The sequence below is a fragment of the Drosophila kikkawai genome, chromosome 3R, assembly GCF_030179895.1.
Source record: "Drosophila kikkawai strain 14028-0561.14 chromosome 3R, DkikHiC1v2, whole genome shotgun sequence".
Taxonomy (NCBI): domain Eukaryota; kingdom Metazoa; phylum Arthropoda; class Insecta; order Diptera; family Drosophilidae; genus Drosophila; species Drosophila kikkawai.
This window is the reverse complement of record NC_091731.1, coordinates 20939043-21049394: the sequence shown is the minus strand read 5'-3', so window position 1 is coordinate 21049394 and position 110352 is coordinate 20939043. Positions and strand designations below refer to the sequence as shown.

At 43.2% G+C, this 110352-nt stretch overlaps 11 protein-coding genes across 15 annotated transcripts; 5 read left to right on the top strand and 6 right to left on the bottom strand.

Moving 5' to 3' along the window:
• The first annotated feature begins 1090 nt into the window (after positions 1-1090).
• Positions 1091-2921, top strand: gskt (gasket). The gene is made up of 2 exons (XM_017182828.3): positions 1091-1146; positions 1218-2921. Exon 2 carries the CDS (start codon positions 1293-1295, stop codon positions 2808-2810), a length of 1518 nt encoding a protein of 505 aa, XP_017038317.1. The 5' UTR covers positions 1091-1146; positions 1218-1292; the 3' UTR covers positions 2811-2921.
• A 12647-nt stretch (positions 2922-15568) lies between these two features.
• Positions 15569-22947, top strand: LOC108086036 (Y+L amino acid transporter 2). Of its 3 annotated transcripts, none has more exons than XM_017182853.3 (9): positions 15569-15693; positions 18800-19120; positions 19715-19961; positions 21051-21124; positions 21198-21343; positions 21420-21634; positions 21693-21922; positions 21983-22235; positions 22682-22947. In XM_017182853.3, exons 2-9 carry the CDS (start codon positions 18830-18832, stop codon positions 22750-22752), a joined length of 1527 nt encoding a protein of 508 aa, XP_017038342.1. In that variant the 5' UTR covers positions 15569-15693; positions 18800-18829; the 3' UTR covers positions 22753-22947. The 3 variants fall into 3 exon arrangements, with proteins under 3 accessions (XP_017038342.1, XP_070142648.1, XP_017038344.1); XM_070286547.1 differs by lacking the exon at positions 15569-15693 and adding an exon at positions 22364-22425 and having other exon boundaries at positions 18750-19120; XM_017182855.3 differs by lacking the exon at positions 15569-15693 and having other exon boundaries at positions 18750-19120.
• A 916-nt stretch (positions 22948-23863) lies between these two features.
• On the bottom strand, positions 23864-25664 carry LOC108086037 (uncharacterized). The gene has a single exon (XM_017182857.3). It carries the CDS (start codon positions 25550-25552, stop codon positions 24092-24094), a length of 1461 nt encoding a protein of 486 aa, XP_017038346.1. The 5' UTR covers positions 25553-25664; the 3' UTR covers positions 23864-24091.
• Positions 25665-25744: 80 nt separating this feature from the next.
• Positions 25745-27210, bottom strand: LOC108086039 (uncharacterized). The gene is made up of 2 exons (XM_017182859.3): positions 26124-27210; positions 25745-26069 (listed from the first exon to the last, which is right to left on the bottom strand). Exons 1-2 carry the CDS (start codon positions 27057-27059, stop codon positions 25803-25805), a joined length of 1203 nt encoding a protein of 400 aa, XP_017038348.1. The 5' UTR covers positions 27060-27210; the 3' UTR covers positions 25745-25802.
• A 77-nt stretch (positions 27211-27287) lies between these two features.
• Positions 27288-28957, bottom strand: Ugt35D1 (UDP-glycosyltransferase family 35 member D1). The gene is made up of 2 exons (XM_017182858.3): positions 28696-28957; positions 27288-28643 (listed from the first exon to the last, which is right to left on the bottom strand). The coding sequence occupies exons 1-2, from the start codon at positions 28931-28933 to the stop codon at positions 27313-27315; spliced, it is 1569 nt and encodes a 522-aa protein (XP_017038347.1). The 5' UTR covers positions 28934-28957; the 3' UTR covers positions 27288-27312.
• Positions 28958-29474: 517 nt separating this feature from the next.
• Gcn2 (eukaryotic translation initiation factor 2 alpha kinase Gcn2) lies at positions 29475-35586 on the top strand. Of its 2 annotated transcripts, XM_017182850.3 has the most exons (10): positions 29475-29876; positions 29941-30110; positions 30169-30674; positions 30735-31362; positions 31416-31991; positions 32054-32233; positions 32291-32792; positions 32852-33901; positions 33960-34936; positions 34993-35586. In XM_017182850.3, the coding sequence occupies exons 1-10, from the start codon at positions 29820-29822 to the stop codon at positions 35117-35119; spliced, it is 4773 nt and encodes a 1590-aa protein (XP_017038339.2). In that variant the 5' UTR covers positions 29475-29819; the 3' UTR covers positions 35120-35586. The 2 variants fall into 2 exon arrangements, with proteins under 2 accessions (XP_017038339.2, XP_041631048.1); XM_041775114.2 differs by having other exon boundaries at positions 30169-31362.
• A 394-nt stretch (positions 35587-35980) lies between these two features.
• On the bottom strand, positions 35981-38899 carry PNPase (polyribonucleotide nucleotidyltransferase 1). Its single transcript, XM_017182851.3, has 5 exons — positions 38684-38899; positions 38438-38631; positions 37958-38377; positions 36684-37904; positions 35981-36625 (listed from the first exon to the last, which is right to left on the bottom strand). The coding sequence occupies exons 2-5, from the start codon at positions 38581-38583 to the stop codon at positions 36097-36099; spliced, it is 2316 nt and encodes a 771-aa protein (XP_017038340.1). The 5' UTR covers positions 38584-38631; positions 38684-38899; the 3' UTR covers positions 35981-36096.
• A 449-nt stretch (positions 38900-39348) lies between these two features.
• Gprk2 (G protein-coupled receptor kinase 2) lies at positions 39349-94573 on the top strand. Its single transcript, XM_017182839.3, has 13 exons — positions 39349-40094; positions 45256-45302; positions 65974-66456; positions 89304-89399; positions 89757-89877; positions 89942-90583; positions 90758-90863; positions 90945-91134; positions 91622-91870; positions 91942-92099; positions 92329-92538; positions 92623-92886; positions 92946-94573. The coding sequence occupies exons 3-13, from the start codon at positions 66405-66407 to the stop codon at positions 93036-93038; spliced, it is 2181 nt and encodes a 726-aa protein (XP_017038328.1). The 5' UTR covers positions 39349-40094; positions 45256-45302; positions 65974-66404; the 3' UTR covers positions 93039-94573.
• Positions 94567-95996, bottom strand: Loxl1 (Lysyl oxidase-like 1). The gene is made up of 2 exons (XM_017182840.3): positions 95122-95996; positions 94567-95065 (listed from the first exon to the last, which is right to left on the bottom strand). Exons 1-2 carry the CDS (start codon positions 95981-95983, stop codon positions 94827-94829), a joined length of 1101 nt encoding a protein of 366 aa, XP_017038329.1. The 5' UTR covers positions 95984-95996; the 3' UTR covers positions 94567-94826.
• Positions 95997-96074: 78 nt separating this feature from the next.
• Positions 96075-100166, bottom strand: LOC108086030 (methylthioribose-1-phosphate isomerase). Of its 2 annotated transcripts, none has more exons than XM_017182842.3 (6): positions 99919-100166; positions 98464-98618; positions 97444-97679; positions 97148-97374; positions 96896-97059; positions 96075-96615 (listed from the first exon to the last, which is right to left on the bottom strand). In XM_017182842.3, exons 2-6 carry the CDS (start codon positions 98593-98595, stop codon positions 96286-96288), a joined length of 1089 nt encoding a protein of 362 aa, XP_017038331.1. In that variant the 5' UTR covers positions 98596-98618; positions 99919-100166; the 3' UTR covers positions 96075-96285. The 2 variants fall into 2 exon arrangements, with proteins under 2 accessions (XP_017038331.1, XP_017038332.1); XM_017182843.3 differs by lacking the exon at positions 99919-100166 and adding an exon at positions 98687-98809.
• Positions 100167-101171: 1005 nt separating this feature from the next.
• LOC108086024 (isochorismatase domain-containing protein 1) lies at positions 101172-102100 on the top strand. The gene is made up of 3 exons (XM_017182836.3): positions 101172-101405; positions 101462-101671; positions 101753-102100. Exons 1-3 carry the CDS (start codon positions 101271-101273, stop codon positions 102029-102031), a joined length of 624 nt encoding a protein of 207 aa, XP_017038325.1. The 5' UTR covers positions 101172-101270; the 3' UTR covers positions 102032-102100.
• Positions 102101-110352: the final 8252 nt, after the last annotated feature.

Sequence of the window (110352 nt, the reverse complement as noted above, 5' to 3'; positions counted from 1 at the left end):
CTGTAAGTATCTGATTGCTATAGCTATAATTTGCAGACTTTATCCCAGGACAAACAAGAAGGGGTTACTGAGGGTACTTTAAGTAATTTTTGCAAAGCTCAACAAAGTGTTTTATTTATTTTGTTTAACAATTAGAATGTGTTTACAAATATGCTTTGGATAATTATTATTATTTGGGATCCCATTTCCTTATGTTCGCATAGGATACCATAGTAATTTCAAACTATCTGGACTGCTCCGTTACGTATACGTCTCTTTTTGTCTTCTGTTTATGAAATATAATACATACATGAATTCTTGATGATGTAAACTAAATTAATCCCTTATCCATACGAGAGTATTTGTTTTAATGAAGATGCAAGCCCGGAAAATTAGTGTTCTTAGCTGTTTATTAATAAACAAACTAGAAAGAGAGCTAATTTCGGTTAGCCGAGATTTGTATAACCTTCCAATAAAGTCAGGGGGGCGAAATCTATCATAACTATGTTAAAAATGCATTAAAATTTAATTCGAAAAGGTGTTCTAAGCATCTGCATACAAAATTTAATTTTTTTATTTAATTAAATTATTTGGCCTTTTTGTACATTTGAGACCTACCTCTACTGAGTCCGTTAATACATATTTACAAGTCCATTTCCGTTTTCAGTAAAGTTGATTTTTTGGCTGGCTTTAGTTGACTTAAATTCTTTAAATTGCCGCTTGACGTAATTCAAACAGAGTAACGCCACACAAATTCATTTATTAAAACCAAATTTAAGTTTCCTACATTAAAAAATCCACTTAATATGAAATGAATAAATAAACACTGAAGTAGTTAGTGATCGTTCTCCCGTCGTAGAGTTGCAATAGATAACATAACGCACATATCGGCTACACTATCGATAGCTTAAGCTTTGCAAGCTGCAACCTTCCGATAACATGCAAAAGTAAACAATTCTCGTAAGCAAAAAAAGTTAAGGAAAATTAAAGTAGAAAGTAAAAAAGAGTTTTCTTTAATTAAATTAAGCCTCGGCTTATTGCATGACATTTATTATATTTGTTTATGTTTATTATATTTGTTTAATGTCAAGGGCCATAAAAGCCAACAGGAAAACTCGCTTTCAATAAACCCAGCACAAAGACGCCGCTCTAATCTCAGCCACCCTGGTGAGAGACTTCAAACTCGAAATTTTATATAAAAAAATTACATACTTACACTTGAATTCGTCGGCGCACAGTTTTATGTACAAAAAGCACCGAGAAACAGCCAGTTAACACACTCAACCAAGGATCCAAGAAGGCGTGGGGCGAAGATGGCTTCCCAGGGCAAGAGCAATAATAATGGCCTGGCCAACAAGGTCACCACGGTGATAGCCACCAATGCGTACGGGCCGGACGTGATGACCGAGATCAGCTACACGGACGCCAAGGTCGTTGGCAACGGCAGCTTCGGCGTGGTCTTCCAGGCCAAGATGGTGCCCTCCAACGAGCAGGTGGCCATTAAGAAGGTTCTGCAGGACCGGCGCTTCAAGAACCGCGAACTGCAGATCATGCGGAAGCTGCGCCACGACAACATCGTCACCCTTAGGTACTTCTTCTTCTCCAGCGGCGAGAAGCGGGACGAGGTCTACCTGAACCTGGTGATGGAGTTCATGCCGGAGACGCTCTACAAGGTGGAGCGCCAGTACGCCCGGGTCAAGCAGACGCTGCCGGTGAACTATGTCCGGCTGTACATGTACCAACTGCTGCGGAGCATGGCCTATCTGCACAGCATTGGCTACTGCCACCGGGACATCAAGCCACAAAACATGCTCCTGGACACGGAGTCGGGTGTACTCAAGCTATGCGACTTTGGCAGCGCCAAGCAGCTTGTCCATGGGGAGCCCAATGTATCCTATATCTGCTCCAGATACTACCGCGCCCCGGAGCTCATCTTCGGGGCCACAGAGTACAACACCAAGATCGACGTGTGGAGTGCCGGCTGCGTCATGTCCGAGCTGCTGCTCGGACAGCTTCTTTTCCCGGGCGACTCGGGCGTTGATCAGATCGTGGAGATCGTCAAGGTGATGGGTACGCCGACCTCGGAGCAGCTACACGATATGAATCCGCAATACAAGCAGTTCAAGCTGCCGCAGCTGAAGCCACATCCCTGGGCCAAGGTCTTCAGGATCCGCACGCCGGCAGAGGCCATTGACCTTGTATCCAAGATGCTCATCTACTCGCCCAATGCCCGGGTCTCACCGCTGATGGGCTGTGCGCATCCCTTCTTCGACGACCTTCGTCACGATCCGACCCAGCAGCTGCCGAATGGCCGGCCACTTCCGCCGCTGTTCAATTTCACGGAATACGAGCGAACGATCGAGCCGGACGTCATGCCGCTGCTCCAGCCACATAATATGTCGGCCTCGGCCTCAGGCAGGGAGCAGAACTCACAGCATAATCGGAATCGCAACGCGGCCGGTGAGGAGAATTCTCTGCCCAAGCAGCCGGCTTCATCTCGTCCAAAGACCCCGGAAACGGCGGGCAAAAGAAACCCTGCACAGTTGGAGGCAGCGCCATCGCTCCTCCATCGCCAAGACCTTGGCAACGGCGACCATGTGGCGGTGGGCTCTGTGCCATTGGAAACCTTTAACCTGGCGGAGCCTCACTCGCCGGAGAGCGAGGAGGCGGAAGCCAGTGCTGAAGACAACCTGGACGAAGATGGTGCGGATGAGCAGGACACTGACGATGACGAGGACGATGATGGGCAGTTCAATAGCGCCGACAGCAACACCATTAGTGATGACATGGACGATGGCTCGGAGGACGACGACCTAGAGGATGACGAGTAGCGCACCAGCATTTAGCTTTTCAACAGATTCCTTTATAACCCAGTAATATTCATTAAATCAACAAAATTCCAATTGAAGCAATAAAATAATAAAAATGGTACGTCATTTAAAGATTCTCATAAAAATGAACATTTTATTGTCTTAACAAAGGCGAAATCTTTATTTTAATGAAATGAAATATGTCGAAAATATAAACATAAAAGTCTAGTATTAAAATTTTAATTGTTGAAGTTGGCCTAAAAAAAGCATAAAGTATTTAAGCTTAACTTTGAAGAGCACATTTTAATTTATATATTTTAAACGACGAAGTAGGTAAACAAATCTTATAGGTCCTGTTTGTATTTATTTTAAACTAATTAATCTTAAATTTAGAAAATATTATCCCTTTTTTTTACAGCAATAATCAATAATTATATATTTTCTTTGCGATAAGTTTACCTGATAATTACTTTTTAAAAACCTTAAATATTAATATACTTATAATCATACTAAATCTTTACTAAGGCCCACAGTATACCTAAACTATTCCCAAGAAAGATTTGTGTAAAACATTTCTGTAAATGAGCCTGTTTCTGATAAGTTCCCCAGATAAAGACCATCAAGAAGTTGAAGGCTGTAATTCATGACATTTAAAACCGCCTATGGAACTCGCAAATGGACATTCGAATGAGGGCCCAAAAAATATACTTAATTATTTAAATGCCAACACACACATAGAAACATAGACTAGGGGTGGCGCCTTGCCGCGGTCGTCCTTGTTGAGTTCGTCCCGAATATAAATTTCCGCGCTTTATGGCTGTTCAAATACCGGAATGTGGAGACCCCGAAAAACAGGAGTCCGGCACGCACACATGTCCTGGCCTTAGGCGAGTCACATTTCCTGCCTTCGTCCTTAGTCCTTTCTATCCCTCTGTGTGTGTGTGTTTGTTAATGTGGTAAAATGAATTTTCAGTTTCATTAGTTAAATTGAATAATGGAAAACTTTGTTCGCCGCATTTGACTCACTGCTGTTGTTGTTGCCTTGTCTGGCCTGGTAGCGAAAGTTACACTTCCGTTGGCAACAAACACACACACACAGAGAGAGACACCCACAGCCAGGACACTAACTCACCCCGCACAGGCAGCAGGAGAGCCAGGCAATAAAGCAAATTTATGCAAACGATAAATTTCGTGCGAGGCAAAATGTTTGTTTTGTTTTGTTTTCGCCAGTTGGTGTGACGTCAAGAGGGAAATGCCGGCTGAAATATCCTGGCAGCGAGTGTAGTTAGTGCCTCTAAGTAGCAGTTACCAATTACTCTCCGTGATGATAGAGGCAGAGAGCTGTTGGTAAAGTTTTCAACTAAACTCACAGCAAAAGTAGAATTTAATCCCTGTTTACTTGTATTTAATAACTGAAGAGTTAAAATTAAATAAAAGGTTACCTCTATAAAGGCAAAAATTTTACAAATGAACAAAAATTGAATGTGGTTGGTTTGGTAAAATTTATTTCAATAGAGAAAAATAATTAAGGACTTCAAAATTAAATTAAAATTGGTTATAAAATACAGAAAACTAGGCAGTGAATAGAATTCAATATAAAATATATTCCAATTCCAAAATAAATTCACAGAAATAAAGAAAATTTTAAATTTAAATACAGTAAACAATACACAGGTGAATAATACGTTGTTATTCAATGATGTAAAAAAGTTTCCCCAATATCAAAATAAACTCATAGAAGAAACTATTAGTATTTACAAAAGTATAAAAACTATACGCAAGTTTCAACTTTCATTTACTTTTAGTTTCCGTTATCCCTCGTTGCTCTCAGGATATGCAAAGTTTAAACTGTACTTTCATTAAGCGAGAAGTCAAGCGAACACACACGCCTCCTGAATGCTGACTACTGAATGCGAGGATACTGAAAATCTTTCGCAACAGCGATTACTCGGCAACACTAACAACTAACCGCAGGACCGCACGGCTGCGGGAATACAACGGAATTGAAGGGCAGGACGAGCAGGACGTGCTGGCAGACACTCCGGCACGGCTGAGTAATAAACACGCCGATGACTATTTACAAAGTGTTAGCTGACGACGGTGTTTGTGCGGGTGTTGCTCGGGTGTCTGCTGCTAAACCTTTGACTCAAGTGAGATTACGATATGCTACATAATAGAAACCCAGGCAGCCATGAAGGTGGATAAGCGGAGGCGGTGCTCCGGAGGAGGTGTCTGCAGCAGAAGGATCTCGACTCCAATACTCGCCGGCAATGAAACATTTTTCGGGAACAGCAGCCAAGGGGCACATGGCGGTAACTTGCAGGCATTTTACGGCCGTTTGGGCAGCAGTCCAGGCGGTGGAGAAGCGGAGTCCCGTGGAGCAGGACCAACAGTAACTGGGGCCAGGACACGGCGCTGTTCTGCCTGTCTGTTCTGTGCTCAATGGCTACTAACAAGCAGCCAGGCCCAAGGTGAATGCGGTTAAAGTGTTTTCGGTTAAAGCATTCGTGGGCCAAAAGCATTTGCATAAACAGTAAAACCTTCGCACCAACGCCAAACAGGCAGGCAAGCAAGCAAACAAACAGACAGACAGACAAACAAACAAACAAACAGACAGACAGACGAAAATACAAACTTACAGGCAAACGGATATATCCAGGAGATATCCTGGGGATAAAAGGGCAGCAGAGACTGGGACTTCCTGTTGCTATTGCAACTGCCTGTCGAGAGTGCCTGCAGAATTATTTTATTTCCGTTTCCGGACACGCACACTTGTAGCTAGCCGAGTCGAAAATGCGCCTGCGGTTGCTACCTTTCTGCGCCCAGATAAATTTTCACTAAATGCACTTTTAATGGTCTCCACACGGCGCACTCGGCGAAACTAACCCGGATCCGGAGACCCGAAATGAAACCGGAACAAACCAAATGAGCTGCCAGAGATGAGGCATCTTTTTTGGGAATAATTATATTTTAGATTTTTAGATTTACCTAAGGTAAATTTATGTTTCTTAATTAGATGTACGTATGTTTTATAAATAAGTATCTTTATTATTTTATATAATTATGTTAAGATCAAATAAGTGAAAGCTTCTTATCTTAGAACCCTTTAAATGTATTTATTTTTTCATCCAGAAATGTTATTAAATATTTTTAAAAGAACGATATAATTACCCGAATCCTTTTAATACATTTAGCTTATACTACAATTGTAAATAAAATAAAATTAAAATTTTCTAGAAAAATTAAACATCAGTTTCCGACTCTTTCTATGTAATATTCCAGGATCGTTTGATCGAGATCTTTTTTTCTTAAATTTTATCCCATGAGTAAACACAGCGTGCTCATCTCTGGACTGCATTGGAAATTGTATATGTTTCTATTTTTCGACAGGCAGGACAACCCAGGCAGCTGGATGGGAGACCCAATGGGCTGGGCTGGGTGAGACTGCGGCTGCGGTTTGTCCAAATAAAGCAGTTGAGTTAGTTATGCGCAGCTTGCGGTTTCGCTTTGACTATTTTTGCGTGCAGAAATGCAAAATGGCAGCGGGGTAACGAGCCCGGCAGAGCCTGTGTAAGCGGTAGACAGACTAATTAGGAAATTGTGCGCTTTAATGCAGTTTCCCCCGAATAAACGCATAAATTTGTTATTGAATTTACACGCAAAAGCCGGAGCCAGGGACCAGGACCTCCTATAAAAATGTCAACTATGTATGGTGACAAAACTGTAAAAGTTGCTTACAAAAGCTTGACACAGCAGCGTCCTTCCTGACGGAGTCCTGGCCACATGTTGGCCATTTATGTACTTGAACTTTTGCTAGTCAAAGTTCTCCTGGCTAAAACAGAATCGAAGTTTTAATTGGATTTGCGATTCAATTAACAGATTTGTCAGCATGTTAACAGTTTTATGATGGCGCAACAGCGACAGGACCTGCCGAGTCCTTGGCTGCTGCAGTAGCAAATGCAGTTGCACCTCTGCTGCGCTTTGAGCGAAATTTATTGAAATTGATTTGCCATTTTAATGGAATTACTGTGGCAAGACGAGAGCATTCCCAGCTCGGCGTTTAATTGAAATCTTTTAATTAGTTTGATTTTCCAATCAAGTGGCATCGAAGACAAACAGGAGGATTGGCCATAGCCCAGCTCAATCCGTAGCCCAATCCCCTGCGGTTGATGGCCGCCTTCTCCTCGGACCCGACCCGCATTGTCTGCCATTTAAGGAAAGCCAATTAGTTGCAATGCCTTGAAGTATGCTTTTGGGGGCTGTGGGATACTCGGGCTCTCCGCTTCCCGTTCGATATCCATTATGTTGTTCACGTCGATTGTCTGTCGATTACAAAATCCCTCGTTCCACTTCCCCCCTCTTTCAGCAAAGTGCGCTATGCAAAAGCCTTCCCCATTCTCGGAGTCGAGTCGTTGCGCAACATAATCATTATCCTTGGCTTAGCTCGAGTGGCAGTGTAGCTATATGTACGGGGAAGAAGGGAGGGAACTGTAGGAACTGCGTGGTGGCTGAGAGTGGGTCTGTGCCAGGCTCTGCCAAAGGATTTCGCCTATTGATTCCACAAAGTGAAAGCCAAATCCACATGATATCAATTTGCTTTCAACGTTGCGCCGCTGGCGTAAATAACCGAGACAGCCGAGGGCAGGCTGGCAGGCGGGGAGCAGCGTACAAGCGTGGATTTTCCGGGGATTTCGGTGTGGAGTGGGAGGGCTCTGGTATGGGAGTTTTCCCAAAATAACAGCGACTTCTAGCGTATCACAGAGAGAGAGAGAGAGAAAGCCCCGGGTTCAATGGCACCCGATGAAAGGCGGGGATGCTAATGGTGCGGCAGATATTCCAGCTACAGCCACATCCAAATCAATTAACTAATTAATTTGATAGTGGAAACTATGTGTTCTCTGTATAGTTAAGGTCTAAATCATCACCTAACAAAGGGATATTATAAAATTAGGAAATGGTAGGGTATATAAATAGTAATATCTCAGCAGAAACTACTTTATTTATGTTCTAGGTGTTTATTTTTAGCCTAAAGATACTGAAATTAAAGATTATGAATTTAATTCTACTGCCTTCATGGACTCCTCCCAGTATCCTCAAACTCTCAAACACTTTCTTTTCCCCTATTATCTACTCTTCCCTCCCTCGACACCCACTTATAACCAACCATAACTTACATTAGCTCATCACAGGCATAACCAATTAGGGGTTCCCCTTCTCCTCACTCTCAGCTGGCGCTTAATTTCTTGCCACAATCCGCAAGTTCGCAAGCCAAACTCTGTGGCAAACACAAAAAAAAAAGAAGAGGAAAACGCAACAAACTCGGCAACAAATCCATTATGAGCTTATGCCGCGAGCGTAATGCAAAGTTTTCGCACGAATCGCGAGCTTCACTTTTTCCACTCTCGCCTCTGACAACGTCGAGCAATTATTTTAAATGCGCCGTCAACGCCGCCGCCAAACTAACCAGACAAACAGCGGGGATTCCGGCGGAGAGGCTCCGGACTTGGGAGCTGGAAATCCGCCGAGTCAGAGCCACTGCCAGCGCCAGCGCCGGGACCAAGACCGTACGTGCATAATTAATTCAGCGCATAAATTCAAGACGCCGCCCAAGGAGCCGGGTAAGTCTATGAAATTATAAACTTTATCCTTTCGCGGCTCGAGTGTCAAATGGCGACTGGCTTTTTGATGTCGCCAGACAGTCAGAGAGACAATTCCCGCGCACGACTTTAAATAAATTAAAAACGTGAATGATTGTGCCAAATGGAAAATGCTCCCCGAACAAAGAGTAGCGGAGAAACTGTGCCACCGCTAAGGGGAATCCCCCCGTGTGGAGGGAAAAACTAATCCAGATGTGGTAAAAACTATGCGCAATGTTGCCGATACAGATCAAACAACTTTCAGATAATTAAAACTGAAAGAGAAGAATAAATTGTTCGGTGAAGCGAAAGATATCACGGAGGAGCCAGGAGCAGGAGGAGCCTGGCAGATGGATATGCAAATCCCGCAAAGGACTCAGAAATGGATATGCAAATTGCTGCAGAAAAAGCAAAAAGGAAGGTAAACAACATAAGTAAGGACCGAAATGAAGAGCAAGTTAAGGTGAATGGTGAAAAAAGCCCTGATCAAATATGGAAAAAGGATGAAGGATAGCAAAAACAATGAAGAGTCCAATGGAAAAACTCTGTATCGGCGTACCTAACGATATTTACCCTATCTTTAAAACCCGACAAAGCCTAAATAATAATAGTCCAAGCGGAATTCCGAGTTCTAACAACTTTTTTACTCTCTTCTATTTTCATAAAAAAAAAACACACTCACAACTGCTGTCGCCTCTCCTAGTTCAGAGACCCATTTCCCATTTCCCCGGAGTTTTGCCGCTCTCAATATTGTGTGCTTCAAGTGCTTTTGCTCTTTGCATTTTCGCATTGTCAGCAGACGGCGTCTGCTCCACATCCTTTGATGCCAGCCAGCTCGGTTTTGGTCCTGGCTCCTTAGACTCTTTGGTAATTGAAAACGCAAGTTAATTTCTCACTTGCCTGTTTCTTTGTTTGTTGGATGGCTGGCTGAGCTCTCTAGCCGGGAGCCGGGCACTGTCGCACTTATTGTATTAAGAAGATTTTTCGGCAAGTTTTCGTAATTAGTAAAGTTTTGATTGTGCGCCAGCCAATGTTCATTTGCGAGATTTCCTCGTCAATTGTTCTTCCTCCTCAAATTGATTTCAGTCCATGAACATCAGCATAAGCCGACAGCTGGCAGCACTTTGCATAAATACTCTCCAAGTCCTGGCGACTCCTTCTGACTCTCGGTGGAAGGAAGGCTATCAAAAGCAGCTTTGCACTTCATTCACTCTGGAGTCGGAGTCGTCGTGTCTCATGTGCAGTTGGGGGTCAGAAAGTGCATAAATTTGCAGGTGAAAAACCATCTTGACCAGCTTCTAGAGATGATGGTTTGACTGTTTTTCAATGAGTAATGTATTTTCAAGTTGTACCTTTTTGAATAATATAAAATTGGACAACATTTCTGGCAAGTATTCTAATAATTTCTTTAAGAATTACATTACCAAATAAATCAGACTGCAATAAAATAAAAAAATAAATAAATAAATAGTCTCTACATTTACTTTCAATATTTGTTCTACTTTCTTAGTTCTAGCTTATCTTCACCACCTTTTTATCCATCACTGACTTGCGACAGCTCACACTGGACAGCATCGTCAAGGAAAATGGGTTTTTGCTTCGATTGGCAGTATTCCGAAACAGACCACTTCCTTCAGACAAATCCAGGACTCGTGTCCGTCCAATGTAAGTAGCTTAGAACTTGTTTTACCCACCGAGGCGGCAAAAAGTGCGCACTTCATTGATCAGCATACAGGGAAAATATTCAAAAATTCGTAGTTCGGTCGGGCACAAAGCGATAACCAAATGCAGATGAAGTTTTTGTTTTTTTTTTGTCGCCCGCCCAGGTCTCTTTCCTGTAATGGAGCATTTGAATTTGCATTTGCATGCGGAATGTGCCGGGTGAAACTTTGCCGCCAACGCAAAGATGACAAAAAAGCGGCGGCAGCGTCCAGATAGTGGCATATATCTTCGGTTACACCACCACTCTCCACTGATGCAGGTGCCAGCGACAATTGTCGCAGTCACGTCAGGATCAAAAGCGGAACAAAAAATGCAGACACTGAATGGCAAAGGGAGTGCGAGGATGATGCCAGGACATAGATGCGAAAACAAACTGTCATGTGGGAAAATATGCGTTGCTGTCCTGCCCCGTGTCCTGTTTGGAGTAGTCCGTTCATATCCTGCCGGCTCGGTATCCGGCGAGAGGCGAGGCACACACAAATGAAGCCTTGATGCCATCAAATCGTGTTTGGTGATGGCCGGTGATAGCATTCCCTGGGCAGGTGGGGTAGGTGTTTGTCGGCTTGTGTCCATTGATTGATTTTGCCCTCCTGCAAAACAAACTAATAAGCGAACGCAAAGACCGGCCATCACAGGGACAGCGAGCCGTGACAGGGCTTTTATGGCAGTGCAACAGTGCGTATGCGTGTTGCACATTACACATACGCCGGGAGTGGCGCGGCGACAAGTGCATTTATAACTGCAGCAATCGCTTTTAAGCGCCCAACAATGCAGCTTCCACGCATGAACAGTTCGCAGCTGGATCAAAGTTACCGGCGCACACCGCACACACGCACATGGCATTGGTTCACACACCCCGTCGATACGTATTCGCTATTGTCAACCAAACAACCAACCAAAGAACACACACCTCGCTGGGTGGGGGGAAGGTAGGCAGGTAGTTGGGAAGGAACATCTATGGATGAAAGGCCCCTCCAGCTGGCATGTGCCGAATTGTAGCGGATTTATTCGATATGTTACTTACAAATTGTTACAGTCGTATAAGCGTGAAAAATCTTTATTTCCTATTTATACTTTTGAAGTTTAGTTTACACAAAATAAATATTTGTTAGTACTTAACTAGTAATTTTAACAATTACTTTTAATACATATATAAATTCCAAAATCTAAAAAGCTTTATTTTCTGTATTCCATCATTTTTAGCCAACAAAGTTAGCATTTTAAATTAATTTTAAAGAAAATTGGCTTATAATATTTTAAGATTTCAATTAAATTTCATTAAATTTAGTATACAATTTTTTTATATTTTCTTTGCTAAATTGTATCTTTTACAATGAACGTTTTTGACATACCAAAGCGACACCTGGCGAGATACTTGCCCAACATTTGACAAATTCGAGCTTAGTACTTTTTCCAAGTTGACAAAAGGTTGCGCTACCCTGAAAAAATAGTTTTACTTAATTTTTTATTCTTTTTTAACGCAAATCTTTTAATTTTTTATTTTTCATTTTATTCTCCAGTTTATAAAGATTTAATAAATATATAATTTTATATTCCCATTCGGAGATATATACATTTATATATACATTCTACAGTTTACTGTAACTATTCTATTAATTCTACTTGGTTTCTTAGCATTTGAAGAGAATTTTCAAAAAGAATATTACATGTCTGTAAAAAACGACTGTTAAAAGTATCTGTAAAAAGTATCTGTAAAATGTAAAATAAAATCTATGTAAAGTGTAAAGTTTGTGTTGCACAAGGAAAAAAAAATTAATTAACCTATGGCTTAAAAAAAATATCGTAAACTTCGATAGCTTTATTTGATATGTCCAAAACAAGATTGAATTATTTTTTTTTAGTTCTGCTAATTTGTATTTTATAATTAAGATTTCGATTTTAAACCAACAAATAGAAATTATATCGTAATATTTAATAAATTAAAATTTAAATGTTCTCTATTAGTTAAAAACCAAGCATCCTCAAAACGACTTTTTGAATATCCCACGCCTCACTCCCTATAATAAACACTCAAAAGCTCGTCCAGGACATGCGCACAAGGATTCGTCTGACCTTGGGTACAACAATAAAACCCGAGTGCCGGAGAGCAGCCAACGCAAAGCTGATTGTGCCAAGCCGAAAATTTATGCGCGTCCAACAAAGGCATTTGAATCGCCGTCGCGGCGAAGCAAAAAAATACTCAGAAAAAAAAGCACAGAAAAGCAGGAGGAATCCGAGACGCATAAGTGCCTGGCCAGGCCCATGACCAACCTCCAAAGACCCTTGATGAATGCCTGAGCGTACACGACCAGGGGTTGCGAGTGGCCAAGTGTGTAATTTGCTGTTCGGAAAGGTTCTCAGGCAACGTGGTTCCTCTTATCAAAGAGCTTGAGGAGGGAATGCCAAGCTCTGCTCTGCGGATTGCTCTCTCCTCTGCTGAGTCGGATGCTGGTGATGCTGTAACCACGAGCACGCCGTCAGTAGAACGCGAACTGTGCCCACGACAACGGAACGGGTCTTGAGGCTTGCACACATTTCATTCCTTTTCCTAATAAAAAACGTAAAACTATATATAAAATTTAAACTAGAAGTTCAATTAAATAAAATAAAGAATATATATTTTATTAAACCTCTATAGTTTATAAAAATGTGTAAAAGAATTTAAAAACCGCTAGGCTTAAACTCACGGAAGTTCTTAAGCCAAAACAGAAAATCAATTTCATTTTGTGTGTAAGTATCTCAACGAAACCGTGACATTTTGTCCTGTGTGAGGTTATTTTTGGTTTTGAGCGTCACAAATGGCAATCAGTGACGTCACAATGGAAAGGAAGCTATGCCCAATGCCACCCACTCACTCACTCATCAGCTTCCGAAAAGCTTCGCCAGACACTTTGGCGCCCCTTTTTGTGCTTAATCAGCCAAACCATTCGATTTTAATATTAATATTAATATATATACCATAATATAAGCCAGAGTCTGATGCAATGTCAGCCAGCGATTTGGTCAGTTGTCATTCTAGATAGAAAAAAAAACGTCACGAAACGTGAGATTTCCATTTCCCCACTTGAAATGCCAGCTAAGTACCTGGGCTTAGAGTCGATCTCTAAATTAATGTGCGTTGTCCGGGGGCAGGTGGAAACATAATACCCGCGCGGCCCACCTATTCCCAGCAAGGTGTGTTTTGCCCCTCAACTTATTGGTCCCTGGCACGCCGGCAGTATCGATACCAAAACACTCTTTCTGTTTCATTTTTTGGGTCAGTTCAAGGCCCCGAGAAGGTGAGACAATACCTTGGCCTTGACAGAGAGCCTGAAATTTATTGTTAAATCACAAAGAGTGCGATTTAATGGAAGCGCTTAGGCTGAAAACCCGCCATTTGTCAACACAAACAGATGTCAGAGATTAAGCATTAGGTATACAAATTAAAGTAAGAATTTGCAGTCTGTATTTGTATATATTTTGTGGGGTAAATTGAAAATAATTAGTGCGATTAGCATTTTACTCTCTAAAAACTTTGGGGAAAGTTGCAAGTGCCGAGAAAATTAAGTAATTAAATATTCAGTCAAGCTGATATCTAACAGAATAAAGATATATTTATTGTTAGAATATATTTTTTAATCTAATATAATTTTCTTACCTGAATAAAATCATATAATAATCAAGCTATATAAGGTTACTAAATCAATTGACTAACGTCTGAGCTCCCTCTTAAAGTGCCACACTTCACGAGGCCGCAAACGTCGAGCTCCAATTATCCAGACAAGATATGGGTACTGTTTTTTCAGTACCTTCTAACCGGGCCTGGCCTGGTCCGTGTGACGTCGCTGTACGCACCGCCAATTGTCGTTAATTCAAGCTTATATACACAAATTACTAATAAAGGGGAGATTAAGCAACTCGATGATGGGCCACTTAGCAGTTTGGGAACCAAACCGGCCTGCGGAACAGATCAAAATATGTATCGACAGCGGGATCAGAGACTGGGATGAGAAACGAATCGGATTCGTGTCTCAGCCTTTGTTTCTGTGGTCAATAAACTCGAATGGCCCGAAGCCAAATTTAGGGTAAAGTAACGCTCAAAAGCGGCAAACAAACTTTGCTCGGATAATAATACAAGTTATTTAAATAGATTTCACAAAGAAATTGCAGGGAATTCTCAGAGAATCGCCGGCGCGACGCCATTGTACTTCAGTTGGCGGTGACAGATTTGAATTAAGTCATTTGTGTGTGGATGCAGCTCGTACGCGGCGCGGATATATTCAATTATAGATCGGGGCAAGTGGGCAGGAATGAGGATTTGAATATGCGCGCGAAAATCAGATCATCTCGCATCTAATTTGCATGTCTAAGCGTTGCCAGCAGCCTATGTGTGAACGCAGAAAGACAGACACAATTGGTCTTGCAAAAGATACTTTTGTATCTCAAAAGCCCCTTCCCAGTTCCAGGGAAAGGTACACCCTTAGTTCTAACTAGTCGGTGATTGTTACCACACTTGTGCAAACACATAGAAAACCTTCAACTAAATTAGAGTTGCTCTTGAGCTTGTTCACGTGTGCCTCTCTGTATCTGTATCTGTTAGATAAAAGCCAGCATGTACCCTTTTCCGCCGCCTTTCGAGGCAAACACGAGATAAAAGAACCACTTTTTCGGCAACCACCGAATCGCAGTCGAGACCCGAAAAAACAAAAGGTAAGCGTACATCGACCACGATCACGGGAACAAACAAACAACGCGGCGTCAGAAACTTGTTTCGGGTAAATTACAAATTCAAAAACGTTCAGAATGCCGGTTAGAAACAAGCGAGCCTCTCGGCCCAACATCGAACAGGTTCGAAGTAGCGCAGACTCGAGCTTTTTTAGGGTCTAACAAAAAAAATCTCAAACCATTAAGGTTTATAGAAGTAAGATTTTGGTAGTACTATAGTTTTTATTTCATCTTAAATGATTTACTAGGAATTAAGGCAGAATCCTTACTAATTAACACACATATTAAATTTATGGTTATCAGAAAATCATCAAAAACGCTCACTACTTGTGCTATTTGGACAGTCACACTGTCCTTACTCTTAGTTACAGAAAACGTACTTTTCTGAGAGCAAGTACCGGAACTTAAAAAGATTTACCATACAGTTTTAGAGCCCTAGAATAAAGAATATTTTAAATGACATCTCTGATAAACTAAAAACAATAATAATATAATAATAAAAAATCTTTTAAAACTATAAATCTTCTAAAAAGTCATAAATAGAGTTCACATATAGTACATACATACCTTAACAGTAGGTGATAGCCAACAGCCGACCAGTCCCGAACCCGACCAATCTCCGGCAGAGATTTCCGCCGCGAAGATGCCTCGGAGCGGAGCAGCCGCCGCCGGTGGTTGTCAGTCTGCTATACCCGCTGACAGCGAGCGGTTCTCGATTCCGTGCACCCGTTCTCGTTCTCGTTCTCCGCCGGAACTTTTACTGGCTAACACAAGGCAGTTGGCAGTCAGAACCCTCTCTTGGCTTTCACACGGCGCGAAAAGTGCTCGAACCTCTTGAGCAGGTAGCAAAGCCTAATCTCCTCTTAAGTACTCGGCGTTGGGCAAATAGCATAACATTTAAGCAGATAAAATATATTTTTGCTCTTCCGTGAGCAACACTTGTGTTTGTGATCAAAATATATACAAAAATCCAGCAAAATTAAGAAAAAGGTGTAAATAAAATGGGAAATCGACCAATCGGGAAGGCAAACGATTAATTAAAACGCATGAGGCGATTTTGGCAACTCGTAAAAACGCTATCAAGAACTGCCCACAACAATTTATGTGTGCATATATACCGAAAATGTTAAATTCTCGTTTAAAAGTTATATTTAAATTATAACTCGGACCTGTTGATGCCTGGCATGCGACTCGAGCCGGTTTTTTCTTATTTTGATTAGGATTTGAATACATTTAATTCAAAATGAATAAGCTTTGATAAGAATTTTTAGTTTCGTAAAAATGCAATCAGTAAATGGAAAATAATCTTGTTTTGGGAAATTAAAGTTCAACCAACTGAACTTTTGAAAGAATAACAATTCGAATGTATTTATTGTTTATAAAATCATACCTCCTGAGACTTAATTAACACCTTTGATTATCTCAGGCTAATGAAGAGATCAAACCGACTTTCTTATTTATGTAAATTCACCATTGTTTCTTCTTTCTCTTTAATTGCGAAGTAAATCACTGTAATTTTCAATATGTGCTCATAATTGTTACTTAGATGGCCCAGCAAATTATCAGTATCATGTTTTGAGCACAAAAAACCAACTAATTTTTCCATAATTAGCTTCAATTAGTTGATAGCCAGAGCTATGTTTATATTTAGCACTTGCCTCGAAATTGATAGCACATCTTTTAGTTCGGCAACAGTAATTTATAAAAGCATTTCTGCTTACTATAACAAAATTAATGGATTTTTTCGGTTCTTTTGTTGAAGTATATATTTTACCCTGTTGTGTTTACGCTTCAGGTGCGCACACGAACATCATTTTGGATAGTGAATCAATAGATTATGGAGTATCTTCATATAGGCTAGATTTGGGTCAAGTAAACGGGTGAATGTTTTGCCATTATGAGGTAAAAGTCCATTATATATCAGCTAATTGCTCGGAATTGAACTAATGACTTGCCCCGGCGTTTGCCTTTCACACTTTGGCTTAAAAAGAAATCCAAAAAGACCCCTCGAACCAGTGACTAAGCCATGATGCAAGCCCAGTTGCATTGTAAATTCCACAGATGCAATTTAGTGGTAGTATTTCCCGCTCGGATTTCTCAGGAATTCCGCACTAAATAATTGGAATACCCCGATTTTTCATTACAATCCATAATTTATTCGCATTGCGTCAGGCGAGAGATCTGGAGTAATTTGAACTTTTTCGACCGTTCGGCTTGGCTGGTCAACTGTTAAGCCAAGAACATCGTCGGTTTAGACCAATTAGTTGTCGAGGCAGTGTTATAGATCTGGTGTTCATTAGTTTGTTCACCTGTTTGTTTTGCTTGTGCCATTCTACCAGTTATTCCATAACACACACACACAGAATTTCATTCTGTGTTATTCTCGCCTCTGATGTTATGCTAATTTATGCGGAGCGTGGGTCCAGCTTTCGCTTTGAGGAAGTGGCCGCCACCCCCTTTTCCCTTTCTACCATCTGGTCGGTTTTGTTGGTCATACTAAAGTAAACAAGTGGCGTGACCTAATCCCATAAGTGGGCGGGTTCCGGCGGGAATCACTTCCTTGGCTTTGTGCCGGGTTCATAGGCCCACACACGTGCCGTTGCGTCAAAGGTTTATCAATCAATCTTCAGGCTCCGTCAAACTTTTGCTGAAATAATAAAATGTCTAGGGGTTTAACGAACCACGATTGGAAATTTTAATCTCGAAGGCATTGCTTCCTCGTCGGCAATCAAAGAAGAATATCAATTCACGCTTGAATATTGAAAAAATCTCAGACAGGGAAGCCTTAAATATTTATTATATAAAATTAAAGCTCAACCTTTTCAAGTAAAAATTTATATAAAAAGGCCTTTAAATTGAATGCTAAAACTCCCAGAATAGCTTGAAAAATATTACATTTTCTTTTTTTTTTTTGGTTTCTCTCTCTGCACTTAATACTTTAAAAGCTTGTGTCGAAAACAAAGGTATATAAAAGTCAAAGTAAAAGTAGAGCAGATTTCGTTACTTCTCCTCAGCCAATGACCTTTAATTACCTTTCACTCCCAAGAAAAACAAAAAAAAAAAAACAAAAAAACAGAAATGAGAATTACAAAAAGGAGAATCAGTGTGAAGAAACACAACCTTCTCGCGAATTCTCCAAGCTGAGATTATGAAATGGCATGTGAACATATACGTGGAACATTAAATTGAGTTATCTGATAAATCCCAAACAAACATTGCTCAAGAAATTAACAGAATCGCAACTTGGCACTTAATCTTGAATTTAATATTTCAGAGTTTATCTCGATTTAGCTTTTCTTTTCCCCTTTAAGAGCTCGCAATTAGCACGCCATTTCTCAAAGTCAATGACAGAAAAAGCCCATCCGTCACCGGCTGAATAATTAGTATCATTATAAAAAGCAAGTTCATTAGGGAAAATGTATATGAGAATTGAGGAAAAATATTTTTTCATTTACAATAGTGTACTGGATAAAAAAAGAATTTACTAAAATGTTAAAGCAACTAAATACTGGCTATTTATGGGTCTATAAAACCATATTGTATACAATCATTAATCGATGGGAGAGAGAAACAGTGTAAAAAATTGTATACATACATAAAAAGATATAAACAGAGTATAGTAGTAGCCTTTTTGTTAAAAGAATATATAATTATCAAGAAGTCAAAGCTTTAATGCATGCATTTATTGTTTAATTTAATATATTTACAGGCTTATAAGGTTATATAAATACCTATAAATTACAAATTGTTATGGATTTATTAATAGCTTGGAATTTTGAATTATCATATTCGTAAGTAGGAGGCTTAAAGCTGTTTAAATAAAAACAGTAAACTGAATTAATGACCCAGTTAAGCTTTACTAAATATTATGCCTAGGCTTTTCATTATAAGTTATAACTTTATTTACCCCTACCGATCAATTCCTTAACTCGCTTCCATTTCTTTCAGGTTACTTTTTAAAATCCAAGTGCTGACAGCATGGAAACCGAGTCGCTAAATCGCAAGAATTCCTCGCGGAAGAGCTCGATAGTAAATGGCAATGGCGATGCATCCACAAAGTTGACCAACGGAGATGGTGGAGACGGCGGCGATGGCGGCGGAGGAGAGGTTACCCTAAAGGCCAAGATGAGCCTGCTCAATGGCTGCACCGTCATCGTGGGCTCCATCATAGGATCGGGTATCTTCGTCTCGCCCACCGGTGTGCTGATGTACACGGGCAGTGTTAACCTGGCCCTCATCGTTTGGGTCATTTCCGGTCTCTTCTCAATGGTGAGTGCCGTCCCGCTTCGTTAATTCGATTAGTGGGGCAACGTGAGCAGCTCATAAATATTGATGGCCTGGTTTGCAAATGGGACTAGGTCTCAGACACCTGTTGCCAGAGCTGTTCCAGGTGTAAATAACTTGCTGGGGCGAACAGCTGGCAGCCAGGGAAAGTGCGAAGTTCAAGTGGGTGATACATGGCAGGACTCTCCCGCTCAATTACGAATGCTGGCAGGGTGCCACTGCGTCGCTTAATGAAATTATTGAAATTCCTGCACCCAATTCAGTTACCCAGCCACCCACAAGAACATGACAAGCCCTTGTCAAAGGCACGCACTGCGGCTTGACTTCGCCCACGATTCAATAAAATTGCGTATACGCAGCATTGCCAGTGACAGATGACAATGATTGGGCTCTCGCACTGCCAAAACACTTTAAAGAAAAAGGCACAGCCTGATGTTGACAACAGATGAAATTTTTCTTTAAAATATGAAAATTATTTTATATAAATTTAAAAAAGAAACCCTACTATTTAGCTTTAAATTACTTTTATTATATTTTAAAAACCCGAACTTCAGTAATTTTGTTGTATTAATTTCCTAGGTTGGCGCCTATTGTTATGCGGAGTTGGGTACAATGATCACCAAGTCCGGTGCTGACTACGCTTACATCATGGAGACCTTCGGACCTTTTATGGCCTTTATCCGTCTCTGGATTGAGTGCATGATAGTGCGTCCCTGTTCCCAGGCCATTGTGGCGCTAACCTTCAGTACCTACGTCTTGAAGCCCTTCTTCCCGGAATGCTCGCCGCCGGAGGACTCCGCCCGTCTCCTGGCCGTCTGCTGTATCCGTGAGTATTACATCAGTTTTGTTGGGCGGAAGAACCTCCGTTGGGCCAAGGGGGGGCCTGCAGCCGCTATCAATGCACTCCGCGTACTTGACCTATAGATTAGACACACAATTTAAATGCATCCCCTGAGTATAGAGCAAATAAACACGCTGAAAGAGTTTGCCACATGAGGCTTATCAGTCAGTGTGCCAGAATAATGGTTCGCAGGGGAGGCGGGGCGACAGTGGTTTGTTTTTGTTTTAGCTTGGAAACAAATCCATACAGATTGGACTGCATATGGGAAATAAATGTATATATAGATTTTTTTATAGTCGATAAGAGAGTTTGAAAATAAATTGGAGGTCTCCGATATATGTTAATCACACAAATTCTTTTTGATAGATCGAAACAATACAAAGACTTCAGCTTTTAAGATGATTAAAATAAAATTGGATAATTCTATATAGATATTTAAACGATTATGGATAATATTATACATACATACCTTACTTATATCAATTACAAAGCTAAATATACAGCAGCCATTTTCTTAGTATATAAAAACATTAAGATAAACTTCTTCAATAAATAATTAAGTCTGGGATTCTCCCAAAAAAGCGATTAAAAACCATTTCACGATTGCGATGTGTATTGAATTTATAAAAAAAAAATCATTTGTTAAGCTTTTATTTCGCTTGAAATGGCGATAATAAAAAGCCCTCAGTTTAATGAACTTTAAGCCGAATTAAAAAAGTATGGTGAATAATCGTGGAAAGTCATTTCCCGATTATCGCTAGATTTTCCACATTGCCCAAACCCACTTGTTGATAGTGCCAGATGGCGATTCCACCCATTACTTATTTAATAGTGATTTAATTGTGCGGAATCAAGTGCGTTTGCCTGGGACAATAGTCGAAGCAATGCAATAAATAACGAGTTGTCACATTGTCACATGTAAAACCTCGCGTTATTACATCACCCACATGGGTCGTTCGCATCTGTGGACTTATATCTTTGGCGTGACTTTAAAGTCGTGATGGGCTCCGGCTCCAATGTGGGTTAAGCGGTCTTCTTAGCCCATAATATATGTATTTTCATTTTATTTTGCAGTCGTGCTAACCCTGATCAACTGTTGGGACGTTAAATGGGCCACCGCTGTGCAGGATATCTTCACATATGCCAAAGTAAGTCGTTCTAGATTGGATTTCCCCCCGGGTCTGGGCTCATCAGTATCTCTCTCTCTCTCTTCCCGGTTAGCTGCTGGCCCTGTTTATCATCATTGCCACTGGCATGTACCAACTATATCTGGGCAATGTCCAGTACTTTACATTCGAGAACACAGACACCAAAGTCACATCCCTGGCCCTGTCCTTTTACTCGGGACTCTTCGCCTACAACGGCTGGTAAGCGGCTTAGACGGGGTCCCTTGGAGGGACAAGGACACTAACTAATTGGATTTATTTGTTCTGCCGTTGACAGGAATTACTTGAACTTTATCATTGAGGAGCTGAAGGATCCCGTCAAGAACCTGCCCCGTGCCATTGCCATCAGTTGCACGCTGGTCACCGTTGTCTATGTCATGGCGAATGTCTCCTTCTACACCATTCTGTCGCCGGATGAGGTTCTGGGCTCCTCGGCTGTAGCGGTGACCTATGCGGAGAGGGCCTTTGGCATGCTGGCCTGGACCATTCCAGGTGGGTTTACAAAAGGGTATAACTGAAGAAACGTTTTTAACTTTGTTCTCTGTTTTAGTTTTCGTGGCCTTGTCTACTTTTGGGGCTGTTAATGGCATCTTGCTCACCTCTTCGCGTCTCTTCTATGCCGGTGCTAATGAGGGTCAGATGCCGGAGATCCTCACCATGATCCAGATCCAACGATTCACACCCACGCCGGCTGTCCTGGCCATGGCTCTGCTCTCTATGTTGTATCTGACAGTGTCTGATATATTTGCCCTGATCAACTATGTGGGCTTTGCCACCTGGGTGAGTTAGCAAGGGAAGATTATTAATTATAAATAATAAATCTATAATGTATCCCTCCAGTTGAGTATTGGCGTTGCTGTCCTGTGCCTGCCCTGGTTGCGCTGGGCCCAGCCCAATCTTCCGCGTCCCATCCGGGTGCCAATGGTCTTCCCCATTGTCTACCTGATTGCCACCATGTTTGTGACCGTGGTGCCGATGTACGCCAGCCCTGTGGAGACGGGTTATGGCATCCTAATGATCCTCTCCAGCATTCCCGTCTATTTGGTGTTCATTGCCTGGAAGAATAAGCCCATCTGGTTCCAGAAGTGCATGGGTAAGTTGTGATGATGAGTACTGGGGGACCTGAACTCCACCAGAAGCCAGGAGCTGCTTGTTTCCTCTGATTTTTTTCACTGATTCACGCTGTGCTCCTACCCAAAAAACGTGTTTTCAATATTCTAGGCGGACTGACACAAGCCCTACAGAAACTGATGATGGTTGTGCGTCCCAAAGCGGCGTCAAAGGTTTTTAGTTTGCTATTTATCCTAGTTTTACTTTGGTTTAACACTCAACTCGCCCACATCCACACAGATTGCCTGCCTCAGCACTAACAACAACTTCTAGATTGGTTAATTCCTAACTTACTAACTAACGACCAAAAGTTTTGCACCCTCAAAAGTTTTCTTTGCACTTCTAACTAGCTAAATTGTAGATACTACTTATGATTATTCTTTCATATAATTGTTATAAATAATATTTTATATTTCCTTTACTTTCCAGTAAGCCTCACACATCTCCTACAAAAACTGCTCATGGTACTCGGCAAGCAGAAGAAACCAGCTCAGGTGTAAAAAGTAACGAATGTTCTTCGGCCGGCGAATATTTAGAGATTTCAGAGTTAGCCAGCAAGCAGAGGAAAGCATTTATAAGCCACACATTTAACTCTGCATCATGCATTATATAGACAAAGTAAAGCGCTTTTGTGTAACCAATGAAAACACACATACGAAACAAGAAAATATATACTATATATATTTTTATATACACATGTATATGTCCTAAGTTGAAACAAGGCCCAGTGTCCAGTAGGTTTACACACAGATTGAAGCCCAATTAGCTGACAGCTCCTGGACCCGGACTCAATGCAAAGACTGTGAAACGAAAGGGAAATTACAAGGAAACAAGATGTCCGGAGCTGAGGGTTAATTTGGTTGTTTTTTTAAGAGAGAGCAGAACGAGTCTTTTACGATTTTGGAGTATTCTCAAAAACCCACATGAATAAAATTAACTTTAATTTGTTTATCGAACTTCAAACAGATTTTGAAAGCATTTCAAACTATTTGCAATTTAGAAACCAGGCTCTACGCGCAGCTTCAAACTAGTGGAAAAACGCTTCAACATACTCAAAGGAACGTTCTACAGAGCTTCTAATAATAATACTTAAACATTATAAATATTTTAAAACACAGCCGATTTTTCATTGATTTTATTAAGACTAGCTTTAGTGGCACTGCAATTTTATATCATCATCTTCGGTTTAAGTTAAAAACTATGCTTAGTTCGCTCAGTGAGGTTTCATTTGTGCATCAGAGAGAGAGATTACTTCCTGTGACAACTGCCACTCGTACAAATACCCAACTAAACCCCAAAACCATCGCCTAATGCACATATCCAACAGGAGAGACGATTTCAACAGGAACATTGCCAACATACATATTAATACTTAATGAGAAATAACTCTATATGGAAATTGTTGTCTAATTACGAATACGAATCGAATTGATCTAGTATTGATTTTAACATTCATTAGTTGTTGTTGCTTTGAGTGTTTGACAACCAAGTGTTATTCATATAAAAACAAAGAATATTATTGCCTAATTAGCATTCAACTATTTAACTGTTACACACACAGACGTAATATGGAGCCGCAGCTGGGGAATCTGTTTAAACAACTATGAAACATATTGTTGACAATAATATTGTATTTATAAATGTATATTATATTATATATGTATACCCATACGAAACCTCTGTCTTTCTGAAAAAAAAACAAGTAAAGTAAATTGACAATTGAACGGGATTCCTCTTATGTTTTCCTCCAGGAAAATGGAGTTTTTCTAGGCGTCACAGGTGGGAGAGAGTAACATCTAGAAAAACTTCTTATCCCTGGAAATGGTTTAGTCCTACTGGTTAACTACTTATATATTGAACCAAGTGGACTCTCAGGTTCGCAATCTCCCTCTGCTTGAGGGTCTTCTCTGCCTCGGACAACTCGTACTTCTTGGTGCTGATATATACCTTCAAAGTGGATGCGTAGGCTGATTTTTCTGCTTCTAGTTCTAGTCTCTTGAATTCCCTTTGTAAATCATGGTATATTTCCTCACTGGCAGCCCCATCGCCTAGGCTACTTCGCGAACGTGATGCGTCGCCTCCACTTTCGTCTCTTGTCAGGCCCAGATCCTGGTTAATACACCTCAACTCCCGATGGAGGTCCATAGATTTCCTTTTGAAAAGATTCACAAAGTGCTGCTCCATGCCCAGCTTGAGCTGCGTAAACTTGGCATCTATTCGCTTGTACCAGGCGGCCAGGCCATTGTAGTCTTCATCCGAGAACTTGGAAGAGCGCCGACAATGAGCCATCGATATATTGGGAACCGATTTCACCGAGCACCGGGAGGTGCTGTAACGATTCTCTTTACTCAGGCCTATAGACATTTGCGAGGAATAATTCAGGTCGGTTTTAGCCGTTGACTGTCTGCCTTTTTCCAGGGAACTATAGGCCACGTCGGCCAGTTTCAGGACTTTGCGCCGGTAATCACTGAGTTCCGGTACCATTGGCAGCTCGAACATCAAAAGCGCTGGAGTGGTAGTCTTAAAGTCAAAGGACTCCCTCAGGCAATCGTTAAGAAGAGTATTCGAGACCCCTCCACTCTGCCTGCACTGGGGCACACTCTTGAAGAACTCGACCAAGTCCGTTCGATCCTCGCTGTTGAAGATATGGAACACCGACAGGCGAATCCTGTGCTGCTTGGGCTGGCTGTCGCGGTACACAAACTCAAAGTCCAAATAGTCATCGCCAATGCCGCGTCCTCGCAGTCCGGTCAAGTTATTCACAAGCCACTGGTGTAGATCCTTGGTGCTGGAGAAACTCTTTCCATTCAAGCGGTCCCGTCGCTGTTGTGGTGCCGCTTTAGAGTCCAAAAGCAGATTGATCATGTCGAATTTCCTCACATCGTAGTAGTCCACATTGATGGCTTTCAAGCGGAGACGCAGAAGCAGCATCAGTTTGTCCACCTCAGTGACGAGCAGGCGAGTCAGCAGGCTAGTATTGAGGTTCCTTTGAGATGGGAATCGCAGCAGGCTGCCATGACGATGGTAACGGAACATTTGGGCCATTAACTCCGTTAATTCCGACCTTATGTGAGACTCAAAGTCATAGCCAATGGCATCGAATTCCATGTGGCGGTAGTAGCGGGGAGGTTTCATACCAGGTTTTCCCACGGCATTTGAGATCCTCAGCAGCATAGCTTTGTTGTCCATAAGCTTTATCTCATCGTCTAGGCTAGAGTCATCGGAATAAGTACGACGCTTGGGATCCGTGAGGGCCACCATCACACGATGGTATCTCTTAGTGAGAACATTGCTGTTCATGGTTCGGAAAATCCTTACTTTTCTCTGTATGAGATCAATTTTTGAAACTTTGGAAATTTGGATAGTCTTAAAATAAGCCTTTTGAATTTAGACTGTTATTTCAAAACCCTGAAAGAGCTTACAGTCTTTTAGAGATTTAAGGGGTTAAGAGTTAAGGTTCAACCTATTTTAATAATAGTAAGAGTTGGGACATTTTAATAAAGACATTGGTTTATATTAGACATAAAAGCAAATGGACATTACACATAATTTAAATATTCTTTTCCATCAGATTGTTTAGCTTCTGCAGATTGACCTGCGAGGCCTGCAGCATGTGACCAAACTCAGTGTTGGCTATCTGCTTGAGCAGCTCCTCGAACTGGGCCAGTTGCTCGTCAAAGCGTTGACGATAGTGCTTCAGCTGCTCCGCCTGCTGGACGTACTGCATCAGAGAGGCGTGAACCTGCTTGAAGCGATCGCTGATCTCCTTCTGGCAGTTCTCAAGCTGATTAAGCTGGGCAAAGGAAGTGCTAGATGACTGCAAGCAAGTTGATGAGCATTAATTGACTTCTAAATAAGTAATTCCACTCACCATGGTATCCAGCTGAGGAGAATGCTGCTGACTGGCCAGGTGGGCCAGGACTAGCAGCTGTGCATTCCTGGCATCCACCTGGGAGCCACTGGCCAGCACATGGAACATAATGAGCATGTACAAAGGCTTGCTGCGGCTTTGATTGGTGGCGTACTGCATGAAGGATATGAGTTCGGTGCCCACCAGGGTAGAGGTGATCAGATCGTCGCTGAAATAGCAACGCAGTCCGCACAGCGAGCTCACACTCAGCTCCTCGAAGGCCACCAGCAGCACGAAGAGACGAACACTGAACTGGATGCCCCTCTCCTTGTGCGCCACCAAATACTCCACCTCCAGGGCATCGTGGCCGACTCCAGTGCTGAGATCTGCTCGCAGGCGGTACTGATTGAGCAGCCAGAGCATCAGGCCTTGGGTGTCGCAGAAGGCGCTCTGGGTCTGCATGCTGTTACCCGTGCTGCCCCGCTGATCCTCCTCCAGCAGCTTGCGGAATCGAACTATGCCGCGCTCCAGATGTAGTTCCTCGCGCTGCAGCTTCGCATTCACCTGGATGACTAGAGTATCCAGCAGGAACATCAGATGGCACTCGCGCTTTACCCGCAGATGCATGGCAAAGCCGTCACGCCGCTCCACGAAAAGGCAGTGCAGCAAGGCGGGAATCTCATCGCCGCACTCTTGGGTGGTCAACACATCAAAGCGGAACTTCTGGGCCAGGAGCAGGTGAGGTTTAGACGCATTCTGGCAGTAGAGCAGCCTGAGAGTGCGATCGTCCAGAACGCTCACCTGCCCGCCATATTGGAAGGTGTCAGCCGCCGGCGGCTGCTCCTGCTGTCCCCGTCTTGGCACAGGTGACTCCGAGAAAGTTTCCCCCGCCGGTTTATCCGATTCTTGAGGGGAATTGGTGTTGCTTAAAAGCACCACAACTCGGGTTTGCTCCATGGTAGAGATTTAAATAAAATTCACAGAAAAACACAAAAGTATTTCAGAGACTCAAAACACGACAAAAAGTTACATAGACCGCGTTTCACCGTTACTTTTGAGCTTCAATGGAAGGTAATGTTTCGTTCGGTAGCTTTTAGAGAAAGGTGGCATCGCTCTAGGTAAAATAAAAGGTGACGAACGCCACCATGATCCCTTGACTGAATAAGTGGAGTATGGGTTCAGAAAGAAGATTTTAATCGAATAATTTTATTTAACGAATTTTCAGCTTCAACTTCTTTTCTTCCTTTACATAACGAAGACATTTTTGGAAAGCCTTGACCACGCAAAATGAAAACATTCCTAAAATGGCCAAGAAGCCAAGAAGAAAAGTGCCCAAGACATCCAAACTGTGGTAAGTGAAAAAGTCCAGTTCCCTGCCGGCCACTCTCATATGAGTTGCTCCCTTGTGCCGCAGAATATACTCGGTCCACCAGATGGCCGTCTCCAGAGGCTTCATTGGACGATCCCTATACAGAGACGCTCTTGCTCTTGCCGCCTCTTCGAAGCTCTTCTCTGTCAGCAGCCGTAGGACTGTTGAATTAAAGTCCTGGCTGGTCATTTTCTTCAAGTTGAGAACCAAACCCAGACCTTGGCTTTTAACATGCTCCATATTATTGAACTGGTCGAAGAAGCAGGGCAGTCCCAGCATGGGCTTTCCGTAATGAATGCTTTCGATGGTGCTCAGCAATCCTCCGTGGGTTATGAAAAGCTTTACCTTAGGATGAGCCAGGATATCCTGCTGTGGGAACCATTTGCTAATAAAAACATTAGACGGCTTTCCAGGCAACTGATCATCATCGAACTTCCACAGGACACGCTGTGGCAGGTTGGCAAAGGTATCCATAAGTACCTTCCGAAGGTCCTGCGACAAAGATTTACTTCTGACATTGGTGCCCAAAGAGAAGTATATAACGCCATTCTCCCCAGCACCTTGGATGAATTCCTCCAATTCCTGCGATAAAGGTTTCGGCTCCTTATCAATATGCAAACCTCCCACCTCGATCATATTTGGTACATATGAGCGGGGTGAACTCAAAGTGAAATGCTGATTAACAAAGATCAAGGCGTAGTTTCGGGAAATCTCAGATAACGGCTGCTTATCGGCGATTTTCGGAAAATATTTTCTGTAGAGAGTCTCCTGCTTTCCTCGATGCCGCCAACTCCAGTTCATCCAAGCAATGGATCGATCTAAAAAGTGGGATAAGCGACCGCGAAATGTCTTCAAATCGTAGAGGTTAGATGACGGAGACTGGATGTACGACATGGGCGATATATTGCCCACAAGTCCATCGATTTTCCAGTCGGTGCCGTAGGGAGCCAGGCCAATTATTGGAGCCTCAAAGGTAGCTGCTAAGCCATAGAGGGCATCCAGGCGCCACAGATCCGCAATGACCAAGTCAAACTGAGCCTTTCCCGGGCTGAGAATCTCTCGACGCACTCCGTCACTACTCAGCACTGTCCTTGTCAGATTAAGAGTGTATTCATTGATAAAGTCGTTACCCTTCCAAAGGCTCTTAGGTTTATGTACAGATTTAAGAATTTCTGAAGGGAAAATGTAAAGGTTAAAACGGAAATTTTAACTAAAGTAGCTTACCTTCAAAATTATCAAAGACTTCCGGGACAGGTACATCGTATATATTTTCCACAGGCTCTTTTAGAGGAAAGGGATTCACAGATGTTATTTCGTGGCCTAGGGATGCTAATTTCTTGAGATAGGACAAGCCGAAAAAATAATGCGAAGGACTTGGTATAGGAAACAAAGCCAGGATTCGAGCAGCCTCCAGATAACCGGGCAGGAGACATGCCAGCAGGAGAAACCAAGAAGTTTTCATTTTCTGTAACGGGCTTGTGCTACCCTCGAGCTCTCTATGAAGACTGAATACCGAAGCCTGATAAGATCAACCTATATTACAAGGCGAGTGAAGGGAGGAATAATTTTCATAATTTCACTTAGATAAGCTAAACCAACAGCTGAAGCTGGCGACCTTGTTTTAATATTTGATCAATCAGTCGAAAGATTTATAAAGTTCAAGATTAAAGCTGTTGTTTGAAGTAAATAAATTATTGTTTTATTTATTTTTATTTTCTTAAAAATATGAAAAATACAAAATTTGTTAATCGTTATATTCTTGTTATCAATTTATATAATATTAAATAATATAAATAAATAAAATAATAAAACATTTTATAATTGTTTAATTTAATTTTAAATAAATTTTATTTTATAAATATATATAAAATAATATAAATTAATATTCATTTTATTTTGTTTATTTTATTTAAAATTCGATTATATTTTCCTGGCGCCACCGTACAGATCAATAACCAAAATTTATCGATAATTGCCAGGCTATCGACCCTCTCGCACCTCTAGCAAAAACTGTAGTACAAAAACGGAAAACGTTTTCCTCCTGGAAATAATTAAAGAAAAGCTCAACAGGTGGAATTTTGACACCGTAAAACTGCAGGAATCCGCGGAGTACTCGATTAGATAGGAAGTTCCGGCGGAAATAAAACCGAAAGTTATGCAGAACGCAGCTGTGGGGGAAACAGCTGCCAGCGGTTCCCAAAAATTACGCCGGCCGGACCTCTTATAACCCAAAGAGCACAAAGAGGAAACCGGAAGCCAAGCCAGACCGTCACCAGTATTCCCAAGCCCCCGATGTAGCGAGGGTGCTCCATAATTAAGTAAGATTTAATGAACAACAGCCGGACGCCATGGCAGCGAAGGAATCTTTTCGCGAGCGACAGACCCAGGAGTTGGAGGTTATTAAGGTAAGCAGCTGTTGAATAGCCGATGAAATAGTGACGAAATCTGCTTCTCCCCTTTCGTGCCTAGGCAATCTTCGGCGGCGATGTGGAGGATTTGCGACCCCAGACCAATGCGGCGGTGTGGAAGCCCACGGACATCAAAATACGGCTCACACCGCTGCGGGACTCGTCCAATGGCCTGGAGGCCTATGTCTGCACCAAGCTCCATGTTACCTGCCCTTCTAAATATCCAAAACTGTAAGCAAAAAAAGTTTCTATAAGAAAAGAATACCAATAATTATAATATCAATTTAAGGCCACCGAAAATCATGCTGGAAGAGTCCAAAGGAATGTCAGATCAGCTCCTGGAGGCGCTGCTCAACCAGCTGCAGGCCCAATCCCAGGAGCTACGCGGCGAAGTGATGATCTACGAGCTGGCCCAGACCGTGCAAGCCTTTCTCCTCGAGCACAACAAGCCGCCCAAGGGCTCTTTCTATGACCAGATGCTGCAGGACAAGCAGAAGCGGGAGCAGGAGCTACTAGACATGCAAAGGCAGCGGGAGTCGCTGCAGCGCCAGACCCTGATGGATGAAGTGGAGCGGCGCAAAGAGATGTTCAAGACAGAGGCCAAGCGGCGAGGTGAGCCGAGGCGCAGCATGAGCGAGTCGAATCCAAGGCATCCTAGCTCCTCGGAGAGTTCGGAGAACTCGTCGCCCTATTATCGTGGCCACATCTATCCCAGCAAGTGCCTGGATCATCGCAACACGGAGACGCTTTACTTCCACAAGGTGGGCAGGCAAATACAGCGGGGATGCTGTCTAGGTGAGTGCTGGACTTTTAAAATTATTTGGGAATTAGTAGTGAAGTCTAACCCTTTCCCAGGACACTCACAGCGTGGCTGCATTGCCTACACCGGCATCGACATGCACTGCGGCCAGCTGCTGTACATCACCGAGTGGAACATCAAGTACTGCCAGCTGGAGCAGCCATGCAGTGGCGGCGGCAAATGCCACTGGAGCAGCGAAACGAAATGTGCGGGCAATCACCGCGTGGACGAGGTCATAGCCTCCATAGAGAAGCAAGTGGCCACCCTGGCCCAGCTGCAGCACAAGAACCTCATAGCCTACGAGTGCGTGCTGTGCATCAAACGCAAGGAGGGATTGCTGGTATATCTGGTGCAGGACTTTCTCCTCGGCACCAGTGTCTTTAGCATCTCATCCTCGCTGGGCTGGTGCATGGATGGAGCTCGGATGGTGGCCCGTGGCATGCTGGATGCCCTTATATTCCTGCACAACAAGGGCATCTCACATAGCCATCTGCTGGATAGCACAGTCTTCATGGACAACACGGGCAATGTGCGCTGTTCGGACTACTCGCTGGTGCCCAACCTCCTGGAGCTGCTAAGCGGACCGGGTCAGAGCAGCAATCGAGGGGATCTGCCCGCCTTGGGTGCCCTGGTGGAGAGTCTTATGCCGACGAATAGCTACGAAATGCGCGACTTTGTGGACAAGTGAGTGTTGGATAACCCAAAGATAGCCTCTCCTAATCCCTTATTCCTTACAGGTGCAACTCGGACCGCACTCTGTCGGCTTCAGAGCTGCTCGAGCATCCTTTCCTGCGCTTTTATGTGGACAATGGTCAGCAGCAGCAACTAGTGCAGCTTCCTCAACAACGACACCCCAATCCCGGCCAGCGTGTGGCCACTGCTCTGCCCTACCAGATACCCACTTTGGCTTTAAGCCAATCCCGCCTACGAACCGAGTTCGAGGTGCTTATGTATTTAGGAAAAGGAGCTTTTGGGGATGTCCTAAAAGTACGCAATATCCTGGACAACCGGGAGTATGCCATCAAGCGGATACCGCTACCCGCTCGCAGCCGGCAGCTATACAAGAAGATGACCCGCGAAGTGGAGCTGCTTTCGCGTCTAAATCACGAGAATGTGGTGCGTTACTTCAACAGTTGGATTGAGAGCGTGGATGATGCAGATGCCGCCGAAATGGACAAGCTGCTGGGTGGAGAATGGTCACAGAGCCAGCAGGAGCTGAGCGGGAAGCCTGCCAAGTCGCCCCAGTTGGGCCCCACTATAGAGGAAGATGAGGACGAGGAGGATAGCTCCTCCAGCATGTGGAATGCTTACATGTAAGAGAAGCATAACCTGCCACTCCCGAGACGGATTAAGAATTGTTTTATTTTTTATGCAGGCCTGCTTTGGAGGATTCCGATTCGGATGGCATCGAGTTTGTGGACTCAAACGGGCAGGTGGCTGTCTATGACAACGAGGAGGAGGAAGAGGACTCCACCAGGGGCAAGACCAGCTCACCAAAGCCTCTCATGCAAGTCATGTACATACAAATGGAGTTTTGCGAGAAGTGTACACTACGGTGAGGTTTTTGATGCAAATTCTAATAAGAACTCTATCCTAATAAGATCACATTTAGCACCGCCATTGATGATAATCTCTTTGACGACACCGATCGACTGTGGCGCCTGTTCCGGGAGATCGCTGAGGGCCTGTCGCATATCCACCAGCAGGGCATCATCCACAGGGATCTCAAGCCTGTAAACATTTTCCTGGACTCCCATGATCAAATCAAAATAGGAGACTTTGGCCTGGCCACCACTAGCTTCCTGGCTCTGCAGGCTCACGAATATCCAGCACCCGTTCCTGTACACAATATCACCAGCGCCGAGGACGGAACTGGCACCGGGAAGGTGGGCACCACTCTGTATGTGGCTCCCGAACTCACGGGTAATGCCTCCAAGTCGGTGTACAACCAGAAGGTGGATATGTATACACTGGGCATTATTCTGTTTGAAATGTGCCAGCCGCCGTTTGACACAAGCATGGAGCGGGCCCAGACCATCATGGCCCTGAGGACGGAGTCTATAAGCATACCAGAAAGAATGCTTAAGGATCCCAAGTACGAGAAAACGGTGAAAGTAAGCTTTTCTTATATACTTTTTTACATAATTTAGTATCTGTAGTTCTTCCCCTTCAGATGCTGCAATGGCTGCTTAGCCATGATCCCGCCCAGCGTCCCACGGCGGAGGAGCTGCTTATTTCAGATCTGGTGCCTCCCGCTCAGCTGGAGGCCAACGAACTGCAGGAGATGATTCGTCATGCCCTGGCCAATCCGCAGAGCAAGGCATACAAGAACCTGGTAGCTCGCTGCCTGCAGCAAGAAAGCGACGAGGTCCTAGAGCACACCTACCACTTGGGCAGCAGTCGAGCCATGAAGTCGTGGAACTCTATTGTCATAGACGATATAGTTTCCCTCAATCCGGTGATTGAGTTTGTCAAGGCCAAGGTGGTGAATCTCTTTCGGAAACACGGGGCCATTGAAGTGGATTCCCCGCTACTGTCGCCGCTCTCCGCCAGAAATAGTCGAGCCTATGCCAGTGCCAACGCCGTGCACCTAATGACCCACTCTGGATGCGTGGTGGTGCTGCCCTGCGATCTGCGCACCCAGTTTGCCCGTCACGTGACCATGAACGGGGTGAATCTCATCCGGCGCTACTGCGTAGACCGTGTTTATCGCGAGGAGCGGGTTTTCAACTTCCATCCCAAGCAGAGCTACGAGTGTTCCTTCGATATCATAGCACCCACAACGGGCAGCCACTTGGTGGATGCAGAACTGCTGTCGCTAGCCTTTGAGATAACCAGCGAGCTGCCACGTCTCCGTGAACGAAATCTGGCAATACGCATGAACCACACGAATCTGCTGAGGGCCATCCTCATCTACTGCAATGTCCCAAAGTCGCAATATGAAGCCCTGTTTGAGGGCACCCTGGACTTTATCGAGTCGCGCATCTCCCGCTTTCAGTTTCACTCCAGCATCACGCTCATCATGGAGAAGTCACGCACCTCGGCCCAGACCCTGATGGATATGCTGTTGGCCAACTTCCTGTTGACCGGCTCGAGGAGCACTGTGGATGATTCTGCACTGAAGGCCCTGATGCGGGGCAAGGGGGAGGCGGCTTCGCTGGCGAGAGGTGCTCTGAGGGAGCTGGAAACTGTGGTGGGCCTAGCCTACAGCCTGGGCGTCACGGTGAGTAAAGGAATTTATACAAAATTCCCTGATCTTGCAGCTTCCTTTCCTCTCCCAGTGTCCCATTCACATTTGGGCGGGTCTGCCGCTCAGCTTCGAGCGTGCCAGCAGTGGTGGCATTGTTTGGCAGATGACTGCTGACCTCAAGCCCAATCGTTCTGGTCATCCCTCGGTTCTGGCAATTGGCGAGCGTTACGATGCCATGTTGCACGAGTTTCAGCGGCAGGCACAAAGCTTCAACTGCGCCTTGCCATCTAGGGGAGTGCTCAGTGGCGCAGGCATGACTTTCTATCTGGACAAACTGGTGGCCGCCGTGGAGTATGCCAAGGATTGTCGAGCCATCGATGTGGGCATCTGTGTGTGTGGCACGCGACCGCCTCTCAAGGATGTAACCTATATCATGCGGCTGCTCTGGTCGGTGGGTATCCGCTGCGGCATTGTGGAGGCCGCCAGCGAAGTCGGCGATGAAGCCCAGGATCTAGCTCGACTGGGAGCTCTGCATGTTATCCTGGTGGCCGAGAATGGTTCCCTTCGAGTGCGTTCGTTTGAGAGAGACCGCTTTCAGGAGCGGCATCTAACGAGAACCGAACTGGTGGAGTTTATTGAGAAACTTCTAAGAACGGAGGCCATAAGCGGAGCCACTGTGGACAACTCCAGCCAGGTGTTCAACACGAGTGCTGGTGGTGGTGGTGGTGGCGGTGGCAGCAGCGGCGGCAAGGAGCGCGGCGAGAATGGACTCAGCACATCCGCCTCGAATGCCACCATCAAGAACAGCTACAGCTACAGCCAGTTGCCGAATCTGCAGGTCTCCTTCCTCACCCACGAAAAGCCCACAGCCAACTATAAGCGGCGACTGGAGAATCAGGTGGCGCAGCAAATGAGCTCCACCCTGGCTCAGTTCATCAAGAAGGAGACTTTTGTGGTGCTGGTGGTGGAGCTGCCGCCGGCTGTGGTAAATGCCATTGTGGGAGCCATCAACCCGCGGGAAATACGCAAAAAAGAGACTGAACCGGAAATCAACTTTGTGATTGAAAGGTGAGTAAGTAAATACTCAAATTAATCTTAATTTAGTAAGAATTTATATCTTACAGATTTCCCAAATACAAACGCTATATATCGGATATAAATGACGAGGTCATGGACTATCTAACCGATGCCAAGACACCAATTGTGGCCTTGTACAGCATTTCCGATTCCTACTACCGCGTCATCATCTAACCCACAGCAAAACTAAAGATGGCCGAACTACTTAGTAGTGCTCGTCCCTAGGTTAAGCTTCGAATTGTCACAAAACTTAATTTTTGGCCAAAATTCTACTTTAAGTGGCTGTGTTCTCTGATGCCATTTACCCAATAATCGAATCAAAATTTGTTTCTATAAGTTTAACTTCAAAGTGGAGACTAAGGAAATTGATGAGATCCATCCAGAAATCTAAGTTTTTCAAGGTCCTTTTCCACACATTCGAAAAAACAATTCACAAGAAATCTGTTATAATTAGTTTTAGTCAATATTTCTTACTTGGTTTAAAGTAAAACGAATCCTATACTGATGCTGTTCACGCCTAAGTCAAAAGAATAGTTAAAAACTAAGAAAAAAAAAAAATCATATGCACGTAAATATCAATTTATAGAAATATATTTTTAACTATACATTGAGATTTTAACTTAAAGTTTGTAAGTTTCAGTCTTTAGAGGGTAGCCAATTGTAGGGAAGGCACAAAAATCGGTACTGTCCGGTTTAATATAATCGGAAAAGAAAAACAATTTGGAAAATTTTTATGTTCAGAAATTTAAAAATTAAATTTTATGTTTTTTTTTTTATATGTTTCGTTAATAGCCATAATGCAACATTTTCCCTAATATAAAAATCGATCGATAAAATCGATATTTTTATACCCTTGCAGGGTTTTATAATTTTAGTCAAAAGCTTGCAAAGCGGTAATTTACGACCCTTTAAACCATATATATTCTTGATCAGAACAAAAAGCCTAGATCGACTCAGCCTAAAGCACTTAAGTTAAAAATTGAATCCCGGGCTAAGCTTCAAAATCACTTATTTTACACACAGAGCAAACCAAGATTTGAGTCTTCATCTATATTTTATAAATACGTACAAGTTTTAAACACGAAATTTATATAGCCTACAATAAAGTTGCATGTTTCAAAAGTGCCTCCCATTGGGAGTCCAAACAAAAATCACGCTCCGTTCTCTCCCGCGGATTTGTTGAGGGAACGGGCTATGCCCAAGGCGGGGCCTTGGAGGACCTTCCGCGAGAGTCGCATGAAGCCGGAGACGGGATCACGACCAAAGTACTTGACCTGGATCTCCTGACCCACCTCCAGGTTCAGCGCCGAGGGATGGGCAATCTTGCGTTGATCCAGCTGCGAGTTGTGCAGCAGGGCAGGTGGCATACTGGGATACAGGACGACCATGACGCCGGTGTCGCGCAGCTCAGTGATCTTGGCAGTGTAGATGCCGCCGAACTCCAGGTCCGGCACTCGCTCTTTGACCATGTAGCCTTCGATCAGCTCCTTGGCCTCGTCCATGGCCGCCTGCGAGGGTGCAAATAAGGAGAAGTTGCTCTCGCCCGAGGCTGTTAAGGTGGCTCCGGTCTCCAGGTAGATGCGTTTCATGTGCAGACCGCTGGGACCGATAAGTTGGGATCTCTGGTGCGGCTCCACGGTAATGGTTTCGCTCACGGGCCAGCTATCCTTGCGGTACTTTCTGGAAATTGAAATAATTTCTTGTATAATTAAATAAATTTTCCAGTTAGTATACTCACCTCGGCTCCCGGATGGCCTCCCCCATGATATCCAAAATCTTAGACTTGGCATCGGTGGCCTTTTGCAGCGACTCCATGACCACCTTGAGCGGAATGCCCGGGATCTTGAGGTCCGCCTGAATGGCAGTGAAGCCCTTTCTCGTGCCAGCCACCTTCATGTCCATGTCGCCCATGTAGTCCTCGATTCCGAGTATGTCGGTGAGAATACGATAGTCCTGCAGATGCTTGGTGTCCTCGTTCTCAAATTTGGTGACCAGGCCAATGGCCACGCCCGCTGCCGGGGCACTGACCGGCACTCCAGCGTCCATGAGAGCCAATGAACCGCCACACACGCTGGCCATGCTACTACTCCCATTTGATTCCAGCACTTCTGAGGTGAGCCTTACAGTGAAGGGGTAATCGTGTGGGAGGGTGGGCAGCAATCCCCTCTCCGCCAAGGCTCCGTGACCCAGTTCTCGGCGACCCAGAGGACCAATCCTGCCCACTTCTCCCGTGGCATAGGGCGGAAATTCGTAGTGCAGCATAAAGTTTTTGGCCTTCAGACCACCACTGTCCAGGGCAGCCAGGGAGTCCAGTTTCATGGCGCTCTCCGGCGAGTCCAGGCTCACCGTGCAAAAGACCTGCGTCTGACCGCGCTGAAACAAAGCGGATCCGTGGAGCGGCTTGTACATGTCCACCTGGCAGGAAATGTTCCTCAGCTGGTCGTAGTCCCTGCCGTCACATCGCTGGCCCCGCTCAAAGATCAGTTCCCGGAAGATGGTTCTACTGGTCTGGTTGAACTGCTCGCCAATTAGGGAAGGCTCCGTGTCCGGAAAGGAACTCCACACCTTGTCTATCACATTGGAGCGCACCTCATTGACTGCATTGTCTCGCGAGATCTTGTCGTGCTGTGCATCCTGGAAGATCTCCCTAAGCCGCATCTCACACATACTGCGAACTGCCTGCTCCAGTTCCGGGTCCACGGACGGCGGAGCTTCCACCTCCCTTTTCTGCCTGCCGTATGCCTTCTGGAGGCGTTCGATCTCATGAATGATGGACTGCGCCTCCCGAGTGCCCTGCTTGATGGCCTTGAGGAGGTCCTGCTGCAGCACCACATTGCCCTTGCCCTCCAGCATCACCACCAGGTTCTGTTTGGTGGCCGAAACGACCAGGTCCAGTTGGGAGGACTCCAGCTCCCTTCGGGTAGGATTGATCAACACCTCGCCATCACAGAAGCCAACTCTGGAAGAAAAATTATCAATGAAAATACTCCTATCTTGGGTTTCCCCACTCACCTCACAGCTCCGATGGGTCCATTCCAGGGAATATCACTCAGCGACAGCGCCATGGAGGCAGCGTTGATGGCCAGTATGTCCGGGCTATGCACCGCGTCCATGGCCAGCATGTTGCACACCAGCTGCGTCTCCGTGCGGTAATCCTTTGAGAAGAGCGGACGCAGGGAGCGATCGATCAGGCGGGCGGAGAGAATCTCCTTCTCGGAGGGACCCAGTTCTCGGCGCATAAAGTTCATGGGAATGCGGCCGGAGGCGGCGTTCTTCAGACGGTAGTCCACCACCAGCGGCAGAAATCCCTGACCCGGCGAAGGCTTTGGCTTGGCCACCGCGGTGACCATTACGGCGGTGTCTCCCATCTGGCACACGGCGCTTCCGTTGGCGAATCGTGCCAAGCGGCCGGAACTGAATGTCATGTTACGTCTGTGGGGGAACTCGTTGCGTTATTGGTTTAAACATCCCCAGTGGAGACCAAATACTCACCCATTGCTGAAGTTTACCTCGACGGAGGGGGCTTCTCCATTGGCGGCACTCTGGACACTTCTTTTGTGGCTGGAAATTGATGGGTTCAGGCATCTTAGGCGGTAGTTGAGGAGTTTCAGGGATTTCCTTGTGAAAATCATGGTCATTACCTAAAATCTGCCGGTTGGTTCCGGCTAACACGACATTTGAGTGCCCTGTAAACATGAAGATCTTTAATATGTTAATTGAGTTTGGCTTTTAGCTTACCCTGTATGATAAATATTTTGTATTATTTAAGTTGTAATTTTTGGTGATTTTTTTATTTTAGTTGAGACCTCTTTAAAAATGATAGTGCTTATTTAATTGAAGGCAGTGTGCAACATGTGTGCGGAGAAACAGCTGATTTGATGAAGTTGCCACACTATGTTACCAATTAATAGCGAAAAAGTCTGGCAACGCACCAGTGCTGCCAGACCGCGAGTTCAGGCTGGTTTCATCTTTTTAGTGTGCCCAGAGGCCGTGAAAGCAGAAATCTCAATTTTGTTCCCAGGTTAGGGGCTTTCCCTATAGATTAAGGGTTTTTTTTAAACTTGTAATAATACTATGTTATTAAAAAGCATTGTTTAATTCATGATTTACCCAACAATTGCAACAATTTTTGAACTGAACAAATCTAGAAACTTTCTGTGAACGAAAAGGTTTTCAAACCGATTTTTCAGAAGATGATCTCAATGCATATGTATAAAAAACATTAAAATAATGCAACAAAAAGATGTTTTCCTTAAATTTTATTAAACTAACTAATTTTTTAAATGCAAGGGGAAAACTGGATTTTTTAGGCGGAAATTTCAACTTTTTGGTATTTTTTAGAGGCAGAGCCAAAGTTTCATCTGGCAACACTGGTTAAAAACCTATAAATACGGGTGAACGGCGCATTCGAAAAAAAAAAATTCCAACAAAAACAACGGCGGAGAGTGCGTTGCTGCGCGAGGGAAATTTTTTCGAAAGCACTACAATTCGCGGACCATCGCCATTCGTTTATGCAAAATACCGCCGCAAAAGCAGCTAACCTGGCTTAAATCGTATAAAAACGCTCGAGTTTCTTGGCCATAGTTTTCTGCCCGCCGCGTGTGTCGTTGTGTGTGCGTGTGCATGTGAGTGCCCGCCCGCCCGTCTCTGTGTGTGTGCCCATCGGTGTGTGTGTGTGTCTCAGTGTGTGCAATCGTGGTGGTGAGCGCTGCCGCCGCCGCAACAACAACAAAAAGAAAACCGAAATCGACAAATGCGGTCAAATTGAAAAGAAAAACAAAAAGAAAAAGTATTCTCGGCCAGCGCAAAGCCAAAAAAGCAAAGCTAAAAAGCACAAGCCAAAAAGAAAAACGCAGAATCCCACGGAAAAGCCGGAAAAATTGCCTTCTAGGCGTGTCGCTGCTCTGCCCGCTGCTGCTTCTTCTTAGTCGCCTCAGTCGCTTCAATTTGTTTATGCTGTCCGACAGAGAGAAAGAGAGGGAGCGAGAGCGCACTCTTATCAACGGACAGACCAGACCGATTTCTTATCAGACCCGCCTGCCGCCTGCCGCAGATTGTTGCGAAAAGTTCCGAATAACAGAAATTATTAGGAAGCCGCATTAAGCGCGGTGAAATAGCGCAGAAACGAATTGGAAAATCAAACAAACAGGTAAGTCATGCAGACTAAGTTGAAAATAAAGCAATAACTACAGCGCGGCACAAGGCTCTTCTCTGTCTCTCGTCCGCCGTGGCGGCTTCCTCTTTTAATTGTCACACCTCATTAGCCGTCCCTCTCGCTCTGATAAGTGTTTTATGGCCGTTTCTAGCCATTTACACACGTTGCCTCTGTCGCCTGTCGTGGCTGGTGTGTGCATTGCTAATTAATTGCATTAACTTCAACGATGCAGGACCGCAGTTCTTTTCCCCTTATCCTCTCACTGCTCTTTTGACGTTTGAAAAGTGAAAGCAATGGGAATTGCGTTGGCATTTATCGCTTATCAGCTGGCTCTGCTTCTTCCCTTCTCTCCTCCACCGCACTCATTCTGCAAATATGCAATCGCACACACATACAAAAAGATACAGCCACGGGACGGACATGCTAAATAAACAAACAAATGCCCGTATGCATATTTATAACTCATTATGCTATGCGTTCTTCCGGTTGTCACTTTCCTCTCTGTACTTTTTGTGGCCATCGGAAATACTTTTGACCCTTGGCAGAGGGTCGGTTGAGTAATTGAGTCTTTAAAAAGTCGTAAAAGCAATAATTAATCAATAGAAAAAGTCAGTCAAACAATAATTCTCTATGATTTTAGAAAGAAATTATTTTCTGAATTCAGAAAAGCTTTACCAAGGTCTATAGAACCATTTGGAAAAAATGTAGATATAAATATACAAAGTATCTTAAAATAAGGATACCCTGTTTTATAGGACACATAAAGTTTTGAATTCCAAAAGATATCTAAAGAATATAAACCTTTTATCTTCAAATAGTTAAAAAGCTAAGACTAATTCATTGGTTTATGATTAAAAATTAATATTTTCTTTTTTAATTATGTATTGCAATTTCCCTTTCCTTAAAACATAATTCCACATTACAATTGAATTAACTCCATTAATCTAATCAATAAAATATTTTACCCTCATTGAAAATCAAATATTTTTAATGCACACCCACCGCAGTCTAAAAATAATTGCAATCTATCGTGGCAGCTCACATTTTTCAAACATTTATTTCCGTAACATCAAAATAAGAACTCAAACCAATTAGTGAAACCATTTTGAAATGACCATAAATCAGAATCATTCCAGCAGGGCCATAAATTGCCGTTTTCATTTGCAGCTGACAAATGCGAGCCATTAAAAATAGTTGTTCTGAAAACAAAACGAAACGAACCAAAGTTTTTCCCGCTTTTCAAGGGCGACCCCTCGCTATATATAAATATATTCATAGCCGATCTCGATATGTTTCTTATCTCTTGTGCAATGGTTTGGCTGGCTGCCGGCTTGGTTGTTGTTTTTCTGCCCCAAGTTGGACGTCATTGTCAGAGGCGAGTGTCTCTGATTGTTCCAGAATCGAGGAGGACTGCATAATTAAGACGCGCTTAGCATTTGCTGATAAACATTTCCGGTTTTGATCCCGGGAGTCAATGTGCCGCAGCCATCACTTCAGACAGTACGAATAGTAGCCGACAACTGCAGATGGTTAAAGTTCACGATGTGGCGGCGGTATCTCTGATGTGACCCCATGTGGCGCCCTTTTCAACTGTCAAAACTATTGCCACTCGAAGGGCTTGCGTCACAGTTTATCGACTCAACCCATTTCCTCTCCCTTTGCCCTTTCCCATTCCCATTCTCCCAGGCTGTGAATCCCATTCCATCGGGGTGACGTAGGCAATTGGCAGAAACATGTGTATCCTGTGTCGTCGTCTGCCAAGACAATAATAAACCATCAATGTGGGGGTCGGACGGTCGGACGGCGACCCAGCCCCAGAGCAAATAAAACCCAATCGAATATTATTATCAATGAGGGCAGGACCCAAACAACGAACCCCATTTACTTTACCGGGAGTGTTGGCCACATGCTGCTCATTCTTGGCAGGATATCGCCCGGACCGGGAGCGGGACCCAACCCAACCCCTCGTTTTTCCAACCGATCCAATGCCCAATCCCTAATTCCAATCGCAGCCCGTAGTCCGCCGTTGTCCGTTGTCCGGGCCACGCCCTCGTGCCATCATCGTCGCCTTGCGCTCTAATTTGGCGCGACTTTGACACTTGTTAGCCAATATGTTTTTGGCTCGTGTTAATGGCCCAACGGGAATTGATATTAATTGCCCCGACGCCCCCGCCGCAGTTGGCTGGGTGGGCGTTGCCGATGGTCAATATTGTTGGTACCACAAAAAAAGAAGGAATGCCTGGAAATCAGCTTAAATCAATTTTTGGTTCATGCCTGCCGCTGCCGCTTTTGTTCACTTGCTGCCGGTTTGCCCAATCGGCTTACCACCAACTTTTCGTGACTGTTTTTGTTGCGGCTTTGACTTTTGAAAAGAACCATGTCCTCCCTTCTCCCTCATATTCCCTGTTCAATCTAATTAATTCCTGCAACCCTTGAGGCAGAAAGATTTAGATTTGTCTGGCCCTAAGAAAGGCCAGTCGCCTTTTTGAGTGAATGAAAACTGAAAATGCTCACTTTTTTTCTGGCCTCTGTTTCTCTTTCATGGTGCCTATAATAAAACTAAATTCAATTAGAACTTGCAGTTGGAGTTCCCTTTATTTCTTCCCCGTCCCAGTCCCAGTCCCTGTGCGTGTGGGAAAAGTTGAAGTGAAATGTGAGAAAAGTTTGTGGAATATGTTGGTAAAAGTGAAAAAGCGGGATGAGGAGTGCGTGTGGGATAGGGCGCAGCAGTCCTTATTAGTTGCCAAAGGAAAACCCCTAAGGGCATGCAAATTTAATGGAATGTCTTCAAGTGAAAAGCAATTTAATTATGGTTCTTTTGCTTGAATATCAATTAGATGAGAAGAGAAACCGATATGCTATGGAAATAGTGGCACAAGGTTCGTCCTTTCCCATCCTCTGGGTAAACAAAAAGGCTACAAAAAATAAAACCCCGTCATTCTTAGTTTGGTTTAGTAATTGACGAGTTTTCAATCCACATCCGATCCCTTCTGCCAAATTCGATGATATAGCAATTCGCTCCTGCCTAGTTGCCTAGAGTTGATTCCTAATGGCTTCTCCGTCCTTCACCGCTGGGGAGAGCTTACCTAGCACAATCCTCTTAGGGGGCAATCGCATTCCAACCGAACACCTGACGCACCTGGCCGGTGTGCCTTCGTTTTGATAAGAAATTCCTGGTGCTAATCAACAAGACAGGCCTGACAGGTGGGCGGTTGGGCGGCGACAGCGATGTAGCAAACAGAAGCCAACCTGCCGTAATGACCTTGATAAACTTTCGTTCCAAGGAGCGCTTCTTCTCTTACGGTAGTAAGTTGGCTCCGATGGCTTTGCTTTTCTTGGGCTGTGTTTGCCTAGAGGCAATTTTATTATTTGCTCTCGTCTGCCGAAAAACGTTTTACATTCACCAACCGCCCCCGAAATTACCACTCCCAAATAATAAAAAAAGAACTCGTAAAGTACACATAGACCAAACAGAAAAAAAACAAAAAAAACAAAGTTTTTCTTTGACATTTTTCTGGTCTCTCTTCCTGTTTCCCAAAAATTGTTCGGCTTATGCCGCTTCGACGCTTTTGTTGTCTCTTTATTTTTCAGTTTTGATTAAAGACAAACCCTTGTCTGCCCCAACTCCCCCAACAGCTCTAGGTCCGACCCTCAGCTCACCTTGCTTTGACTGAGTGTTATTACCACTTTGTCGCATCAACCTTTAAACTTTGCCATTTTATGGGACGCTCTGCTTGTGCCTTTTTCGACTCTATCCGGTTCTGTTTTTGGCCGGCTTTGAGGGAGGTCCAGAAATTGGATTTTTTGTTGTATTTGTTGGGGGCCTGCTGCTGCCTGTGTCAACAGACAAATAGGATATCATGATCCATCAACAATGCCTGTCCAAGGCACACACACCCACTGCTCACCGCCCACTGCCCGGCGGAGAATTCCAAAAAAATTATGCAAAGTGTCATTGAGACTTTACAACAACAAATGAGAGGTAAGGAGAAAAAAAAGGTAGAGAGTTGTCGGCGTCTCATGCACTTAAAAACCAATCACTTGTGCATTGACCCTCGCAAGGGAACCACATTCAGGCAGAAGCAAAACCCAAGCCATTGCCAACAGCACAGGCTAAAGAAGCAGCAGCTGTAAATGCGACAGCAGGCAACGCAACGTGGCCAACACCTTGACACTGTGTCGTCGGCCAAGTTTGGCGACTTGGCAACAGAGCCAAAAGAAACGAAAAGGGTGGGGCAGCAGGAGCGCAGCTAAATTGGCCAACAGTAGTCGAAGAAAGGCACACTCTTGGTCAATTTAAATCAATCTAATATGTGCCATACTTAACTAGAATGCTTTTTCTGCTTCAAATACATATTTAAAATTTTTTAAATACTTTTTGACGCAAACAAAATTAAATACAAATGATACACATTTAAGAGTTAATAAATATCTATTATACGGCAGGATTTAAGCCAAATAGGAAGCAGCTTTCAACTGGTTTTAAGCCGGTTTTACGCCTAAATATAAACAAGCTAATTTGGTATAATTAAAATAACATATGGGTTATGGCCTTGAACTTTACCAAACCTGTTTCGGTGTAATTTTCGTAAATGGCTGGCACTCAATATTAAATACAAAGTGAATTTTCGCCAGACAAAGATCATGACCAAGCCAGATCGTTACAAATTGATAATGACTCTCATGCAGAAAAGGGTATAGCAACATTTTTATGCAAAAACTCGCTGGCAGAACAGGCTCCCCAGACCGAATCTGACTTTGTCCGGGGATGAAGCGCGACCAATGAGGCCCAAGTCGAGGTCCCGACCATACACATACGTGTAGAATTCATTAACAATAATGCGCAGTGGGAAGGGATAAAAGGAGGAGCAACAGAAAAAAAAAATCAAAAGGGCCTGGGAGCCGAGTACCAGGAATTTCTGTTTAAGCCTAATCCTGGGTGGTCTCCGCGTTGCTGTTGTTATGAAAGAGGTTCTCTTTAAAGGATATTAAAGCCGAACAATTGTGTGTCGTGATAAATCCAATAAAAGTGAGCAGAATTCAATTAAAAATTCAATTGGATTCTTAATTTCTACCTAGAAAACTCTGCTCCTAAACTTAAATGATAAAAAAGCAAATTTTTAAATCCCAAATAATTTTTTTTATTCATTTTCAGATACTTTACTGACAGCGAATTGGTAATTTTCTTTCGCGAAGCCAAAGGTGAGTTGGTCGTTCTCAGAAACTGAAAGTATTTTATCTTTTCAATTGATAGCACAATCTTTTCACGTTTCGCTATAAATTATGTCATAGATAGACTATTTGTATAGCTCTATATGAAGTGTTTGATTGACGAGCACACGCTCATTCAAATGAATTGTCATTCATTCAGCGGAATGCTGGGTGCAATATTTCCTAAAAGAAATTCCTAACTGGCATCGCTTCAACGAACTGTGTTATCGTTAATTGTTTTTTGCCGTCGATGGAGTTTGTTTTTTTGTTATTTTTTACAAAATCGCATTATTCATTTATCTTTTTTATTGCATTTGTCTGTCCCGGAGAGCACAAATCATTTTTCATTCATTCGGTTTAAATCGGAAGGCACTTACAAGCGGAGAATCAATGTGCAAACACTTTTAGAGCTTTTAACTTTTTCTGTATTGTATTAGTCATCGAGTTACTTGGAGTGCTTCTTGTTAAGAGGGTATATCAGCTACTTAATCGCATCTTTTTTAAGTTTCTGTATATATTTGGATAAGCAAATAACCCAAGAAGTCATACTACGTAATTAAATTTATAATAGCTTTGGGTGAAATTCCATAAGTGATTATTTGATATTTTCAAGTATTTAGATTGACTAATCGCCAGAGGAGCCTATTTAAACAAGGGAGTCATTGGGTAAATCATAATGTTACGCATTCTTCTCTTATCAAGGTATAAAATGGTTGAATTACCCTGCGGATTAGGGGAAAAACATAAGGTTATGAGAGAGAGTTTTAACACTAAATTTACTGCAAATAAAAAATGTGAATAATCCCTTAAGAGTCTCGTGTTCTTGCTTCTTGAACACTTGTGCATTCGGACGTAAATGTGTTTCATGCCGGCTTTGGACGCTTTCAAGTGTGTGCTGAAAAATTTAAACTTTTTATTTATTGTTAAACATTTTTAGACATTTGTTCTCCTGGCTGTTGTTGTTTTTTGTTGCCTGATCCTTGCCACATTTGCAAAGTTTGTGCCTTTTGTTACAGCGCTGACATTTTGCTGCAAACACACATACAACGGCTTTTGTTGATTTTTGTACTTACTTGTATATATAAATATATATAAAGTATATCTAACTTTTGCCTAGGTAATTTGCCATTGACGCCTACAAAGGGCGTGTGGGCGTGGCAGATGGCACCACTCGGCAGGGCTGGCAATGGCGATTAGCAACAAAAAGCAAACTTGTTAGCAACGTACATACATATTTTTTATTCTGCAGAACTTTCTGTTGCACTTCAAATTTAGTTTGTTATTTTTTTGGTGTCCTGCTTTTCCATTTGTGTTATTTTTCCCCTTGCACTTGGCAAGTTTATGGTGCCGCACTCGAAGTGGCTAAGAAACTTTACCGACCACCATTCCCGGATTCAAGTATCCCGAAACTCTGTTCCACCGCTGACATTCGAGCCATCGAGCATTTACCATATTCCAGTTACGTCCAAACATTCGTCGAAGTCCTTGGTGACGTCGTAACAAATTTTGCCTGAAATGTTTATGAGCTCATAAATTCTGACACAACGTTGTGGATACTCCTCAACAGCCATTGTCTGGCTACCTGGGAGTTTGCCTTCGCGTCCTCATTTTTTGTTGGAATTTCTTGTACTTTTTTTTTCGTTTGTTTCTCATGCGTCTGACAACTTTTGGCACATTTGTCGTACATCAAATTAGGAGCAGAATGCCCGACGGCGCGAAATGATTGAGCATTTGCATTAAGCCGAATCAACACAGCACACAGGTACACCCAGACATGCGGCAAATCGTGAGGAATGTAATATCTTGGTGCCCGCGGGAATCGTCGACTTGTGAAATGCCCTGCAGGTACTCGAAAAAATCAATTTCAATAAAATATTTAAAAGTGTGTGTGAAGTTTTGCACTTCCGTCAGATATATAAGGTGTCCTAAGAGGATTTGCCTCTGGAAATCTAAAGCGAAGTGAGGTTGGAAAATGTAACTGGGAAATTTTAAAACTACTAATTGCTGAACATCATTATTCTTATATAAAAAGAAAGAATCTGGGTTAAAGGACCAATGTTTAGAGGAGAGTGAATAGGAGTCGCACTCGCCCTTTGTCCTAGAAAGTGAATAAGTTAAGTTTTTAGATATGTATATATATATTTTTTAAATTTTAATTACCAAATTGGTATGTAATATAGGCATACCCATTTTAATAAAGCCCACAAAATGCCTCTTGATGGCCCCAACACGTCATTATTTTCCCAGTGTCTTTCCTTGGTCAATTTTCAGTTACATATTTTCGGTTAGCAAAAAGCCAAAGAATGAAAAGGCACAAAGGGCAACACAATAACCAAATGAGTGTTGCTGGCCGGCGGGAGAACAGAAAACTTTGAGCAAACATTGACTCAGTTATTCGAGTTCCATTTTTATTCGTCCGCCGACGACTCGGGTAAATAAAGCATTTTCAAATTTGTGCATATGCATGTCAACTCAACTCAACTGGGCTCATCCAGTCCTTCTGCCCCGGCCAGCTTAACTCGGCCAGGCCTCGTCATCGCTGGACAAGTGTTTGTGTTGCCAAGTTGGCTATGATTGTAGCCAAAATTTTTACTAAAAAAAATCATAAAGAAAGGAATATAATCCACCTTTTAAAGGAATTTTAAACGTAATCCTTTGGTTATTTTTATTTTTTATCCTCAAAGAAATAAAGGATTGGATAAATTTATTAAATTTATTAAGCTTAATAATATTGATACATTTAACTTAATAAATAAATTTAACCATCTTAGTTTTACTTATTGACCTTTTTCGAATCCTTTGTGTCATCTCTGATCATCTGCGGCCTGGCCGGAGTGCCAGTGCCTGTTGGCTGTCGTCATCTGCTGTGGGCTTAGCTGTCGTCCTCGGCTGGGCCATTTCACCAGGTCCGCAGTCGTCCGGTGACCTGGCCGCCTGGCACTGACATTTACTTAACAGCCCGTCTGTCCAGGTCCTTGGTGCCGACTGGTCGCCGGTCAGATTTCGAGAGTCTCTCCTTGACGCGCTGATGCTGATGATGCACCATAATATTTAATTTATAATTAAATGCATTTTATTGGCTCAACGGCCGTTGCGCTTCGTTTGCTTTTGCCACTCTTAATGAGACACGAAAAGAGATCAAAGGGCAAAGAGAGGGAGTTTAATTATACCAAAAATACCTTGGATTCACTGACTTTTCCAACATTGTTCGAATGGCAAACACTGGTAGCCTTGAAGTATTGATTTTGGGGCAGGCCACGGCAGATTGATGAGGAGGTATCTATGTAGACGAGGACTTTGTGTCATTAGGAGGAAATGGAAATGTAAAATTGTGTTGTTCGCAAGCGATTCAATTCCACTCTGATGGACAATTGGTTTATGTGTTGCCAATGCATTTATGATGGCCAGAGCCCGAAAAAAAATGCATAGCAGACCCCATAGTCTGTGTGTGTGCGCTGATTGATAAATTCGTTAGCAAGAGTATGTAAAATTTCGAAAAAGTAAAAAAAAAAAAACGACAAATGGCCAGAAAAGCGATCGATTCGGTTTGTTTGCCGTTCGATTAGGAATATACACCGAACGGACGTGTGCTTTTTTTACGTTTTTATAGCGACTGTAATTACGATATATTTTTCGCCTTTGAGAGGTGTCTGACTATTTCTTTATGCATTACACAGCGAAAGCGCTGCCGCGAGATCCAAATGACTTGACCGGCGAACTGAAAAACCATTCATGAGACCACAACATCAACAACAACAACACCAACAACAACAGCAGAGCTACAATAATAATGACAAGCTTTTTACGCAATCGCCAGCCTTGTGCCAAATAATAATAATAGTAATAATGCGCAAAAATAATAATAATAAATAAACTACCGCTGCAGCAGCGGCTAGCAGCAAGAAATAACATGAGGCAACGTCCGAATCGAGAAAATAAAATGCCTCAAGTTTATTTACATTAAAATCGCATGCACTTTGTGTTAAAAAATCAATTAAAAGCGCCGGCCGTCGCTGGCAATTAATGCTAATGGCCAGAAATAAAACTAAATTAAACCACCAAAGCTCATAGAGACGTGGAAACTGCAATGGAAATACAGAAAATTGGAATCTGAAACCGAGCAAGTAATAAACAAAAATATTCTGGGAATATTTAATAAAAGTACCACTGGAAAATGCAAATAATTTGTAATATTTATATATGACAAATGTGTGTTTCTTGGAAGTGGAACGAACAACTGCAGGCACTACAGTATTATATGTGCCGTAAAATATGCAAATAGTCAGAGGAATATGAAAAATGCAATCAATAAATTGAAAATTTCAATGCATAAACAAAAAGCTTAATAACTTGTGAATCCGGACGATTGAAACTTTCAATTGCTGAATGTTGTTATTGAGGGGAAATGTCGGTATTTTAATAGTTTATTTTGTTTTTCATCAAAGAAAAGTGGTAGAGTCTGAAGGAGGGATTGATGATGGGCAAATACACAGTATGTTATAGTGTGGAAATACTTTCTATGTTTGTGAAAATGGCCAGAAAATATTTGTGCAGTCAATAAATGTAATATTTCTCTGCCAAACCGAATGAGAGATTGCAGCTTTTAATTGTTGAGTTCTCTTTGTTGTGGGCTCTTTTTGGACTTTGTCTTTCGAGTGAATTTAAGAAAGGAATATTAGCTTTTTTTTAGAGTCTTAGTGTAGCAAAAACCCAAATCAAATGGAAAGTCCAATAATATACAAGGCACTCACGTGGGAGAGAGCTTGGTGAGGGAAACCTGTTTCTGACAAGGCGGCGCTTAGACTTGCTTAGACACTTTGAAATAGAATGATTAAATGAATGTTTATGCATTGTGTATATGCTGTCGATTCCAAATTACGTCACTGTGACGTCAAACACAAACCGCTTTTATTTTTATTTATTTATTTCTGTGTTGTGTTACTTTTATTTATTCGCCGTTCCTCCTTGAATTCATAGCAGGTGGTGGCGGGGGCCAGCGGCAAATGCCAAATTAAAACATGTACACAATGTCAATAATACATCGTCATAGTATTCAAATGAAGTTTGACAGACACACGCACACACCGCACGTTTGCAGACCCAGTCTTTCGCCCGTTGTCACCTCACTTCACCCACCACAGGTGTAGACACAGCTGGCCTTATTCACCGGAGGCAGACATCGGTGGCTTTTGGCCAACAGCAAAAAAGAGAGCCAAGAGGCTTAGCCAAAGGCAGCGACGACTAACTGCGAATAGGTCAAAATGCGGGCCTTGGCCATTGTTGGCCATGTGGGTTGGCAATTATAGCAGCTCGTTATATTTATATCGCACTGTCTATAGCGTGTCTAAGCAAATAATCAAAATTTGTCAGGTAGAAATTCGACCTGAGAATATGATTTGATTTTAAGCTCTAAAAAAATATAACAAAATATAGTTTTTCTTTAAATCATTAGATTTTTTCTCTGCTTTATATAAACCCAAATTTCTTTAATAAAACTGCTAATGAATCCCTAATTTGATTATCACACTTTAATTTTAAGTGTTAGTATTTTTTCATTTGCGGTTAAAAATAATATTTGGCAACAATTTCAATTTCCTATAATAACACAAAGCTATTAAATGTTTCTCTCTCTCTAAATTTTCAATTACATTTGCCAAAGTTAATAATTAAAGCAGCAGCAGATTATTTATTACTCCCATTATTATTATTATTATTGCTGCGCTTTACACGGCCGTGTTTACATTTTTAATTTAATTGCGCTCATTATTATGTAATAGAAAACAAGCTCGCTGAGAAGTTCACATCGAAAAGCCGATTTCGCAAAACCAGGGGCCAGGGAGCAGCTTGAGATGGAATGAGGACCGCATATCATCGGCGGATCTGTCGCCGTCGTTGTTTCTCAACGCGCTCAAGGTTCCTCCGATTTGAATACAGAATACTGAGTGAGCCTCATGAATGGATGAGAGCTTGACGGAGTCGTCGGAATTCGTGTGGCGGCGATCACGAATGAATGGAACAGCTCAAAGTGCCGGCAGCGGGCGAAGTAACAATAACAATAAACATATACAAATTCCTATGCCATATTGCGGTGATCAAATGAAAAGAACACAGTCAACGTCAGGCATATAGAGAAACATAAATTCCCGGGGGAGAAGAGTAGGAAATAATATGCTTTGATGAAAACATTGATATGTTTTAAAAGTAGAAATGATTGATCAATGAAATATTAGATAAAATTGTATCATGGGCTGAATTTAAAATCGATCATAACTTAACCAGAAATGCATTATTGGTACATATTTGTAAACTATTTCATTATAAGTAACTAATATGCGTCATAGAGAAAATTGTTTTACATTGGTTATCAGTAGATATTTATATTTTTATAGCCCACTTACCCATGCGCAGACTGTCCTTGAACTACTTAACAAATTTAAGATAAATACGGCTTTCAAAAGTGATTCACAGCCATTAGCCACCGGCCACACCCCCGCCCGCACCCACTCGCCGGCCATATATCTGGATATATCTATTCGACAGCCAATGATGATTGCCTATGGCCCAATTGCGTTTGTCGTGTCTCGATAATTTTCGCACCATGCAAATTAGGTAGCCAGAGCCAGAGCCAGAGCCGCAGCCATAGCTTATTGCGAATTCGAATTGTTTGTTTCGTTTGCCTATTGCTGATTTTGCTGTGGTTACTGGATGTCACTTTGCTGCCGACTTCTAATTGTATTTTCCAATAGGCCAAACACCGCCTGCCTGCCTGCCTGCCGGTGACTCAGCGGCTGTGCAATGACAAAAGAAATTATCACATGATTATCATATGATGTTGTCGCTGTGCCTGACCGTCTGTCTCTGATTTGCATGTGTTATTCAATTCAATCGACGATTGATTTGGGCTGAGCAATCACCTTTAATGAGTTACCTCTTCTTAGGTTTGTGCCTTTTTTGCTGTAAAACTCCAGAGAAATAGAAAAGGCCAATGACTTTGAGATGCCTTCAAGGCGTCAGCACGTACTATATCCTTGGAATATTTGAGGTGAAACCCACCAACGATCCTCCCATTCTACCGCCCGAAAAAGGAAAAAATTCAGTGAGCATTCGTCCGGTTCGGGGTCCTGTTTTTGGTCCTTATCCCTTTCTGACAACTTATCCCGACTTGTTTGCCGTCTGCCTTCATTTTTCGCCTTTGGTTTTTGCTGCTTTCGCTTCTTTTGTGCTGCATACAAAAGATTCAGAGCTCACCCGTTGTTGTTTTCCTTATATATATTTTTTTTAAGTATTTCCAGGGTATAAGTGAGTGCAAGGAGTGCTGGCACTAATCCCGGGACAAGAGCACACCCTGTCAAGTGCCCGAAGAGCCACTTGCGAGGCATCCACTATTCGAATACTTTGAGCTTTTAATTTATTCGAATTTTTTACCCCATTTTTGTGTTCATTTGCAAGAATTCTTCCCTTATTTTCCAGCAGCAGGGTGCTGGCAACTGGCAACTGGCAGACTGGAGGTCGGGGATATATGTGCATGGGGAGTACTCACGAATATATATGTACATATATACAAATATATATAGTATATATATGTATTTGATTTTGGGAGGGTGTTTACACACTCGCCATTGAAATGCAGCCAAGCATCTCCGGAGCAGAGCAGCTTCCGCTGCATAAATATTACGCTACTTGTGTGCATTCAGCATTCTGTGCAATTTATTTCATTTTACTGCCAACTGCCAGCTTCAACTTCAACTTCAGCTTCAGCTTCAACTCCAGTTTCATTCTCGGTCTCAGTTTCAAATTGAATTCTATGGGAGAGTTTTTGCGAGACTTGGTTAGTTGGTAACCCGGACATGAAGTGCTCTTGCCTGTTTGCTGATTAGCAGCTGCCGGCCAGCAAAAGTAGCTTTTCCCCATTTCCTTCCCATTCATTATTTTGGCAACACATGCGGCCGCACCTATTCTTGGCCCAAATTGGCATTCTGACCTCTTGGCTGCTGTTCCTCTTTGTGGGAACTTGGGAAGTTGCCCAAGTGCTGTATGGCCTGGCCAAAACTTTGTTACCAAACTTTAATTGCGCCTAATTGTTGTGTTGACAAAACCAAAAACTTCTAATGAATGAGATCTTGTCGAAAGGAAGTATCAAAGCTGAATTTTTATCCGGTTTGTGCAACAATAATAGCTTTTCAAAAAATCTTGTGGCCTAAACTTGTTTGGTTTCTATTCATTATGAGAGGGAATATGTTTTTGATTTCTGTTGCGTAGAGTTTCCTGCACAATTCCGTTTAATTATGGAAAACAAATGCAGTCTTTATAACAGACTCTCTCATGTTAGCTTACCAGAACTTGTTCATTTTGGCCTAATGGATTCCTTTTATTAATTGCAAGTTGGGATTTTCAAAAGTTTTTGTGCCGTTTTGCACTTGGACAATGCATTAGTTGCAGTTTCTCGGTTAGAAGAGCTTTTAAATAAATAACAATAAAATGCAGAAAGCAACTAAGATAAAATACATGAGAATGAAAACCATTTTTGGCCTTTGTTTTGTGGCTGTAGAGAAGGTTTGGGTTACAACCATCATTTTGGTTGCAGAACCTTTCCCTCTAACCCAGAGTATATTGATTTTTGAGGGTGCTCTCTGGCCATTCTCGTTAACGTTATCATTGCGCAGCCAGATTTATGCATTTACGTCAGCCATCGGGCCAATTATGGGTTCTGTACCCTTGGCTTTTTGGGCGTGGCAGTGCATGGTGCCAGTAATAAATGCAACAAATTTTGGCCAGAATGGCGGCAACAGGAGGAGTAATACCAACTCATTTACACAGGCCATTAATGTCATAATTTCTGGTAGGAATTTACCAAATGCTAATTAGTTTTGAGGGGCACAAAATGAAAATAATTAATTCAGAGAGTCGTCATTAAACTAATAGCTGAGAATTATGTACACAAGAATAAATGTGGTTTCTATTGTTGGGAATTTGCGGATATACTCCATTAATTTAATTATCATAAGTTGTTGTTACTATTTATTAAATATTTTAAATAGGTTTTTTGTTGACAAATATGAATAATTTTATTTTCAAAAATATAGTTTATTATGGGGTATATATATATATATATTTTTTTTTTTTTTGCTAACAAATTCCGATTTCTAGGAAACTGCATTACGCACTGAGCTCCGGCACTTCTCCCCTCGGTCAGTTTATTTTTGTTAGCAATTAAATTTTCATGCGACATTCAAAACACATGGGGGAACTGCAGCGTCCAGGGAAAGTTGAGAGCTGTGAAAGCTGAAAACAAAAAGTCGCGTAATTGAGTTTGCCCAGTTATCTGTTCTAACTAACTGGGTAACTAACTAGGAACTAGTAACGAGGGTGGCCCAGAAAGTTGCTGCTGTCGTTCGAAAATGTCAAATAATGGCAAATAAATAAGCCAGAGATAAATGAAAATATATACTGGCTTCGCACGAAGGGATGGAGGACCATTCGAGGCGGGAAAAAGTCAAGGCGACTCTTCGAGTCGACTCAAGTTGTGTGGCCATTTCTGTGGCCGCACAGTTTGGCCGAATTAAATCCAGTTGGATCGTAAACCTTGAGCGCTGTGTAACCCAACAAATCCTCACGCTGCTTTGGCTTAAATTGTCTGAAAAAGGGTTTATGGTCATGACATTTTATGAACTCAATGAGGGCCAAAGAAACCGAAATGAAACGGAACGCAGCGCAACCTTCGGCTGTAATCTACATGAAATTGCAAACAAGTATTTGGCCCCGCACATACATTTGTGCAGGAATTGTTATTGTGATTGCCTGGCCGAAAGCGTTTCGTAATAAGCTATCTGGACTGACTCTGGGCCCAGACTCTGGCTCTGATTGCTGTTAACATGTCGTAGAGTTTTTCCCCGAAATTTGTTTTGTATTTGGCCTGCAGGCGGACGAGGGACATGGGATTTCCCGCCCCCAACCCCACGGGGATCTCCAAGCGGGCTGCTTTTGTTCCCTTGATTAGGGCCACGTACATTTCAATTAAAATGTCGCCCCCAGCGCCAGAAATTAAGGAAAATCCGGGAATCCAACAGGCGCAGATTTTCCATTTCCCTTGGTTATCTTTAGAAGGGGCCTACTTCCCATTTTTGAAAGTCCTTTCTGTCCCTCTGTTTGCAATTGAACGCGCAGGAGCTACAGTTCAAGCCGTCGAATGGGAAGCATTCAGACATGCTTCCGCTTTTCACGAGCTGTCTGTCTGTCCCTCGAATCTTGGATTCCATCCCAACTCATTCTCTGCCGCCTACCATGTTTGCGTGTATTTGGCATTTGGCAGTGGTACATGTTTTTCCAATTTCTGCTCTGGTCTTAAATGCTTTTGCGGCCCTTGACAGTCGGATATTGTATGCGTTGCGTGTGTGTGGGTTTTTCGCTTAGCTCTCTGTCCGATCGAAGTGCTGAATCACACTTGATGTGGGGCGAAGGATTTGCAAGTTTCTGTCCCTTAAGTTTTGCCAGCTTAGACGCGAGATAAATGATTTCCCAGAAGGATTATAGAGTAACTTAGCAAATTAATTTCATATGTTATTGCCTTTATTACTATTTACTTAAATATAACTATTCACTTGTTAATTTGCTACCTATCAGCCGCTACTCGGTTTTTTGTAATATGTTTTGTATATTTTAGAAAAATAATGATATTAATATTACTCTACAGACTTTTCTTATATTTTCAAATGCAAAATATATATATTGAAGAGTATTCCGTAGCCCCCCTAACTTCTATATACCCTTGTTAAAGTGTAGGGTATATTTTATTATTCCTTTTAGTATCTGTGATATGCCACCATTCCGCCCACAGTTTCCACTTATTTTTCATGGTGTTTACCCTGATGCCTCCTGGCTCCTGCCCCCCCAATACCGCTCTCTCCATCCCCCTGGTGCCGGGCACTTTTCGCCTGTCCTGTTTTTGTGTGCGCGACTTTCACTCATGAATAGTTAAATCCGCCTCCCGAACATTTCCCTGCAGCATTCCAAAACGCTCTACCGTACCCCCCACGGCCCTCCCATGGCTGCTTTCCATTTTTACCATTTTTTATTAATGAAATCTCATGGCTCAATGAAGCGTAAACTCCCCTAAGCCAAGTTCAAGTGTCCTAGAAGCAGGCCAAGGAAAAGCGACCGGCTCAACCGTTAATGGGCCGGCTCAAGAGCCGGCCAAACGTGTTTTCTTGTCGGCTCGGCATCGGCTATCAACTTCAGTTCGGTTTTTATTGATGTGGGGCCGTTCTAGTCGTGTTTGTTTGTTTTTGACTTGACCAGGATCTGTCAGACGGCTGATTGCCTCTCGCATTCATAATCCCCGCCCATTAATAAGCCCCGCAAAGTGGCCATGTTAATAGAAACGTTCATTCCCCGTCCACCGCCACCGCACCGCCCCGAGCGCCAGGCTCAATGATTTGATGCCGAAAAGCAATTTATCTAAGAGCTAATCAAAGCTGGTTCGGTCTGGCATCGGGACCGCAATCCTTTCGGCTCGCAATTAAAGCCAGCCGAGTGCAAATTAACTTTGGCCATACTCACATCCTGGCGAGCATCAAATAGATTGAATAACTTTGTGTCCAGAGCAGCCCGAGGGCAATGGTGATGGAGATGTCTGAGGGATCGGGAGCAGAGCGTGGTGTTTATTTCGGCTGTCTGTATTTGCCCATTTATTTGATGCAAACATCGAATTGGCAGATCCGCAGCTCAGCAGACCGCAGACGCATTTTTCCAACTACCACTGAGAATCCAGGTCCTGGGGGCAGCGCCTCCCAATGATTGCTGTTCCCGACCCGTCCGGAGATTCAGCGGCTGCCACCGAATCGACTTCATTATGGGAGTGCTCTATTGAATTACGTAGGTGAGCAAGGATATCGCAGGAGTGCTGGGTATCGGGGACCATCATATTTTATGGGCGCCATAAAGTGAGAGCCCCAAAGGTTGGGCGGCTGCTTAAAGCCCAATTTATAACGTGGCCGATAACAGAGCCGCACGCACATGGTATTTATCTTCATCTTTCTCCCGGTTGCTTGTAAATATTTAACTTGCAATTGGTAGAGCTCATATATCTTGGCTGGCTGTGAATCATTTACTCCGCGTTCGCTTTGAATATTTGAGCCGGCTTTTCGCTCAACTCAACTCCCTGCCACTTGGGACAGCGCAGTACTACCTTCGTTTTTTATCTATGGCATTATTTATGCCACGCATTTAGGGATGTTCAAGGTGTCGGAGCCCAGTGACATTTAAAAATAAGTCCCAGAAGTATTCATTTACCAAGGAGAGATAGGGTAGTCACGACAGGGTACATTGATTCTCTTAAGATGTAAGTGATTTTTCTTTTAAAATTAATTGGGTTTTTAAAATGTCAGGATATTCCTTCCAGGTATACACCAACCGTAATGCTTACCATTATTTTTATGTTCTTTTATAATATTTTCTGCTCTCTTTTCGGCTTACACTTGGTCGCAATAAATTTTGACGATGCCATCGGGTCGCGGCACTGGTTGGTCTACTTGGTCCAGGGCCCAGGGCACTTGACTCGCACTGGCATCAATATTGGGGCACAAAAGTAATTTAATGGACTTTTAATCTATTTCTTTACTGCCACTGATCAAAGGAAGAGAACCGAGAACAGGCGCCACAAAATATTTATTAAAATTCTGCGCGTAAAAAAATATAAGAAAGAAAGAAAAATGTTGATGATGCGTGCCATGTGCCGCTCTCCCTTCCTGGGTACAAAATTTCATTAGCTTTTTCGGCCTGCCCGCCCATTTTTTTTTCCTTGTGAGAAAGACTTTAATTGCCTGTCAATGCTTTTTGTGGCAGCGCATAAATCGATTTTTAAGTAGCTAAGAAAAAATATGCTAATCGCAGCAAGGGCAGCGGCTATAAACGTGGCAGAAAAGTGTGCAAACGTGCCCGGAAAGGTCTATCAAAATGTGTATGTGTGCCGGAGATCCATCCATCCCATCTTACTTTGATGTCAGTCGAAGTTCCGAGAAGGGGTAAAAGTTTTACTCTCGGTAATTAGATTTCAGCGCAACTGAAATACAAAGATGAAAGACTTGAAAAGAAGTAAACTGAAACAAAAGCGAGTTTTGCTACCTTCATTTTCCTCCAGTTACTTGCAGTTGTATTTTGGAAAGAACATTACAACGCAATCCCTTTATTGCGTGTGTACTTTTCTTAGTAATCCGAAATTTTCCGAAATAATTTGCTCTTGCATTTTCCGTACCCAAAAAAAGTACCAAAAAATAATAAAAGGATTTACCGTGCTGCAAATAAATTGCTGTCAATTTGCTGAAACCAAATAAACCAGTTATAAGCCATTGATTGGCTCATGTAGTTGTTCTTTTCCGCCCCCTCTTTTTTTTTTTTTTTTTTTTTGGTCAAATGAACTCTGAAAAGTATGCTTTGGTTTTTGTATCCATGGAGATTGCGCATACGCATTCCGAGGATTTGGTTATGCGTCAACAAAAATTCAGGCACTGCAGGAGCAGCAGCAGCAACCAAGAGTTTATTTCTCCATTTCGTTCAATTAATATTCAAATGGTTTGGGCAGAGGGTAACCGCATTTCCTTGGTTTTCCTGGGTCTTATGTTAAATTCATAAATCATTCTCGCATAAATATTCGATGGTCTTTTTGGAAAATGTTGCATAAGTTTAAATACTTTTTGGCCGAGGGCGGTAGAGGAACATTTGCCGAGGCATTTGTCTGTGTTTGTGTGCCTATTGAGGCATAAAATCCGAAGGCTCTGCTTCCCCCTGCATCTTTCTCTTCGCCCAGCATCCGGCCCTCTGTTCGTTCGCTTTGTTCTTTGTTATTGTTCCAGGGCGGTCGTTGGGTGGCAATATGTTTGCCTTATTTCACTTTGTGTTGACAGCAATGACCCACATGCATAAATCATAACTTGTTCGCTGACACAAACTCACACCACACACGCCATGCACACACACACACACCCAGCATGCAATACATACACTCTCTAAGAAAATATTCAAAATTTAGCGAGCGGCAAGAAAAACATTGCTGTGGGGGAAAATCACTTTTTGAGCAAACAATTTTCGGTCAATATTAAAGAATTATTTTATTTTTTATTTTTCTTATGATAAATGACACACAAAATTAAACAGCAGTTAAGCTGCAAAGTATTTAAATATTTCTGTCATGTATTTAATTACAACAAAAAATAAAATACCTAAAACTTAATTTATGAATTATTCCCTTAATAAATAAACAGCTAACGCTGCAGGATAAATAATTCATTGTTAATATAATTAAATGTAAATGAAACTAACAGAAATCAGAAAAAAAATTAATTAAATAAAATGGGAAAGCTGCCACAGACGGAAAATTAAATTAGTATTCATTAAAAACAATGCAGCTCATTATGAAATAAATAAATAAATTCAAACACCTAAAAAAATTTATTTTATTTCCATGAATTAACCATTTTCTTTCAAGTGTAATACATTCCCCAGCTTATAGCATAAAATCAAATACTAAATTCTAATAAAGAACTCTCGAGAACTCTGAGTAAAACGAATTTATTGTGTACAAATTCAAATGCAATTTATTAAAGCACAAATTAGCAAAGAGCGCCAAGAGCAAGCGGTAGTCAAGCGTTGACAGCGTTTGGGGAAATAAAAAAAGAAAGGCAACATGAATAAGCAACGAGAAAAGCTTTCCACTCCCAAAACACACACTCCCACACACACAGAGAGAAGTACACACATGACACAGACATATGGACGAGGGAACTTTGCATATGCATATCTGAGTGGAAGGGCAAATTATGCATGCAAACAGGTCGAAACAGCAGGGCCAGGACATCCAGGAGATTCACCAGAGCAGCTAGCAGGTGCAGGGAGCAGGATGTAAGGAGCAAGGAGCTAGGAGCAACGTGAAACAGGACACTGGCAATCTAACGGTTCGATGCGCATCAAAGTATGCAGCAGCCTTTAAGTGTATCTCGGTTTTGCCAGGAATTCGAAGCGTTTCCAATGGCAGCGCCAGCAGGAACTCCCTGGCGGCTGGACTTCCAGCTACGTGCCTGTGAATAGAGCTCGAGCAAGCGGCACTCAATCGTTTGCAATGCGGGAATCATAATTTCTTCCGCTTTCCCCACTACCTTCCTCTCTAAACCCTTTTCAAAAAAATAAAAAGAAATACGAGCAGAGCAGAGAAAAAGCGAACCCAATCAGAAGCAATCTCGTCCAAAGTCTCGCTTGTTTTCTAAACCGATACCGCATAGCTGTCGTGCCAGTTGGGGTTCCAGGAAAAATGGTCCACTTGGCAGCTATGGCTGCATCGAGATGTCCTTGCCGAGGGTCTGCGGCATAAAGTTTACCAAACTGGGTCATTTTTGGCATACTATAGTTGTTGGCGCGCAGCTTTATTGATTGCCAGCAGAAAAAATGACACCAGTCTTGGTCCGGCACACTGGACAAGGACTATCTTGCTCTAGATTCCTGCTACAATCTGGTTCTACACATATATCATGGCAAAAATACAGGCTAAGCATCTTCCTGACATTTGCACAGGACAGAAAGAGCCACAAACAGACACTGATTTAAGGATATTGATTTAAGAGTATTTTTCACTTTAAATCTATTAATAATAGTTTTGGTTTATAGGAAATTAAAATATGTGTTTAATATGCTACACTTAGGTTCTTTTTTTAAATTTTTACTTTTATGTATAACTCGTATTCCTGATTTTCTACGTGTTTTACGTTAAGGTGTCTGCCTTTCTGGTCTCTAATTTCCGATGAGTTGACAGAATGTGTAATAGCGATGCTGTTACGTGGATCCTCCTGCCTGCTAGCTGCCTTCGATTATCATAAGTCAATCGAGTATTGGCCCAGCTAACCGCAAGCGTCTGACAGCCGCATGCTTGTGGCTGTCTCCGCTGTGCGTTCTGGTAATGCGATTGCAGTGTTATACAACACCTACTGACACGTCTTTGCGGTCGCTCTGAGTAGTTAAATACACACAAATACGAATGGGAAGAAGGTATTTGCTCGTCAAGTGGTGGGAAATCTGATTTCACAGTGAAAATAAACAAGTAAATTACATGATTAGCATTGAGGCCCTAAAATTTGCACAAATTAAATGTGTGACAGCGAGTTAAAACCGCAAGATACTAGATAGGATAATAACTAATTAAAACTATAATTAAACCCTTAACATATATATCAAAAAAATATGGAAAGTAATAACGAAAAGTGTCATTTTCCTAAAGCAAATACTTCTACTTAATAGTAATTAATTAGAAAGCCGGTTCTAATCTTCAAAATATAAATATTTGCCTCGAGTTCTGAGATTCCCCGCTGAAAAATTCATTTCAGCTGTATAAAATAATCAAAGCTTTTAGCTTTTAATTCCATTTTCCTTCCAAGCAATTGTCCAAAGTCAAACTCAACAGGGAACTTTTTGTGCCGCGCATTAAAACGCTTGGCATTTCTATTTCCCCCCGGCTCATAATGCAGAGAAAAGCGGAAAATTGTGGGAGGCGGAAAGAAAGGCGGACAAAGCATAAAAGACTGCGAGGGAAGAGAGAGAGCTGATTAAAATTTTGCAGCGACCGCAAATTAAAGCGAAAACATTTTGAGGGAGTCCGCGTGTTTGTGCGACTCCATGGAAGCGAACTGCAGGCCAGGCACATGCAATACCACCACAGGCGCCAGGCGAAAAAGTTGATCCTTTGCCGCACCCAGCCGGAGTCGGGACTCTGGACTATGGACTTCAGAGGGTGGGATAACACCAGGCAACACACATGTTGGCCCCCACACATGCACGTCCAAGTTTAACGCAAATAAATTGCGCATTCAGACCAAAATTAACACGAAGGCGGAGGAGGAGCCACCAAACTGGGTGGGGAACCATAACGAAGCTTAAGCACAAAAATATGTGGAGACAAAAATACGGAAGCCAGCACGGAGAAGGGAAAATAAAAACGAAAGCCAAGTGGGCAATATGACTCGCTTTACCCCACTGTTTTTCCAGCTTTCTTTCTTTTTTTTTTATTCTTTATATCCTTTGGATTGCGTTTTCTCTGCTTTTTGCCAGCATCAGCAACAAAATGCAGACAGTAACAGGATGCAGGAGACTCCATAACTTACGGAGTTCCAGCAGAAACGCGCTGGGATATCCGTTTTGGGCAGGCATTTCCATGATTGAGGTTGCCCTCCGTTAAGTCTGTGACGGCGACAGCTCCGCCATGTCGGTATTTGCCTTGCCTTTTGCCTACTTGTCTATGCATGGGCCGTGGTGGATTGCAAGCAGATCCGTTGCACTGAGAAAAAAGGAACCTAGGATTATGGAAAAGGCACTTGGAATATTATCAAAAGTACTTAGATAATTACAAGTCTGTCTAAGCCTAAATAATAAGCCCTTACCCAAAAGCCTTTTATTCAAATCCTTATGTAATAATAAATATTGAAAACCTTTAAAAACAGTCATAATTTTGTCTCAGTGCCCGAAAAACGACCTACAACTTCGCGTTTGGCATTTAAATTGATGTATTCCGAGTCTCTGGCTCTGGCCATGACTGTCATAAATGTGATAAGGGATGATATGCCTTGTTTCTGTTCTGCTCCCCTTAATGCCCTTTCCTTACTGGCGCGCGTCCATTTACTGACATTTGGGGCCCTGACTGCTTTGTCTTAATTAATAAGTCAATAGCTTGAATGCTTGAGGCTGCTTACACCGCCGCCCCCAAACGACGGCAGCTGCTCGCCTCCATAATTTAGTTAATGCGCGCCTAAACTAAGGCCGCTGTCAGGCAGGACCTCCTTCTTCTGCTGCTCCTCCTCCTCCTGGCCCCCTTTACTCCATTCATGTCCCAAAATCACAGATGCTCTTGTGCCCAACAAAGTGGTACAGATAGAAGCAATTTGCCTGCGAGACAAGGTGACAAAGGTATGCGCGGCTGTAGTACATGTGTATGGTAATGGAGGCCATAATAGAGGCGGCTTTGGGCCATGTAGAAACGCGAATACCCTGAGGAAACTTTAATTGGATGTGGGCAGAAAGGATTATTTGAGGGAACTACCTTAATTCGGCAGATAAGTAGGTTTTAAAGAGATAAAGCTGTCTAACTTACAAACTGAGAATTGGTTTTGGTTTGTGGTTTCCATGGCATTAATTAACTATTTAGAATGTTTTGAAAACGTCAACTGAATGCTGCCTTAAGGAACTCTCATTTGATTAAGCACTATCTGAATTTTAAAGATACATAAGACCCAGAAACCTGACTGTAGCTTCTCCAAAAAATATGGAAAATAATGTCATTTGAGCTGAAATGTCTTTAGAATAAAATACCCAAAAGATTTGACATATATGATATATCCCAGGTACTGACAAAATGAAATGAAATCAGTTTGAAGCCTCCAAGAAAGCCACATTAGCTTTGTTGCCACGCTGGCAGGAAGTGTTTGAAAAACTGGCTGTAATGCCGCCGCTTAATTTCGTTATGAGCCCCATGCACATTTACGCCATTTCGTAACATTTTCATAATGGCGTCGCTGCCTGCATATGGGTGTGTGTGCGAGTGTGAGTGTGGATGACTGACAACATCGTTTGGCGGTTGAGTTTTTTTATGCCGGCAACGTTGTGACAGTGGCATCAGCCTCCGCATCGGCATTATGCTGGGCCTAATGGCGCAAATGTTCAATAAAGAGGCTTTTAACGTGTGCTCTCTCCCCTCCCTGCACTCCTCCTGCTGCTCGGCACAATCGATGAACTAGAGAGAGGATGGTGGGATCCTGGCATCCTTGTTGTGAATGTCTGTGCAATCTGGGCCCCCTTCCAATGGCACTCCCTTTTTAGTAGCCACTAGAACGCACTTTATGGCCCCTCACCTCGGAGGCAGTACAAATGAAATGGCCATATTCATGCCCATTCGAGTTCTGAATAATACATGGCGGCCGTAAAAGCCATGTTTATTAGGGGCTCTGATAAAAATTGCAAAATATATATATCTATATATTTAGCTCGATTGGTTTGGGCAGCCCATCTTGGGGTCCGGGCTTTATTTATTTGGCTACGCATTTCGAAAACAATTAATTTCGCCGGACTACAAAAAAGTGGCCTGTCCTTCCGCTTGGCACCCGTTGGGTGTGTATTTTCGTTGCCTAATGCTTGAAATTTGTTTGGAAAATAAACACTCGCATGGCCGCCACACTTTCATGCCTTGATTGATGTGAGCCGAACCTCCTCCGGCGCCGCCTTCCCACCTTCTCCTCAATCTCTTTGCGTTCCAGCACATGGTGCGGTTTCGGCTGCTGCTGTTCCGTTCCATAACAAATAAATCTATATGTAGAGAGCATCATGAGTTCATTTTTAATTAAAAATTGCCTATGCCCGCGATCCAATAAATTCAATTCAAGCGAAACTTTTTTGTGACGCACAGACACTAGAGTTGATAAGTGAAAACTAAGCGCCTTGGCCATAAAAAAAGCAAGTATTTTTCTTATAAAAGTAATTACAAAATCATCTGGGTGCCATATAGCCACACGTTCCTACTATATATGTAAATGCCTTCACGCACTTTGTCTGCTGAGGGAGAGAAGAGGCAAAAGCAGAAGAAAGCTTGTGTCATTCAATTATTTTGCTATTAGTTGCTCGTGACACTCCACTTCACAGACATGCCCACACGTAGGCCTTCATTGGCAGGGGGGGATTTGCTCCCATGGCTTGAGATGCCAGTGCCAGTACCTACTACGCCTCTTGTCAGTATGCCCATGATTAATAAATGCGACACACTGTGGACCTGGACCACAACATTACTGACACCTCCAGAAGGCTATAGTAGAAGCAGCCATCAAGGTGGGCTAAATATGCTGTGGCTTTGCCATTCGACTCGGTTTTTGCTGGGCCACAACCACAATATGAAACTCACTCGCTCATGGCTAGAAAAGGTGTGCACAGAAAATAAAGATATTAAGATTTAGGTGTGGATATTATTAGGAAGTAAAAGGAGTTATTTATATTATAAATTTCATAATTGATAAATTGTTCACCTCTTTAATGCCTTCTGGAGAGGCCAATAAGTACTCTGTTGAACTTGACTTAAGGATATACTTCAAAAAACTCTTATAAATATGATTAATAATGCATGGGGATTTTATTTAACCTTTTCTTTAAGTGCACACATGCAAAGTTTGCCATCGTACGCAGCTCTTTTGTCAGAAACAGGTGACACAACAAGTACATGCAGACATAACGTGTACTAACTTCTCTCGAGAGGCGGCGAACATCAGCCACAAGGAGTCCAGGATAGATGGATATATACATCATATATGTGCGTGTGTGTATTTAAACTTTAAGAGCGTGCAAATTGGTATTGCGGTGGAAGATATAATGAACTTTGTCACTCAGCCAGTTAGGGTTACCTGCCTCTAGCTATGCTTTAGTCCCTGATAATTCGCTTTATATATCAAAGGATTATCAGCTTGGCATTCTCTGAAAATAATTTAAATTCGCATTAAAGTTTATGTTTCAAAGGGAATTCTTGATGCTTTGGGAGTATTTATTTCTCTGGAGACCAATTTAAGTGAGCCCGCATGGGGGCCCTTGTCAAATCCAATTAGTTGAGTTATTTATATATATATTTATACGCCTTTATCGCTTTCTTTCCTTGCAGATTGAGGAAATCCATTGACCCGCAGTCCCCACAGCATTCAATCAAGCGCAAATCGGTCAAAATTTGAAAGAGAGGTCACATTTTCGGCTTTTTGCAAATAACAATCTTGAAACTAAATGACGCCTGTGTCTGAATCCGAGGAGACCCTGCTGCCACATACCGCAACGCTGGACGCCAGACGACGGCCACAAATTAGCCAGCTAGTCGTAGATTTGCAAGTCTAAGCATTAGCCCCAGGACCCTGAGAAAAGGAGACCTTTACAAGGCGCGACAAGCATAGGACACAGCAGAAGGAAACATCAAACAGAAGGCCCCAGCCACAGCTACAACAAACCTCCCCCCCCCCAACAACAACAGCGTGTGTGTGCGTCTGCGACTATTTTTTTCGAGAGCGCCAAAGGATTCATTAAAAAACCGCCAACCTGGAACTAATGGAATTAGAGAATATTGTGGCCAATACGGTCTACTTGAAAGCGAGAGAAGGTAAGTGGCTTTATTTTTGCTTTGAAATGAATATTTGCTTTTGACGAAAAGCCTTTAAATATATACACAAAGGACTCTTAATGTAGGACTCGTTAATTTTAGTTAAGATCCTTTAAAATGCCACTCAAATATAGATTTTTCCCTATACCCTGCATGTTACATTGTTTCTTTCACTGAATTCAATACAACAGAGACCTGGCCCAGTTTTTCTTTTTCTTTTTTTTTTTTATTGGGACACAACATCCTTGAAGGGCACGTGCTGAAGTGGCCTGCGCTGTCACCTTGTCATCGATTTTTCGCCACCCCACCTGCCTGCCTGCCTCTGAAGGGTGGTGGCCTGTTTAATTGTAGGGATTGAAGTTGGCTCGGCTTTCCCTTCTCCGGAATGGAAGAGGATGCTGCGCCCGAAGTTGTCCTCGATTTTGCCTCCTCCGTCGCCTGGTGCCTGGTGCTGGGCTTTATCTAAAGTTAATGAAGCGTTAAATGTTTGCGCTCCAGCAACTTATTCATTTTCATGCTCCATGTTGCCCGGGCTTTAAGTGCTCTATTGGACGCGCCCGCAGCTACACTTCACTTCGTTATCGAGGTCACACTTCAATTGCAGGGCTACCAAGTTCACTGTCATCTTTGGGAAAAATCCTTGGGAAAACCCCGCCCATAATGGTTGAAAATTTAGCTTCCCCCTTAGCCCCGCCCCTTGTTGTTGGCGCCATTGTTCTGTTTATTTACAGCAAAGTCAACTTTGGCGATTAGGTCTGGGCAAATTTATGCAAAGTTATGCATTAGAAAAAAGAAGTCGTTGCAGGCGCCCAAAGGTCACCTTCAAGATGGTATCGCTGGGTTGCACTGCACTCCCCAACATGTTGCATGCCACACTGCTGGTACTGAGGCTATTACTGTAGCCATTTTGCCGGCGCCCAATCAAATATTTCATTTTAAATGTTATTTATTTTATTGCTGTCTGCCCGATAGTAAAAGCGAAGCTCACCCCAGAATGTATCTGGCAGATACTTGGGCTCGTTTGGTTTCAGGCCGCCTCAACAGATTTAAATGACAGAAACGTGCGCAAAATTTCAATTTGTAGTAATGTAATATTTTAGAGCGGAGCAGAATGGAAATGGAAATGGGACTGGGGCTGAGACTGCGACTGGCCGAACCAGCAGCCAAAGCAAATGGTTTCGGTTTCGGGATGAGCATACACATTTGCAATACATTTTACGAGTCAAAAAGTGAATTTGTCTTTTGAGTAGAGAGCAGGAATAGCATAAAATCAAGTCGCGCCGCCAACTGCCGACGGCAACGAGAACCAAAATCCATTGCCATAAAGTTTTTCCAGTCCTCCCCCTTCGTTTTTCCCCATTCCCGGGCACTTCCTTCTCTGGTTCAAGGAAAAGTTCGCCGCCTTCCAACCCATCGGATTATATATATATTTTTTTTTTAGCCGGAAAAGTTATGGCTGAATTTTATACTCTGGCATTGTGCTAGAGAGTGCCACCAGCTGAAGTATGCATAAGCAAATGCAAATCTAAAGCAAGGATGATTGTTCGCGTCGGAGGAATACAACACGTTCTTTTTAGTCACTCATTTACAAGGACTTATTGCTGTCAGACTTGGAAGTCAGAAATTCGGGCTGCTTTACGAAAGGGTATTTTATCTGCAAAATTGTATTTATATTACATTTTAAAGTTCTTGAGAGTTCTCTTTTTAACCGCCTGTTTTCAAACGAACTATCAATAGAGTTCGAGTTCAAAAAGAGAGTTCGGTACGATAAGTTTAATATCGATAAGTTTCGATAATTTTAATATCTTCCTAGCTATCAAACACTTTGACAGTGATGCTAGAAACTGACCCTTCATAAGTGTCAGAGAAAGTGATTGTTGGACTTATACTAATTGTTGTTTTGTGCAATCAAACATCTAGTAGTCCAGCCTTGGCTTCCCTGACACTCCAATCTGACTACCCATCAAGGTCTTCATTAAATGCTGACACTTCTTGACTGCTGTCCATCAAACCAATAGCATAGTGTATATCTATAAGCAATTGTTTCACCGGCAGAGATTGCCTCTATAATTGTGTGTGCTGTGATATCAGACAGGGGCTCCAATATGCATGTGCGATGTGCGATATGGAATGCAAGTCAAGTAGAATTCAGCGGCTGTCAGAGTTGGTCTGCAAAAGCAATTCTCTCCTATCAGTTGTCGGCTTGTCGCCTGTCGAATGCCCAATGTGCCCCGGGATCAAAATCGGGATCGGAGGTCGTGAGCAAGAGAAAGAGCAGCCGTCGTACGTCACTCAGTGCGTCACAAAGAGCTGCCTTATCGCCGGCTGGCGGTTCGCTGACTGTGGATCCCAGTGGGGCCGGGCCAGTGGTGGTGTGGTGCCAGCGATAGTGGCTGCATTCTGTGATGCCGTCTGGCTCATCCAATGACCGGGTGGCCCACTGGCCACGCCCCAAAACGTGTTTGAGCTCTCTATATAAAGCTGTTTTTGGCTAATTGAATGCATTCCTTAATGACTGCAAATGCCAAACTGTTGTTTGTCTCCGTCTTTTGTGATGGCATTAGGAAAAAATTATGTTGAAGCCGGTCCGGCATTTCTCTGTATTTTCCTTTGTTATTACAGAGAAAGAAATTTTTTCATATTTTAAACTAAAGAAATTATTAAAAAGAAATTGGTATTATTGCAGACAGAATTCCCTTCTTTGGTAGTACATAACTTTCTTTATTATATAACGTTTACTAGTATTTAAATTCTTTTCTAAAATTAATGTTTTCTCAGTGTCCACTTCTTTTCTTCTTAAATTTTTTTCCTTATTCTTCTTGATTCTGTGGCATTAAAATGACGTCGCATTAAAATGCTTCTGCGGTTGAGGGGGAAAATGTCGCCATTGCCGCATAAATTTCACCCTAATGCCTGGCCATAATGCTGATTATACCAAGAGGCAGACTCTCCACTCTAGTGACGTTCAAACTCCCGACTACCGACTCCACTCGAAGTTAGAATGAAGTGAGAAATTTAATTTGGTCCCAGCTCAAAAAGTTTGTCGCTGCTGCTGCACTCTAGTTATCAGCTCTGAGAAGTGCCATAAAGAGTGGAATTTATAGTGCGATAGCGAATTAAAAATCCCCAACTAAAAGTGAACAATTAAGGAGTAGAGAGTCACAGAAGCTTATCGCCAAAGCTAAAAACAGCAGCCGCAACTTGTTTGTCGGTGACTTTTGATGTCTACAATCCATTTATGCACTGCTGCAAAAAATATATATTAAATATATATTGACTTGAAAGATGTTTTAAAGATGGAAAAATGTCAAGTCGTGCTTTGACTATTTAGTAATCGTGTTTAGATAACTTGTTATTTCTAGAATGTTTTTTTTTTTTAAATAAAAATTTTTAATAGTTGACTTTACTTAAAGTATTTTCTAGTAAATTTATTTTTTAAAAGCTTCAGTTCATTGACCGGAATCCCAAGAGAACAACTCGTCCAGTGGGTAAAACTGAGTCAGTCCGGGAAAAGTAGCCGCCGCGTGGGCAACACGCAAATTCATTTCAAGTGGTTGTTTGCTATTCCTGTTCTCTTTATCGGCTCTAACAAGCCCTTAGTTGTGTGGTGTATGCCAAGCAGTTAAAAATCTAGATGTTCATTATCGCACGCAACTCTCCCGGGCCGAGGGAAAACAGAACCTACACAACCTCGGACAACAACTCCAACTGGCAGAGGGCAGTATAGGCCGCTTAGCAGCTTGGCAACATGGAAACATGACAGTGGGGCAACTCATCAAACCGGCATTCTCTGTTGAGCAGTCCTGCGCTGGATGCGAATAATGTCCTGGGGAGATGGAGATGCAGGCACAGCAAAGAGATGAATGGTAACTGCGGTCTGCGGTGTCTTTTGTGCCCTTCGATGGCTGCTGCTGCTGCTGCTGCTACTGCTACTGCTCCATCTGCAGTTGCAGCACGTACCGCCCACAAGCCACGTTTGAAGCAACTAATTTGCAATGGCAACATCGGGCTGTATCTCAGTTTGTATTTGTATCTCTGCTTGAACCCTCTTCCCAACTGTCTGTCTGTCTGCCTGGGTGCCTGGTAATTGCAATCAAAACGATTGTTGTTTCGCAAATTGAAGACGCATTGATTGGCCCGCGAATGCGAATAGCTCGCGATTGTTGCCACGCATCATCGCATATTCGCTCTAATTGTATATGTAAAATGGCAACGCCAATAAACTGCCATCCCATCCTCTACATTGTGTGTGCATTAACGCCCGCAGCTAGCTCTGTACTTGTCCAAGCTAATGCTATATATGTACATATATCTGAACAGCATACATTTCCGCTGACGTGAACAAACAATATTCATTAACACTTTGGGATAAGTTATAAGTGAATGTTGATGCAGAGGAAGTTGAGGTTTTCGTTATTGATCGATATGAGGTTACCTTGTAAATGGTTTATATTATATGATATCTTTTTATCACATTAATACGAGTATTAATAATGATTATGGGATTTTAAAATGTAGCCTATAAATGTATTTATTGCAAGCAGTGAACCTATGTGTTGAGTGTTGATTGCCAGAAAAATGAGTACTGATGAGGTTTCTTGCTTGGAAAACGTAACAAATATACCCTTTAAACTTGCTACTTGTCTTTAAAGAAAGAGAATGTGGATTATATAACATAAATTATGTAAAAGGTCACCTGTCATAATAACACTGATATTGATATAAATATATTTTGTAAAAGTATTAAAAAACCTAAGCAAAGTTGATTAAAACGTTCTGCTATTTATCAGTCATTTGTTGTTTAAAGTTTAAATGAAAAGTCTGTTCAATGGAGTAGCAAAACCAATTATCCTAGCAAATTAAATTCAATTACTTGACCACAAAGGACTTCCCATTGAAAGGTGAAAGCTTCTTAAGTTGTTGCTGTGAACAATGGTCTGCAATAGTTGTTATACACTGTTATACTATTGTACTGTATAATGGTATAACAAAGCAGAGTGCCATCCTAGAAATTCAATTATGTGGGATTATAAGCAAGGAAAGTTTACAGCCCATATGCTTGCCATGAAACAAACAAATCTAGCCCAGCACTTGGCGTTAAGAGTTTCATGTTTATTCGATGTCTGTTTCTGTTTCAGTGTTTCTTATTATTATTATTATTTTTTTTCTGTATTTTATTTTTTTTACGCTGCCGCTGTGGGAATTCAAGAGATTGCTTTTGAAAAACCGGTAGCCCCAACAGTTGTTGGGGGTTCGCGAACAGAAACAGATACGCTTACAGATACAGATACAAACTGTTTTTGACGTAGGCAAACAGAAATAATCAGAACGGCAATAACAACAGCAACAGCGGCAGCAACGGCAGCAACGGCTGGCAAGAGCAATAATAAGAAATAACATCGAAACGTCGACCCCCGAGAGTCGCGAATCGAACGCTGTATTAAGTGACGCTGTGCTGCGTCAGCAAATGAATATTAAATCGGAATACTTAATCGTTTTGTCGATGGAACGCGTATACGTAATATGCGAAATATGAGTATTCAAATATACCTTCTTTTTCTCCTCGTTTCCAAGTCATCGTCGTCTTGTCATTTGTCTTCGTCCCAAAAAATAAATAAATAAAAATGTTCGCTTTCCCTTGTTAATTGATTGAAATGGATATTCCGATAGCCATCAAATAGATTGAGTTTTATTCTCCTCGTTTGCATTTGTGATTCAATTTAGTTTGGAATTTTTAGAATCTCATTAAGCGACCGTCGGGGAATCCCGCCCGCAATGGGTGTCACCTTTTACTACACCTCCTGTCCGATGAAAAAGCTGTCTCCTCCGGTTACGGGTTTTTCGTGCCGCGTACCTTAGAATTAACCCGTTTTCACCCAAGACCACCACACACCCACCTCAGCTATGAGCTATGGAGCGTAATGTAATATTTATTGTGGCGACCGCAAAGCGAAATGCGCCAGGTGGTGGCCCAGTATCCCTGGCAGCCTTTATCCTGTGTCCTGTGTAACCCCGCATATCGCAGCGGTGGGTCGCTGACATGCTTAAAAATGCATGCACTAATGACCGCAGAGACGACAGGTTCATGTAAACATACACATTTGCGATCCGGCGACATGAGTGGTGGCCAGTGGCCAACCGGGCGTATAATTAATATTTTAAAATTTCATGAAATCACCCCGAGCCATAAGCAGAACTGAGAATTGTTTAATAACTATGCAATAGACTAGAAATCAATGTACGTAAAGTATTTCATTAGCTAAGGAATTTGTAGTAATAATTTCTGCATTTAAAATTAAATTGATAAATTTGTAAAAAGTTGATATAAAGTCTAGTCTCATTGCGTTTCTCTATTCCCTCCCATCGAATCTTCTTCTTAAAATCAATCATAAAATGCTTTCAAGCTAATATTTTTAAATTTCTTTATTGCTTTTCATCCCCAACTATATATATAACCTTATGTGTTTCTACCTTTATCTTGTGAAGCAGCTCGACCGGCACACGCAACCTGCACAGTCGCCTGTGGGCTGGCAGAGGGTAATGGTTGGGGAGGCGTGCGGATTATATACAAAATAAATTGAATCTATTCACTTTTGTTGCCCAAAAAAAGACAAGAAATGAAAAGCAAAGAAGCCGCCGGGCTGCCCACTGGCGGCGCACGACGTTCGACAGATCGACAAACAGCCAGATTTATGTATACTATATAGCCGAATATGGCGGTTGGAAGAGCGGCAAAGACGGAGGCAGCGATAAGCAAAGCGACTTAAGCGCCATTAGCCTGCCACGAGCCCACGTCTATTGGAGTCGGGACCATAAAGCAAATTTATTGATTGTTTTGACAATTAATTTTTTATACTGTTCATTATTTATACTACATACATACGGGGGGATAGGAGCAAAGCCCCTAGCGAAATTCCATGCAAAATAATGCTTTTTATATTTCTATACTTAGCTTAGCTCAGCTCTCTCCTCCTTCGGCTCTAATTTATTTATATTATGTTGGATTCTTGTTTTAATTTGCCAGTTGTTGGATTCTTGTTTTAATTTGCCAGGCGGAGCTGCAACAAGCGTGCCAGACTCATAAATTAAAAGCATCAAAAGTCGCAAAGTGATGTGAGTTTACAGGGCGACGAAGGATTTTCATGTCCTAGTCGTTGGAGAGGGGGAAAGGAGAAGGAGAAGGAGATGAGGAGATGCTTCTCGGATCGGTGGATGGTTGGATTGTGATTAATTTGTCGGCAAGGCAACGCGACGTATGCGCAATGAACGCAAATGCCAGCCGACAGACAGTCTGGGATTGGGATTCGGATTGGCATTGGGATAGAGAGATGGGGCGTAAGCTGCTCTTCTGGTCAAAACAACCAGATCCCGAGGATAACTCGCCTATTTGTCTTTGTTAAGCAGAGTCGCCCATTGGCGGTGTATCCTGGCGCCCATTCCCCCCAAGGACCAGACCAGTCCTTATGATTGATGGCCCCGAGCTCAGTGCGTGTTGCCTGCTTTTAGGCCCTGTCGCCTGCCACTTTTACGAGCACGAACAATGCCGCGGGAGTGAGCCACTGAGCTTAGAGGGACTGCGTTAAAAAAATAAAAAAACGAAACGCCCATAGTTTGCAGTGTGCCAAGAAATGTTTGGGTATATGAGAGTCCCTCCCATCACACCTCGTCTGAGCTTCAAGCTTTTTATGGGCTGGCATAAAGCGAAACAAAAAATAAGAACAAAAAACAGTAAAGCAGCGAAGAGGAGTCGGAACTTGGCATATTTTATGCTTGCGTCTGCCATGAAAATGTAAGTGTCGCAGTGAAAATTTCTGCTGATGAAAGGAAAGTGAGTTATATGGGCACACTGGGCTGGGCTTCGCCGGTGAGTGATGCGAAATCGATAAATATTTATTTGGCGACTTTTACGATTATGCCCTAGGGCTCACCTTATGCCTTGAAGTGTGTGCAATCGAACGTGATTTGCCGGGATTTTCCTCAAGATTTATTGGTTATACTTGGGAGGGATATGCCTCAAAAGAGAGAAAATCTGACTTATGAATATTCTGTGGATATTTGACCACTGTGCGGATAGGTAGTATCTCCTGTTGCTGCTGCTGACAACGTGTCGTATGCGCAATTTTGCCATATAAATGACAGCATTTCAGGTTTATGGCAGTTTGCGATTCTCACGCGCGCTTCGCATATCAATTTCAATTCAATTTTTGACAGCATACAACGCATCCATTATCCATTAAGCTGCAGAGTGCGAGTGCAGCTAAAGGCACAGGCACAGGCACTGCCACAGACACAGACACTGTGTCGATGATGTTGCAGCTTTAATTTCTAAAATGCAGCCCGGGTCTTTACACTTCATTGGTTGCCAAATGTGCCAGCAAGTTGAAATGTTGTCAGCGGCAGCAATATCAGCAATAGCAATTCCCCAAAGCAAATAAATAAATGTCAACGACAAAATGGGGAAACCAAAGGTAAGCCGCTCGGTTTTTGCTTTTTCTGCTGCTGCTGCTGCTGCTGAGGCTTAAAAGCAATTATAAAATGCAGCGACAGCGACTAAATATATAGCATTTCATTGTGTTTCTCTTGTTTGCAAAGGCTTTTCAATTTTAATTTACCATTTACCAAACACCATTTGCCATTTAAATTGCATCTGCCACTGCATAAGCATAAACACAATAGAAGTAATGCACTGCCCCAAGTGTTACCATGATCTCCCAAACCATCTCTTGTCATTTACAAACTGTTGTTCGAATTGATTTTATTTATTGATAGCGCGTCGAGAGAATTGCAAATGCAATTTCAATTAAATTGTTGATGCCACAAAAGCTGACGAAGTTTGCAGTTGCAATTGAAATCGCAGAGCGCAGCTTATTGTTTATTTGGTTGATGTCTGGATGGCTGTCAACTGCCGCGCAATCCCCAGTGACAGTTCCCATATAAGAACTGCAACTGAAACTGAAATCAAACCAAACCGTTTTGGAAAAAATACCAAAAAGATTCCAAGTACAGTCATTCCTTGTCTTCATGTTTATCTAAGGATTACGCCTGAATGACACACGCTATTATTACACTTTCCCTTTTATCTTGGCAAAGATTCTTCTGGGCTTTATTGCGTTATTAATTTCACTCAATAGATTGAGATTGGGATTTATGGCCTGTCTTTATCGCACAAAATTTGCAATCATGTGCACTGGCTTAATGTCTGGTTTTGTGGAGTTCCATCATCTTGAAAGAAGCATTTATGATTGGTAACATGGCTCAGCTCATAATATTTCTCTGACAATTATTATTAGCTGTGCTTGCAATAAATTCCTTGGCTGCAATTATTTCCGCCCTGAGGCAACAACTAATTACGATTCCTGGATTAAGGATGTGCTGCCGGGCTGCCAAGGCAATGATAATGGTGATTGCAGCTATGTGTATGCATTGCCCATTATCTTGTGTGGCTGTATTTATGACGCTGCTACCGAAGCAGCACACGCGGCGTATGAGAAATTTCTGGTTGCGTATACGCCTGGTGTGCTCGGTATGCGTATTTAATTATAATTACTACTTACAAGCTGCCTAATGCGCTCAACGGCGGCAGAGAGAGAGAGAGAGAGCTTGCTGTGCACACCCTTATATCACATTATAACATGAGCATAAGCCGCTCCAAGCGCATTAGAATGCGCCGAGAGGCAGCCTGCCCGCCTGCCTGTCGCTTGGCTTTTGCCGCTGTCAATGCGTTCTGCCATTGCATATTTGCTTTTGTCACTGACAGCCACCGCCTGCTGATTGTCTGCGAGTGTGTGGGCGGCAGGGCTTGGCTGGGTTGGGTTTTCTTCTTATGCGGGGCTTGTCAGCTAAAAATAACACACTTATACGGACGTATTCAGCGAACGGAGATAAACAATGCCGCGTCGCTCAGGCTGATAAGTCACATTTCTTGGCAAACTTTTGCCAAGACATTTATTTCCAAGCACTTGCCTGTGTTTATGTTTTATATTTTTGACATTTTAATTAAACGTCACACAAACTATGCTTTAAATTAATGATGGTATATATATTTATTAAAATAAATATACCTCTCTCTATGTGCCATCTTGTTGCACTTTAATTATAAAATCGAGAAGCTAGAAAATCGAGAAAGTCCGGCTCATTTTTCAGCCTGCAAATGTTTCTGCTGCTCCTCCTCCTGCTCCTGGTCCTGCTGCTTTCTATCTCATCACTTATCCGGATTCATCTGTTAAGTGCCGAGAAGTCAGACATGCAAATGTCCGTCCAGGGAAAGTATCTGCCTTGGACAACGATGGAGATATATGTATTTGCTTGCTACATAAGAGAAATTGGAGTCAGGCCAGAGAGGCAGCCAGCTTTTATTGGCAACGGCAAAGCCATCAATCAGAAACGGCATCAAATCGCCGGTTTATGATAACTAAATGCAAATGAAAATCAAAATCATCAAACTGCAGCCGAATGGCAGGGAAAATGAGCAAGAGTAAATAACGAGCATCGATCATGTTGTAAGGCTGTCAAATGAGCTGCCAAACAAGGCCAGTTAATGTGGGAATGCGGCATGTGTGTTTGTTTTTCACTCTGGCTATGTTTTTGCTCGCAATAGCAAACATTTATCTATCGCCAAGTGCTGCGGGCTCTCGACAGAGGCTCCACTCGAACCGAAATTAAATCAAATGTTTGGCAAAATGTAGAGCATTTAATTGCCTGACTTGGCTGTAAGTCGCTGCGACTTGACTCCACTCGACTCGACTGCAATTAATGTCAAGTCAGCGGACACTGATGAGCCGCCAATGAGGGCAACTAATAAAATTCATTCATAAATAATTCAATGGCACAATGGCGGCGGCTCTCGCAGTGTCAATTTATAACAATTTCGCATGCGTCGTCAACGAAAATTGTGCGCGGCTTAATTGATTTGTTTTGCACCCAATAGAGCGGCATTATTTGGCATTTGAATGCTTTTGGACGAGTCTTGCCAAATTGGCGTAGATTGAGAATAATTGCGGCTGGCTCCGGGTAACCCAGACTCCACCTCCAACCATCCGTTCACTCGCTGTGTTATCAGCAGTGCTCCACCACGACGCCTCTGCAAGTTGGGTTATCAGGCAATCTTCTATCTCGGCCATGTGCCCGGCTAATGAACAGACCAACCGACCGTCCAAAAATAGCACAAAAAATACTGGTACTCGTACATGCAAATCCCAGACTGATAAACTGGCACAGATAATTGCGATGAATCTGGCTTAAAAGAGGGCCAGCACCCGAATGCCTTTCAATAAGCCGCCTTTGATGGAGCATTCCACTTTAAGCCATTTTTAAAGAGCTTCCCCTGGCAACAGCTGCTGGTTGCCTTCACTCACTCACTTGTTCGGCGATATATTACACAAATGTTGTACAACTTCAAATGCAACCATATGTGCAACAGCGAACAGCCACAACAACAGCAGCAACAATATTATTTGCAGTAGAAATAGTTTTCTACATCGAGCATACTCATTAGATAAACGGGCATGATGTTTGTCTAGCACAACTAGTTTTTAACTAAGAAAAAATATAGAAAGTAGAAAGAAAACTCTTCTATTAAATTGAAATATATATATTTTCCTTCAATGATAAAGTATTCCTTTAAGTTTTAACTCTTTAGTTCGTGTATTGTGACTAGTGTAGGGTAAATTCTAGTCCATACTCCATAAACTTTGTGTCCGAGAATGTTTATTTCGTTGTTGAACATTTTTCTATGCAACTAAATACTTTTCCACAGTTGCACACACACTCATCATGAATTATAAAATAGAAAAAAAGAAGTAATATACATGGCAAGACTAAAATAAAAGCCAATAGCAATTAGATGGCAAACTAGTTTGTGGACCAAAAGCACGCCAAGAGGCAGTGTTTTTTTTTTTGTATGTGACTGTGCCAGAGTAACGAGCGGAATGAAAAATAGAGAAAATAAGAGAAAGATGCCTTTAGTACCCTTGTTAAATAATGAAATGAAAAGTTGTTGGGGTACAGGATAATAGGAAATATGTATATGATGAATGTAAAAATACTTGTGACACTGGGATAATTATATTGAAAAAGAAACCCTTACTTGTATTTATATTTTACACAAAATTCTTAAGAAATTAAATGATTTTTAAATTCAGAATTCTGTTTTATATACATTTTTATACATTTTTTGAAGTCTTAATAAAGAATTTGGAATTTAATTTGTAACTTCTCTGTTACAACTCACTTAAAACTTTTTGAAATGCAATTCAATTATAAGAAGAATAAGAAAATAAATAAAATTATGATCAGAATAGCCTTCAGTTCCATTACGCCCCAAATGAAAACTAATACCTATCAAGTAGTTGAGGAGAGCATAAGACGAAAACATTTCTGAAATTCATTGCTGACGCTGAAATATGCAACATTTTGACAAATACTTTGACAGCTGCAATGCTGACTGCTGCCGGTTGCCATTTGCCAACTGGTGTGTCTGTTGTTTAGACCAGGCCAAGAGTGTGCTCCCAGCGCCCAGCTCCGGTATCCATTCTCCGGAGTGCGTTGGCCGAATGCTACGAAAGCGAGTGAGTGAGTGAATCGGTCAGGCCAGAATCGAGTATCAAATCACGACACGAGCAGCACGTTCGGACTGTCAGCGCCGGGCAGAATTATTTAAATTATGTACAAACTACACTTGGCAAAAGTTGAAATGCGAGACACGCGCCATGTGCTGCTGAAGCTGAGACTGTAGAGCCGCTTGCCTTGCCTACACTATGCCTTCTTTGCAATTTGGTTTTGTGTGAAAAGTTTTTGGCCAAGAACTTTTCGGCATTCTTCTGCTTGCCCAATGCCTGATTATTTTTATTATTCGTATGCTTGCTTGGCCGAATTGTTTTTCGTTTTTCGGTTTTCGGTTTACTTTTTGCTTGGCAAATTGCACTTTAATGCGACACGGTCGCCACCCAACGCCTAGAGAATGGCGAGAGGAACGTGCAATGCCTTTGATCCAATTTGCAATTCCAAGTCCCTGCTCTGTGGCGTGCCTTAAATGCCAGTGAATGTGCGGGAGGCATTTGCATTACAAATTCCTTTGCTACGGGCTTTTTACTTAGCCAGCTTTTATTTTATTTTATTATATTTCACTTCACTTTATTTAATTATCAACGGCACACGAACCACTCAAATTTCAGCACGGAATCCCGGAAAAGGAGGGATCCGATCCGCTTTTTGGGGTCGCTCGAGGAGCTGCGAAAGGCTGCCAGTGCCTCTGCTGCCTTTGATGTGTTTTCTCGACCTTGTCGTCAGCGGTGCGTTCTCTCGTCTCTCGATTCCACGTGCGCGCCTCATGTCCTCTATCCTTCGTGCCCCGAATCCCTCCCGCTTATCGCAAAAGGTCAAAGTCCTTGACAACAGTTGTCTGAGTTTAAGGCTAAAAGGCGCAAGGGCTGTCGGTGATTGCCAGAAATAATGTTCCCTACAAAATTGTCACTCAGCGACAACGGCACGATACGATAATGAGTTCAGCCTGCCAGGCGGCACACGCGTCGTATGATTAATCAAATGAGAGTGAGAAAAAAAAAACGAGGCGGAAAAAACACGAACGAAATTGAATACGCTTTATTGATTTTTATTGTTTTTCAACTTTTCATTTGCGCGGTTTTTCATTGAAATTTAATGAGTTGAAACCCGGTCTGGTCCTCTTTTTTGCCTCATTTTCCCCCCTCTGTTTGCTTTAATGTTTATTACAACATCACGAGGCCCATAGCACGCGCCTTTCGACGACATATTTATTTATGAGCGGGATTTGCTCGGCTGCCCAACTAATTTCGGGTCCCCGTTTTGTGTTCGTTTAATTATGGCCAACGAACAGATGCCGAAAATACACCGTCACATTGCATGTTTTTGGGACAACAACAGGTCGGTCTATATAGTTTTTTGTGTGTCTACTTGGCACACAAGGTTAATCAAATTTCCTTGACAATCGCCCCCAAGGCCGGGCATAAAGGTCCTGTTCGAGTAATTACACATGGCACAAGCACGGCCAGAGTGGGTCCAATTTTCCTAGATAAACTAATTTAACCAAAAATCAATATTAACCCAAGCAAAAATCAACAGAGACCCCCCACACAAACTGCATTCTTCAGATGATTGCCGAAGCGAAAAGTGTTTAAAAAACATTTAGCAAGGCAAAGGCAAAGGCAAGGAACCGAAAACGGAAGGAGGCTTCTGAGTGTTGGCCATAATTTCCGTTTCCGCAATCAAAAAGGAGATGTAGTAGAGGGGACATTTGCGTGGGACTGCTCTGCTCTGGTCGGAAAAAGGCCAAAAAAATGTTGAGAAAAAAGGCGGCCATAAGAAAAATGACGCAGCTGTTGCTGGCAAAATAATTCGGAAATTCCATGAAAGACCTTTTTCAAAAGAACATTTGTCAGTGATTAGTTGAAGATGCCTTTCAGTAGTTTCTTTGCAGCAATTTAATTCCAATTTCCACTAAAGATTAACTATTTTTATTTTCTCTTCTTATTCTTCTCTATTCAATTAGACTGGTGCCTTCTTAAAGTTTTCCTAAACCTGTTACTTTTAAAAGTTTAGAGCCAAATTTCTTTATGCCATTAAATAGTTCGTTTTGCAACTCTTTTTCCCTGTACATTTTGTTACAGAATAAAGTTTTTATCAGTTGCCTTTTCCCTAACGTTTTCCTTGCACAAAATATTGACCAATAGATTTTTTCCTTTCGAGCTGAAAATGTCATTACATCTGCCCAGGAATGCACCTCAGTAAAGAGAGAGAAATAAAATAAGGGAAAAACTATTTCAGAAGTCATGCTGAAATTGAAAAGGTTGTTGGTGCAACCAACTTGTTTAATTGGCAACCTCTGAGTGCCGCAAACGAAACCAGTTAAATAATTGTGTAATGCTGAAAACAATAATTATAATTGCCCAGCAATTTACGCAAAGCAATGAGAATTCATGCAAACTCCCTGTCCAGGCACAAGTGGAAGTAAATGGAAATTTTGCCCAGCAGCAGCAGCAGCAGGGCTTCTTCTGCCTGGGAATCTGGTTTCAACCGGAGTTCCCCCTTGGCTCCAGCCGGCATGAAATATTTTCAAATACAATGTCACAGGAGCCACAGCGCACGGAGGAGGTTTCAGCCTTCGGCCCTTCAGTTTGCTGCTCCTTGGGTGATGCTGCTGCTGCTGCTGCTTTTGCCTCACTTATATACCAAGACCACACGTATATATAGAACAGTATATATACCCGAACCACTCAAACATGCAGCGACAATTTCCTTGAGTAGGATATGAGTTTTCCTTTTTATTTTTTAGTTTCTCCTCCTTCCTCTCCCAGCTTGTGCAATTTTTATAACAGCAACAACGAGCGTCAACGACAGCGAATTATTATAACGAGAAATGCACTTGAACGTTGCAATAGGGATATATAGGAGAATATATGTATGTGTATATAGGGACTGAACAGGAGGGAACATAGAACCGGAAGCTATGGCCCACGAGTGGTTAAGTGAAATGAGAGAAGAATGCAAAAGTGTTTGGCGTGAAATGAACAGCGCTCATCATACTAATTTAATAAATTTAAAAACTTTCAACTACGCAGACTCCTCTATCCGCCTTCCTTTTTGCGTAAACCAAGACCGGAAATTGCATAAAGTAGCTAGGAAAATGAAGGAAAATATAATGAGTGAGAAAAGTGGCAAGTTTGCTGATTAAACTGCCAAGAGAAACCAAGTTTTTCCAAGTATTATAACATACAAGGGGGATGAACTGTTAGTATATAGTTTAATTATGTATACAACTACATTATGTGAGGCTGTACAACAAAATGGGAATAGCTTTTCTCTGACCTCTGACGCGCTCTTTGCCAAAGTCAACATTTGTAACCCCTCCTCATGCCGACGTATTGTTTCGCCTTGCAATATTTATGCCAGAATTTAAAAACATTTCAATTTCATTTGATTTTCAAATCCCACCCACATCCGCTGCCACAAAGCCAACGTTTTTTCCATAATTTATTTACAGCCAACAACGTCACGTAGTTTCCCACACAAACATACACTCGCTGCGCTCCACTCACTCTGTTTGCGAAAATCTATTTCGCAAGTCCATAGAAGACTCTGTTTCTGAAAATCCCATGCAAAAAAAAATTACATCATAAAAATAAAAACATGAAAATGGGGCTAGCTTCACAACCGATATTTTAAATACCCTTGGAACCCCATTTTTATGAAAACTACAAAGTATTTACTCTAGATATACTACTAATTATACTCACATATTTTTAATAGGCAGTTATAACTTTAGGTACAAGTAATACACATAGAACCTCTTGTTAAAACCATAATATCCCTTCCAAGGGTATTAAAAATATATATTTTTTTGATGTAAAAGCTGGCGCAATGCGCCACAGCCAGAACGCAGTACTCAGTAGTCTCCGTACTGGCGGATGGATGTTCCAGGGGAAACAAAGCCAAACCACAGTGTTTTTGTTCAGAACACGGCGGAGGTGTGGGTTCTGTTCTGTTCTGTTGATATTTGCACAATGCTTTTTGGGCTTTGGGCATTTCGGCCAGCGTTTTTGTACCCCGCGGCTGCTGCGGAAACTATTTACTGGCCGGCCATTCGGGAGCGGCGCTCATGTCAAGTCAGTTGTGTCAATATTTGCAGTTTTGCATTCAACTCTATGTAGTATGTGGACAGGCCCCTTTAATTAAACGTTGAAATAGAGATACATGCAGAAAGAAAGAACCAGCTGGAATGCTTATCAGTTTTTATATTGGCCATTAGGCCAGAAGATCCTGGATACGTCTTGGACAGGACTGACTACGTGAGTGGTATGTGGATTGGGTGGTCCGGTTGGGGCCATTGTCTCTGGACAGTCTCAGTCTCAGGTAGTAGCTCGTAACTCGCCTGGGCGCCATTACGCATACGCAGTGTTGTGCTTAAGCACGCTTCCCCGGCCATGTTTACGTTTCGTTTATTGTGCGTTTTACGACATCATGTGCCCCATATAAACGAAAAAGAAGCGTACCGATCTGCCGTGTGAGCCAGTTTATGCTCATTTATTGGCCAAGTAGCAAAACAAATACAGCCAGTAACTAAAAAAAAAAAGAAGCAACAAAAACACCGGAAGGTGGAGCTCAAATAAAAACGGGAGAACTCCGTTCCACTTTGTATGCGAATGAATAAATTAAGGCTCATACATATGTGAATCACAACTTGCTTTAGCTTGACATTTTGACATTTTTGGAGACGTGCTGAGGACATCAAAGGACGTCACGTTAAAAGCCAGCACAACTCATTTTACAGTTTTCGGTGTTCCTAAGATATTACCTAAGATTTCCGTCTCACTTTTCAAGCGAACCTTTTACTAATACCCTCGAAATTACTTGCCCCAGCATTACTTGGACCATTTGCCACTTTTGGGTCCTTGAAGACTTAAGGAGGCGCCAATGAATCAACTTTCCTTTATAGTTTTGTGTGTGTGTTTTATCATGCCACTCGGACGAAGCCATTAAAAAAGCGCCCACAAAAGGCGCCAATTTTGTGCCCGCCGAGCAAATGAAGCTTGAAAGACAAAGCAAACGAAGCAGCAAATTGTGTGTCCCAGGTTCCCAGTTGAAGGCAGGTCCTGTTCTCTGTCTGCTGGGAAAATAAAATGGCTGTGGAAATGAAAATGAAATAAAACAAATTAATAATGTCGGGCAATAAAATATTTTATAACGGACAGTGAGCGCGGGCATCCCGTTGTTTTATGACCGTGCCAGACTAATTTAACTATCGCCCAGCACCGAAATAAAGAGTAATTCCGGTGCTTTCGGTTTTTATTTTTTATCTGTGGAGGCAAAAGGCTTGCTGCTGCTGCTGCTGCTGCTGGCCACTTGAGAGGAAAATACCGGCGGCCGGGCACTGCCGATGGATGCGATTTATATAGATATTTACTCGTTCAGTTTTTATTCGCGTTGTGCTTGGAATTTCAATGAAAATATTTGAGTTTCTCGATGGGCATTTCAACTTTCCAATTGCAGGCAAAACACTTGAAGGCATTGCTGCTTTGAGAGCATTCTTATTTCGCGATGAATGAAACCCATATTCATTTGCCTGAATAATGGGTACATTTATTTAATGCGATCCATATACATCCATTCTTGGGCCACTTTCTGTGTGTGTGTGTGTGTGTGTGTGGGGGCTGTATTTTATTACCGCTAATATTAGGTTAAAGTTAATTAATTTAGCATGCTGATGGCTCCTCCATTCACATTTCCTTTATCGGACATTTTGTTCTGGTTTCGGTTTCGGGTTCCGCTTCTATTGCTGTAATAAATTGCACCTAATAGCCGGTCTGTCCATTAATCGCTTTCGCATAAAGGGAATAGGAAATCCTTTCTTCCTGCCGCTGAATTCGGGTTGAGGTAGGTTTTGAAGGAATGTGCTGTGGAGATCGATTTTCATATTTACCTCATGTAATTATTTTATCACGCATTTAATTAGTTGGTTAATCCCCCTCCATATATTGGAGGGTTTGCAACGTTTCATTATCTGCATTCCGTGCGTGGCTTTCCCATCGCTGCATTTTTCACTGACCTCCCCCTTTGTATTATGAAATGATAACATAATGATTTTATATATTTATTTAATATAGTATTAATTATAAGCATTTTTGCTGACTTATGATGGCAAAAAATGTCGCTTTGGCTTAAGTGTACCGATCCCTCCCAATATATGTACATCCTCAATTGAGACTCGATTATGTCAAAACACTCTGATACTTTTCACTTAAAAATTACTGTATCTTGCCTTACTTTATGACTTTGTAGAAGGAAAGTGATATATATGTTTCATCTTGCTTTAACATATTGCATTCTGTGGTCATAGGAGTGGTACCTGAAACTCACAATTAAAAGGTATCCCCAATCAAACACACATTTACATGCAGTTCGTGTGACAGTATATGCTTTTATTTTCCCTCTCTTCTTCGGCTCCCATTCCCTGACCTTCCCTACACCGCCCAACCACCCAACAGAAAACCATCGAAAAGGTTCAGGGGAGGAAGTGGCAGTGGCAGATCTGCGTTATGCGACTGCCAATCAACTTTTTCGATTGCCGGCGGCGTAACTTTTACGGCTTTTTATTGTTATTTTGTATTTTTATGGGTTTTTAACAGTAATAATTAATTTAATGTGCGCTTCGCTGTAGGTAAATCGTCAGCGTAACGCTCCTCGAACCGTTCCGTCTCCGAAACGCTGACGTTGTCGCTGCTTGTTATTGTATTTTTTTATTATTTTTCTTATTATTTTGTTGTTGTTGCCAGCAGTCTCCTGCTCTTGTAGTTGTTGTTTCTGTTTGTGTTCCCTGTTTGTTTTGCATTAGCGAGGTGTGTACAAATTGTTGTTGAACATTTGCTGTGTTGCTGCTTTAATACATGTTTGGTTTGCTGTCGCTGTCGTGACGCTGAACTTTAAACAATCAAAACGCAGACAGCAGAAAATAAAATAAAAAAATATAAAAACAAAGACAAATGAGAGGTTAAGTGGGGTTGAAGAGTCGGATTATTAATACGTCATGGCCTTACAGATTCATCAGTGGCTGCAACTGGGTACATTTTTATGAGTAAATCAGCGTGCAGTGGATTTTCCATTTAATTTGTTAACTTAGCTTTAAAAAATAATCATTCTCTCGTCTACTTCTAAGCTAAATTGCTTCCATTATTTGTCATATTCACGTTTCTGGCCATTCCCTATTCCCTTTGGGCAGAGCTTGGGTTTCAGCCAGCCCGACTTCAACGCCTCATAATAGATTTCCCCAGTCAATCGAAAGCCTTTTGCAATGGCTCCCCCAGGGCCTTGGCCGTGAGCTTATTAGCACGCACTTAACCTTGGACCAGGACGAGTCCTGGAGTAGAAAGCGGACTATAAATAATTGCAGCTAACAGTTGGTGGCCGCCTCGTGGCTGTTCCTTGGCCAGTGTTCATCAAGCTGAAAAATTACATCAAATTACACTAAAAACGGCGAACGAGAGTGGAGCGGCGAAACAACTTGACACTTATAAATTATGTCACATACTTCTTGGCGTCCAGCGGGAAAATTGATCATAAGGGCGCGCTGGCCTGGGGTCCGAGGTCCATAAAAGTTTTGCCCCCAAAAACTTTTAATGCGAATCGATAAATCAGCGAACGTTTAATGTAAATTGTAATTTCTTTTTATTTCTGGCCCGTAATCTCGTGTCAACTTGTTGAGTCGTAAATAAAAGAGGTTCCCCCACAAGTCCACCAAGTCGCTACGTCGCCAGTGATGAGTCCTTATCCCTTTCCCTATTCCTGTATCTTGTGTTTGCGTCTGGGCGCCTCAATTAGCTGGCATTGCAGTTGTCAGTCGCTCTGGCTGACAAATTGCATTTGTAGCCGCTCGACTTGCTTCAAGACCAAGAACAGGACCAAGATACCAAACCTAAAGGATGGAAGGAAGGAGTGTAGCCGAAGTGGACGCAATTTTTCTTATTGATTGGTTTTAATTAGAAAAGCCATCAACCGCAAATTAGCCTTGCGATGGCTTCATTAATAAGTTTTTATAGGACTTTTCTTTTTCCAGTTTTTCCCCATAGCTTCTCCTTTTTCCACATGTACGTACCGCGGAATCGAACCGAAGAGAAAACCCATCCTCACATAATACGATTTATTTTGTTTTGAAAATGTTTTCCCTGACTTTTCCACCATTTCCATTTCACGTAGAAGTTTCTCGGGGATGTTCGAGTAATTCATTGAAATGTGGCGTTGCTTTTGTTTTTACGCCTCGCCAAATAATTGCAAAAACTTTACAAAAACTTTGCTCGGCCTTAGCCGAAAGTAGCATTTAAGGGCAGCTGTCCATTTATTGGCAGATTCCCAGGGCCATCGATGTTCTGAGAAAGTTTTCTACGTGCTGTGAGGATTATAGAAATATATTTTTGGTGAGGAGAAAGAGACTAGACTTTTATATAACTTAAATATAGCACTTTGATCGGATTAATATCCCATATTTTATCATGTTTTCATGGCAAATAAACTTGGATTTTAATAAACATTTAATACCATTTGAAAGGCTTTGTGGGATTAAAACCACAATCCCACTTTTCCCACACATTTGGTATTTGCTTTAGTGCCCGGCTCTCTCTCTCTCTCATGGTTGCCTAATTGTTAGTTGGGCAAACTTCTGTGCCCAGTCCAGGCTTAGGGTTAACTTCTCCCTTTTTCCTAAACTTTTTGCCGGTAATTTTATTTAACTAAGCGAAGAGCAAAAGCAACTCATCCCTCAGGTGGCGGCTCCTTCATGGAAATTACGACTGCTGCCGCTGCTGCTGTCCTTCAAAGTTTTCGAGTTTATTTTTGCATAATTGCACCGAGACTAAATTAAATGCGCACGCTCTGCAAAGATCCTCGAAAGGAACTTTAAAGCTGGCTAAACTTTTGGCAGCAGACTGTTGCCAACATAAATAATTGGCTAATGCTCTCGTTCCCTCCTTGCGGCCAGACAGGTCTGACTATTCTCTGGGTATGCCAGAGAGCATTTGGCGTTCAACGCTCCAAAATGAATGCCAGTGTGAATGGCAAAACTCTGTTTGAAAAATCAAAATTACAAGGTTGCTTTTACGCCATAAGCACGACTTGCCTTCATTGTAGTAAATGGCAGAGTTGGTGCCTGCCTTTGAGCCACATAGCTATAGCATACTTTTCAGGGTGGCCTTTAGACGGCTAAGGTCGTGGGAATAGTTGTGACTAAATATTATTAAATATTAAATATTATTTAAGTAAAATAAAGTCACTTTTAGATTAAATTATATATATTTAAAATGATGAAACTTATAATTTTTTCAAAAAATAACTTCTTGACGCCTTATTTTATCCTTTGTTCCTATTTTACCAACCTCAACTATTGCTGTGTGTTTAAGGAGAAAACGATGGGCATATTAACCCATTTTCCTTGACTGGCTTTGTTTCTGTTCCTGCTTTACCCGCTCCTTCCGCTTCCGCTCCGACATTGTTGCGAACTCGCTACGTTTTGCAATTGATTTTGACTGCTTCTGACATTTATACCCTCTCTCCTTGGCCTGGGCTTGGCCTGGCTATACACTTAATTTTCTTGTTAGATTTTATGGCTCTACTATTATCGACTGGCCAGGCCGGGCTAGGCCAGGCACTGAGAGAAAGGCAAGTGGAAAGTCCACAGTTGATTTAGTGATTTATTCAGTGTAATGAGGCTTTTGTGTGGTCACTTGGCAAGAAAAAACCAGATAAATAAATAAATAAAAATGAAATTTACTGGGGCTGTAAAGAGCCTTGTCCGAGAGATGAGATCTGGGGCTACATAAACACTGATTCGTTCCATTCATTCGCTGGCCAGCAGTGTCAACAGCCGCTCCAAGTGTCACGAGTCACGAATCAACGGAAGAGAACACTCAATGCAGTTTATTTGTGATCCCCCTCAGTATCCCCGTACCGAGTCTGTGTTTATGTGGATGCATTTTATGCATTTCACATTGGAAATATTGTTTTTATGGCTCGTTGGTAGTGCAAATAAAACAGAATTGCCAGCATGACGTTAAACCAGACTGAATAAGAGCTTGTCGATGGCCCTGCGGAGTACCAATCAGTGCACACACGTCCATGAACCCCTTCTCTTGCCCATCTTGGCATGTTGTTTAAGCAAAATGCTCACTTTACCTTTGCACTCTGACTATCCTTAGATGGGAGCAGTGAAGAGTGTCAGAAATTTCATTGAAATAGTTATGCATAAAAGGTCAATCGAGTGAAGCAGTTGAATTTAAAAGCCCTCAATAATTCTCTGGTCTTAATTCTGTTTATTTTGATTGATTTTCCAGGTGGTTCCGACAGCAACAAGGGAAAGAGCAAAAAATGGCGCAAGATATTGCAATTCCCACACATATCGCAATGCATCAACCTGAAAGACAAACTAGGTGAGCTGCCAGGATTAGCTTTAGCTTTACAAGTTCTTTAACCCTAGACGGTCATGCTTATTTTTCCTACGTTCAGGTTATGCTTCGTCGAATCGACGACGCCAATTTTAAAATAAGTATAATTGTTAAAAAACAAACAAATATTGTAAAAAAAAATTTTACATCGTTTAATTCAACATTTTAACTGTTCAAAATTAGAAATAATAATTCATTTTCATATTAAGAATATACTTAAAAACTAAAAATAAAAAACGACCTTTTTTCCATTTTTCGATCTTTTGTGATTTTGCGTCGTCGAATCGACGAAGCATGACCGTCTAGGGTTAATAATTCCTATTTATTTTGTAATTTCCTTAGATATAAGCTATGGCTACGTGATAGATCAACAACCCATTGGTCGTGAGCTCTTTCGCTTGTTTTGCGAGAACAAGCGGCCTGTCTACTTTCGCTACATCTCCTTCCTAGATCAGGTGGTCAAGTAAGTTACTACTGTTAATCTAAAAATCAACTTCTCACTAATCCTACTCCTTTCCGCTTGGCAGATACGAAATCGAGTACATCGTGAACCGCATATTCATTGGCCATGACATCGGGCGCCGCTTCCTGGATGTGGAGCCCCAGCCAGAGCTGCGCAATGGCAGCGGTGGGGATGCCCTCGATGCCGAGACGCAGGAGGAGCTGCTGCTCAACAGCAGCAATGCCAATCCAACTGAAACAGCTGAGACTGAACACTGCAACAATACCACCGCCAACAACTGCAACAACATCAACAACAGCAACAGCAACACCAACAACTCGCACAGCAGCAACATCAATCACAAGAAGCTGGACACACGCAATCACAACGGCGACGATGCCACCGGGAACGGGAGCAACGACGACGGAGATGAGGGTGTTGAGTGCCTGGACAGCCACGATGACAATGGAGCGGAAAAGGGTGGTGGTGAGGGCGGCGGCGGCGGAGTAGATGGTGGCGGAGGAGGTGGTGCTGGGAATGGCACAACTGCCGGGGGATCTGCCGACGAACTCGTGCTGGACGTGCTCAACGATGATCTCATTGCGCAAGTGCGTAATAAACTCAACAGCGGCGGCAAGGACATCTTTGGCCAGTGCGTGACCGCGGTGAAGGCTTTTCTGGCCGGCGAGCCGTTCCGGGAGTTTGAGAACTCAATGTATTTTCACAGGTGCGTAGATATAACCTTAAGGATAACTTTAGAAGAAAGGTTAACATTGTTTAAAGCTTAGTTTCAGTCGTATATATTACGAAAGTAGTCAAGTATTGTTTCTTTAAACGTTGACAAAACATTTTCCCATGTTTCCTTTATAAATTTCCTTGTTTTTCCTGTTTTCCCCACCAGATACTTGCAGTGGAAGTGGCTGGAGGCGCAGCCAATCACCTATAAAACGTTTCGCATGTACCGGGTGCTGGGCAAGGGCGGCTTCGGGGAGGTGTGCGCCTGTCAGGTAAGCCGGAAAATCACCACCTGTGGGCGTCTGACCTCGTTTTCATACCCCCGCCCCCCTCGGGCTGTCTCTTTGTTGCAGGTCCGGGCCACTGGGAAAATGTACGCGTGCAAAAAGCTGGAGAAAAAACGCATCAAGAAGCGCAAGGGCGAGTCGATGGTGTTAATCGAGAAGCAGATACTGCAGAAAATCAACTCCCCGTTCGTGGTTAATCTGGCCTACGCGTACGAGACGAAGGATGCCCTCTGCCTGGTCCTGACCATAATGAATGGTGGGTATTATCCAGTTATTCCACATTCCACGTTGCTGCTTTTCACCATGTAGCCAGGTGTCGATGGTTGGCCAGTTAGGGTTAATTAAGTGCCGAGTCTTTTTATCTGTTAATCCAGTTACTTTCACATTCCCATTCTACGTCCGGAGGAGTGTCCTTCGGTGCCAATTATCCGAGAGTCCGGCATTCGCATGCATTCAATAAAACGATAACAAATGCATGTGTAATCCATGCCATGATTGAGTTTGCAATTTTAATTAAATTCTGCTCATTCAAGCTGCTGGCACAATGCCTCTCTCTGTTGTCTTCCTGTCGGAGAAGTCATCCCGGCAGCTGTCCTGTCCTGTCCGTCCGTAAATCCGTCAATCGACAACCTAATTGAATTTGTGCACAAAAGCCGGGCCCAGGCATTGTACCAATAAAAGGCACTGGGACCTGTCATTGTCTGAGGAAGACAATCAAATGTTCTCGTTCTCTTCCCTTGCAGGCGGCGATTTGAAATTCCACATTTACAACATGGGCGGCGACCCGGGATTCGAACTGGAGCGTGCCCGCTTCTATGCCGCCGAGGTGGCCTGCGGCCTGCAGCATCTCCACAAGCAGGGCATCGTTTACCGGGACTGCAAGCCGGAGAATATCCTTCTGGACGATCATGGCCACGTACGCATCTCCGACCTGGGCCTGGCCGTGGAGATACCAGAGGGCGATATGGTCCGCGGCCGTGTGGGCACAGTGGGTGAGTATTGGAATTTAATGAAGCCAAGCAGCCTAGCTAAGCTGGGTTTATTTTGTGTTCCACTAAACTAGGCTACATGGCACCCGAGGTCATCGACAATGAAAAGTACGCCTTTTCGCCGGATTGGTTTAGCTTTGGCTGCCTGCTGTACGAAATGATCGAGGGCCAGGCGCCGTTCCGGATGCGCAAGGAGAAGGTCAAGCGGGAGGAGGTGGATAGACGCGTTAAGGTTGGTAAAATTCAGTCTAGTCCAGGAATATATTTCTGGTTTTCTTGAGGGCATTAAGTCCCTAAAAAGTCACCGATTGCAAAAAAGTCTAATTTAAAAAAAAGGCAAAAATTTTAATTTTACTGTACTAAGGTTCCCCTGAATTATTGCCATATTAAAGGCAGATCAATATCCTTCCGGCTCCTTACATTATGCATTTATATTAATTTCTAATTTATACCGTTCACAGGAGGATCCCGAAAAGTATTCGAGCAAGTTTAATGATGAAGCCAAATCAATGTGCCAACAGCTGTTAGCTAAATCGATAAAGCAGCGCTTGGGCTGCCGCAACGGACGCATGGGGGCCCAGGACGTGATGGCCCACCCGTTTTTCCACTCCACCCAGCTCAACTGGCGCCGGCTGGAGGCTGGCATGCTGGAGCCGCCCTTTGTGCCAGACGTGAGTTGTTGACTCATTTGCATATGCGCGCCCGATATTGGCTTGAATCACCGACTTAAATCAATTTTCCATCATCATCCACAGCCGCATGCCGTTTACGCCAAAGATGTGCTCGATATTGAACAGTTCTCGACGGTGAAGGGCGTCAATATCGATGACTCGGACACGAATTTCTACACGAAATTCAACACTGGCTCCGTGTCCATTTCGTGGCAGAACGAAATGATGGAAACCGAGTGCTTTCGGGAGCTGAACGTGTTCGGACCGGAGGAGTGCCCCACGCCAGACTTGCAGATCAATGCAACGCCCGAACCGGACAAGGCGGGTTGTTTCCCCTTCCGAAGGAAGGTGAGTTATTAACCCAAGCTTATAGTGTTGATTCCCTTTTAAAACCTCGTAAATTACAGAAGAAGCAGCCTGCTCGCACACAGCCCATACCCATTCCCGAGCATCTGTTAACCACTAGTCACAGCGTGTCCTCCACGACGGTCGAGAGCTGATAGCATAGATTAGTCGAGGAAGCCGCTAAGCGGAGGACGGAGGAGCCTGGAGAGGACGAGGACGAAGACGAAGATGTTGTCGTCGTCGTCGACACATAGCACAAATTGCGCTTAGTTACCCCTTAAAGGGGGTATTCAGCCGAAGGACAGCGTAGCACAACCTAAACGCAATTACAAACCCAAAACTCAGTTTGAAGCGCAAAAAGCATTTTTGAAATTGTATTTTTACATCAACTTTTCTAATGAAATTGCGAGCTGATTTCGATGAACTACGTACACTACAAACACAAAATACAAAATACAAAATATTTATAAATGTTTCCAAAAGACTCTCCACACAGAAAGCAAGCACACATTAGAGCGTTACTTAATTGAGAATGTGGTTTCGATATTAACCACTCACTAAACGACTTTGAGAGCTAATAGCACTTGCAGCGCAAAGGCGAACTTTTGTCACAGCACCCCAAAAAGATAATGTTACTTAAAATACGTGAGCTATTTAAATATCTAAAATTGATCATCTAAAACATGCATTACCATCAAGAAGGAGCAGCAGAAGCAGCGGATGCGGAAGGAGAAGCAAAGTAGAGGCATCGCCAGCAGAATAATGTGTAATTTTTGTAAAGTAGTTTGTGCTCAACGGGAACAGCCTTGGAAAAGGCTCGTTCCGGTTGGCCTTTGTAAGTTAAGCAAGTGACATGAATACTCGAAAACTTGAATGCATTTTTAACAAATACTTAACACATGCTACTATATCCACAAGCATAGATACGGACATACACATGACATGTGTATGTGGATTGTACATTTTAAAAACCTATATAATTATTTATAAACGACTTTTAATTTTTATTGCCGCACACTTTTGCTAAGCTTCTCATCTATATATTGTTCTTAGAGTCTTTTCTGTTGTCTAAGTTTAAGTTGGAAGATATTACCGATATTTGTTTTGTCATGCAATAAATTTAACAACAACAAGTTACGCTAACTAATGCTAATCCATTGAGATATCGATGTCGGCTAGTGTCTAAGTTTTGTGTAAACGTAGCGTAGGCATTTTGTAATTAGCAAAGCAAAGAAAGAGAAACATGAAAACAAATGAAACCAATTGGAGAATTTATTATGTTAATATTGAAGATTAATTATTATAATTATTGAAATTGGTGGCAGTTGTGGGAGTGCCCATTGCCCAGGGCAAGTTTTAGTTTCAATTCATTTGATTTTAGGCACAACTAGCAAATTGTAAGGCATAGAGATTGAACAAAAACAACAACAACAACTACTACTACTACTACATACTACCAGCACAAAGCAGACGAGAACCCATTTAGCACTGCAGCCACAGTAAAGTAAAACCAAACCGAGCAAGCGCCGAAATATTTATCTTTAGCAATTAAAGGCATATTTATAGAGCATCATGAATACCAGATAAACATACATACACATAAATAAATCTATTCTGTAAGCGAAATGATACAAGAATACAAAAAGTCAAGAGATGAACATTCAGAAACAATAAACGTATTTAACTACAATCAAGGTATTTTCTTTGGGTTTAACTATGGTATAATTATTTAGATATTTCCTGGTTCTTGCTTTTACAATAAAAAAAGAATACAATTCAAATAAAATTCTGTTCCTGATTTATGGATCAACACTATTTCCCCATGCCTTTCGATTTATAGTTATTCCTCCACGAATTGCAAAGATAAACCCCCCAAAAGTATGCCATAACCAACATATATATTCACCACCACCGCCTAGAACTATCTTAAAACCTAAACAAAATCATTTTCTAAACCACAAAGGCGAACGCTTACAGTTGTAGATCCTGGTCGTACTGCTCACGCCCGTATAATCGAGCAGGCATTCGGCTCCATTATTCTCGAAAGAGATCTCACCCAGCCTGTACTCCGGATTAAGGGCCACTCGAAGGATGTAGCGGCGATTGACTGGCACCCGGGTCACATCCACCCACTGGCAGTCCAGGACATGAGTGTAGGTGTCAGCACAGCCCACAGAGATGCCTGCCAGAGAAATGATTATAGTTTGGGATAAAAGCAAAACCTCTTCATCCACTTACCCTGAGTGGTGTTCCCGCAGGTGTACTTGGCGCGGACACCTGGCTGACAATCGGTGTCCATTAGGCAGAAGGAGGCCTTGTGTCCCTGGGCCACCTTTCTGTATTTGAGATCGTAGACATCGAAGGTAGCAAATACGTTCATGCTGTGGTAGTGCCTGTGACACTGATGCCACACCCAGTCCTTGTAGTTGGCATAGGGACTCACATCGGCAGTGCCCACATTGGAGGCCTTTACGGAGAAGCGCAGCAAGAGCCTGGCGGCATTCGGCTGCGTCCTGCGGATCTCATACGCATCGGCGGACACACAGTGCTCCTCCATGGCGCAAGTGAGCCGTGACATGGGCACTGCCTCCAGACGGGCGCTCTTTTCAATATCCGCCAGTCCAATCTCGAGATCCGCCGAGTGGCTAACGCAGGTCACCACGCTGACATTGCGATTTTGGACATTACAGAGGCTCGGGTAGATGGTTTCCCTTGAGCAATCGGCCAGGCGAGACTCAGTGCCCCGGCAAAGGGTTCCCACCATGGCCCAAGGATGTTTCTTGTTGTCCCCATGCTCCGTGCTCAGAGTGGCCTTGGAGGCATAGCCCAGACCCAGCTGACGGCACACTACATTGCCCTCCCGCATGCTCCACGAGGTGCTGCAGATGGTGCCCCAGGTGGCGCCGTAATCGAAGCTCACCTCCACCAGGCCTTCGCGCAGTTCTTGGACCCCGCCAAGTGCGACTTTATTGGTGTTCAAGCGCACCAACATGTTCCTGTAGTTGTTGTGCAAGTTGAGGCGGTTATTGTTTGCCCAGGACTGGCCCAGTACCAGCAGCAGCTCGAGCAGTACGATCGTCAGCAGGCGTTGTGATTCCATGGCGCTCCTGGAACTTTCTGGCCAGGTCCCACGGCCAAGCTGCTTTAAAGCCGGCGGAAACAATGCCCCCGAAAAGGGAACAAATGGGCGATAATGGGGCTACATATGTAGGAGGTATATTGTGCGTTGTATTTTCCCAGCGGCCGACCCACATCTGCTAGGCAGGCGTCAGGCGTTTGTATACAAAACTCAGCTGGCAAAATGCCTATTCCGAGCGCGCGAGTGTGCTCTTGTTTCTGTTTAGGTTTTTTTTTTTCTGGGGGTATGGAGTGCATTCGTAAACAACAATTTCTGTGCGCCTGTTATGAGTCGAGCAGCTTGTTGATCGCCTCTTTCAGTTCCGCGGGCTTGAACACGCCCCGTTCTGTGATGATGCCGGTGATCAGGGCGGCGGGTGTCACATCGAAGGCGGGGTTCCAGCAGTTGATGCCCGGTGCGGCGATGCGATGCTCACCCACGTGCGTCATCTCCCGATCGGGCCGCTCCTCGATGATGATGTGGTCGCCACCGGGTATGGCCAAGTCGATGGAGGTCAGGGGAGCGGCCACATAGAAGGGCACATCGTGATGCTTGGCAACCACGGCGATCTGGTAGGTGCCAATCTTGTTGGCCGTGTCGCCATTAGCGGCCACCTAGAAAAATAAAGGATACACAATTAATACCGATTTATACAAATAAATTCTACATTTTGGAAGAATATAAGCCAATTGATTCGCCATAAAACTGGATTATTTATAGGAATAATTATTTTTGGAACGATTAAAAGATTATAAATAGGAATTGCCTGCAGAAATATGATAAGTAAGCTTGTTCTGTTTGCCAAATAACATTATATTTAAAATAAACTCTTTCGAAAGATTATTAACCCCATAAAATACACTATTCTAATAATCTTTGGTTAAAGTTACTTACCCGATCAGCTCCCACGACAACTGCAGCCACATTCTTTGCCCTCAAGAGGGCAGCCACCATGCTATCCAGCACCAGGGTGGCAGGGAACTTCTCGTGCACCAGCTCATAGGCTGTCAGGCGGGCTCCCTGGTTATAGGGACGCGTCTCTGTGCAGTAGACATGCTCTAAAAATTAAGAAATTAATTATAAATAAGGTATTCAAAGGTTCAATAAGGCAAATCTCATCCAGATTCCTCCTATCAAAGTACTCACCCAGCTTTCCCAGCTCCGCCAACTGACGAACTACGCCCAGTGCTGTCCCATATCCAGCTGTAGCCAAAGAACCCGTGTTGCAGTGGGTGAGCACACGCACTCCCGCACCCGCTGGAGCGCCAGAGGTCTCCGCCACGCGTTGTAGAATCGCCTTGGCGCCATGCGCTCCAATGGCCCGGTTATCCGCAATGTCTTTCTTTAGCATCGCTTCGGTGGCACTCAGGAATCTTGAATGGGAACATTGGAAGAGTTGGCGGCACCGTCTTGGTTGGAGTGTGTGTGTGTGTGTGTGTTACCTTTGCTTCATTTCGCCCACGTCGATGGTCTCATCCTTGGTGAGGTCATTGGCCAGGACAAGCAGTTCATCGGCGGCGATTTTCATGTTGACAGCCGTGGGACGGGCCGAAACCAGGTAGTTGAGCTTGCCTTCGACCTCCTGGCGCAGCGACTTCTTGCTGCCAAACTCCTCGGGATGGATTTCCACGGCCAGGGACAGGCAGCCCACAATGGCTATGGCGGGGGCACCACGGACCTGGGGGAAAAGGGAAATAAATCAATCATTCTTCTATGAAATTTAAAAGGAAAAAGATTTGACATAGTATTAAAATATTTTCCAACTCAATAAAAGATTTAAAAACCAATAAACGAAATTATTTCAAAATAACTTATAATCTCAAGAAATACAAGCAATTTGAAAGCCAATTAAAGCGAAAGATCTTTAGGTATTTCGGTGACAAGGCAAAATGATGTAGATTATTTTGTGAAACACATGTTAATCTGGCCTGCCACAACACAATTATAGGAACAATCTTTACGCTTAAAAGATCTGTGTGGTCGCCAGAATTGGAATCGCATTAGGATTGTGAAAGATTTCTTTATTTATTTAATGTTTAGTTTTGAAATGTCGTGTTCTATAATAAGATAAAGCCCATTAGAGTAATTGTTATGATATTATTCCTCACTGGGAGCAAGCAGATTAGGTGGCTTATCAGGTGAAGGTACCAAGTAAACAGTTTACATTGTATAATGCCGGGCGGTTCACGTGATAAGCCGCGTGCTCTCCGACCAATGGAGCATCTGGGGGCATTAGCCCAGTAAGAGCCCCTCGACGAGTGACGTCCGAGGAGGAGTGGTTTTATTTTTGGCAAGCGTTTTTAACAAATTTTTAATTTCAATTATGTTATTTATAGACGCGCAAGCGACAGACGACAAACGACAAGCGTTGAGCGATCATTGCACAGATTAAGCAGTGTGTACCAATAAGAATTTTAATGGCCTCTGCCGGAATGTTTCTAATAGTGGTATCCCGCACTCACCTGCATCTTGTTTATGACCTTCCAGCCGTCCTCCACACCGCGCACAGCCACATACTTGGACTGGACGGGCAGCAGCAGCTGGTCGAGGATCTCCAGGCTGCCACGCGAGTATTTGATAGACTGCAGGCTCATCTCTCTGGCTGATACTTGTCTGACTGGAATATGAAAGAAATTTGATTAAAGCGTGACGTAATGGAGAAGGAGGCGGCGGAGGACAACCCACTCTTTCGGCTGTCAATGAAGCACAGCCCGCGCGAATCGCTGGCAATTTATCAGTTATTAATCGAAATGATTTCGTAGCTTTCAACGCTTTTTCTGGCGACGTCCGCCAGGCGAACGGATCACTGAGCAACTAAACGCGCGACGCCGTCTTGCTTTAGGGGCCTCGAAAGAGTTTGTGGCCGCCGAGCGTGGCGAGCATTGAGAGCGAAAGCGGTGAGAGCAGCAGAAGCACCGGAAGAGGAGGCGGTACACGGATAAAAATGTGGTTCTACCTTTGAAATTACAAGTTTTCCAAGAGGAAATTCTGTTCTAACTTGGGTTTAAAAGAGGAAAAAATGAGGGTTCCGGTCATGGAATAGGTGAGCCTTGAAGACTATTATATTTTCGGGTCACATATTTAAAGGGTTTGTAACAGGTTTTTTCTTAAGCTCAAAAGGAAGGAGGGAGCACTTTTAAGTAAGATTTTCCTAAATAAACTTGAACTTTAGCTCATAATATTATATTATCCAAAGCAGTATTTCTAGTCTTTAAAGGTCCTTGATATCTCAATTTTTAAAAGTATCTAAGCTTGCTTTTATGTATCTTGAAGTAAACATGGACCAACAAGGACTCGTTCTTTATAAACACCAAGATTTCTAAGTAATTCCGCAATTGTTTTCAGTGTACAGTGTACAGAGGGCTACGGTCTCCCCATCCTCATCCACATCGACATCGACGATCAATTCAAGTTGACACATTGGCCGGCGCTGCTGCTCCTCTGCCGCGTCATTGTCGTCGTCGCCGCCGCTGCTCTTCCCCGACTGATAAAGGCTTCTGCCCGCTGTCGCTGCTGACGTCGACTTGGCTTGTTGACATTTGTAAGGCGAATCGGGGGAATCGGGGGCGCGTAATAATTAATCGTGCTGCTTATCTGTCGCCGCTGGTTATTAGGCAATTTTGAGCGAGCATTAATTTATGCGGCTGCAATTAGTTGCGAACCGCGCCGTGACAGGAACTTTTGCTTGGTCCTGTGCCAACAGAGTGGCGGTTGCGGGGCCCCGGTGGACCGAGGATGGGGGACAGTAGGCCATTAGGTAGCCCCGTCCTCCTCATTAGTGCGCTGGTTCCGTTTTGTGGCAGCAACTGGTGGTTGCCGTGAAATAACCTCACCCGCCACACTCTCGCGAACACAGGTGAGTTGATTATGAAACACCTTGTGGGGTTACATCCTCTTTAAACACCACAAATACTCACCTGTTGTGTTGGATGATAGTGAGTTCCTTAAAAAATTAATAAATTCCTTGACTTTGGCTTATTCCAACTCTATCTCTCCCGCTTTCGCTCCAGTGACAGGTAAGCCGGCTGTGGCGCCAAAACAACGTGGCACGTGTCTGCTGCCGTCATGAATTATTTAGTAGTTTTAAGGGGAAAAGCTCCCCGTTGTTTATTAATAGCCGAAACTGAATAGAAACGCGCAAATTGCAATGTCGAATTAACTTTTCTGCCGGCGGCGCGCTTCTTAGAGATGGCAGTAAACAGCTGTTCGCTGGCGATTGTTTTACCCAGCAATCAAAGTTACTAGCGTTCAGGATTATGAGCGATATGAGAGACCAATTTTAAGAATTTCTGAGCGCTCCGAGATGGTTAGGATCACCAAGTGATTGGAGCCCGAGGCAATGCTGTTGCAGAATTGACCATCCAGCAGATGGAAGGGCATTTGCTTGCTACCATCGATGGTGAGGCCAATGTTGCCGTGGGAGCCGGGGAAAGCGCCCCAAGCGAAGACCCGTCCGTCCTCCAGGATACACGCAGAGTGTGAGTTTGCCGCCGAAATGCGCAGCTCCGGCCTTGACTCGCTGGTGTCGCGACCCAGAGTGCCTTCATCGTTGCAGCCCCGTAGTTGGTCAGCACCAGGTTGCACACCGCCGGCACAGATATCCACGGGATCCGGTATGTCCTCCAACGGGCTGAGCCCAAGCTGGCCGCTATGGCCCATGCCACAGACCAGCACTTTGGCGAGCGTTGGGCAACCGCCGGGTGGGCAACTTCAAGTGGAACCTTAGCTGGCGGGGGGCTCGCATCCGACTCCCCAACATTGTTGCTGTTCGTCTGGGCCTTTGGCGGCGAGTTTTCTTTTTATTTCTTTAGCTCCATAGCGGCGTAATAGATAAACAACACTCCAAAATCCAATCCTTTTGAATTCATCTTGATTTTAATTTGTTTACAAACAGCTGTTGAGTATTACCCTATTCCTTAATTTCTTTGGTCACACTGGTTACCGAGCGAAATAGGTATCTCTGAATCCCGACAGAGGTCGCCAGCTTATTGCAAAATTCGAAGCGTTAAAAATTAATTTAAAATGTTTTAAAAGCTAACTTGAATTTTTTAACAACAATAATTCTATAATATATATACAACAACAAAAAGTTTCTCCTAATTCTTCATTGAATGATTTAGTTAAAATTGTTATAAATTACTCACAAGTACCTGTAGCCTCCGCCAGAGGTCACTAGTGCTTACGCGCAAAATTTAAACTAAGCAAGCACATAAAAATTGTATATTACAAATACTTCACCTTTTTTAATGCAAAATTCGTAGAAACAATCATGGCTAAGGCCTTAGGATCTACTCTGTACCGCCTGGTGCCGGAGAAGACCGTCTTCATGTTGTGCGACGTGCAGGAGAAGTTCAAACCGGCGATACCGCTGCTGGGTGCGCTCATCGAGAACACTGCCAAGCTGGTGAGACAGCAAAAGTGACAGGATAATGGCCGGGTTCTAATGCATTCGCATTCCAGCTGGCGGCTGGCAAGGCCTTGGGAGTGCCCCTCCTGGTCACCGAGCAGTATCCCGAGAAGTTGGGCAAGACCGTCTGCGAGCTGGACATTGGACATGCCTGTGCCAATGTGCCGAAGACCAAGTTCTCCATGCTGGTGGATCCCATCCAGAAGAGCATGGCTGATATCTACGGTGGCAAGCCCAAGACAGCAGTGCTCTTTGGCGTGGAGGTGGGTCGTCCTTTTAGGTTAAGATTAAGGGATACATTAGGAAAAGGGTCTTAATATTTATATTAAATTTCCTTTTCCCAGACCCATGTCTGCGTGGAACAGACCGCCTTTGACCTGATAAACGAGCAGATAGACGTCTGGCTGGTGGCCGACTGCTGCGCCTCGCGTCTCAACCAGGATCGAGATTTGGCCCTGGAGCGACTGCGTCACATTGGCTGCACCATTGCCAGCTCGGAGAGCGTGATTTTCAACCTGCTGGGCGACAAGGAGCACAAGGCCTTCAAAGAGATCACTTCGCTGGTGAAAAAGGTCTCCGCGGACATGGAACTCTGGCAACCCACGAAGCTGCAGGGGAAGTGACCTCGGCGGCTCCTTTTATGTAAGCTTCTTCTTCTTCTTCCGCTTATTAAACGATCCTGAGATCGCATATGTAGAGTGTGTTCCTGGGTATGGGGGAATTATGAGAGAAGGACCCACCGGTAGGGCTGGCTCCCTGTCCTCGTCAACTCATAAACATCTCGGCCAAGTGGACAGCTGAATGGAGCAGGGAGCAGCAGCTGTGCTAGAAGCTGGGAGGTAGGAGGCGGTGGCACTGGCATTTGGCGTTGCCCCTTTTTGCCTAAGCGGCGCCTTATAAGCCCCATCAGCAGCCACTGGAGCTGCCGCGACATCGATAGATGCAATAGATGCAGATGCGGACGCAGCTCCTGCTGCCAATTTATGCAATGACTTTGACTTGGCTTGGAGCTGCTGGTCGGGACCACTGGAATTGGCTGGCGGGGCAGTTAAATTTTATGATGCAATCGCGACAATCTCCAGCGCCCATCTAGCCATCTTCCATCGGAGCTGCAGGCAGCCAGCAAACCAGCGGAGCAGACATCCCGCGATCCTATCCGAGCCAAGTGATGGTGACAATGTAGGCAGGCGTCTGATTGACTCATAACAGGCCACGCAAACATCGCGATCTTGATCGCCATTTGCATGCCAAGAAGATCTCCGCCTCCGGCAGCTGGCAATTTATTTGCCCAGGCCCAAGTCCCATACCCAGACCCAGGCTCTGGCTCCTCCTAAACCACTCGCGAGTGCAAACTGATGGCGATGGCTCCGCGGCACGCGATAAGTCAACAACTTATCCGGGTCCCCGCCAGATCTCTGATCTATCCAATTAGGCAGGCCTCTCCGGTGTCGCCTTAAATCCGCCCAAGTTAAAAGTGAATTGGGCTAACGGCAATGTGCGTAAACGCCTCTCTTCCTCCGCATCCGTCTTCTGCCAGGTGATGCCTTAGTATCTGGCCTTGGAACAGGTTTCTCTATATTTTTAGTGCCAAGCTCGCACTTGGCATATTAATAAATTTGCTTTTCTCCTCTTTTTTCTGCCGCACGATAAAAATAAAACGATGATAAATCTGTGAAATTGCCAGCTTGGTGTGCAAATGAACTTGGCGATCGATGCTCCGTGGCTCCATTTCCACTTCCACCTCCGATCCTCGCCAGCTGCTGCGGTGCTGTGGTGAATCGATGAACGATTGGCGCTGCTGCCAAGGGAATTTATGTGCTGGCAGTCGGGCAAGTGGCAACTGTGGACACGCTCATAGATCAAGCCGGGGAGCAGCAGCAGCAGTCCGAGTTGGAGTTGAAGTCGAAGTTTCTATTCCCTGGTCGTCGGGGCCATAAACAAACATGGATTAAGTAAAACCGATTCCCTAAAATTAAGAAATTTATCAAGGCGGCATCCCTGGGTCAGCGGCCCGGCCCGCCGGTTTCCATCACAAGTTAATCCTCCACCAGAGGTGGAGCAGTGTCTGTGTACCCCATTTGAATGGGGTATTAAGTTAAGGCCCTGTTGTCCGGCTGGAAATTCCTGCAACTCTGTTGCCAACTGTGTTGACAAATGTGAGAATGCTGGGCGGCGCTTCAAAGAGCTCCGCTTCAAACGCTCCTTATGGCTGCACTGCCTCTACCGCCGCTGCCTCGCTCTCTCAGATTGCATAATTTATGGAGCCGCCTGCCCAAATTAGCCAAAATCTTGCCCGGAGCCCATCTGCTGGTACATCTCCCCCATTAATGAGACAACTAATGAAAGATCGCTTGCATTTCCCACACTTGGTGTACTGATGCACCTCTGCCTGTCTTGGTCTTGCCTTTCTCATGCCACAATTAGTGCAATCATTTCTCCATGCTAATTATTCGTTTGTTCTTCAAAACACCGCTCTCTAGTTGGGGGGCGTGGCAGCTGGCATCGGGCCAGCGGTCATAGGGAAATTCTGAGCCTGAGCTCCAGGTTTCCGCTTTACGTCACCTGTTAACCCACAAAATGCATGTGGCCAGTGACCAGCAATTAGCCCGCCGAGATCTGTATCTGCGGCTGCTAAGTGGCCGCGAGTACGTCTAATTAGCATATATGGCACTCGGTTACGCCGCATCCCAGCCGCACACCAGCCACTCGAATGGGTTGGCCGCCTCGCATTTCTCTGGAGCCGCCCCGGCCAGGGGGTGTTTCTGGGTGTGAGATGCCCTGGGCACACATATTAATTAGCCTCGGCTCCACTCCGGTTATGATTGCCAGCCTCGCTGCGGCGATAATCGTCCGCTAACTAGAAGCCGGGAATCTGGAAATGCGTGTGGAAGAGCGTTGCCCCAATGCGAGATGCGGATGGAGATGGGTTCTTGGGTCTGGGGATAATATAAGCGAGGATTCGTGATATTTCACTTAGTTGCCGTCCAATCATTATGTAATTTTTGGCCATTTTTTGTCCAATTTTCTTTACATTCTTGTTGAGCTAACAAGATCTGAGAGAGTAAGAACTGTAAATCAAGTTTTGCGTCTTAAGTTCTTTGTGTTATTTTTTTGAATTCCCACAAAGACTTGACCCCCAGCATTTACAGTGGAAAATTATTTAGGTTTTTAAAAAAGAGGAATTTTTATGTTATATAAATGTAAATAAGAAAAGTATGTTGGAAGCTTTACTAATTAACTAAAATTTAAAAATGCATGGTTGAAATTATAAAGCTTTGTTCTAGTTTGAAAGAATTAATTAAAAATTATATCACTGAATTCCTACTTGGGAATTATAAATGCACTTAAGTTTACTGGGAATTTAAGATTAACCTGTTATATTTTGTATAACCCATAGTTTCCCCCAATTGCAGGGTACTTATCTTGACTAGAAAAATTGTTCCCAGTGAGTCCACCTGTTCCACCAATTGAATGGTCAGGCAGCAGGGACAATGGGTCAGCTCCGGCTGCCTGTCGTCGATTGGGATCGCCGCTGTTTATTTGTAGCTTGTCAGATCGCTGGAACTAGATCAGGCGGAGATATGAATGCTGTTTACACCGTGTCTCCGAATGTTTTCTCTCAATCCCAGTGCTATCTTCACTTTTATCAAACAATGCCGCACCGGCAACAATGGCGCGACAGTTTGAAAAGTAGTGAAAGGCCACTGGCTAGTGGTCACTGGTTAGGAGGTACATATGTATATGCCTGCTCCGGAATCCGGAGACCAGAGACCAGAGACCTGGAAGAGCTGTCATATATAGTACATGACTAATTTGCTTAAAAGCCGGGCACACTTGTAGGCAATTTCGCTTTGTGGGTCAGCCCACAAAAGTCACCGAGATAGATTTGCAGAAATTTATGCTGAATATTCGGGCCGAGTATTTATATATGGGCAATTGGCCAACAAAGGCGGCCGAGTCTAACACATTTGCGTGCTTTATGGCCGCTCCTCTCTCTCCATCCACTCAACGGCAATCACAGTGACTTGGGTTTTTTGTTTTCCTAGCAATTGCAGTTGGAGCTTTGCCATGTTTGGCCATTTCACTTGTTTGGAGCTTCTTCTCGGGGGAGGGCGAACAATTAGATATGCGCCATGTGCACTTACTTTCTAACCGAATTAGCATATGTTTCTGGCTTTGGTCTTGCCAATGCACATTCCATCCTGCGATGGCAGAAAGAAAGTGACAGAGGATGACTAGGAGGACGCCGCTCTGATCGATTGGCCAACCTCGCTTTGGCTTTCGCTGACCCAGCCCGAGTCCCGAAAACGAGTAATCCACTTGACTCAAATGTCAAAGGCTGTGCCCGTGGCTCTCCAGCTGGTTCCAGCTCATCATGGTGTCACGACTGCCCATAAACACCTAGTAAAAATTAAAATGATCGAGTTGAGCGCGGCGCCGGACGATGGTTGTTATTAAATCGAAGCAATTTGTGCGCGCGGCCAACAAAGAAAGCCGCGTCTCTCGGGGATTTGCAATTGCCGCTGCCGCTGCACTCGCTCTGGAAAGTGAAGTTTTCATTTGGCTGGCAGATTCACTTTCTGGTGGGGAAAACAAAGGCAGGGTCTCCCAGAAGCACCCGCGAAGACAAGTGGCTGCGGGCCCGAGAAATGGGCTAACGATAATGGCCAAGTAAGGGCTCCAGCTCTGCTCTAATTGGGCTTATTAGAGGCTGTAGCTATACTCCAGTTCATTGCCCGACTCCCACAAGCCGAGATGCCGCTCTGTCAAATGCATTCAATTAAGGTTAATTTATAGCCACTTCCCATCCGTAATTACCAATGGGCCACGAAAATGTGTCAGTACGTTGGCAAAACCCTGCGGTTATGATTTGTGAAGAGAGCTCTCTCGGCCATTGTCCAATTCGGCTGGCCGTGATTAATGGAGTGTGTGGCCGTTTGCTGGAAATTGGCACACTCTGCAGCGGTGGTTAGTGGTCGCCGGGCTGATGTAGGTGATGTTACCGCCGCCGCCGCTCATCTCGTGTCCAGTTAGCAGGCTCTTGTAGGCCTGTCAGGCGGCAGCGCAAAACTGACAGCTAACATTGACAACCGGCGACGACGACAACGGAATGGATAACAAGGGGCTGCCGGCCAGGATTCGAACGGTAGCCCATGTTGGACATTCAAATGGTGGAATGACGACGTTCTACCACTACCTGTACCTGTACCTGTACCTGTACCTGTGTGACCCATATCAGTTTTCCATTGTGCCGGCGGCTATGCTTCTTCTTCTGGCAAAAGTTCAGGGGGTCGCGGACAGAAAATTTGTTGGCATATGAAAAGTGAAAATCCCCAGGCCTTGGGACCCACGCTCTGGATTGAAAGACTGACTGACTGACTGACCGAGCGATTGAGCAAATGAACGGTCTGCCTGCCAGCGGAGCGGCAAATGAAATGTGTTGACAGTGAGATCCCAGAGTGAAATGGAGGAGGTAGGAGCCAGGGGCAGGGAGGCTTTTATGCTGATTTCAACCAAAACTGCAGCAGCTGCTAGCAGGCCGCAATTTGGTGGAAAAATCAAAAGTGAAGGCGTTGCGGGAGATCTTCTTCTTCGCGGCCCGGCAAGGCTTTCATTAAATTTCCAACCGAATAACTTATAAAGGCAAACACAAAGCACTCGAACCAGCTGTGGCTTTTCACTCCAAGCCGAGTGCATTTCCTTTTGTCTTTGCTCGCCGGCAAACGGGTTTTCCTTTGGGCCAAGTTGAGTGCTTTGCGCTGGGCTGGGCCCGGGTGTTGCTCTTTATTTTAATTTGGCCGGGCAAAAATATCCGGGCAGAGTGCTAATGAGACATAATGACATACCAGACGGCTGGTCGAGGACTACTTAATCATTTCTCCCCCGGATGGCGACGCCCTGCCTTCCCCCCGAGATGCCACTGCCGTTGCCTTTGCCAATATTTCCTAATATTCGCAATCATTTAACTTAATGTGCGAACATTAATTTTCCTAGCCGAGGATGCGAATGCGGCGGCCACTCCGGATGGGTGCTCCTGCTGGCGGCACAGGCAGGCAATCTCCGCTGGATCTTGCCGCATCCATCGCTGGGCAAATAACCGAACACGATATTCACTAATGAGACTGGGTAACGCAATGTGGGCGTGTCGCCTCCGGCCTTCGTGAGCGGAGCCAACAACAAACAATTCAATTTCCAAGGCCCCGCAGCAGCCGCCCAAACGCAAAACAAAGGCATCTCGGAATCGGAATCAGAATCCGGGGAGCTATAGGGATCGGTATGGGGGATAGGAATAAAACATTTGCAATTTATAGCTTAATGCATGCAACGTGCGTCAGATTGCATCGCCAGATACAGCGACTATAAAGCGGAGTTCCATTGGGAAAGGGGAGGAGCAAGTGGCAGTGTCAGCCAGTGCTGGCAGCTAGAAATTAATTTTCTGATTTTAATAAGATGGAAATTAAAGGAAAACTATGAAAATGAGGAATTTATGGTTTTTTTCTGGCTGCAATTTAGATTTTTGGGGGTATTTACTATCGAGATCTAGGCGCAGGCACATTACATAAATTGATATATATTTTCTTATATGACCAATAAAAGTTTAAAAATATCATATATCCAGAAATATAATTCTTTGTGATCAAGAATATTTATGATTTGTAGGTAATAAATTCAATTTTTATTGACCTTAAACAAGTTAAATCTATTAAATATTAACTAGTAATTCCTAGAGATAGTCAACAATCCCATGTCTATCCAAAAAAATGACAAAACGCCTGCACTGTGGCATCCAGAGTGGAAGTGGGAGTGCCATCAGAGGTGGAAGTGGGAGCCATCGGACAGCCGGACACTCGGGAGTTGAAGCCGAAGCCCGATCTGCCGTATTAAGTTTCACTCTGCGGTAGCAATTTGTCACTCACAAATAAAGCATTCCCATTGCAGTTGCTCCAAGGAGATTCTCCGATTCTCCCGTGCCCGGAGACAGAAACGGTGACTGTGAGAACCGTCAGGCGAAGAGGCATCATTAAGTGTGCCGGCCCAGACACTTTTCAATGCCACTTGTGTTGACTTTTCAACCCAAAAGCGAAACAAAATGAAACGAAAACGAAACCAGAGAGCGCGTCCCGTGAAAATGAAAACGATTCCAGCAAAAAAAAAAGACAAAAAGAGAAAATGCGGCAAGTGTGTGGGCTTTTCGGTATTCGAGTGTGATGGCTGATGGCTGTCACTCAATTCTGGCCAGCGGAGACAGACTGGGCAAGGGCTATGGCAAGGGCTTGGAGACTCAGTGAGTCAGCTGGGTAAAGGCCATGCCAGGGGAAGGAAGCAAAAACAAGTTGTAGAATAAAATAAAATAACATCTTAAGATAGTAATTGTTGGCCTATAAAGCTTCTAAAGGAAGTATTTAATTAATTATATTATATATTTATTTACCAATTCTAAATAGAAAACCTTTCTTTCTTAAATTTAACTATTTTAGAAGCAAGTCAGTCTTAGACATCCATAGCTGTCGTCTCAAATGCTATCAATAAAATATATTGATGATATATAATTGTAAAGAGGCGTTGCATTTTCCTAGAAAACCCCCTTATAAACTTTAAGTTTTAATGATTTTATTAAGCATTTTTAATAGCTTTTCCCCAGGTTTCTTTTTAAATGAGTATCAGTTAACGATTTAATGTTTTTATTACTTGATCAAATAAAGCTAGGAACTTTTCTCTTTTATCACTATAATTTATTCCCCATTAAATAATCAATTTACTGTCTATTCTGTTTTCTATTTGCCGAGACTGGGATAAGCTGAAATAAATAACATGATGTCTTAATTTTCAGCATTTTTATGGTCACCTAAGGCTAAAGGCATAATTTCCCGATTTAAACTGAGCCAAGCTCCGATCTCTTCGACAGCTGAGACAAAAGACTTAGGGCACAAACTTGACCGGAACGCACTTGATGCGTTTCGCGGCTTTTAGTTGTTGGTTCTCAGTTCTCGACCATTTCTCTGGCCACTTCAAAGCCGCCGCTTAACACAATGAGCTGCGAGCTGCTAGCTGCTAGCTGCCAGCGTCTTAGCCCACTTTGAGCAGCGAAAAATCAACATCGAATTATGGCAACAACAAAATCGCTGTGAAGAGTCGTTCACTATGGTTGGTACAAGTGGTACAAGTACAAGTACAACACCAACCCGAACGCGAACCTGAAGTCACCCCGAGATTCTAGGCTGTCGAACATTCTGAGCGCACGCGGTGAAAGTCGACTCCAATGACAAGAATTTCTGGTCTTCATAATGAGGCTTATAAATGTTTTTATGGCGGCAGGTGAGCCCCAAGCACAACAACGGCCACGGCCACGGCTCTAACTACAATTTGGCATGTGCACCATTTATTAGAGTCATGCAAAAGGCAAATTGGCCGCTTAATTGCTCTGTTTCATATTTCACTGCCATATAAATAATTTTCTGCCTCTTCCGCATCTATTGGCCGCCGTGTGGCAGGTGTATTTTCATTTGTTGTTTGATTAATCTCGCGTATCGATGCAGAGATCTCCGTGGAATTGATCGCGATATGCGGAAAATGGAGATCATTAATCTGTCAAATTGAAAATGGAAAAATGCTGCACCACCGTAATCAATTGATCGAACGTTTAGCCGTCGATTGCGGCCAAAATTTGTGTCAACGACGAAGCCAGTGCTCACAGATCGGTCACGATCACGAGATGCATCTTGCTCAATCAGAGATCTTTAAATGACAAGTTGCTGTCGCTGGTATGGGATTTCCCAGGAGTACTGCTAGGGGGCAACACCGCCTCTTCCGTCTAATCAAGCAAATATTGCCATATGCATATGGCAGGCAACCAGCAACCAGCGTTCGATTGCTTCCTGGGTTATGACTTCTGCGGCAGGGGATAATGCCAAGAATTAGTTGTGGAAAAATTAACACCACGCGG

Coding starts and splice junctions, on each gene's coding strand:
- gskt (XM_017182828.3), top strand. CDS start 1,293: ATGGCTTCCCAGGGCAAGAGCAATAATAATGGCCTGGCCAACAAGGTC.
- LOC108086036 (XM_017182853.3), top strand. CDS start 18,830: ATGGAAACCGAGTCGCTAAATCGCAAGAATTCCTCGCGGAAGAGCTCG. Junction 21,635..21,692: donor GCTGGCCTGGACCATTCCAG/GTGGGTTTACAA, acceptor TCTCTGTTTTAG/TTTTCGTGGCCTTGTCTACT. Junction 22,236..22,681: donor CTGGTTCCAGAAGTGCATGG/GTAAGTTGTGAT, acceptor TTTACTTTCCAG/TAAGCCTCACACATCTCCTA.
- LOC108086037 (XM_017182857.3), bottom strand. CDS start 25,552: ATGAACAGCAATGTTCTCACTAAGAGATACCATCGTGTGATGGTGGCC.
- LOC108086039 (XM_017182859.3), bottom strand. CDS start 27,059: ATGGAGCAAACCCGAGTTGTGGTGCTTTTAAGCAACACCAATTCCCCT. Junction 26,070..26,123: donor CTCCTCAGCTGGATACCATG/GTGAGTGGAATT, acceptor ACTTGCTTGCAG/TCATCTAGCACTTCCTTTGC.
- Ugt35D1 (XM_017182858.3), bottom strand. CDS start 28,933: ATGAAAACTTCTTGGTTTCTCCTGCTGGCATGTCTCCTGCCCGGTTAT. Junction 28,644..28,695: donor AGTCTTTGATAATTTTGAAG/GTAAGCTACTTT, acceptor TTTTCCCTTCAG/AAATTCTTAAATCTGTACAT.
- Gcn2 (XM_041775114.2), top strand. CDS start 29,820: ATGGCAGCGAAGGAATCTTTTCGCGAGCGACAGACCCAGGAGTTGGAG. Junction 29,877..29,940: donor AGGAGTTGGAGGTTATTAAG/GTAAGCAGCTGT, acceptor TTTCGTGCCTAG/GCAATCTTCGGCGGCGATGT. Junction 31,363..31,415: donor ATGCGCGACTTTGTGGACAA/GTGAGTGTTGGA, acceptor TATTCCTTACAG/GTGCAACTCGGACCGCACTC.
- PNPase (XM_017182851.3), bottom strand. CDS start 38,583: ATGACCATGATTTTCACAAGGAAATCCCTGAAACTCCTCAACTACCGC. Junction 38,378..38,437: donor GAGGTAAACTTCAGCAATGG/GTGAGTATTTGG, acceptor GTTCCCCCACAG/ACGTAACATGACATTCAGTT. Junction 36,626..36,683: donor GAGGCCATCCGGGAGCCGAG/GTGAGTATACTA, acceptor TTCAATTTCCAG/AAAGTACCGCAAGGATAGCT.
- Gprk2 (XM_017182839.3), top strand. CDS start 66,405: ATGGAATTAGAGAATATTGTGGCCAATACGGTCTACTTGAAAGCGAGA. Junction 89,400..89,756: donor CAACCTGAAAGACAAACTAG/GTGAGCTGCCAG, acceptor TAATTTCCTTAG/ATATAAGCTATGGCTACGTG. Junction 89,878..89,941: donor TTCCTAGATCAGGTGGTCAA/GTAAGTTACTAC, acceptor TCCGCTTGGCAG/ATACGAAATCGAGTACATCG.
- Loxl1 (XM_017182840.3), bottom strand. CDS start 95,983: ATGGAATCACAACGCCTGCTGACGATCGTACTGCTCGAGCTGCTGCTG. Junction 95,066..95,121: donor CTGCGGGAACACCACTCAGG/GTAAGTGGATGA, acceptor TTTCTCTGGCAG/GCATCTCTGTGGGCTGTGCT.
- LOC108086030 (XM_017182842.3), bottom strand. CDS start 98,595: ATGAGCCTGCAGTCTATCAAATACTCGCGTGGCAGCCTGGAGATCCTC. Junction 97,680..98,463: donor AGGTCATAAACAAGATGCAG/GTGAGTGCGGGA, acceptor CTTTTCCCCCAG/GTCCGTGGTGCCCCCGCCAT. Junction 97,375..97,443: donor GTGGGCGAAATGAAGCAAAG/GTAACACACACA, acceptor TTCCCATTCAAG/ATTCCTGAGTGCCACCGAAG.
- LOC108086024 (XM_017182836.3), top strand. CDS start 101,271: ATGGCTAAGGCCTTAGGATCTACTCTGTACCGCCTGGTGCCGGAGAAG. Junction 101,406..101,461: donor TCGAGAACACTGCCAAGCTG/GTGAGACAGCAA, acceptor TTCGCATTCCAG/CTGGCGGCTGGCAAGGCCTT. Junction 101,672..101,752: donor CAGTGCTCTTTGGCGTGGAG/GTGGGTCGTCCT, acceptor TCCTTTTCCCAG/ACCCATGTCTGCGTGGAACA.